The sequence below is a fragment of the Thunnus albacares genome, chromosome 17 (assembly GCF_914725855.1).
Source record: "Thunnus albacares chromosome 17, fThuAlb1.1, whole genome shotgun sequence".
In the NCBI taxonomy this organism is placed as follows: domain Eukaryota; kingdom Metazoa; phylum Chordata; class Actinopteri; order Scombriformes; family Scombridae; genus Thunnus; species Thunnus albacares.
Genome location: NC_058122.1, coordinates 13,131,164 through 13,275,342, shown reverse-complemented (window position 1 = coordinate 13,275,342; position 144,179 = coordinate 13,131,164). Strand labels below are relative to the sequence as shown.

Here is a 144,179-nt window from a genome sequence, read left to right as displayed (position 1 = left end):
AAAGAAAAACAGATGGGGTAAGTGTATGCTGTTGCTGACACTGTGACCTTTTTCTGTTATAGGTAATGGATGGGTTTGTCAGTCATCTGTCAGCATCTTACTCCTACATACACACACATACCCACACACATCGTAAGGCTTATTTCAAGCACCAACTAGGTATTTAGCTCAGCCGCCCCTGTGTTTTTATTGAGGAAGACAGTGGATGTCATCAGGGGAGAAACCCAGGGGTGGGGGGTGGGGGGAATAGAGTGGGCTGTCCAAGTTTAGCCTTTGTCACAGCTGTCACAGCTTCACCTAACTGGCTTCATGAGTCAACAAACATAGACACACACCACGTCCAAGAAAATATCATGCATAAGTGATTTCTGCAAATTGGTTATTTCCACGTAGGCAGGTTGTTATTTGTAGAGCCGCTCCAGGTTTTTTCGGGCACAACAAATCATAGTCATAGCTCTGCAGAGTCTGCTCCATTTAGCTGTTCCTCAATACAAACTATAATTGGAGTTTTATTCATTCACCTTAAAAAATTTGTATTATAAAACTGACTAAGCCTCAGAGATTTGCAGTTCTGTGTTCACCCATCAATCCCTGACACGTGTAGAGGATACGATCATTCTGTGTGCCGCAGCATGACGGCTCTCACACCATTGACACGTGTAGATTGAACAATGTTAGCTGTTTTTTTTTTTTCTAGTTGTTGGAGCTGTATCAAAGTCAAAAAAAGGTTCTACGCATTTGAACTGGATCCATCTGTTTTCTGCATGATAGATAGGTAGATGAGAGAGAGAAATATATATCAAGAGAAAATCATTTGCTAAAAGTATGGAAAAAGCACAAACAGGCTCTCTGCCACACACTTTTAACCTGGTTTAATTGCTACTGACACACTGATGCACTCCCTACTGTGCCTCTCCTCCCGCTTCAGTGTATTCAGTTTTACAGAGAGTCACCAAAATATCAAATGGGCGTAGGTGAGAAAAAAAAATCTGTGTAAGGAAAATGCCACTTTGTCTGTGCAAGGCTCCAGTGTGCGTCATGCTACGATGTGGACTGATGCTACAGAATGTGAACAATTATAGAGTATGACAGTTTATAGTCCTAAAACTGTCATCATCACCATCATCACTCTCGCAGTCCAAAGTCTCTGGATCACTATATCTCTATTTTTATATCAAGCTTGACTCATTCCAACTTCTGTCTAATTCTTTCAAAAAGAGAAATGGAAACTGGAAGAGCAGTGCAGTGATAAAGATGGCATGGGCAGAGAGACAGAAAATGAGCATACTTGTCTTCTGGATTGCATATTCTAGTTTGTTGTGACTGAGTGGCAGCATGCATATACTTTAGCTTGGTTTATTTCCTAAGGGTTATTGAAATGGAAAGAGGCATTCTGCGTCTTCCCCTGGCAGGGGGAGAAGAAGACACCGTGGGCTGGAGAAGGGCACAGCTCTCAGCTTTAATTAGCCACACAGGGCAACCCACTCCTGCTTCTCTTCCTTCTGATCGCCTCCGTGCTCCCATCTCTTCTGCATGCAGACAGTTGCAGCTACAGCAAACACACTGCAAACTGATGCATATAGTTTACATACATCCATCTTGACATTTATTGGAATGCCAAAAGCTATTCATAGTTTTGTTTCAGGTTGGTCTGTGACTGGAGTTAGGAATGCGTTTCAGCCCTAAATGTCTGCACATAATGATTAGTCTTTATACTGGTGTAACAAATTCTAAAATATAACATTTCTGTGTATTCCACTATATTTTACTATCTTGTTTACTTTTTCAGTAATCACCTTGTTAAAATGAGTCTTAGTAAATTTGTTGGAATGCACTTGAGGATTTAAAGGCAGAAGTGTGATTTGTTGCAACAAACTTGCATCTTGTGTCTGTTTTTTCATCAAATGTTCCCATTTTTAGCACATTGTTTTCTAAAAAGAAGTAGTTTTAATTAATAGAAATGATGTTGTAACTTATGCCTCAGTACTAAATGTGTATAATTGGCACTAATAACGATGATTTACTGTAGTATGCACACACAAACAAACATTATTTTCCCTTGATCAGTTAATGAAAAATAGATTCCTGGAAGCTTTACAGCCATGTCTCACAGCCATTAAGAATGTTTAAGAGCTCCACAATATTTAGTCTTGCTTTAGCTTTTGTTAACTTATTATCCACATTTCTCCGAGTGTAAAAGTGTGTGAGGATTACGTAGTAGTATGCAGATGCTCATAGTGACTCACAATGATGCTATGAGGTTGCTGTTTCAGGTTCCCAGATGGCATTCTGTTATGCATTTTTCTGTTCTCTCTTGTTCCTACATCTGATGCACTTATAAAACATCTGATGTACAATTTTATGTATTGCTTGGATGAGTCAGAGAACAGCAGTATTTTAACTTTAACCAGCCCTAGGAAGAACTGCTCTCGGAAATAACATTAACTGTTTATCACAAAAATTAGCAATTTTTTACTAAACTTTGGTAAATGTTTCTTGAAAGTTATTGTTGCACCTTCATTGACATATATGATTAGGAGATGCAAGAGAATATAAATAGCTTTTTAGTATATATTTCATAGATAGTTAAGACTAAATGAATAGAACCTAGTTTAGACTTTCTTGAAAATTAAGATATCACGTATTAATAATAAAAGTTTTGTGATGGTTTGTTTATTTTTGTGAGCACCTGAAGGTTTTATATATGCTATGCATCTTCACCTCAGTTTCCACTAAGCAGATGTTGAATTCAGATCAAGTTTAATGTTTGTAAAGGACTTTAATAACACAACAAGATGAGCTTTTGCATCACTGTAAACTTAAGATCAAAACATCTGACAATCACAAGACTCACTGTATTTGGTACTGGATTTGAGAAGAAAAAGTTAAACATTAACTGCAGGAGCTTTGTGTGGATTTAGCCTGTTTATAAGACTTTTTGTAAAAAAGCATGAGTCTGCAAGACTGTTCCCACTACTCACTTTCTGGTTCCGGCTGACCTGATCAACCGTCGTCCTCTGTGCCAGCCCTGCCTCGCCACAGCTGTTATGACATCATGTCGTACTTCCCCAAGGATGCATATTTTGCTAATGTGCTGTGAAAAATGTGAACATCTGTAAAACGAGCTCATTATCTTCCTTTATAAAGGAAAATAATAATTCTAAAATGTGCCTCAAATATTTAACAATTATGTCCTTTTGAATATTGAGATACAATTTTTACTTCAGTTTTTTTAGTGCTTCTCAGATGTCAATGACATATAGCGTCTCTCTTACTCTGCCAAAGTAGATACTACATAGACTGAATATTGTTTATTTAGTGAGGGAAAATGCTCACTCTCTTCCTCTCAGTGACCTCACAGTGTCAACAAACACAACTTGTGTGTCCCTAAAACCAGTTGTGGTTAGATTCCTGGTATCTGATTTATGCCTTTGCAGAGAGCACTAGAATACTGATGATAAGATAGGATGTGTCCCACACTCAATATTATCTTCCACTTAAAAATAATCAGTTCTATTTCCTTGAAGTAATACTGAGCCTAGAGCACGAACATCGCATTGCATAAACATGAACACCTGATGAAAGCTGCCCAAATAATAAAATCAGTATTCATGAATGTCTCATAATGTGATATTTCTAAATTGATGCAACCTCATAAGGTACCGAAAATATTTTTCAAACTTTCAAACTTCTCACATTGTCTCTTTTTATGAGAATGAACCTCATTAGCACTGCATCATAAATCATTTATATATCACTCATGAAGCGATTTTCATTGTACAATGTTGAATGATTGTTGCAACAGGAGATGATACAGTATGTGTCATACTTTCAATAGGTCAACCGACAAGGCAAAACTGCTGATAGGAAAGAATATAATTGGAAATGTTTGTGCCATAATTAAGTCACAAGACTAATTATGCTTGGATATAACTTGTTGGGTGTCATAACATTAGTATTGATACATTATGGATTAAAATAAACTGTATCACGAAAAATAGAAAGTGAATTGTGGGTGGGAATAAGTTTTAGGAAGCTTGGAAGATTACAGTATTTATTCATCCTCAATCACAACCTGAGAAGTCACAGATCTGCAGTACACGTTCTTTGTTGCTAAAAGACAGGAAATAAATCCAACCATCATCTGTAATTCACAGACTTCAAGCTATTGTTTGGCCTTGAGCAGACTGTTTGCCTGCAATAATTATTCTCCATGATGTTAAAAATCACCTCTGAGTTTAACTTTAAACGCTGTTGTCTTGTCCTCCATTTGTCCTGTGAGTCCTCATATGGATTAATATTCCATTCAGAGTCTGTGTACACTGCTGATTAAATAAGTCAGGGGTTGTTGAAGGACACTGGGGATGAACTCTTGCCTAAAGCACCAAATGTGCCAGGATCCTCAACCAATGAGAACCAATCTGGTCCATCTGCCATGAGTTGTGGTTGGACCACTAATGAGGATGTTAGGCTTATGTTTGCTTTGTTTGTTATATTTAGAGTAGAGAAGGATGTTGTTGTGTCCGATGGTTTTAAAATAATTGCTTCCCAGGAATAAATAACTTGTTTACCCAGGATTTCTCACCATAACTGAAGTTTGGTATTAAAACACATAACTGTGGATGATTAAACAAAAAATGGTGCATCTCGGTGCATGGGTGGTGCAGGAGCAAATTACTGGTATGCTAACATGCTAACATGCATGCTATGTTATTAATCTAAGAGAGGCTGATGATCATCAATTGTAACTGAACTGAGTTCTGGATAAGTTTTGATGTATTTATGATTTACTAGGTTTTATCCTCAGGGGACCATGGATGCTTGTACCAAATTTTAAACCAAACCATCCGTTATTGTATTCCCAGCTTTTAACCAACTGACTGACACTGCCGTCCCCAGAGCCGTGCTGCTACTTATGTGTCCATAAATTAATGGAGTGACTCACTCTCTTGGGATCATGTGAGGTGAAATGTGCTCAATGTGTTGTCTAGACTGCAGAGCTTAAGACCTTCTAAAAACAGCATGAAGCATTAGCTGGAATGTGCAGTACATGGGACTTAGTTTATTCTTTTAGTATTATTAGCAAATGAGAGAGACAAATCAGTGCCATTCCTGTCCAGATATAAAAGCACCTCTGAGGTTTGTTGTTTAAGACCAGTTTCTTACTAAGTGACAATAGGAGCAATGAGGGAAATGTAGAACCTGTGTTTGTATGTGCGCTTATGTGTGTGTGTGTGTGTGTGTGTGTGTGTGTGTGTGTGTGCTACATTCATTATTTTATTCAGTAGCACAACATTAATATACTATGCAGGATTTGTCGGTTGGTGTTAGTAAACACACAGCATTCAAAGTTGGTCCCTCTTCCCAAGGAGACAGCAATGTAACTTGGTCACTATGCTATGAGTCCCAACCTCACACCTGCACACTGTTATTGGCTGGTGGCTACACACCCACTGCCCAAAGGTTGACACCCAGAGACGTCCCGAACACAGCAAAATAATAAGAAAACAAGAAAATACAGGCAGAGGGCAGAGTCTCTGTAGATAAATACACCACACACACTTCAAGTGGGTTATAAGTGATGATTGAGAGGGATTATTTTTGTATGAGTCTATACATTATTTTTTAGGAAAATTCTGAATAGTATACCTTTAATGTGTATTTCCCTTCGATCGAATACTTAGAAAATATTGTCATTTCATGGCTGATTTTTCTCAGAACCACTGGAGAGACAAATGTAATTCTAATGTAATGTGCTCCTTTCTCTGTTTGATAATAATACTGATTCTTCCACTTGACATTGAGGTAGATAGAACAAAAGAAACATGACCATAAACACCAAGGTAACCAAAAAAAACATAAGGCTCAGAGTGTTTTCCTACCCCCATAACCAGCCACAAAAACAGGTTGTCAGTAAACAGACTTTGAATAAGGGCTTAGAAGGAAAGTACGGTATATGGTGCAGGAGCATAGTATAGAGAAATGAAGGAAGGAGAGAGTGAGGAGCAGCACAGAGGGAGAAAATGGCAGCAGAAGAGGAAAACCCTCTGGGGAGAAGATGGATGATGGATGTTACTAAAGACATACAATACAGAGGTGATAATTAATTTTAACTCTGTTTATTAAACTCCAGTGTGTTGCACTGAATTAACACTGATCAGTGATTTACAAGTGGCAGATGGAGTTAATACATGTCTGTGACGATGCATAGCTGCCCAAAGGCAGCAGTACTGTACTGCAGCTGCTTAGGGCCCCTCGAAATATGAAGCCCCTGCTCAGTTTTTATCATGTGAACCTGCATGAATCCATTTATTTTAGTATCACCAATAACTCAAAATAACTGTGTGATGTGAAGGGATCATTTGTAGTAACAAACCTACTGAGTGTCATCACCTAACTTTGCAGCTCTCAAGAGCATTTTAGTTTTTTATTGTGGCTTTAGCGCATTTAATGCTCGCTTTCATCAAACACAACTCAGTGCAGCTTTAAAAGGTTTTTAAGGATTTTATGAATTCTAGTGGGGCTGTGGTGCAATGTTTGGATGAGTGAGTTTTGTCTTACTTGTGGCCAGGGGAGAGCAATTACACATTTCCGCATGTTATATCGTTCTAGTGAGGCTTGTTATTGGCAGGTGAGAAGAAGCTGTTGGTGACTCCATGTTTGACAGAGGTTGTGTGTATTGTAGTCAATTAAACTGCATAGGCAATTAGGCTTTCCACATGTATCCAATTCTGTGGGGTTTTATGCTCTAATGATTAGTTTCATAGGACTATTGAATATATGAATATATTTTGAAATGGAAGTAAATGGTAATGAGAACACTACTAGTGATGAAGTTTGCAGGTGCCAAGTGATGAAAGATTTACAGCATACACTCTAAATTATTAGAGCAGATATTCCAAGATGGAATAGCACACTTTTTGGTCATGGCCTTTTTTTTGGTATTATCACCTGTCCACTGAGTATCCAAAGCCGTCTTATTATGAGAAAAGCTTAAATGATGCAGAAATTGTACACACACTCATCCAGCACCATTAAATTCTATAGTAAAATGAAAATATTTAATATCAGATAATCTGTCTTCAGCTACAACTGCTGGCACACTACAACATTTGTCCATAATGTAACTATTTGTATAGGTAAAATGTGATTGTACTTATTTTATATTTGCACTTTCCACAAAAAGGAAACTGCGCTTGGGATGTTAACAGGTTAATGTATTTTTTTTGTTGAATTTGAACTGCAGCTATTTGTTGTTCTGCATATTTGCACATTTAAAATTTACTGTATAAAGTGCTATTTTTTTAGGCCCCCAAACAGGCTTTAGGCACTGCTGCACAAATGTGTTGCCTTATTCCTCACAGTTTTTAGCTGGATATTTTTCACACGTACACTTAGTATACTGTGTGTCTTTTCAACATGAATGCAGCAACTTTAAATCTTGGCACTTTCTTAAAACAGGGTATGCATGTTGTATGTAAAAAAAAGCTAATGTATGTTATATGTATGTATTCAAAGCAATGATTGACAGAGTAAAGGATAGGTAGTAGTATTTTTTCTCATATTCTATATGTGCAGTGAAATAGTTATTGGTGACTGTAATCATTCCTCCTCTCCTTATCTTTTGTGAGTTAACCCCTTTCTAGTCTGACTCCAATGCAAATGGACACAAAACCTCCAAATTTGGATCCTTGTTCAGTACAAGAATACTATAGCTTTAGCTAAAATTTAGATGTCAGTGAAAGATGTTTCACATCTTTTCCAGTGTAGATGCATTACAAAAGAGTCACTTCACAACCAGTATGGAGAGGGGAAGAGATTACAGTGATCAATCAATGTGAATATAGCATTGTATTAACATAGATTTAAAAAAATCCTATCCATTATCTTAAACAATTTGCACTCCACACCGTGTTTTGATATGGTTGCATTTATTAAAGTAACAGTGAAATGGTTTCTTGATCATTAATCCGGGGAACAAACAAACAAACAAACAAACACAACGCCGCCACCACCAACAAATAAAAAGTCAGCTCACTGGAAAACGTTGAACTGCCTCCCTTAATGTTGCTGACATCAGGTTTTCAGATATTTATGTGAATTTTCTATGTCTGTGGCAAGTCTTTGTTCTGGAGCCATATAACATTATACATCCAAATCCCTGGGAAAAAAAGTGTTTCTCCGTCTTGTTCCTGTTGCTTTTGCAATAAAACTACTAAAACTTCATAAAAAAAACAAAACAAAAAAACAAAAAAAAAACCCAACAAAATTTGTTTATGTTGTGAGACATTAACATTCAAGCATAAAGCTGCCTCTGTTCTCTTTAGACTAGATATAATGATAAAGTGCTTAAGTCTGCAACATAAACCTGCCATAATAAAGATGAATCTTAGTGACAATAAACATCAACTGTCCATTTTTATGGGATAGATGTACACATAAAAAGAGCTTTGTTATATGCAGGCACATTTCAGCCACCCTCCATTGTACTGTGTTGGATTAATGCAGGGTGAACATGCGTAACAGACTTGATCATTTATTAATATTCATGATGGCTTCTTTAACAGAATGACTAACATGCTTATTATATTTGTAAGCATGTCAGGGAACTCAAAGCTCCAGAATGACCTATTATTTTCAAATTCACAGTGATTCAAACACAAATAATTTCCATGTCTCCTGCTACAGTGTTGTCCAGCACCTTCCGCTGTTGGTAATACATGTCAAAGGTCATAGTCCAGCAGCTAAACGGTGAGTCAGGATAACAAACAAACATACAAAGGTATGTTTCTGAGGTCTGAGAATGACATGCTCCTTTACTTCACTGTGGCATCCACTTCAACAGATTGTTTCAGAAATGTGAGAGGAAATCGATAAATCCACTAAAGGACAATACTGGGCTGTGCTTTCACAGCATTTTTCACAGCCTTGTAACATTGACGTCAAAATGTCACAAAAAGCCTTTCAAAACTAATAAGCCAAAATAAATCTAATTGTTATAACCATCAAAAACATGCTCACTATAGTAGTAGCAGAAACTAAATACTGTAGATCCTCAAATTAAAGAAAGAACAGTGCTGAGTTTCAAATAACAGCTGGTCATAGAAATTACCTGCACTATAATGGCTCACATGGTAAATTCAGCATAATGTTCACTTCCATAGAACTAATTCCATCACTTTATTTGTCTGAGTTGAGTATCATGTCTGTCAGTTATAAGTAAGGCTGGCCAGCAGCCAGTTAGCTTAGCTTAGCTTAACATTAAGACTAGAAACAGAGGGAAAAAAGTATGCCGGCTCTGTGCATTGGTAACAAAATCCTCTTACCAGCAACTCGACAGCCTGCTAATGAACATGTTATATTTCTTTAGTTAATTCATACAAAAACCAAAGAATAAAAACATCAATTTGCTGTTGTATGGCTGGACTATTTCTTGGCTACCAGGCAACCAGTACAGACTCCAGGAAGTTAGTGGTCCCAGCCAAGAAATAGTCTGGCACATAACCATTGGATTGTTGCTTTTACACCTCTGTTTTGTTTTTGTATGGACAAAAAAGATATATAACATATTAATCTGAGAGTTATAGAGGTGGGCTCATTTTGTTACCTTTGGATAGAGCCAGGCTAGCTGTGTCCACAGGTTTCCTGTCTTTATGCTAAGCTAAGCAGCTACTGGCTGTAGCTTTAAATTTACCGTAAAGATGTGAGAGTGGAATCAGTTTTACTCATCTAATTCTCTACCTAAAAGTGAATAATCATGTTTCCCAAAATGTCAAACTATTGCTTTAACAGATATACTGTCAGTCATTTATTCTAGTCATTTTGACACTGCTGTTCTTTCATTTGGTGTTAAGCTAGTGTACATTTTAAGTTCTGTTCATCCATAGATGCACAGATGTCTCTTGGTACTGTGAAGTGTACATTACACTGAATTTATCAAGACAACAGGTAAACATAGAGGAAGGGTTGAATTTGCATTAATAAGCAAATTAAGCAACATAAGCAGCAAATTAAACCAGATCAGAAATTGTTACTAAAATATGATCAAATATAAAACAAAAATTAGAAAAAAAACTGTCTCCAGTAAAAGCCCATTTGAAGATTACAGCCTGGTTCTCTCTGCATTTGAGGTAAAAAAAAAAAGAGAAGCTATTTGAGAATTTACCACATTTTAAAATAAATCTCATGACTCTATTTATATTGTACAGAGATCTTACATAATTACATAAATCAATGTTTTGTACAATGTCTATGAAGATTCTCAGTCATCCAGGTTATGGTTATACAAGGAGGGTTGAATCAAGGGCAACTGGACTTGGTTGTAGGTACTTGAAGATGTTTCACTTCTCATCCAAGGTGCCTCTTCAGTTCTAACTGACTGGTGGAGAGTCCCAGGTATTTAACCACTGTGGGATTGTTATCAAGGTCATTGATACCACTTGGTTCGATAGCGCTCCTGGCTCTTGTAACAACTGTCAGAGTCATTGGAGTCATCTGAGGCCAAGTGTAAACGTTGGAGTTATCACACAAGGCCAATTTTGAATGGTTATTGAGTCTCTTGGGAAAGGATAATAGGACAGCATTTTAGGTGGGGGATAAGTGGTGTCATAGACTACTCCTCTGTTGCGGGATGGTTTCTCTACTTTGATGCAGATGCTTTGTACAACGCAGCCAATCTGGTAACAGCACAAATACATAAAGAGCCAAAAAAAATGCTGAAATCTGTGATGAATGTCCTTCTTTGCTCCTTTTCAGAAATGTCCCAGTCTGGGTGAGAGGATTGGCAATAAAGACAAGAAATACAAGTCAATATAAACTCCAGGAGTAAATCGTACCAGTTCCATGTGGTAGCGGACTAGTCATATATGGGCCAATATGAAAACTCATAGCATTGAGTGGCCATTCACCACTGTTTTTGAAGTTAAAGGCTCATTCCCAATGTTCCCAATAACTTCCATCTGGACACACTGTTGAAACAATACCACAGACACAGAGATTAGGAATACAATAGAGACAAACAGAATGACAAACAGTATAACTTCCTGAAATTCCTGAAAATGTCATTGTTGATGGTTATAACCTGAACGAGGCTCTAGAGGTCTGCAACTCAGCAACTCATTAATATATATATATATATATATATATATATATATATATATATATATATATATATATATATATATATATATATATATATATATATATATATATATATATATATATATACACACACATATATACATATATATATATGTATGTATATATATATATATATATATATATATATATATATATATATATATATATATATATATATATATATATATATATATATATATATTATATTTTATATTTTATATTTTGGTTGTTTTGGGTTTCTTTTTGCATGTGAACTGCAAGTTTGGTTTGATTATGGTCAGCTTTAAGTGGATTGACTCAAGTCAGGCCTAGTCCACACATACATTGGTATTTTTGAAAATGTAGCTTTTTGGCCTTTCATCCACACTCAAACTGCATTTTAGGTCACTGAAAATGGACCTTTTGGAAAACTCCCTCCAGGGTGAAGATATTCAGAAACTCAATTTTCAGTGTTGATGTGTAGATAGGGAAAACAGAGTTTTTGGCCTGTGACATCAGAGTGTGCACTGTTAGATCCTTTGTTTACATGAGACAACATTTCATGCAATGGCGGACGTGGCCAAAATAGTGCTGGTTCTAACCTTGTTAACAGGACTTTTTATATGTTTACACATAAATGTACAGTTACTCTTCCACTGTATTGAGGAAGAGAAGCGTCAGAATGCACCATTGCAGATAGCCTACCAGAAATAACTATTTTTCAGGCTTCTGATTGGCCAACATGGCTTTAGGGTTAGGGTTATATTGCTGCCTGTTGGTTTGGCATGCTCTTGACAGTGTTTTTGCGTTTTCATTTGGACAGAGATCTTTTTAAAACAGTGCTTGTGTGGACAGGATTTTTTGAGAACAAAGGAGGGAAAAACTCTGTTTTCTAAAATACTCATGTACATGTGGACTAGAACTCCAGCTCAAGTCAAAAGTTCAGGCCTGTTCAGTACATAATGCCAGATATATTAACTATTCAATGCATCAGAGGCTGAAAGCTTAAGATGTAAGAGTGTCCCTGCTGTAAAATGTGGTAAATGTGGTCAGAAATTACATGGATCACATGGATCCTTTTTGCACAATACCTGCATGCTCTGCATCTTTTCATTCTGTTTGTGATTTCTGACCGACAAAATAGGATCATGCTTTTCGTTTGGTCTGTCCTGGGGTGCAACCTGTCCACCTCCCCTCTGGTATGCGGTGCCAACACCATTTGGTTTGTGGAAACAGAGCACCTTCTGGAAGCTCTGCTTGAATTTGTCAGAGAGGAAGCCATAGAGGATTGGGTTGGCGCAGGAGTTGACGTAGGTGAGGATGACCAAGAAGAAGTAGATTGCAGCGGTGGCATTGTTCTCGGGGATGATATAAACCAGGTTAACGATGTTGGTTGTGAAGAATGGCAGCCAACAAAGCACAAACACTAACACGATGATCACCACCATGCGTGTCACTTTACGCTCCGACTTACGCCGCTTAGTCAGGCCTGCCCGCACGCCCGCTGACCTCACCTGAAATTGAGATGGTTGATTTAAAATGTTTTATGAGATTATGAGAGTTAAACATCACAGGAAAATTTTAAAAATTGAGTTAGACACCAATGAAAGCCAGAGGCCAATTTTCTCTGTCACATTACCTTGATGACAATGACCAGGTAGCAGAGGCTGATGACAACCAGAGGACCAAAGAAACCCAGGATAGATGTGTAAAGGATGAAGACAATGGACCACAAATTCTGCGGATCAGGCCAGGTTATGTTGCAGGTGTTGAATCCCTCTTGTACATGTGAATAGATGGTGACTGGCAGCACAATGAGAAAGGACACAACCCACACCATGCCATTGAAAACCTTGGCCACCTGTGGCTTCCGCCATTTGGCACTGCGAATAGGATGAACTACAGCCAGGTAGCGATCGATGCTCATCACCGTCAGGCAGAAGGTGGAGGTGAACTGGCTCATGGCATCAGCAGTCATGCACACTTTGCAGAAGAAATCACCATATGGCCAGTAGGAAAGCAAACTATTAGTACCAAGGAAGGGAATTCCCAGGATGTAGAGTTCATCCGCCAAGGCTAAGTTGAGGATGTACATGTTAGTTACCGTCTTCATCTTGGCATAGCGAACCACCACATAGATAGCCAGTGTGTTACCCAGAAGACCTACGATGAAGACGATGGTGTAGACAACTGCGGTGACCACATTAAAGGGCATTGGTGCGGTCACGCTAGAGGTATTCTTTTGATAGTCTATAGTGAAAGGCTGGGAGGAAGATATGCCGACATCCTCAGGAATCGACGTCCAATTGTAATGATCCATCTTGAAGGAGGGAGTGCTGGCATCCATTTGGATTACAGTAACAAACAGCTTGTGAGAGAAAAGAAAGACAAATGTACAATTTTTTAAATTAATAATAATCCATGATATGAAAAAAACTAGAGTTCAGCATTGTGGGTGGTTAAGGTTCTGTGAATTTCTGCTTCAGAGAATTTATATTTTGTCCATCTTTTGTACCCTACACACTCACAGCAACACATGCGCGCTGGGCAAGATGCCCATATTTACCAGGACAGTAGAGAAACTCTCCACTGAATTGTTTGGGCAAGAGGCCAACATGCCATTTCTCTTGATGGGAAGTTGCACTTCAGAAGAAGGCAGCAGTTGAGCAGGTTACAGGTATTCTCACTGCCACTGAATTAAAGTCTGTAATAGATAGAAACAAAAAAACTGCAGCCAAGTGGCAAGCAGCCTATACCACTGAAGAGTGATAAAATGACAAACATAAATGATCATAATATTAACTGTGTTGAAATGGGATTTTGGGCCAAACATATTTGGCATACATAATTGATTAGAAAATTGAAAATTGAGTCACAGCAGGAAGTAATTCTTTTCACTTTGTCTCCCAAATTGGTTATATGGCTGGTGCAGAGTGACAGCAGAATGCTACGGAGCAGCCTCATACCACTCTGCATCAGGATCCAATAGGAGGTGAAGTACACAAAGTACGGACATTTGCTGTGTCTTTGCTCTTGTGCATTCATTCAATCATACATTTTGGGGTATCAGCAATTTTAAAGCTCAAGCTTAAGAGCGGACATGTCTTATGCATACAGATCTGCATCCATTCGCTGCCATTCACATATTTCCAGTGTTTTGTTGCATTAATGCCACTGCTAATTGTTAGTGAGTTGCACTGTAATGCAACTGAACAGGTAGCATTCACCACATTTGCTTTGGGTTTGATGAACAGCTAAAGTGTTTGGAGAATGTTATTAAAATTTAAGACATTTGCTCTTAATCTTAATGAGGTCACTGTCATTGTTACTTAAATACTACTTAAATCAAGTAGAAAAACTAAAAGCAAAAGTTAAAAAAAGAAGAAATAAGAAGAAATAAATAAGGAATAAATAAGGAATCCTCTCTCATCATGTCTCTTAAGTCAAACTGCATCAAACTGTGAAACCTGTGTAATGTTTTTTATTGAATCTCAAGTTGGCTTTGAGGGTATCCCTAACAGACATACATGTACAGTGTATTAATGTATAGCCTAAAATGAGTGCAATGTCCAAGTGGCACCTTGTAATCTAACAATTAATTCATGCTGCCATTGTGAGAGCAGCTTTAAGTGTTGATATCTTTAACCTTAAACCTACTTCTTTAGCCTGGCTTTTTTATTAAAATGCCACTATCTATCTTACTTGATAATTGTATTAATATTTAAAACCGTTTACTCCCTCATATGTTTTTTTTTTATTTGTTATTGTATTTTATCTATTTTGGTGTTTATGTTTTTGTTGTATTTTTTATTATATTTTCTGTTCTATTCTATTCTATTCTATTCTATTCTATTCTATTCTGATCTAATTTTTATTAGAAAAGTAAAAAAAATTGTCTTATTATCAGCTTGTCAGTCATCTGTAAAGCACTTTAACTTGCATTAACCTATAGCCTATAAAATGTCCGATTGATTGATCATGAGAGTAGCCTGAGATAGCTATTATGTATACTCACCTGGTGCCTTGTGGGTGACCTAAAATAATAATAATCTCATAACTTGTCAGACGTTGCAACCTCAGGCTGTGAAAATGTGTTGCACAAATAAATGGTTTGACGTGAAGATTCACTGAACCGCTCTCCAAAACACGGGAGTGACGCGCAGCCCGCAGCTTGTTGTTGAGAAAACAAACACTTGAAGCCTCTGTCCCCTTCAGGCTGCATGGGGCTTGACATTTTTGTCCACCAAACTATAACAGTCATAGCCCACAGTCACGTCAACCATTTGAAGCCTGACTGATTAGATGTGAATTAAATTAAACTCTAAAGCTCACAGCATTTTCCCAAACATATAAGGTTATTTCTTAAAAATGCAGCAGTTCAAATATCATTTTATTCCCTTAAGACAATATTTCTTGTAAAGGCCAAGTGAACATTCATATATGGGATTCAACCTACCTGTGCGCTCCTGTGCGCCTCATCCTCTCCATGCCACTATCCGGTGGAGTGATGCGCGTATCTCGCTGTATTCATGCAGTTTTGGAAACGTGCGCCTCCTCTGATGTCGAAATCAACTTTCTCGCTTTCTCGTCGCTTAAAGGAAACCCGCCTCACACTTGCCTTGTCATCCCGAGGCATCCTCTTGATGTCAGCACGCTTAAATTTCCATAGTCACAGGCACCAAACCCGACATTTACCTTTGATTTCCCAGGGTTTTTTTTCTCACAGGTTAAATCTGAAGGAAGTGCACGGTGGAAAAGCGCTCATGAGAAGTTACACTCAGGGTCATGTAGTGTCGGCGCACTGTCAGTATTTATGTGTGGAAAATGTCACCCCGCCTTTGGATGTGAAAAGTCCCACCCATGGGTGGGTATAATCTCCTCACAGCCAAAACCAGTTTTTGGTGTAAAATAAAACATTGCAGCCCTCTCTATTATTTTCTTAAGCAGCAGAAGCTTTTATGGCTTGCCTTCCAGTGATAGGCTACAAACATTTTTCCTACTGTGTTTGTGTGTGTGCGTGTGTGTACGTGTGTGTGTGTGTGTGTGTGTGTGTGTGTGTGTGCGTGTGCGTATGCGCGCGCGCGCGCGCGCGTGTGTGTGTGTGTGTGTGAGAGAGAGAGAGAGAGAGAGAGAGAGAGGGAGGAAATGATGGCCAGATACTGCCTGGGGAATAAATCACCTTGATAGTGGCCAGGGGCACCTGAGATGGAGGGAGAGAAATTACTGTGAAATGGAAAAACTGTGGAGGGAGGATGAGATTGCGCGTTGAGGGAGAGATTTGACGGTAATTGTCTGGGAAAGCTGCCTACTTTTAAGCCATTAGCTTCATGCTGTTGTCATCCAGGTCAGTGCAGCGTTAAGAACAGGCTGCCACACACACACACACACACACACACACACACACACACACACACACACACACTCACACATTAAGAAGAAACGCCCCACACTCATGTCCAGGCCCAGCAACCTTTACACCAACCAGTGGCAGTTTTTGGCCAACTGGGAACAGGTGCAGGAGTGCAGATGTATGCATGTTTAGTACAGGTAGTCCTTTCCTGCATTTTCCGCCAGTATAAAGAATCAGAGGGGGTTAGTAAGGGTCACTGATGACGTCTTGTAGCTACTTTATAGGACCTGTTTGACCAGTGTTAACCAGATCAAATGGGCAGATTTATGAGACTTGTGAGTATAAAAGTAAACACTGCCACACAGCTGTGTATAGAGGCTTGCCCTGTAGGGACAGTGGTGTGTAGTGGCACTCAGGATGCCAGGATAATGATACGACTCATTTACACTGTTTTCTCCAGTGCGGGCAAACCTTTTTTCAAGGTTATTGTACCAGGACAAATCCCTTAAACACACCAGATTTTCAGTTTTCTGACAGATTAACCCATTTGTAAGAATTGAGAAAAACACACAATTTATTTTTGTAATTAAACAGGCTAACAAAAGCTTTTGGCATTACAGAAAATGTGCCGAACATAATGGTGTTAAACTGGTAACTATGTATATATATGTATACCCAGATAGCGGAAGTGGGCCACTTCAGGCAATGATGTGGCACTGCTGGCCTTCATCTGGCCCAGACAAAATGAATGTGAGCCTGAAATGGCCCGCATTTAAAAAAGCAAAAATGGCCCAAATATCCCAAATCAAATGTGGGCCTTTTTTGGTAAAGATGCGGTGCTCTCAGGTATGTGTATTCTGGATGTGGGCTAGTTCTGATTTATCTGGTTTGTTCTTGGTTGATATATGGCATGCTTGTGGCCCAGATCTGGGAAACAGGAGTGGACTGCGCAAGTGCTATCATTCCATGCGGTATTTGGACCGGATGAAAGTGCCAAAGGTGTCGGGTGTGGGCCGGATCTGAGCCACAGCAATTTTGCTATCTGGGTATGAACTAAACATTATTGAACTATTGAATTACTCTTAGCAGCCAGTTTATTAGCTACACTTCCTGTAGTTAAAAGTAGTCTGAAGCCTCAGTATAAACAGGTCGGAAACAAATTACCAATAATTTCAGTATTATATTACTCATTATCTCTCAGTATTAAACTCTATTACATATACCGAAATAACTGCAGAGTAAATTGATATAGTCTATCCCCATTTTGGATTTTATCTTTATTTTGTCTTTTGATTTAATTTGAACATACATGAACCTGCCACACAGTACAGTCAAGATGGTTAGATTTTCCTCAAGTGGGTCTTCACAAAGCCAGATACATATACGTGCTATTCCTCCTGTGTTGTGGTCCCAGGTTGTCCTTAAGTGCCCTTTGTCTTGTGTTTACAATCTTATTACGTATGCTACAGTGTGATCTAATTTTGTCACATAGATTAGTGTAATCTAAACTAAAAAAAAAAGAATACATTACATTACAAGAATTACATTATCCCACCATGTTCACCACATGCTGGGCATGCAAGTCATCAATGATGTGAAACAGCAGATACTGGTATGGATGGGACTTTGAAATACTCCATCAGCTGATTGCACATATACTGCAGAAGAACACGCACTACTTTTACAATGTGGGACCAAAGGTGTTGCTGGAGATTTGTGCTTGTTTTACAGGATCCTCAGTTTTAGGTGTAAGTGGAAAAAGTCTGTGCACACCTGTCATCAGTGAGCCGCTCATCCTGATCAAAGTTATGGTAGAAAATCTATCTGTTTTGCTGTGTGGACCTCTATTTTACAGTTAAATCTGGACGGCATTCTGGTACACTGAGCAGCAAATTGCTTCCTCATAAACTACTGTGTAGTGTTGTGTACTCCTTGCTTAGCTGTGAGACTTGAATTTCTTACAGAAAAGTGATCAGCAATAAACATGCTCTAGCTGTACGGGGGGAATATGCAGTATCTTTTAAAAGAAATCTTTAATCTTTTACACGATTATATTAAAAATAAGACACAGCCACATTCTTTCTCTTGCTCAGATGAGTCACTCTGGCTTCAAACAGTTTGCATGCACCGCCAGTCTTTCTATATCAAGCTTCCTTTCTGCAGGCATGTGGACTGAGACCGTATCAGAGTGGTGTCAGTCACTGACTTCGTCTAGCTGACGACAAAAAGCTGGCAGAGATCGATTGGAGAACTCTCTCAAGGTAATAGGAGTGTGTCTTATGTGTGTGGTGTTTGTGGGTTAGAGGAGCTCTCAACCAAGGCTATTCAATACTCCATCTCAGATCATCAAGAGAAAACAGTGAGGGCTTTGTGTGTGTTTGTGTGTAGAAGGAGAGGGTTGATTGGAGGAGAAAAGAAAGAAATTAATGAGATGATGTCCAAAGTGCCGTCTCCGTGGCTGGTTCTTTGTGTTGAGGTCATTATATCCTGTCAGGGACTGAATACACTAACAATCAGTGTGGTGGTGGTGGTGGTGGTGGTGGGGGGGTGCTTGAAGGCTGACTGTGACTCTTGTTGCAGAGAAACATTCATAGCTGCAAGTATGTACACATACAGCACATCTAATATATAATAATCAGTTAATGAACACATCAAACCTCCACATGAGTATCAAAGCCAAACATCACAGTATGATACAACACGACCAACTAAAGCAGGGCACAGTATACTCTGCAGAGTGATGAATTATATTCTATAGTTTATTGGCACAAATAAGACACGGTAGGTCTAATAGCAAAACAGCCTATAAACTCACAAATGTCTGAACATTAAATCAAAGACAGAGCACGCCAGGTTGCCTATAAGGGATCGAATCGCACCAACAATGGTTAAAGTTACCCATCACATACAGAAGAGCACATCTCTCTGTACAATTACGACGTCAAATGCAAGGGTCATGTATCAACAAACCAGCAGACATGCATGAGTATTGTAAATACCAACAAAAACAGGCCAAACTGCCTACAAGGGATCCAGTCCTCATCAACACCCATCACATGCAGAAGCCACCACAGAGGCCTGACTTAAGAGTTGATTTGCTTAGATTTTTTGATAATCCAAAATTTGCGAGTAAGCTTCCTTGTTTTCTTTTTGACATATCTGTATGCTGATTACAAAATAGAGAATTATTATTTGGTGATTCGGCGCTCAGACTGAGTGGGACCAAGAAAGTTTGTTTTTTCCTGATCTTTGAGTTACAGTAAGTGAGTGAAGTTTATGCTACCACACTTTGATGGTGATGGCAAGAATAGCATGCATGCCGGTATATTTATTGCAGTAAATTAGTGGTGAATCACCCTCATGCATGAACCATACATCAAAAATAGCCTAATTTTACACATTATCCATGATGATGAAGATATGGAAAAATAGAAATACATGGCAAAGATAGTATATTGTCAATATTTTAGAGACCCCCCAAAATTTCACAAATCATGTTTTCAGAGAGCTCATATCTTATTACAGTTTTTCTCAATTGCTTACACACTATAACTGTGCCTATTAACTAAAACCCCCAAACTATAATGCCATCTACCAAAAGACAGACCCATTTCCCAAAACTATAAACACTATTCCCCTGTTTTCACTCATGTGCTCATTTAGAAAGCACTGGCATTCAATATCATTAACTCAAGTCATCACAGCTGGAACCCAATTAACACACAGTTCCCCAGGTAGAAACACTAAGAGTCAAAATTATTCACACAACAATCAGAACATCAGGATAAAAAAAAAGGGCCATGGGTCAATTCACTTGCCTTGGAACAATGGATCCAGAAAGACCTGAGGCAGAATAAATGTAATTTCTTTCTTTATGTACAAACTGTTTTTATTCATTGTTTTATATTGGTAAATACATGGAAATTATTGTAGTGTATTCTACATTCTTCATCAGTTGCATATTTTTACAGTACATTCACTTTTTCACTCAGTTTCACTTTATGTTACTACAGTACATTGAGGAATTAAAAATTTTGAAAATTTATACATGTGTTGCGTCTTTATATTATGTTCATTATGTGAAGAGGTTGTCTTGGGGGTAAGTAACAGGTACAGGTTTTCACAGTACTGTTTTGAATTGATCTCACCGGTAAGTAATGGCTATTTTATGTGTATTTGATGACTTTTGTGTTGTGTCTGCAGGCAAAGTTTGGTTTAGATGTAGAATTAAGTGGTTTGTGTTAGAGGAGAGTCTGGTTTTGACATGGAAGTTTGAAGTCTGTGAAGATGAGTAGTTATGCATTTCTGTTTAGAGTTTTAGGAATTTGAGCACAATTTCAAGAAATATTTCTTAGCAATTAAGAAAACTGTAAGAGGAGCCAAGCTCCCCCTAGCTCCCCTGTGGTTCACACCCTGCTAACAATCAAAATCAGTCTCTCTGTCTGTATGTTCATACAGCCATTGCTTCTGTCTGACCTAAAGTTGTTTCCAAAGATCCTTTAAATCTTTTTGTGGGAATGACTTCATTTGGGACATAAATCATGTACAATGAGATAAAGTGTGTGCAATAAATAATGTGGACACAGCACTTGAACTATTTACAAAAATGTTTTTTAGAGGTGGCTATTAAATATGCACCCCTTAGGAAATTCACAGTTAGATCAAGAAAAGCCGCTTGAATTGATGAGGAACTGAAAACCTTTATGGCTCAGGGGGATAAAATGAAAATGGTGTTAATTAAGTCTGACAATACAACTGACTGGAATTCATACTGATCACACAGAAAGCAAGTGACAAAAATTAATAGGAAAAAGGAAAGTAGGTATTATCTGAATAAGATAAATGAAATGAAACATTATGAAAAGAAACCATGGAAAACTCTAAATGATGTAATGGGTAGCTCTGGGGATAATACACTCTCCTTCATAGAGTCAGATGGCACCTTCATCACAAAACCTCATGATATTACTAACTATTTTAATTAATCTTTTGTGGGAAAGATAAAGACACTAAAAAACGAAATGTCAATTTCAGATAGCAAACTCTCAAAACAATTAATCAATGACTATCTTATGAAAAACAGAAAGAGTAAATTTGATTTTAAGCCAGTTCAAGTGAATACAGTAGAAAAATGTCTTATTAATGTGAATAGTAAAAATTCCTCAGGCTTAGGTAACCTTGATGGGAAACTCTTAGGAATGGTTTCTGACCCAGTTTCATTATATTATTATATATATATTATATATTATTATATTATTATATTACATTATTACATTATTACATTATTATACATTACATTATTACCTGTATGCCATATTTTTAATCTAAGTTTACAGGAGGGTGGTCTGCCCTGGCATGGAAAGCAAAAGTTATTCCTTTACCCAAAAACAAGACAGACATGTTTACAGGTGATAATATCTGCCCTATCTGCTTTCTTTCTGTGCTGTTCGATCAGATCTGACATTATTTTTCTGTCAATAAACTTAATTCTGAATCTCAGCATGCCTACAAAAAGGGTCAGTCCTTTAGCACAGTTATAATGCAGATGACTGATCAGTGGTTGATAGACAGGTGCTGTTTGATTTTAGTGCTGCTTTTGATTTAATAGACCATGAGATGCTCTTAATGAAACTCGCTGCATATGGTTTTAATAACTCAGCCCTTAACTGGATGAGGAGCTATTTATCTAATAGAACACAAATGGTTTTCTTTAATGGTAGTAATGGTAGTGTGTAGTGTCCCCCAGGGAAGTTGCTTGGGCCCATTGCTCTTCTCTGTTTTTACCAGTGATATGTCACTTGTTTTGAGTAAAGTCAGTTTAGCTGTGTTTGCTGATGATTCCATATATATACCTATATATATATGCATCTCCATCAAGGGCAGCTGTATAGGGCAAGTTACTGAGGATAAACTTCTAGTGGTCACCCTTGATGGGCAACTATTGTGGCAGAATCACATAGACAAAATAATTGGAAAAATGGGGAGAGGGATATCTGTTATAAGAAAATGCTCCTCTTTCCTTACACCAAGTACCACCTTGCAGGTTATTCAAGCCTTGGTTTTGTCTCATCTTGACTACTGTCTAGCAATCTGGTCAAGTGCAACAAATAAAGTGCTGTACAAGCTTCAATTGGTGCAGAATAGAGCAGCAGTATGTCTTGCACTCAGGTATTCAATAAGAAGAAAGATATACCAAATACACACTGATCTTGCCTGGCTGAAAGTGGAGGACAGACTAATACGCAGTCTTCTGATTTTATTCAGGAATATGTGTGTTTTAAAAAAACCCTACTGCCTGTACTCAAGAATAACATTTTCTCAGAACAGACATAACCATGAAACAAGACAGGTTAGGAGGGTTCATGTTACAATTCCTCAACCCAGAACCGATGCAATGAAAAAAAAACTGTTATGTATAGAGTAATTTCTCAGTGGAATAGTTTGCCATACTTTATTAACTTTTTCTCTCTTTGGTTCTGTGAAATTTGTAGCTCAAAGCATTTGGTAAGTGTGGTCGTAGATACTGCTTGTTAGTATGTACAGTGTATGTGCAAATAAGTGTGTGTGTATATGCATATATATTGTATATGTATACATATATAGAGAGATGTATAGAGAGAGGGTTTCACATGGTTTTGTTGAATTTGTATTTGTTTTTTTTAATGTTTGTACTGGTGTAATTGTAATTATGTATGCATGTATGTGAAATCATGTGTATACATTTATGTTCTTAACGACCCCAGGAAGAGTAGTTGTTGCCTTGGTAACAACTGATGAGGATCCAAGTAAACAATAAACAATATCTGACTCTTTTCCCCTTCTCAGCCAGCATCTACAGTATTGGTGATGAGCTGGCTGTTGGGAAGCAGCCCATGAGTGAGTCCGCTTTTAAAGCCTTTATGAGTTTTTAGTCTCCCCTTGTCTGTTTGTATCATGGTACATCCATGTAATATCCTTTCATACAGTTTTAATTAAATGTTGTAATGTAAGCACTGGGCTGTTTGTTATGAAAGGGAATAGCTGTCTTAATGGAACTAATCAACACGGCTACTTATTTGCTTTGTGTTGTTTACTTTCAGTTTAAATTGGCAATGTAAAATGTGATAAGAAAGGATTACGTGTGAACATCAGAAAACCCATTTAGTTTCACTTTTGTTATGCCAGAGACAGTTAATGTAGTTGTTTAACTCCACACAGACTCCAGATGGAGCTATTGACTGGGGTGAACTTTACATGGAGGGAGGCAGCATCTTTGTGCTGTAGGGCTCAGCAAGCGCTGGGGTACCAAAAAAGCATGCTACAAGCTAACAGAGGTGACAGAATTTCAGATTTTTTGTCACAAAGCACACGTGTGTGTGTGTGTACCCTTTTGTGTAAGACAATGTCTTCTCAACCAGTTCTGCTACTGCGAAAAAAACAGACCATATACAGCAGGGCTGCAAATGCAACAAAGACTAGCATTGGGCGAAATCAATAGCTTTGCCATTTTTGCATGTCTTAAAGGGGAGTGAAGGAGATAAAACTAATTTGTACTGCTGTAGAACCACCAGCTGTCGCTAGATACCTAAAACTGCCAACAGGTAAAATTTACCTGTGCGCCTGGCTAATGCATTTCTAATACTAAAAAATATACTCCGTCATTATATTAAGGTTGTCTTCTTTGTCATTGTGTTCACAAAGGAATGTCTAAAGTCACAAAATTGTTTAATCATCACCTGTGTTTTGGACCTGTTGTTTTATAATCAAAGTTTCTTTAAGAGCACTAATTGATTTGCATGGCCGTCAGTATAAACCAGTCTAAAATGACACTGAAAATGGGTATTAGATGGTAATATCTACATATTTGGGTGGTGTGATATTATTATAAAACAACATTCATCACATAATGAGATAACCCATGTTATGTAAATTACCAAAGTAGCCTAAATACATAAATAAAATAAATACATAAATAAAATGGACAATAATGAGCCATAATAAAGACAATAAACAACCACCGCACTTATGGGTGATTTAATGTCGCAGCAAAGTCGACATGACAAAGTCCAGTGGACAGTTTCACCTAATTGATTATTCATTAGAGCATTTCAGCAATGTAAGAATAAGAAAACATCACCAAGAAACTTGAAGTGAACATTAAAGCTTTTTTTGGATTTATAACATCATAACGCACATATATATTTCTCTTTTGATGTTTCATTCAATAAAACAGAGTAAGTTAATGGACCAAAAACAAAGCTAAAAGAGAGTGAATATTAGACTTACATTCATCAAGTGGACAGAAACACGACCTCAAATGAATGATAATGTTGCTCTGTAACTGCTGGATGTGTTAATAAGCAAGTGTTTGTTAACAATTGCCATATCAACTTAAAAGGTTATTATATTTTACTGTTGTTTCCATAACTTGTTTCTGCCGCCCCCTAGTGGCTCAAAACCAGTCAATGCAGGTGTAAACAGTAAAAAGGATGCTGCAGATTTTAGCCAGTTTAATGGAAGTTGTAAGACTGCTATCACTGTTGGCCGGTTGCTTTTGAAATTAGTAACTAAGTGGTGGAAAATAAAGGGTTAATACCTTGGGGTAGCAATTTAGTTCTTAAACTCAGTATGTTTTAATAACATTCTTTACACACTCAGGGTGTTTTGATTTCAGTGTGGTATATTTTCCTTAAGTGTGATTTCACTGTTATTCCCATATCCCTGCAGACTGTTGCCATGGGTTTCCACTTACTATTTGTGGTCATTGGTAACAGGTGAGGTGGTGATTAAGTGGTAGCTCAATCACAGATACTCATTTTGTGGCTACCCTGTGGATATGTGGTGTCAGGTTAGCCAACATGAGGCATGATTGAGCTCCTGTTAAAACTGGGTTACTGTGGTTTGATTTGATTGTTGATTATTTGACATCAACCTGGATTTTTCAGCTCCTTAAAGCTAGTTCAAAATAAGTCTTATCCTTAGTAAAAGAGAACAATAGACCAATGATTATTAGGTCTTTTACTGTTCATTACAATGACATTTTTGCAAAATTTTGTTGCATACATATACATGCTTTAAATAGTACAATAAAAATGAGCTTACCCAAATTTAGTCCCGGCTACTATAGGTTTGAGCAAAATAGATAAGTTCAGGTAAAGTAAAGTAACGTTATTGGAGCCATTGAACTGATCATTTCATTTAGACAAAGTATGCAACTCACTTCACTCAATATTAGTATTTCACAATCACATCTGGAATTCATTAGAAGCTTTGAGAGGGTTTCATTTCATGATTAGGAAGCTTGAGAGATAATAAATTCCCTCACCTTCATATGAATTGTTAATGCAAAGCTGCAGAGAAAAGGACTTGTGTCTGTAACCCTATGACTTTGATATATTGCCTTTTGTTATGTTTTGTTTCGTGCACTGACTGCAGACTGAATGAAAATGCTTTATTATTGTAGATACAAATATTTGACCAAACATTGACCTGTATTTTGTTCCAGCTAATGGTAGTTTATTGTACTGACCCTAATGTCCTGGTCAATACCTAGCCATTGACTATGAAAGCAAAGCAATGCTGCCGTGTTTTTCTATCGATTTCACAAAATTAAATCCAACAAGAAAGACTGAATGGATAGAGCAGTTTAAATGACAAGACAATATCAAATATTCTCCGCCATCCCGAAACATCATTTGGAGATTTTTGATTAAAAATCTCCAAATGATGTTTGCCGAATTCCACAGTTTGAAGTCACATTTATATTCCTTTTTCCATTATGTGGATAAATTGTAGCACTTAATATTCACTCTAACAAAGCCCCTTTGTATTTTTCCCTTGAGGGGCAAACCGGAGGAGTTAATTAGGGACAATCATAATGACAACTTGTCAGGACACTATCTTTTTAAGTAGATACTGGCAAGGATTTTCCAAGCCAGCCTGTATTTAACCCGCTGCCTGCTTAGAGGGAGAATCTGCCCAAAATGGAAGGAGCTCAGGATCACCATGCCAGCAGACAGGTGTGTGTGAATGTGAGAGAATTTTAAACCTTAAAAATGTTAAGAAATCAGTGGTGTAGCCAGCAAATTGAGTATTTTAGCACTTTGATATCAGTACACATAAATCCTTGTCCCAAAAATGAGTATACATCTTTTACAGTCTTCTAGATCTACAGTCAGAAGAGGTCATGTCCTTTTTCACTTTTTAAAAACATTTTTTATGGTCACATCTGGTATTTTATTGTTGCCTTTGTTATATTGTCTGTCTAGCACTGTGAAGCACTTTATGATTTTGTTTCAAAAAGAGCTGTAGAAATAAAATGATCACCATGCAAGAAAGTTTGAATTTCTTTCCTTGAAGTGTTTCCCTGGTTACATACACTGTAAAATCTGTGGGGAAACACAAACATAAAAAGTTAACTGCTTCATAGTCTGGCTTCATAAAATGTCCTCTTTGCATGACCAAGAAAATAAAACAGCTGAGTTGAAGTGACAGTGAATAACTGAGGTTGTGACACTGTTCAGATTGCAATAAAATACAGTGTGAATACCATACATACATATATGATCAATCCTTAATTGGTTAAATTTTGTAGAGTTACATGAAAATTGTTTCTGACTGACTCATTATCAGTAAGTAAAGTTATTACAGTCTCATTCCAGCTAAACAGTGTCATTGTAAATGTTTCTGACATTTTAATAGCATGTTTGTGTTGATGAAAGGAAAAGTTGTCCACTAATATTAATACCTAATAAATCATAGTTAAGAGTGAGATATGAGATGCTTTATTTGAAATGGTATATTTTTAAACAAGTTGACTACCATTTGGTCCACTCTGTTATGTAACATCTAACTGATGACAAGATTTTTCATCATGAAAAATCACTGAAGCTGTCAGCTAATTAAAGATATTATGAAAGAGAAAACATTTCATATTGGAAACACAGCTAACCAGGTGATAGATGTTTCTTAAATACAGCAACATATTCCTTGAAACTAATTCTTGTGCTTGTGTCTGTGCAGAAATACAGCAGGACAGAGAACAAAGCCATGTAGCAGTAATAGAGGTGAACATGGCACAATGACAATGTGATAGGGAATATGTCATACAGGGGCTCATATGCATAACACACATGCTTCCCTCACACACACATTATTGGAGCCTGTCCTTGCAAGGAAAATGACACTTTAAGTCGTAATGTCAGTTGCCAAAAACAACATATAGTTATGCTTCAGTGAAAGGCGCCATCTAGCGACTGTAGTACTTATGATGTGAAGAAGTGATGCAGTACAGATGACATTTATATAAGGTGACAAATTTCCATATTCAGAAGTGGCAGGTTGGGTAGCTGATTAAATCCTAACTTGCAAAAAGTGGACTTAGTGGCCCTTGCTTTGTTTCAAGTCAGGACAGTTTTTTACAAACTGTAACTACAATTGTCGTGGCATTTACTGTTGCCATAATGACTAAGGTTGTCAAACTCACGTTTCAAGTGAACATTTGAACCCAAACCATGATCTTTCCCTACACCTAACCAAGCAGTTTTTGTCACTAAACCTAACTACACCTTAACCACAGTGTCGTCACATCATAAAACATCATAATTTTTGACAGTGATTTGTAACAGTTTTGGAAAGCACAGACAAATGTTGTCCTGCCAATTACTGCCAATAGAGGTGCCTGATTAGAAAATGCTCCGATGGGTTGTTATGTACAAACAAAACAAAAAGTAAAAACGTATTCACACTAAGCAGGAGCATGAACTTGACAACCTGACATCCTTTCAAGGTTAAATCCACCCATGGACTATAGAATTATGACTGTGTTTCTCTGAAAGAGTTGTTATAATTAAAAGAGAACTTGTGGGATATTAAGAAATCAATGTTTCTTGAATAATAATGGCAACCATGGCCACCTCCACTGTATATAATTTAATTATTTATTGCACATCAAATTTTTTCCCTTGTCACTTTCATATATTTCATGGTCCATATGTCTTTTGCCCAGTCAGTATTTCATTTCAAGTTTTATATCCCATTTCATAACTATTAGGCTATAATTCTATTCATATGTTATGTTTTGTGTCTTTCTCTTTAGCACAGTCAATACTTCATTTGCAAAGTCATTTTAAATAGAGTTTAAATGTATTTTTAATATAATTTTTGTTTTATTTCATTATTTTATTATTACCTTACTTTTGCTCTATTTTCATTCTTTATTCTTCTATGCTGCGTTTGTGGGAGCAAACGCCAAGACACATTCTTTGTATATAGATTCTGATTCTGAAATCAATTTTCACTATAAAGAGTAAAATACCAATACATAATAAAATGAAAATAAAATAAAATTCTGTTTGGATTGTACACAATAAATCCACTTAAATCAAACAATGTATGCAGCTCACTATCTGGACACTAAACTTTATATTATAATTAGACTTAGTGTTCTTCTGTACAGTGCCAACATGCAGTGATATTTACATACGCTTGTTTTTCAAATAAAAAACTTCATTAATTTTTCCCCCTTGCACTCTTGAAGCAGTGCCAACTCATTTGTGGTGATTCATTTCACTACGTCTTCCTCCAACCCCAGAAGGGATTGAGACTGATTGCAGCAGAGCTGAATCAAAGGCCACTAATTAGAGGAGAAGTTTAATAGAAGATAATGACCACAGAAAAGGGAACAGAGTACAGTAGATGTAAGTCCGTGTGACTCATACGTTGTTACAACCGTGCTTATCAGTTGTGCTCACCTCAGTCGATCATAGCATGCAGCAAGACAAGGATGTTGAAAGATCTCTCAGGTTTCAGGGCCATGTATGTCATTAAATGGTGTTTATTCTGTGTAAGTGTCTGATATTATGCATACTTATTTCCACATACACATACTGTATATATGTGATTGTAGCATAATTAAAAATATGCTAATTAATTTGGAAAACTGCAACTTTGGACTGAAATCTTGCAGAAAAGGATCAATCCAGGATGACTAAAGGTGAAAAAAGCCCTTACTGCACTTTCTGCACCCAATCACGGCCACTTTTTTTATTTATTTATTTATTTTTATCTCTGGCTAAACCAACTTTGACAAAAATTGGACTGGATTTGCATTTATGATACACTTTGGCATTGTGCTCATGGTGCTGTGTTTAAAAGCTTTCACTGATAAGCCTGATGGGGTGCTATAATTTAAGGTCAAATATTGTAACTTTAAGAGACTGTAATTTCCACACCACAAGCCCAATTTTGATGGAACCTGCGGGTGATGCAGCTTGTCACTGATTGTCCCAAAGGGCATCAACATTATTGGTGGAGGATGAAATATTCACTTTTTTTGTGGCAACAGGAGCCTGAGGTGACTTTTAAAATGAGTCAGAGGCTATTTCATAAAGGAGCATTATGTTGAAAATCTATCTGATGTAATGATTGTTGCTGATAACTTAAGTAATTTATTCAGGTTTCTTATCAGCATTATTGCATAAAATCACTGTCTCCTAGAAATGACATTCATATACAGCTTGATTTAAGTTCAGTGCTTTATTAGGGCAAAGATGCTGAAATTCGGGAGTAACATGTAAAAAATGTAAATTTCTACAATCAAGAACAAGTCAGAGGTAAAACATATATTTAGAGAAGTAAATGAATAACTTTTGCTAGTGCAAATATTTAGATACATTAAACTTGATTTGACTATAAATTTGACTAAAATATATAAAAAACAAAAAAGTTCTGGTACCACTGCTTTACATTAACGACCATAATAATTCAGTTCAGTAAACATTACAAACCACACTAGGACCAAAAGTTGTATCTTTCTACTAATATTAATGATTGTCTGCCATTTTCAACCAGCCCTCCCACTGGGTTTTTATTAGCCACTGATCAACAGAGTGAGAGAGAGAGGAATGTCACTGATTTGATTAACATAGCAGAACATGCAGACCTTTTTCTTATTTATAGTTTTACATGGCACTTTGTCCATGGACTATCCAGTTTAGTTTTATGTAGACCTTTTCATACAGTAACCTTGAGCAAGATAATGTGAAGAACATACCGTTCAATGCATTTGTGTCCCTTGTGTAATCCAAGTCAAAGCAGAACTTGCCATCTGCAATTTGCTGCCGTGTCTGGCATATATAAGCTATTGACTTAAACATGCTCTGCCTTTCTGACAGACTGACATGAGAAGAAAAGCAAAAATTCCACGCTTCAGTTGCTCTATTTGACCTGAGTTCACTTAAATGCCACTCACACAGATTGCTGTACCAGGTAGCACAATAGCTGTAGGATTACACGTGAGATTTGGGTGACATCTTTTTAAGTTCCCAATTGGTTAAAAAAAGAAAAGAATCAACTGACGTCATACTTTCTGGCTTTCCACCACATAGCTGAAGAAGAAAAGAAGCTAAATAAGAAAAAAGAAAGATAAAACCTTGCAACAAATCCAACTGTATATGCTGCAGCTGTCTGTTGATTAAAGGATTTTCTTTTTCACTTTTCCCACACTTCCTTCCAAAGTCTGGAAATCTCTTGCTCCTGCTGTCTGCTCTCTGCCTTTCTGCCTCTGTCTCATCAATCTCTCTTTCTTTGTTTTTTCTCTCTTTCACCGGTGTTTCTCTCTTGTTCCTTCCCACCTCATCCCATCTGTCCTGCATTCACTATACATCTGTTGTCGATTCTCTACCATAGAAAATGAATGTATCACAAAACAGCATTAGAAAACCCCAACTCTAACCCTATTCCTAACCAACTATAATTATAGTGAGAGTTTGACATTTTGGGACACGCTTATTTACTTTCTTGATGTTTAATCCATTAAAAAAAAGAGAGATGAGAGATGTTGGTAGGAGTATTTTGTCACCTTTGAACAGAGCTAGTCAAGCTGTTTCTGGTCTTCATGCTAAGCTAAGCTATATTACTGGCGGTCACCTTATATTTGATGGACAGATATGAGAGTTCTATTGATTGTCTCATCAAACTCTCTGCAAGAAAGTGAATAAGTGGATCTCCCCAAATATGAAACTATTCACTTAATCAGCAAGTTGCAGCACTCACAAGTAAAAAGATGAACATCATGAATGTAAAACCCCTCATGGATTCACTTGCGCCATAATTTCACTACAGTGTGATAAAATGAAGTATGCGCTCGGTATTATTACCTTCACCCCGTTTGATAACACTTGGTGTATCAGGATCCAAAGTTCTACCAGGCTATTTTTTTATTTTTACGACAGTGATAAAACAGTTTTAATCATTAACTAACTTTACTGTCTTTTGTAGACTATCATGGGCACCCAACATTTAATTATCACAATCACTTGATGAACATCATAAGCAGAATATATGTTATTTTGGAGTCAGCATTTCCATTGTGTCAAAATACAACAACTGAATGAATCTCTTTAAAGAAAAGGCTCAAAGTTTACAGAACACAATGATTCAAACCCAGGATACATTTTGTTGTCAGCTTCACTGGTTATCAACACAGAACACAAGGCGTATAGAGTAGGCAGTGTCCAGGGTGTAAGCAATAAAATTGAAAATTGTCATAAAGGTGACCACCACCAGTTTATCCCAGTGACATAGGTGGCCACAGTTACTGGGTCTCTTATTATTTTGGAAACTATACAGTGGCCAGATCACCATAGCTGACATATACATCATTGCTGCCAAAATGTTATAGATGATTACTAGCTTGTCAAAACAGAAGGGGAAAATTGAGGTCAGATTTCCCATGGTGATCAGGATTATGAAGAGAGCAAAGATGAAGCACAAGGAGTACACAGCCACACACCACTTCAGTCCAGGGGAGATGAATTGCCTGTTTTCCAGAGATGTGAAGATGAGACAGGCAAGAAAGGTCTCCAGCATCTTCATTATGCCGGGCAACGTGGAGAGGAACCCGCTGTTCTGTCCACTTGGACGAAGGAAGTTTAGGGCCACTTCACCTGCATACACCCCAAAACAGACCCAGGACACCACAGAGGCAGCGATCTCGCGGTGGCAGGCCTTGCAAGTGAAAAAGGTGGGGTACATGATGGAGGTGGTCAGGCACATGAGGCTTGCCAGCATAGCAAAGGCAGTGGTGAAGTCATCCCAGGCGAATGGTAATTTTATGTTGAGAGTGGTGAACTCCAGGATGAGAATTAGAAGGGTGAAGAAGCAGCAGAAGCACCAAGTGAACATGCACCACGCCCAGTAGGGAGACAAGACATATCCAACAGTTGCCACCAGGCTAAAACACATACAAGTGAGGATGGCTGCCATTATTCGCATGATGCCCACAGGCTGAGTGAGCGACCGGAACTCCACATTGACCATGGCTGGACAGGATGAGTCTCTTTGACATCAAAAAATTGCCAACAAACTCGATTTATTCTAAGTGCATCCCTCAGCACAACAAGGCCTTCTGAGATACCAAAACTGCTCCTGTTGTTTCTAAACCAGATCCATGCTGAAGAAATCCATGTAGGAAAAAAACCGGGCAGGTCTGTTCTTTCAAATCGAAACTGTGGTGGAGTATATTCAAACAGAGCATCCTGGGCTTATCAGTACGGTTTATGGTCCCTGTTTCATGCCACTGATTGGATACTGGTTGGGCGTTATCATGTTTACCACACGAAACACACATTGGACTCTAATCTCCAACATACTGATGAGATAATTGAGAATTGCTTGATTTCTCAATAAACACACAAAGAGAACATTGTCAGGTTTTGAAACAATGTAATCAAACAATACTATCAGAAGCACAATGCATCATATTTCTGAAAGAGAGAGCACACACAATCTAGGATTACCTTTTCTCTCTCTGGTGAGTTGGCACCCAGTCAGTTCTTAAGTACCCTTTTAAAACTCAGCAATACCCATAGCTAACCCTAAAGGTCAATGATCAACCCTCAGATAGAAACAAGGGTCAAGAGTTCAACTAGTCTATAAATAATATTTCTTCTCAACCAGATATGGCAGAATAACAGCACACAGGTGTGGACCAAAGCAGCATCGGATAACAGAGTGACATTGTTATCACATTGAATTGAAGAACAAACAAGACTATCCTCTAAAGCAGCCATTCTCAACAGTGGGCCACGGCCCACAGGTGAGCCTCAGAGCGCCATCTAGTGGGCTGTGGAGGCAGTGGTACTGCCAAATGGTTAAAATTATTTTTTCTGGTAATTTACAAGTTTACATAGCTAAATATTTTTATAACTAAATGTACTCAAGAATCCAAATAAATAAAAAATTAAAATGCATAATTTCAATGACCAGTCACATTTTAATATCACTGTGCCAATCACTACACATCATTAGGTAGAGACAAACATGTTTTGCCACTGTTAGCTAGCTAGCTTTCTCTGTGCATCCTGCTTCAGAATACATGTCTCTATCCACTGTGTTTGAAAATGAACTGATTGAACGATCAGCAGACAGCAGCCTGAAGCTTCAGCTCACACAATTTGACCTTGCTTCATTCTGGATACTGGCTGCCCTCTCTGTCACTATTTATGTGAGCCAGGAGTTTCCATTTTGACTGTCACAAAATCAAAGGCAGGGAAAAAAGAGAAAGCAACTTGGAATCCTACTCTGTGTGTCAGCCTCTCACCCAACACGACTTGATCTCATTATTTCTCAGAAGCAGGCCTGAGTGTCTCACTGAGGGTAAACAGAATATTTATTTTGGTCATTACAGCTGACAGTGGCATAACACAAATGTACCCCACTTTTTTTGTCATGTTTTTTTTTCATTTATTTGAGAAGGTGGTCCTATTTGGGAAATCAGAAGAAAAAAAATCAGAAGTGGGCCTTAAGTCACAAAAAGTTGAGAACCCCTGCTCTAAAGGCTTGTCAAATCAACACATTAAAGAGACAGAAATCTACATAACTATAATTTGTCCTACCACTGGCTCCAACAAAAGTACAACATAAACTAACTGGTAAACAAAGCTAAATAACTTACATACAGTCAACTATCTCATTACACTACTCATTTACACAGCAAGGAGCTTAAAATAGACACAGCATTAAACTATTTGGAACAGGTGTGGAATGACAGACTAAACTGAACACTAAGTTTAAGAACATCATTTGTACAGAATGAAAATAAATCTATTTCAAGTGCTAAGCAAAAATGAATGTCGAGCGTTTATGTCTTTAAAAGAGTCACTTTTTAAACCTGACCACACACAAAGCATGCAAGAAGCTTCAGAATTTCAGATTATATTTTATTACATCAGTGTTTACATTGCACAAAAACAAAATTCATGTATTATGAAAACACCCTTTTGTACATTTTGTAAAAAAGCAACAAGTTTAAAAAACCTCTAAAATGGATACAATGTTTATTCTTCATTCTATAGCCTCTTCTTCTACATCCTTCTTTATCTTTTCTTATCTTTCTTTTCTCTTTTACTTTCTTTCTTTACTTTCATTATGATTTCCACTCCTTTGTCCTTTGTTCTTGTGGAGAACAGTAATACCTGCACTGCTCATAAATTCTATCATTAAGATAAGCAAACCAGGCAAACCAATTCATGTATTATTACCTTTTTTGTATATTTCATAATAAAGCAACAATGAATTAAAAAAAAAATCTAATCATTAACTAACTCTATTGCTTTTTGCATACTATCATGGACACCCAACATTTAATTATTGTAATTTCTCATCTTTGACGGCATTTGATGAACATCATTGGCAGAATACACAATATTTTGGAGTCAGCATTTCCATTGTGTCAAAAACAACAACTGAATTATCCTCTTTAGACACATTTTGTCATCATCTTCACTGGTTAACCACAGGCCCACTGTATATAGTAAAGAGTGTCCATGGTGTAAACAATAAAATTGAGAACTGTCACAACGGTGGGACACACGAAACTGCAGTTACTGGGCCTCTTATTATTGTGTAAAGTATACAGTGGCCAGATCACCATAGCTGACATATACATCATTGCTGCCAAAATGTTATAGATCATTACTAGCTTGCAAAACCAGCATGGGATATCTGAGGTCGAAAATGTCATGGTGATCAGGATTATAAGGGTGGTTAAGATGAAGCACAAACAGTACACGGCCATGCACCACTTCAGTCCTGGGGAGGTGAAGTATTGGCTGTCCAGAGATGTGAAGATGAGACAGGCGAAAAAAGTCTCCAGCATCTTCATTTCCACTTCCTTCATCACCTTTGCTGTTTTTGATCACTTCGCCTGCATGCATTCCGAAACAGACCCAGGACACCACAGAGGCGGCGATCTCCAAACGGCAGGCCTCGCAGGTGAAAAAGGTGGGGTATATGACAGAGGTGGTCAGGCACATGAGGCTCTCCAGGATAGCAAAGCCAGCAATGAACTTCTCCCAGCCTTCAATGAGAGTGGTGAACTCCAGGACGATAATTAGAGAGGTGAAGACGAAGCAGAAGCACCAGGTGAACATGCACCACACCCAGTAGGGAGATAAGACATGCCCAGTAGTTGCCACCAGGCTAATGCATATACAATGGAGGATGACTGCCATTATTCGCATGATGCCCACAGGCGGAGTGAGTGCCTTCACATTGACCATGGCTGGACAAGATGAGTCTCTCTGACAACAAGAAATTTCCTACTCAATAAAAAACTCAATATATTCTATTAAGTGCGTCCCTCAACACAACAAGACCTTCTGAGATACTGGAACTGCTCCTGTTGTTTCTAAACCAGATCGATGCTGAAGAAATCCACAAAGGCAGGAAAGCAGACAGGTCTGTTCTTTAAAACCAAAACTGTGATGGTTATTCAAACAGAACATCCTGGGCCATGCCCCTGATTGGGTAATGGTTAGCCACAAAAAACATGCAACCATTTAGAGGCTGATCTCCAACATACTGATTACGTAGTGGAAATTTAGTGGATTACTCATCAAACACATTAAGAAAACATTGTCAAGTTTTGAAACAATGTAACCAAATAATACTATCAGAAGTACATATTTCTGAGAGAGAGAGCACACACCACCTGGGATTACCTTTTCTCTCTCTGGTGAGTTGGCACTCAGCCAGTTCTTCCCCTCCCTTGTAAAGACTCAGAAATATCCATGAAGCCTTGAACTCAGTTGATTTAATGTTTCTGGGATGTATGGATAGCTGTCAGGGATTTTACAGAATGAAGATAAATCTATTTCAGGTGCTAAGCAAAAATGAATGTAGAGCATTTATGTCTTTGAAAGAGTCACTTTTTAAATTTGACCACACACAAAGCATGCAAGAAGCTTCAGAATTTCAGATTATATTTTATCACATCATTTTTTACATTGCACAAAAACAAAATTAACGTATTATGAAAACACCTTTTTTGTACATTTTGTAAAAAAGCAACAATGAGTTGAAAAACCTCTAAAATGGATACAGTGTTTGTTCTTCATTGTACTTTCATTATGATTTCCACTCCTTTGTCCTTTGTGCATGTCTTTTGCCCCCTCTCATTCCCTCTTATAGGGAAACACACCTTTCAGAGCCACAGGGTGCGTCCAACCATCCCTGTTTAACCATTAAACATATTATTCATTTATTACTGTTATTCATTACCAAAATGCTGAAACAACCAACTAATCTTGATGCCCATGGCGGTAAAAGTATGCACAAAGACCTCACACTTTTGTTACATTAGATGCATATTACACATGCTGAAATTATGCACATATGCACTGAATGAGTATGAGTACTGTATTAATGCTGCATCAAAGAATCTTTGAAGATCAGGTGAGAGTCATAAAGGAAGAAAGAGACAAAGAGAGGAGATTGGGATTACAACATCTCCCAGGGGTACAGATCAAAAATTAAAAATTAGACACAGCCACTGTTTTTTTATGTTGTCTGAAAATGCATCATCATCACATATAGATCATTAAAATCAAATCCAAAACAAACCAGAGTGTTGGGATAATCATAAAATTAACACTGAAATAAAAGGTTTCACATGTTACATAATATTCACCTTGAACTGAAATATGAGGCATATTTCTGACCTACTGTCAAGTAGTGAAGAAGACCAGCCTAAAAGAGTAAAAAGTATCAACCATGTAAGCGATAAGGTTGAAACTGGTCATGAAACTTATGACCACTAAATTATCCCACCATCGACATGCAGCAGGTACATTGCAGGTTGGCCTGGGTTTGTTCTCAAAGCTATACAGAGGCCAGATGACTACAGCTGTAATGTACATCATTACGGCCAACACATTGCAGCATATCAGAACTTTGTTAAATGGTCCGGGAAATAGGGACAGAAGGCGACCGATGGTAAAAATGATGACAAGGAGGGCAAAAATGAGGCAAGTGGAATAAACAGCAACACACCACTGGAGCCCTGGATACTTAGAGTACCTGTCGTGGTCCAAGCAGATGAAGATGATGCACGCCACAAAGGCCTCCAGAACCTTGAGGAGGCCTGGGATTGTGGACAGAAATCCACTAATTTCATCAGATTTGGCGCGGGTCATCCCAACCTCAACGGCGTACAGGATGAAGGCCAGAAAGGAAGTAACAGTGGCACCAATCTGTTTGCCACAGCTGGGACAAGTGAACTGGATAGGATAGATGATGGATGCTGCCAGCACCTGTATAAAGAGAAACAACAAAAATAGGTGTAAAGTGATTATTTAGTAAGTATTTTTTTAAGATACTCTCTGGCAGTAAATTTGACTTGAACCATATTGTATTCATCTTTAGCACCAGTAAATAGTGAACCTGCATATTTACAATTACTAAAAGTCAGTCAAACATGTAATTATCATTATCTGTTTTGGGAAGTTGTGGCTATAACAGCTGTGGCTATAACAAAAAAGCAGAAGTCCCACATGGCTGATTGAAACTCCAATATGACTCTGTTTAAGCTGATTAATTTAAGATGCTGCTGTAACATCAAAGACCGATAACAACAGAGTAAAAAAATGACACACACCATTAGGGTAGCCAACATGGCAAAAGCTGTAGTGAAGTCATTCCAGGAGATAGGCAACTTTTCGCTGAGACTGGTGAATTCCAGGAAGAGTATGAGGACGGAGACGCTGAAGCAGAAGCACCAGGAGAACATGCACCACGTCCAGAAGGAGTGAGTATTGTGGCCCACCGATGCAACCAGGCTGAAGGAGATACAGGTGAAAATCACCTCCAGTATCCGCACAATGCACAAAGGCACTGTCATCGTCCTGAAGTCCATGGCAGTTGTGATTCTGTTCTCACGATGATGTTTAGTTAGTCTCTCACCTCTTCAGCAGCTTGCCTCTTCTGTCCTTGCTGTCTGAACGTTTATGATGGACACAGAAAGTAAGGTGAAGGTGGAACCTCAGACCTCTTTCTTTTTGTCGTCCTATCAAAGCTTCCTCCTCAAACGGCCACTAATAAAACCGTCATTGTGAAAGTGTTTCACAGAAGGGTAGCTGTCTGTTGGTTCACTTCCATTTACTTATCATTTGTGTACATAAGGCTGGGGCAATAAAGCAATTATGACTTCTCCCTATTGCTCATCCATTATGTGTGCTAACTTAATGGCTTGTCCACCCATTAATAGGTCAAATCTGTAAATATGTTACAAGAGGCATAAGAAGAATTGAGCCACAGTGTACAGTAGAAAGATTATATTTGTCTTTCACTGGATAAAAAAATGCTGATGTGAGGTAAAGGAAGAGAAACGAAATCCAAGATTTAGGATATGAGCTTTGGTTAAAAGACACAGACTAATCTACTATGGGCCATAAATTACTGTTCCAATTTGAAACCAGTCTACTGCCAACTGTGAGCACACACACAAGCACCTTTAACAACTTGAACTGCTAATTATACATGTATAGCACACAATTTCTTCTTGTCTAACTTTAAATGAACATTTTAACCATTCAGTATCAAATAAATCTGATAAGGGAGTTGTGCCTCAGGCTCTTTTCTCAGACAGAATAATTGGATGGGTCAAAGTATACAGTGCAGACATCTAGATTAAATAAGTCCCACTGGACCGATTTAATTGAAAAAATACTGAAAGACTTAAGTGTTCAACAAATCCTGGAGGAAACAGAGCATGACTTAACTTTTAAACAGATTATCATTTTGAACATTCTCCTATCAGCTCCCAGTCATGAAATATTGAATATGTTCATGCAGATATAATTCTGCCTGATTTTGAGTGCTTGCATGCATGTGTGCATTTGTCTGTGGTGAGTATGTGGTTTCTGTACTGTAGTATGTATCTGCTTTTATTGTGCTTGACATTGTATCTTCAAGGTTTGACCCAACACTGTTATGAAATTTTGCCACATGAAATTCACCTGGAAAAACTCAGAAAATATAAACAAAATTTGTTCTGAAAAACATCTAAAAAATAATGTCTTGTGTGTTAAGATGACTCACAATGTGCTTAACTTCCACGCCAGCATGGATACAATGCTTTTATATAATGATAATCTCACTTTGGACTGAACCTCTTTAGATCAGGGCCAGATGCAATGATTAACCAAAGGTATAGCCACACCCTAACTGAGGACCCATCCAAAAGCAAAACTACCTTCAAAACGACTTCTCCATTGCCACGATCATAACCGCCACTTTCTTTTTATGTTCCTCCTGTGTCACTACTGTTTCTAGATGTCATCTTGTATAAAACAGGTGGCTTTTCAAATGGCTGTAAATACAGTTTATACAACTAGCCTACACATGTAGTTTGTCTATTAAAATAACTACAATAGCGAACACTATATTTAAGCCAATTTCTTATCATACTGATAGTGAAGCCTGTCCAGGTATATAACTGCAACCACAAAGTGAAAGGTAAATGGCTTCCCTTGTGATTATAAAGAGACTGCTGCATTCCCTGAATGTTGCACAGTTTTACAGTAGCACAAATAAGCATGCATGCAAACCCATTGTTTTAGTTGATCCTACTTAAAAGAGAAAGAGATCTGCTTGCTTTGGATACATAAAAGTTTTTCATAAACTTTCATAAAAGTCTACAGTCATGCTAGTGGCTCTGTGAGGCTGCACATAGGCACAGCAGTGATGCGAGCTACATGCTAACATGTTTGCATTGGCAATGCTGACATTCTGATGTTTACCATTCATCTTCGTTTAGTGTGTTAGTATGCAAATATTTGCTAATTAGCACTAAACACAAAGTACAGCTGAGGCTGATGGCTACATGGGCTGAAGTATTTCATCATAAAGCAAAGTATTGAACAAATTGAACATTTAGCCTGATGATACACTAAATGAAAAGTCAGGGGATGACAGAAGTGATTATAATTCATCCCAAGGGCTACATGAAAGTGTGGACCAAAGTGCATGGCAATCCCTCCAATAGTTTGGACATTTCACTCACAAATGTGAAATTCTTCAGAACCGTGGTGGGCAACAGGAAAGGTCAGGGGATCACCAAAGTCATTATAGGACTCATCATCTGGGAATAATGAATGTCTGTAAAAAATTTCCCATGGTTGTTGAGATATTTTAGTTTGGGCCAAAGTGTTGGAAGGACCAAAAGACTGACACAGTGGTGAGACAGACAGAGTGATATCGATGTGATGCCTCTCAGACATAGCAAATTTGCTGTGGCCAAGATCCAGACCTCACCCAACACTTTTGGCACTTTCATCTGGCCCACATACCACGTGGAATGATGGCACTTGGGTGGTCTGCCCCTGTTTCCCAGATCTGGGCCACAAGCAAGCTGTATGTCAACCAAGAACAAACCAGATAAATCAGAACTAGCCCACATCCAGAATACACGTACATGAGAGCACCGCATCTTTACCAAAAAAGGCCCACATTTGATTTGGGATATTTGGGCCATTTTTGCTATTTTACATGCGGGCCATTTCAGGCTCACATCCATTTTGTCCAGGCCAGAAGAAGGCCAGCAGTGCTGCATCATTGCCTGAAGTGGCCCACTTCAGTATGCTATCTGGGCTAGCATGGCTAAAATAACTGGGAACTGTGAGAATATACATTCAACCTAATAAGGCATGACATTGCCAGTCTGATGCATTGCGTATTTTCAACCCAAAACTCAATGCTTTTCCATTGCGTTTGATTCAGGGAGCATAACTGTACAGTGTACATTGACATGTAGGGCTGCAACTACTGATTTTTTTTTTAATCTATCAATGATTTTCTCAAATAATCATTTGGTACATAAAATGTCAGAAAATAGTGAAAAATATATATCACAGTTTCCCAGAATCCAAGATTTCTTTAAGGTCCACTTTTGTCAGACTGAGTACAAACCCCAAAGCTGTTCAGTTTAATATCATAGAGGACTTAGAAAACCAGCAAATATTAACACTGGAGAAGCTGGAATCAGATGTTGTTTTTTAAAAAATTTTGTTTAAACAATGACTTAGATGATAAATTGATTATCAAAATACTTGCTGATAATTCTTTTGTCAATTAATTGACTAATTGATTAATTGTTGCAGCTCAACCCACTCAGTCACCATAGGGTAGCAGAGCAGTAATAGTCCATTCTTAAAATTCAACTTTATGTGTGTGTGTATGAGTGTGTGTGTGTGTGTGTGTGTGTGTGTGTGTGTTTCTTGTGATACCTTCAAAACCTTGATCTAAGAAGAGTTATTTCTACAATGCTTTCATTCACCTGGAAACAGAACCAAGAGATGACATCTCAGTTGCCATTGATACCACCAGTTCACATGACCTTAAAACAGTAATGTAACTCCATACTTGCATATTGAGTGATCTATTGTTTTTGAGGTCACAAACGTGAATGACAATCTAAGCAGCGAAACAATGGTCAACATGTCTTACTTAAGTTCTTTAATTACATGTGATGCTAAACTTGAATTATGTTATAGACTTTATATGACACATTTAACATTGCTGTTGTTCTGTTACGATGTAGAATAAGGTGAAGGTGGAATGCTTGAAATCTCTGGCCCTATTACTACGTCATAGTCTGCTGTTGCTGCTGTTTAAAAAATCAAATGGGAAAATATTTTGTAACTATTAACCTTGATAGATTTTAGAGGTTCAGTAATAAAATGCTGACATTGTGGGTGACATTATTGAAAATTAACAGAGAACACCATACAGTTCTTTTGCAGAACTGAGGCTAACATAAATTGGTTTGTATATTAAAATAAAGACTTTAATACTGGTAACACTGGTGTTTTTTGTCATTTTCATAATTTTATTTGAACTTCAGTCTGTATTTTGATTGATGGTTCCACTTTCAGCACTCCTGCCTCCCTGCTTTTGTACCTCTGACCCTCATTCATAATCACTCACATTCAACACTCATATTGAGACTACACTGTGAAAAGAAACTAGAATAAAAGACTGAAGACACAAAGAAACAGATAAGGTGGAAAAAAGCAGAGGAGGCATCAGGGTGTGTTCTTACGGGAAGGGGTTTGTGAAGGGTGGAGGACGGGGGCGGTGATGCAGTAAAAAACAAAGAGAAAGCTAGGAAAAATATGTTTGCGAGTGTGAGCATGTCATTGTAGTGTGTCCATAAAAACTAACAGTTACAGGTAGTTATGACTTGAATGAGTCAAGTCTTAACACGGTATAATAAAAGTGTGTCAGTAATCATAAAATATTGTCGAGGGTGAGAATAGCAGGTGTGACTGCCACGTTTGAAAGTAGCGGCAGGCCTTGTCACACTCTCACTTGTTCTGGCTGTCTGTCCAAGTGAGAAGGACAAAGAGTTGCAGTCAGTGGGCCTTTTCCAAAGTAGGACCTACACCCTCTCCCTACCCACTTCCACTCCATTTGTGTGTTCACGTGGAGGGTCCGCCATCCCAAACCAATTTGGGGGGGAGTGGAAGTGGGTTATAAAACCCTCCAAAAGCGAGCCTACATCGATGCTGACTTACTGAGCACGTGCAACACTTATTGTGTTCACCATGGAAGACGCTCCGTAGTGTAAAAAGTAGTGTCATTTTTATATATATATATATACATGACTGGTTTGGACAGGAACTTCTGTAAGTTGTTTAACTTATTTCTAATGGAAAATTAATACATTAAAAAAGAGTTTGACAGTCCCTTTGTGTATCCTTCGTATCTCCAGAGACAAGGATGTTCACAACCTCTGGTTGTTATATCCCAATCAGTAGCATGAGCTAACTATACTTCTGACTACAAACTTATAAAATAAAAGGTAAAAACATTTATTGTTTCGTGGGGAAAACATTCATTAATGTCTGTACACAAATGTAATTACCACAGATAAAGTCTATTAATGCACAACAGGCTTACAGTAATACTTAATACTTGTATTGCCATTTACATGTGAAATTTATGACAATATAACCCAGGATATTTGATATGAATAGCTAGGTAAAACTTTTTTGAACTGAAGCATAACAAGTCAGGTCTTTAAAAATTATTTTTTTCAATGGCTGAAAAATGGCTCATGTCCACATGTACAAAAGGATCACTAAGAAATGTGTTTTTGTATTTTGGATAATAAAAAGTTTGAAAAAACAAATGTCTACGCCTTATCTCATCTTGTAACAGCTGGTGGATGATGGCAACTGTTGCCACTCCTGACCATTGACTGTATATAAAGATTTATTATACGTACATAAATATTTATATACAGTCAGTGATCTCAACTGATGCTGATTGGAAACCAGTTCCTGTTTCCACCGGAGAGAGTGAAGTTCGTCCCTAAGCCTACGGCTGTATTTATACTTCAGTGTGACTACAAACAGAGTGCACTCCATGATGAAGTGGGAGTGGGGAGGTTCTGCTTTGGAAAAGGCCCAGTGTAATGTTGCATCAAGAAAAGTGCCAGGCTGGAGGATGATATTCCACAACGTGGCAACCCAAAAGCTATCTTTGCAGGAAGTGGAACCCAAACGGATGTTTCTGTTTTCTCAGGTTCTTTAATTGTGTATCTCTAAAGTATCTTACAGTACAGTTTTTAAAATTAAGGTTGTTAAGTGTTTTCTATTGTGTTGATTTAATTGTGAAATCACACTGTGTATTCATTCAGGTTCTGTAAAGGATCTTTTATCTAAACTGAGATAAATCTAAAAGTACAAAGAGACTTTAGAGGTGGAGGTAGTTAAATTAAATTAAATTTAATTTCAATTTATTTTATCTGAAAAGGGACAGTGTAAATTAATTAACATTCAAACAAATGTAAATGTACCAAAGTTAGCCAAAAGATTAATTTTCATCAGCAGCCCCTTTTTGTTAGGTGTCCTAGAATAATAAAAATAATACAATATGTACAATAGTTAAAAACAATTTCACAGGGAATTAACTGGGAAAGCAAAACATGGTGTTGCAACAAGGATACAGCACTGGTGTTGACTCACTGATGTTATCAAAATGTAATACTTATTATGTGTTTTTTCATAAAATTCAGCTTTTTGTCCTTTACCTGAGATGGTATAGTAATCATGCAGCACAGTCAAATCTTCTCTCTGCCATAAAGGAACAGAAAACAACGACAAGATCGCGGTATTGATAAGATGCAGTCAGGCAGATGCACATACAACATCAGGGAAACTCACCATATCATAACTCACCAGAAATGTCATCATACTTTAGCCCATCTGCAACATTTCATACAATGAATCAATTAGACCAACATGATCCAGATACAAACAGGATCAAGCTCTCATATCACCACAATAATACATCCTGTATATGCCACCCTTACTCTGATAAAGTAAATTTGCTTATCATGTGGAAAATCCAGGCTTAAAACACAAATAAACACACAACATTCACTATATTTACATTCCTTGCATATGTTCTGTATGGTGTTTAACAGTTTAACATATACTACTTGCTGCATCAGTAGTAACAACCAGGATTATTGCTAGACTTGAAGGTCTGCTTGGGCACTGGACACTAGCACATACATCATAGATAATTAAATCAAATCAAATTAGTTCAAAATCAATTTTATTTGTTTTTGTTGTATTGTATGTTGTTGTATACATATATACACATGTATATATGTGTTATCAACATTGTAAGTAAGCTTAACAAGGAAGGAGTGCAATATCCAAATATTGCATAAAATATTATGTAAAGAAGTTCAGTTCACTCATCATGGTTAGTATTCAGCCTTTAATAATATTGATGACTGCATGACTACAGCATACTGCACAGCTGACAGGTTTCTTTAACACCTTGATCTTAATGTGCAGATTTAAGCTGGGATCCAAGACCCACTAAGATTATGAGACAATGGGCCGCTGAACACAGACAAGTACTGTAAAAGGCCCCCCACTCTTCCTACATAGGAGCAAGATGTGTGTAGTTCACACATTAGATGAAGAGAAGCTGTCTGGGGCGTGCCTATAATCAAAAGCATTTCAAAGGCTTGCTTGCTTTTTAATATGTCTACTCATTTCCACACTAATATGTACACATTTCAAAAACATGATGCTTTAGAAAGCAATCTGAAACACCGGTAAAATGTGAAAACTGATGAACCTTATCATCTTCTAAGGTGTTCATACACCCTTTTGAAAGACACATCCCTGCAGAGAGCTGACTACTGATGGGTTTAGATAAGAATGATGACTGTTTTTAATTATTCATTTTTTCTTTCCATCATCTGGAATGAAGTAAATTGTATTAAAGTGAATTGACCTGGAGCACAGTGTACTGAACTGATGATGCTCTGTGCTTTGTCTCCAGGGAAAGTCTCTGCTCTGTCTCTTCTAAATCCTTGCAATAACTTATTCATGTTTCATTGCAGCCAATCACGAAACCCGTGTCTTGTCGGTGACATAGCTTTCTGTTTCTGGAAGACTGCATGAGTATAAAACAGTGATGCAATCAAGGCAAACAGTGATTCCTGGGCTGTTGTATGAAGATCATTAATCAAATCACTATATTATACTCAAACAATATGCAACAAAAGCAGAAACACATTAAGCAGTCACCAATTGTGGAAAGAAAATAGAAAAACATATGCTTCAGTAACAGTGGAAATACTTTATAGGCATTCACAAAAATGTCCCAGTAGATGATCCAGAACAAAGTATATTTATGAAAAACCTGCAAGTCTACATTATTGGACACAGGTGGAATGGTGAGACACCCTCTGTGTGTGTCCTTAAACTGACCCCTCATTCTGATTTAGTGGGAAAGAAAACAAGCGTTGAACATTAAATGTTGACACTATGCTGACCTCTAGTGGCCATATAGCAAAAATACATATTTATATTCTCTGGATTTTAAGTCAGAATAGCATCTTCCTGTGTCCGCCTGTAATTATCAGTGTGGTTGCAGTGCAGCACATTCCAGATGTGATGGGTAATGCTCTTGTGATAGTCCTGTGACCTCTCAGTATCCTAAGCCCCAACCTGACTGTCATCAGGCCTTCATGTGTTAAAGTCATGTGTTTAGGAGTGGATCATTCACACTCACTTAGTGTGTGGGAGAGACTGCCTGACTAAGCATGACTGAACAGGCACAGACAAATATTTAGTGTTGTGCAAGAGTGTGATATGTTTCTTTAAAAAACACCAGAGAGCCATGAGAGACAGGATCTTATCCAAGAACTCATCACTGGGAAATAATGACCTCCAGATAAATGCTGCATGGGTAGAACAGAACATCAAGCACATCGTTCCCCTCTGTATTAATTAATTATCTAAATGTGAAATTTACCTTTTTATGTTTAAATACTATAAAGTTCTTTTATTTCACAACTTCTGCTTAAAGCCATTTTTCTTCATGTGACTGTTTTGCAAGACTGTGAATTTGCTGATGGAAGTGATTCTAATGAAAAAAAGGAAGATTGGAATGAATAATGAAGAAAGGAAGAAAAGGAAGAAGGAACATTTTCTGGAATGTGAAATTAAGATTGAATACTTTTACATAATTTGTATAACAAGCAATGCAGTTTGTGTAGTGAAACAAAAAGTCACTACCTTTAAAGGCCCTGCACATCTATGGTACTACTATGTCAAATGTTTGATTGACATCCTGCTGACTCTCTTGTCTGCTTTGTTCCACCTATTAGGGTGGGACAAATTACACCTTTATCATCATCTTCGATTGATTGATTTGGTTAACTTCATGTACGCCCCCAGCATACTGTGGCTCTGCCCACATTAAATCATCCAAGCCAACTGAAAACACATGTGTAGGTGTGCATGGCCTTAAAAAAACTCTGACTCAAAGCACAGGTCACTGTATAAAACAGGCCACACATTTGTCATGATGGTTCAGTATTGTTTTTTATATTAAAAGTGGCTTGAATTACTACTTGTAATGTAAAAAGGCTTATTAACCTCATCTGAATATCTGAGAATGAATATTTGACATTTGTCAGGTGGCCAGAAACACATTTAGCTCCCTAACTTCTAGATAGTACAGTAGGCAATTTTATGCTAAAACTTCAGCCATAACAACTTGTTGTGGTGTTCTTCTGCCACACTAGAGGCAAAAACAATTAATACAGCTTTAACACATCATGGGTGAATGTGCATTAAAGGTGCCCTGTGGATTTTTCATGTAAACAAACAAAACTTATGTTTACATCGAGTGTTATGCACCCAAATGCACTGCATGTATCTTCGAGGTGTAACCAAAGTGTTGAATGCATTTCCTTCCTCATAAAACAAGGCAATTAAGCCCAATTTAAAGTATTTTAAATCCTGCATTGTTTACATTTATGTTTACTAGCTTTCTGTGTTCTTCTTCCCTGCCTTTTCTGGTGCATTGCTGCATTACAATCATTCAGTCATTAAGTGGAATAGTTTGAAACCATTGGCAGGACTATTTATCACTTCCCCTGTGTGCATGTACACAAGGCAAACAAACAGGGACCCACTCAAAAAAAAAACCAAAAACTGCTCCATAGTGCTACTAGAGGTTAGAAACACCACAGAGTGCCTTTAATAAGTTGTAACTATGTGAGTTGTGACACAAACAGGTTAATTAAATGTTTGATTACACCTACTGTAGGTTCTCTGATAAGTTAAAATCATATGTGCAATGAATGTCAAAATATCATAAATCCTTCAATATAATGAATTCTTCACTAGAAAGTTTCAATGCTGAAGTGCAAAAACAGTGACCTCTCTATTAAGAAGGTAATTTAAAATGCATCATTCAAGAAACAATTATTGAATGAATTATGAAGTGGTGTCACCCTGCAGGAGAAGGACTACCCCAGGCAGACAGAGACATAGACAATCTGTTTATCAGATGTAACGGTTCTAGTCTATCTCATATGCTGCCTGAAAGAAGCTGTGTTGGTGTTATGCTAACTAAAGGAAATGGGACAAAATGTGACAGTCTGAGTGCTCTATCTAGGCTGCTGCTAATGAAGCAAAGCACTTGTTTGGTTTTGCTGTCAACTTTTCCACTGCCATCGTTGTTACCTGTCAGAGGTGTTGCTGCATTACAATATAGCTCAATAAACAAATGTAATAAACCTCTTACACCATCTTAAAAAAACACGACAGCTTTAATGTCTTACAGGAGTGTAACAGTTAAAAAAAACAATGCTGTGCAAGGCTGTCAGTGGAAAGAACGGGGGCTGGGTTGGTATTTGGTATTTCCTACCACATGTTTCCTATTAAGAGAGCATACACACCATGGTCAGACCGCTGAAAACAGAGAGAAACTGGTTAGTATTCTGTGTCAAAACACACTGATCATCACGTTTTCTTGGTTCCCAGAAGCTTAGGTCGTCTGAGTCACAGAGTTGAGTAATTACAAGATACTTTTTGTGTGCATTGCGTTGTGATATTTCCAGAATTGCTGGCTTAAACTATTACTGATGAGTAATGTAAGGCATTATACGTTAAGTCAACAAAGGACACTTTGTTCTTAGCAAACACAGTTCTCCCTCTCCCCCAGTCGCTCCCTTTCTTTTTGTTGAGTTCTGTATTCATAGCTCTTATTACTATACTGGTCATTATTTGAACAGCATTTGAACAAACACTGTAATACGGAACAGCCAATTCAGACATTCAATTTCTTCTGGAACCACCCAGTCACATGGGATGATGGGAGGAGGAAGAGGGAGGGGGCATTAAGAAGTTTCATGGCAGTCGTCATTCTAGTTGTACTGGAGGCACTAAAAACAGCTTTTTCCTCCATTAGACTTACAACATACAATAGCAACTGTATTGAAATTGTTCCTTCCTATTTTGGTTTTACTACCCTTTTTTGTGCGTCACACAGGACCAAGCAGCTCGAGCTCTACGTTGATGGAAAGTCACAGGTAGGCCTCTTTACAAATTGGCACTTATATAATGATCAGCAGCTGTTGCCATTGTGTTAAACGAATGGTATCTGTGTAAAATCTAAATGCTGATACACCTGATTTAGCCTCTATGGATTTAGCTGACATTACATTATTATTCCACCACTAGAGTATGAACATAGTATATATTTTTTTGCTGTCAAACATGTTTTTATTAAAATATTTCTTGATGTTGTAAGCTTTATCCAGCGACACTGTCAAACAAAAGAGGGTGAGGCACAAAAGCAAAACAATTATTGAATGAAAGTGCTTCAGTGTCCAATGTTGCTCTAATTGATTTAAAATGGATTTACGAGGCACGGGATGTCTGGCAGGAAATGACCAGGCCTCTTCACTATAAACAACAGACTGACTGCATTCTTCTCATAACAAAATACAGTACAAGGAAGCAAGAATCTACTAATGGTGATTTAGTGTATGATTAACCTAAGTATAACACAGTCACACTAATTTATGTTGGTTGCATCACTGAGAGGGGCTTTTAAGGATGGGCAGCATTATCAGAGAGAAGAGCTTTTACTGTAAACAGTATGCCTCTCCCCCTAAGCAAATGATAACGTAAATTGCTGCTGTTCACCGCTTCTATCTGGTTTCCTTGAACTGAGAGCTGCTGTAGTATTCATGTAGTTTGACATTTCTTTCAGTCACACACACTGCACTGTGTCTATAAGAAAATTCTGACCGAGCAAGCAAAGCATTTTAATTTATCTTAGTTTCACTCAGAAATCCTGCTGTTACACATATGATTCCTGGTAAAAGGTTGCTGTTAAACTTGAGCATTGTATTTATGTCACATTAACAGGCTATAGCTGACAAATGCTCACTGTTGTGTCCACGGCAAAGAGGATGTCCAATGTGTGATTTCAGAATGTTGATCCACTGGAAAGGTCGCATTGCTTCCACCACAGTGGTCAAGCAGTGCATTTCTTTACTTCCTCCTGCCCTTGTTTATGAGTTTATTCAAATCCACCCTAGTTCAATAAGCCAGTGTCATATGATGTGCGTCATTTGTTGTAGATACCAATCAACATCGGAAATGTTTATGAGATTTTACTGTAAGACTCTAAACCCTCTTTTCCCAACATTTACGTCAGATAAAATTCCTTTTTTTCCCTGACAGCATTTCTAAGATAACCAAACAGATTACATAATACTTCAACGTGGTTGTGCTAGTGCAATGCTGTGTTTGGCTCCAGTTTGTGTTTAATAAAGTATACACTTCCACTAGCTTTCATACATTGCTTTTATTATGTAATCACACAAGTGTTAAACCAGTGTTTGTCACCTCTATCACTTATCATTTATTATATACAGATGGGTGACAAATTAAAGTAAAAACCACATAAAGTGTCTTAGTAAGGTGTTGGACAACCATGTGCTACCAGTACAGCTTCAATGTACCTTGGCATTGATTAAACAAGTCTCTGAACTCTACTGGAGGGATGAACACCATTCTTCCAAAAGATATTCCCTCATTTGATTTTTTGATGATGGTAGTGGAGAGCGCTGTCTAACACATCGGTCCAAAATGTCCCATAGGTGTTCAATTGGATTAAGATCTGGTGACTGTGAAGGCCATAGCATATGATTCACATCATTTTCATACTCTTCAAACCATTCAGTGACCCCTTGTGCCCTGTGAATGGGGGCATTGTCATTGAAATGGAAACATATACACTTATGTTATTGTCTTAAGATTATGTTACACTGCCTTATAGTCAAAAGCTCATTGTAAGACTTTATGACTCTGCTTCCCGTGTGAAAATGTTCCTAAGAGGTACTATCAAAGGTGAAGTGTGGGACTCGGTCACTGTAACTTTAGAGGGAAAGTCCAGGGAGGAAAGGCAGATAAGGATTTGGCCTTCAACTCTTAACTCTCAGCAGAGACCAAAAGAAACTCCCTAGAGAGCCGGTGAATTAATTAAAAATAACTGTTAGGGTGATGAATATGGGATGATTGTGATGCATGTGGTTGTATATACAAATACCAACACTGAACTTCATTCAGTATCTCTTCTCTCTAGTTTGCCTAGCAAACTGGGAGATCCAGACTTGCAAATAAGTATTCTGGATATTGCAATAAAACTCTGAAAGACAACTTGCTCTCTGTGAAATCATCATACATAACAGAGCCACAGGATCCCCTCACTGTAGGGGTCAAGCATTCAGACCTGTACCAGTTTTTCCTTTAATTTGTCACCCATCTGTACATTTGGTAGACCTTTCTTATTAAATTCTTCACTAAAAGTTAATATATTTACTTTTTTACTTGAAAGCCAATAGTTCCACTTAAAGAATGAGTCATACATGTTTCTCATATCCAGTAAAGATATCTGAAGATGGAAAAAGGATACCCTCCACAAGAATCAGCTCCACCCTACCCTGGCCCACCTCTGGACTATGGGGGTGCAGTGCCTCAGCCAGGGATGTACCCTCAGCCAGGGATGTACCCTCAGCCAGGGATGTACCCTCAGCCTCAGCCCGGTTTCGCTCCTCCCCCTGTAGGCCCTCCACATGTTGGATACCAGGGAGGTATGTGTCTGCGGTCACTGCTTGGGTTCTTTCAGTTTTGAAACGTCACAGTAACCTTGACTGTGGTTATCTTTTCCCTTCTGAAACCTAAAAAAAAAAGTGCATTTGTCTTACAGTCAGTCATGCTTTGTATAACATGCAAGCAACTTATATTCACAAAACCACCCATTATAAAAAAGGATGTTAAAATACAATACCCTATAAAAATCCACAGATAAAAAAGATTGCCTCCCTGTATGTATTATTTAGAATGGTAGTCAAGTTTTGGTGGGTGATTTATGGAAATATCTGTTCCTTCCCTGCTCTGGTAAACTGTGTGTTTCATCTGCTAGGTGTTCCTTTAAATGCAGGCCCAGCTGCACCTACCACAACAGGTGAGGTGATGCATCTGATGTGAGACATGACACACATGCAATCTTTTACCATTTCTCAGAATATGTGCATAGAAAACACACATGCACATGTTAAAGGTTCATATACACACAGCACATACAATTACACTATTTTGTGAACACACATATGTGAACAGATATTTGATATATTTCAATTCTGGTTTGTGAAAAGAGGACAACTGCCTCTGCACAGCAAGACAGAGTCAGTGGGTGAAGTCCTTCCTTACTGATCTAAAGAATAGCCCATTTGTAGCCTGTGTGCATAACAAAAAGCTATTGTTCACTGTTCATTCTTGTGGTGTTCAGTCACATTTTTGAGTGTTTCTTTTTGTAACATGAAGAAGAATTCCCATTACAGGTATATTACCTCTTCACATAAACATACCAATATAAACCACACAGCTCATATGAACTCTGGGCTTCTCATGTATTGTAATTGTCACATTTACATTGTTAATGAGTCATTGACAATTTCACACTACACAAAAGAAAAACAATCTGAATTACCCTTAAATTTAAATAAATTTAAACTTACAATAAAAAACTTATATTACAATATAGTGAAACAACAAAACTGTGAACTGCCTTAAGTTACAGTTATTGTAGAGCTGTCAGCCTCTGCTGGTCTTTCTAAGTCAGTGCAGTCAGTACATTTGGCCCCTGATCCTCTAGTAATGCTCAGCTCCACAAGTGCACAGTCTGCAGAAACAGCAGGAATGTCCTACTGGCTGACAGGCTGGCCGTTACACTGCAGTGACACATATTGTTAAATTTTGTGTTAATGTGAATGGTATGCGCTAAATAGCTGAACACTGAATGTTTTGATCTGCATATTTGTGTCTGAGTGTGTCTGCATATATCCACAAGAGGTCAGCATTTATCTTTTTTGTGCAATCAAATGGTTCAAAAATTACTGTACATTCAATAGTTTTACATCATTTGTTAACTGTCTGGATTTCAAATATAGGAGATGCCAATCTGATGTCATGGTGTACAATCATGTGAACACCACTGCCAGCTTGATTGGCTAGTATTATCTTCTAAAATGTGTTTAGTGTGGTAGAAGATAAAATACTGCAGTGAGAAATGGGTGCAGAAAGATGGCACTATATACACTCATTTTAGGCTGATAATCCATATGAAGTATTAATGTTATGTATTGTGCATTTCTCATTTTCAGTGACTCACGTGGTTGTAAGGCCTGCACTGCATGACGTCCCAGGACAAACGGTGTGTCCCCACTGCCAGCATACAGTGGTCACCCAGACAGAGCACACAGCAGGCCTGATGACCTGGGCTATCTGCGGCGGCCTCGCCCTCTTTGGGTAAAAGAGGAACTTAGTGCACTCTGTTGATTTTTGAGGAACAGAAAATATAAAGAGAGATATTTTGAACTGTAAAGGTGAAACTATAGAAGAAAAAGTTCCTGTTTTACAAACTGAGATGTAATTCACTTTGTTTCCTTTCACAGGTGTTTTATCTGCTGCTGTATCCCGTTCTGCATCGATTCCTGTAAAGATGTGGAACATCGTTGTCCATCCTGCCACAGAATCATCTACATATACAAGCGAATATGAAACTATCCTGATTGTGGATTGGGAAGAGGAAGTCACCTTATTTCTAGAGCATTTCATATTCATCAAAGTATATTGAACACCAAAGGTTTTTTTATTCATTTGTAACTTTGTATACTTAGTAGTTATTTGGTGGCTCTTTTCCTTTGTTGAATTTGTTTCGTTATACTAAGATATACATGCTAATGTGTGAGGAAAAATGTGGCATGGGAGGAGAGGATATAGTAATGTAATGTAATTTTAGCCGATGAACATACAGTACCAAATATTGAATGTTAAATGGAAAATATTGAATTTTATTGTTTTATTGACCCTCAGGACAATAATTTTGACAATGTTTCCCTCTGAAGTAGAAGTGACTGAGTCCCTCCATGTAAAGGTGTAAAAGAATTATACAGTTACATAAAATGGAAATATTACTCTGCTTTCCTGACATGAAACTCTCACTGGAGCAGAAAAGTAACTAAATTCATTTACTTAAGTGAGGTTATTGTATTTTACTGTATTTTCTTCTCTACTACCTTTGCAGATTGAGATTTTAAAAGGACATATATCAAGTGATAAAATACATCATTATAGATGAAACTACCCGGCATTATATAAGGTATGTTAATATAATGTAAATATAACATGAAAATGCTGATTACATGTTAATGTGTGTGTCTGTGTATATATATATATATGTATATAGCTTGATAGCTAGCTAGCTAGATAGATAGATATGAAAAGGTATAGTTCCTAAAGGTAAAGTCCACCCCTAAGAGATGAACCAATATGTCACCACTTAGTGTAAACCTGAGCCTACCAGCAAGTGATGCACTGACGGCATGTTTCCCAGGTAATGGAGAAAATAAAGAACATGGCCTGTAGGGTTCTGACATCTTTGTGCAGCACCAGGCACTGTGACAGCTGTGACTTTGCCCATTAAGTAAACCAAAGAGACCAGCACACAGTTGCCTCAGCATTACAATGTAGCGGACCCATGGTGGCCAAAATGTGTATTGAGTTGTTGGGATAGTAGAATATACTGTAGGCTCTGAACCAATAAAGCATGTTTACAGACACAGTTATCATTTAATTTTGTGATCATGCAGCCCCTACCTACAGGGCAGGAAACAGGTATGTTATAGCTCAACAGTTTGGTACAGGCTTTGTTAAATTTATTCACATTTAGTAACAAAGTCACAACAATTACAACGTGAATACATTTTTTGCATTCATTCCTTTATATTAAAAAAACAATAGATGCATAATGGAACAGCATTAGATGTGTGGTGTGTGATCCTGACTGCACCTTTAGCTCTAATGTTCCTCTACTACAGCATTCAGCACCAAAAACAGCCCTGCTTTAAAGCAATTCAGCAAGCTGTGTTGGTGGGGCAAATACGATCCAGGGAGTTCAGTTGGAGTTACAGATCTATGCATCAGACTGCTATCAGAGAAGATAATTCTTTAAAAGAAACCACATGACACAAGGGAAACTGAAGGGATGTAAATAAATGAAAGACCTGCAGCCTCACACAACAGACATCGACTTTGACAACACCAAATAGTCATCAACAGCTATTACTGGACACTGTTAGATAAACTAACAGTGCCTTTGCAATCAACAATTTTAGCAACAAAAGAAACCTGTGATGACTGTAACTGGATTAACTTGTCCACAAGAAACTATGCTTAATTTCTTAAATGATATTATTTGAAAAAGCAATTCCTCCAGCAGGAATTGGAGGATACAAAATAGATAACTTAATTTTGTTTCAGAATCATTGATTTAAGAGAGCCATCACCTCTTTGTTCTAAGGGTACAACGGTAGAGGTAAGGATTTTTTATGATATCTATCCTCAAATGTGGTTATACAATGTGCTAGTGAGAAGTGGAATGCTATGTTTGGCTGGTTAATGTGGGGCACTGGGGTGCTGCCATATTTCCAGTCATCCAGAAAATAAAGTGAAAATAGAATACAGAAAGTATTTCGCTCTATCAGCTTACCCCAGAATGTCAGATAAAACCCACAGTGATGTTCATTGTCACTGAGGGCTGGACACAACCGAAACTGCCCCGAAAAAAAACCACCCTTAGTGGCCCTGTGGGAGTTAAAAAATACACATCAAAGTCTTTTTTTCTCAAATTAAAAAAGAATACATTATAATAATAATAATAATAATAATAATAATAGTAATAATAATAACAAACTTAAAACATAGAATGCACAGAATGTATAAAATCAAGTACAATACAACATTTTCAAAAGAGGCGCAGCAGTGCATAAGTGCAAAGCAGACTGAGAGAAAAGCTAGTAAAAGGCTAAAATGAAGAGATAAGTTTTTAGCTTTCTTTTAAAAATATTTAGCAAGCTGGCTTCCCTGATATCTATTGGTAGTGTGTTCTATATTTTTGGGCCGTAATTGAAAAAGGCTGCATGCCCGATTTTCTTTTGGCTGTTGCCGGGAATCTCCAATAAATCAGCAGCAGATGATCACAGTGTTCTTGAAGGCAAATAGTTAAGGGAGTTAGCAATGTAGCTTGGTCCTAGCCCATTAAGGGTTTTGTATATAAGGAGAAGGAGCTTAAAGTAATTTCTAAATGTTACAGGAAACCAGTGTAGAGCAGTTTAAACTGGACTAATGTGTTCTGTCCTCTTGGTTCTGGTTAATAGCCGAGCTGCAGAGTTTTGAATGAGCTGAAGTCTCTCAGTGTTTTTTTTTCTTCAGGAGGCCAGTAAAAAGTGCATTACAGTAATCAAACCGGCTTGAAATGAAGGCATCAGTCAGTTTTTCTGCATCTTTTTGATTTATGCGACTATGTGTATGCTGTGTCTGTTGCCCTGTCCTTTGCGCTTATCCACACATTCTTGTTTGGGTTTAAGGGCATGATGTAGATTGGCACTGATGAGTCTGGATCCAATGATGTTTGGATGAATGCCATCAGGTTTAAAGTGTTCTTCACAGTTCCAAAAGATACTGAAATTGTCAAAATGTATTCCATGGGTGAGGCATGCCAGTGTCAGTCATGTATTCAGGCCAAGGAATCTGCTAAATGATTCAATTCCTTTCCAAAAAGTTGGTAATTTGTCCAGAAATGTGTACATGTTGCAGTTGACAGTCACTCAGTTTTTCCAGTAGCAGGAAAAAGCCTTTTTTGCAGGATCTTAGAGCCAGTTTTCCTTTGCAGAATGTCGAAGGATCCAGTGTGGATAATAATGGTCATGGTAGTGTAGAGAGGCTAGTTGGCAACATCTCTGTTAGCTCCCTGACAGATGTGTTATCCACAGTTAGATTTTCAGTCTTTGCCCAATCAGAATAGTGTCTGGCTCAGGTACGAAGTTAGCAGCGTTTCTTCTGGCCCTCAGCCTAGCAGTAGTTTCTGGACTATTTCTTAACCTGTTTCTCAAATCACATACTTCTGTTAGTACACTTTCATGTAGTACACTGTGTACACTATGTACTTACTGGCGTAGTGCACAAATTTCGACAGGGTAGTGTTGTCTAAAATCAAACATGGCTGTTGTGCACTTACTGGAAATGACGATCGCAAATTAGCATTAGCTAGCATTAGCATTTGCGTTATCATTCGCGCTACCAAATCATTACAGACTGTAAATTAATCCAATAAACATACTGATGGCTTATATCCGACAACAGCATAGTAGTGCTTAGTGCTAAAAACACATGTATAACTTAGATTTGTATAATGCGACAATGTTCACCATAGTTACAACATCCTTTGCTACCATTTCTAGTTTGAAAAGCGGTCCCTCCCTGTCCGCTACGTAGCCAAGATGGTGACCATTGAGGGCAAGAGGTGTCCATAGTTCCACACTCAACTTTTTGACTTTTTGACTGAGTGCACCATCCAGTTACTCACAGTGCACTGCATTTTTCCATACTTCTCAGTGTGAATGCACTTATGCACTCAAAATGTTAAGTGTAAGTACAGAAGTATGTGATTTCAGACACAGCATTAGGTTTTGGTTAGCCTTAATGCTAGTGTTGTGATTAGCTTCCCTGTGTTCTATGTAGTTATCCATGTTTCTCCTGGTTCTCAGCCTAGCATTGGTTTTGGGGCTATTTCTTGGGTTAGCTTAGCTTTAATGCTAGTGGTGTGATAAGCTTCCCTGGGTTTAACATAGTTAGTATTAGTCAGAGGATCATACCTGTTATGCAATGAAAGTTCAGGTGGTGGAGTGAACCTTGGTGCTCTCCTATTTAATGTCTTGATTTGCCTCTGCAGCAGCCGACATCAGACCAATTCCTGGCTGGAGTTGATGCTTCCGGTCTAGCGCCGTGCTGTGTCAGTGAGAAGCATCAGGGAAGGTTGGTTTGGGAGCCTCTGCAACTAATTCAAGGCAGCAGACAAAGTTAGACCAAATCCTGGCTGGAGCTGATGCTTTTGGTCTAGCACTGGTGCTGTGCCAGTAAGAAGCATCAGGGAAGGCTGGTTTGGAAGCCTCTGCAGGTAATCAAGGGGTGTTAGGACATATCCAGGGGAGCATATCAGCCAAGTCTGTGGCGGGATTCTCCACATCTGATGCAATCCTGTGCATGATAGTCTGCATCTGTCTGTTAGCATTTGGTAGCTCTGTACCTTATACAGTAGCTGCTACAGAGTCAATGAATTGCTTGCCCTCACATCAATCAGTCGCTCACACTCCATACAGCTTACTGATTTAAATATGTTATTTTTATGTATAAAACTTTATTCAATTTAAAGCATAACTGATTTGAGAAAAGGCACGAGAACAAATCTGTGTGTAAACGGTTGGTAAGCGCTGCGTTCTTGAGTTGGCAGTTACACTTAGTAAAGAGTGAAGCTACTGAAGACCAGCAAAGTCACTGTTTGTTTTCATTCATTCTTTCAGAATAAGACCATCCGTCTTTTTTTTTTAAAACAAATATGTTCATCCTGAGTCCAGTGTGATTCGTGGGTGCAACATATGCTGCAAATGAGTGCAAGTATATTCAATACATAATATATACGGTGTTAAGTGTTGAGAGAGAGATAAAGGAGGGTACACCAAACAATTTTTGAAAAGTACCATATATTTGCGAGGCAGAAAATGTCAATCATGGTGATAAAAACATTCCTGACTTTGTTCTGGGGAATAATGATATAATCATACCAGGCCCGGACTGGCAATCAGGAACACCAGGACTTTTCCTGGTGGCCTGGCCTGCCAGATGGTATGATAGGCCCGCCGCAGGCCCTGCTTTTTTTGGTCCTGAACACAACACTGCTGTTAAATCAGACAGGTTATGTGCATTGGACTCCCACTAACTAGTTGATTGGTCAATTAGTGTGATCACCGTGGGGCATCAGTAAAAATGCTCCTGTCTTCAGTGAACTTTATTATAAACTTCATGCACTGTGCACCTTTAATACTTTCAGACAGGAAGTATGGATTTCTGTTTGTGTGGCTCTGTAACCATAGAAAATAAAGGATACAAATTAATATTGATCATATGTCAAATATGACATACAACACTGTCGCCTTACTGCCCAGAACATAATAGCATTATGTACATAATTTCCCATATAACTAATATTACTAATATATACAGGATATACTGTATTCCTTACTATTCTTACACTTTACACAGTGCTGGCAAATAACATGATAAACAATATTAGAACTAATAACATTCAACCTCCTTTAGATATTTATATGAATGTACAGAAAACATGGCTCTACTGGACAGCGCCATCTTGGGTCATACTACACCTGCCTATTGGCTACGTATGCAATGAACGACACACTCAACAGTGCTTTGTTACGAGCACCCCCTAAACTTCAAGAAACAATCACCAGTTAACTCCATGCTACTAAGAATTGATACACATTGCATGAAAATAATTATTGCCTCTCGCTTATCCTTGCCATATACCTAGCAAATTCAGAGCTAACCCGGCTAACTATGGTCATGCATTATGGATGCTAAATGTAGCAACTTAGACTCATATCTCTGAACAGAAAAGGAAACTTATTTCTCGATGGATGCACACAGACTCTCACGGTCCAAACTGTGCCGCATTAACTCTGATTTAACTAAGATAACAGCTTGTTATCCAGCAGTGGATTTCCCTAGTGACGCACTCTCAGACTTGTCATCAGGAAACTCTCCGGAGCAACTGAAACGGGATACAACTTACGTCTGCTATGAAGGTTTAAGAGACAGACTATTTAACCAATCAAAATATACCATAAGCGGGACTTAGCAAATGATAGGCAAAGACATGAAACTAAGGAACAGACACTTGTGCAATATAAAAACTGAGGTGGATATATGTGGCCGGGGAGGGGGTTTTGTTAAACTGGTGAGTGCCAATGCCACCTAGGAGAGAGCCTAGGACTCTAAATGTTTGTGTTAACAGGGGTGAGTAGTAGGAATTACCCAAGAGACAGTCAGACTCAATTTGAAAAATTTATTCATAAATTACTCAATTAAAAAAAAAAGGCACAATGCAAAATATGCTAATTAAAACTAATACTCTAAAACCAAGGCCTTATATAAAATGATAAAAAAATAAAAAGATAAAAGTCCAATAAAATAATCCTTTTCCAGTCCGTCACTGCGTCCGACCGTCCAGTCGCTCCGCCGACCAGCCGCCCTCACCAGTCCCCTCTCAGCTCTGTAGCCAGCTCGTCTCTTCCGCTGTTGATGCCCTGGAAGTAAATAGAAGAAATCTGCCAGAGGGGAGCCAACGTCTGTACTTTCTCCGGTCCTTGCCCACCCCTGTTTCACTATACTTACACTTTGTCTGGACAGCTCGCCCAGCTGTCCAGACTATGTGTAGTTCGCCTGGGTGGGTATGACTCGTTTTCTCGGCTCCTGGGACTGCCCGTCGACTCTGTGGCTCTGCGTTCCACTCCGTCTTCCTCTCTTGCTTTGGCAGTAATAATGACCATTTTCTGTGCTCTCACCTGCTGATTACCTCCGCACAGGTGTGTTCAATTTTACTAATGGCTGTGGCCAAGTAGAAATCAAAACTACACACACAAACTAAAATTCAAAACAATACATGCAAAAAAATTTAGAAAACCATAATAAATGTATATTATATAAATAATCATAACTAAACCCAAGACAACATAAGCAAACATAGATTATAATACATGCAACTCAAAACACAGCAACCCAAAAAATAACTGAAATAATAACAAATAAAGTCAATAACAGGCCACAACCTCACAAATACATAAAGGATATGAAATCTTATTTACAACTACCCTGCATGCTGTGAGCCAGGCATGGTAGAAGTAGAGAGCGAGTCGAGAGAGAGATAGAGAGAGAGAAAAAGAGAGTAGTTGGTAGTTACATGTTTCGTTTAGCAGCAGGTGCATTTAGTGCAGCTAAATGACTTGGCAGCAAGATGGATGGTGGAAAAAAGAGGAAGGGTTGAGCAGCGAGAGAGAGAGAGAAAAAAAGAAAGGTAAATAGATGTGCCAGCTAGCTAACATTTGCTACCTAGCTAACGTAGCTAATGTTAATGTTAAAGCAGCCGAGAAACTGGACAATCAATAATAAAAGTGGCAATTCCCTTTCAAATTTCTTAAAAAAATTATATAATATAATTGACATATCTAGCCTAGTTGATGTGGTCAATATTATTTGAAAATTCATTCGTTTTGGTGAAAATTTCAGTTAATGAATTCATACTTTGAGTTCATAATTTAAAATTATTGAGACAACACAATGGGCCCTATCTTACGCCCAGCGCAGAGCGGCGCTAAGTGCAGTGCAAGTCTCTTTGCCGACGCAGTTGTCATTTTCCCGTCCAGTGCTCATGTTGTTAAAATAGCAATGGCACTTGCGCCCATCAGTGTGCCAATGGGCGTAAGGTGTGGTCAGGTGCATTGTTGGCGCATTGCTATCTTGAGGAAGCAGAGAGTGATTGCACTATTGACCAACAAAAACCTGGTCTAAAGTCAATGCCGAAATGTTTCACTGTTCTTTTAAGGGTGCATTATCAGGACAGTAATATGCACCTACAGAGGCGGGTGCACAACATGCACTCTGCTTGTTACACACACAGGACGCACAGCAGCGCACAAACATGCAAAAGGTAACAAAAGGATTACAATGTGAAAGATTATTATTGTGTATATTAATATATTTTGAAAAATACATGTCATAATGCTTAGCCATAATATTTATCAGAATTAACTAATCGCAGTAATGACGGATTAAATTGTTTAATTATTTGACCAAATTGTGGCAATACATGGAGGTATTTTAACACGGAAACAACGGATCTGACGCAGATCAACTTTCCTGCAGCGTCAATACATGATGACATGAGGAACACAGGAGGAAATAAATGAGGTGAAAACAATTATTAAACTAAAGAAGGAAATAAATCTCCACAGCTTCTAGCTGCTGCCAGCAGCAGGATCAGAACCTTGGAGAGCTGATCAAGTCCTGATAACTGTGTTGATGATTCTTTACATGATTAAAATTAATGATTTAATATTTGAACAATATTTAACAAATATTCTTTAACATTTTTGAGATTACAGGCATCAGGTTTCCATACTTTCAGCAATTAAAACCCTGCTGATTTGACCTGTTACTCCATGACTGAACAAAATTATTTTAAAGAAACCAAATCAAATTAAAAAAATAAATCTTTTTAAAAACCAAACAAAGATAAATTTGCAACAAATTAACAGGATCTTAAACTGGTGGTCTGTGGCTGACCACAGGAGGGTCCAGGAGCAGCAGAGGCCAGTGTGCTTGTTATGGATCGTGCGTTTTCTCTTTGCACACGAACAGATCCGTTGCCTCTGCAGAGAAGTGCTCCTTCTTACTACTTGGCAAATGCGACGTCATAATAGCAATCCGCCAAGGTGCAAGCGCACCTGGCTCTTAAAGGGAATGGGAGATGACACTGTGATTGGTTTATTGCATGTTACGCCGAAAACACACCCATGATTAATTAGGAGAATATGGACAACCACTTTGAACCATGCGCCTGGTGCATCGACCATTTTTCCGCCATTAAATTAGCAAAAGTGGATTTGGACACACCCTAAGTGCACTTGCGCCATGCACTTCAGACCATGCACTTTAGATTGTTAAAACAGGGCCCAAAGTCTTCTGTGACACTATTCAGGCTACTGTAATTTGCTGAAACTTAAACATCTATGTTATTTAATGTTTATGTTGGTTAAAGGGCTATTTTAACCTTAAATGGGTAACTGTTAGGGTATATCAGTAAACTGAGAAGGGTATTGTGCTCTTGCTCTGTTCTTTGAATAGGTGGAGAGAGTGGTTAACTGTATTATATTGGTACAATAAAAATATGGCATGCTCTTGCTTTTTTTTCTTTTTGAAGGTGGAGAGAGTAGCATCGGTGCAACAGTAGTAGCAGTATTAGTGTGGTCTCCCACCTTAATGATATGTTCCTTTGGTTTTATTTGAGGTTCATAACAGCACATTGTACTAAGGTTGGCTCATTCGTTTGTTATTCATATGCACTAAAATTCACCAGAATGCAGGAAATCATGTCTTTGTAACTAAAATTTTCCTAGTGGGGGACTCCCAGACCCCCCGCTTAAAAAGTGGCCTGACTGGGACTATATTTCCTGGCCTGAATGATTGATGACAACAGACAACAGATAGCAGCAAAGAATATTGCACTAGCAACAACAATGCATTGAATGTCTTCAGCCTCCTCAGAAAGTTACTGAATGTCTGCTCTGTCATTTCCTGTAGAAAGCCACTTTCTTTTCCAGTCTAGTATGTTGTTGGGATGGGCTCCAAAATATTTCTATTTTAAACAACCACAATCTCTTCTCCCTTAATAGAGATGAAGTTTGTTGCATTAAATGTGTTTGCATATCTGAAGCATGACCTACGCCCATGCACATATTATTGCAAATACAGGCTCCTCCAAAACTGAAAGTGAAAGCCTGAGAAGTGCATGTCATCTTTTAAATCACATGGTTTGCTGCTAAATTTAGGGGGTATATAAAAGAACATTTCCAGTTTCGATTAGCACTTGAAGAGTCTCTTTGTTCCAGAGAAACATCTGTAGAGGTAAGGTTTTCCTATTATGTCTGTTTTCAGCTTTCTTAGTAACATGAACTAGTTTGATTGTGAAACAAAGAAGACATTTGTTAGTTTTCATGTTTAATTAGAAGATCAAATAGCTTTTATGTTGTTATAGTCTTCCTTAAGCATTTCAGTACAGTTTAGTTACAACTATGGTGATACCATTATGCATGGAGTCATAGGAATGCCATAAAAAAGAATAAATCTGTAATAATGTAATGTATAATAAAATAAATGTGGAAATATCAAGACGTATAAATAAGTACATTTTAAAAAGTAGAAATATAAAGACAAATAAAATAAAAGAATAAATAAATGTAGGACTATAAAGACAAATAATAAAACATAAAAGAATAATTATAAGCATTTTCATAGATTTTCATATTTCTTTGTTCATATATTTCTACTTTTTTAAATTTACTTATTTCTTTTATTTATTCCTCTTTATATTTCCACATTTATTTTCTTATTCTCTTACAGATTTATTCTTTTTTATGGCACTCCTTTATTCTTTTATATTTTGTTATTTGTCTTTATATTTCCACATTTATTTATTCTTTTATTTATTTGTCTTTATATTTACACATTTTTTTATTTACTTATTTATTATTTTATTTATTCCTCTTTATATTTCCACATTTATTTTTTTATTCTTTTACAGATTTATTCTTTTTATGGCACTCCTATGACTCCATAATTATCCTCCTCTTAACAATTTAAATATATTGCAGAACTAGTGATAAACTATTGTCTATTTTGCTGACATTTGACTTTAAAGGGGACATATTGTGCTTTTTGTCTGTCATTTATATTTTTTATATACTGATGTTGGATGTCTGTGTTAAACACAGTCAGCGTTCCAAAACTTGATGTGAATGTTTGCTCCCTGTAAGAAAAAATCCCAGGTTTCAGCCTGCCCTAAATGCTGCGTTTGCAAATGTTTTTTAACTTTCCCAATAACATGACATCAGCTTGTCAGGTGCGCCCATAAACACCATCTGTTCCCTTGGGGCAGCTTCCAGAAGCTGATCAATCAGAACAGAGTGGGCTAATCGGGAGGAGGACCTTGAAGAGACAAGAGCTTTTAGATGGAACTGAATTGATTGGCTGCAAAAAACAGCCATAAAGTTAAATAAGTTTTTTTGTAATTGTAATTTGTGCAAAGATATTTCAGTAGAGCTCCAAAATAAAAATACAGATGTGGAAATGTGTATAATATGTTCCCTTTAACTCAACTTAATTTATTTTGTAATTTAGTGAAATAAATACCCATATACTACTGAAAGTAAGACTAAAAAATAATCTTAGTTTTGAAGAAAGTCATTAATACTGAACAAATGACTATTTTCATTATACTGTATTGAGTCAATTTACCACTGATACAGAAAGATTAAAAAAGTCACTTTCATTGTGAACCTTAAATTTGATATGCTTTGAAAATATTTATGATCTTTTCTACCAAGTAGTAGTCTCTATGTTATTTGGTTTTAGGCAATGACTTAACTGTTGTCTCAGATATTAGGGTAAAGTTCAACATTTACATGTTAATGTCTTACTTTACAGCTATGGGAAGAGGTAAGTTTTGACCTGCTAACACCTCCGCCTTCTCATGGTAACATATTCAAAACATTGCATAACATTGTTAAAAACTTAATTATGGTAACATTCACAGAAAACATTGTTGATGAAGTGGTTTAAAATATGGCTTATGTCTTATGTAAACTATATATCTGCAGGTTCAAGTAAGCCATGGAGGGAGATGCCAAAGTGAGTACCATTGTGTTCTTTACACAATGCTGAAACCTTACATATCTTTTGCTTTTCAGCAGACATTTTGACTTGTCCAGGGCTCTATTGTGCATGCTCACTCACTGGCATGGCTTCCTGGGACAAGTAATGGAATAGAACCATCATTAATGTTATTGATTAAGCCTGCACTTTCGACTTTTCCTGCTTTGACAAGTCAGAATGTCTGCCGTGAAAATAGTCTATTGACTTGTCCTAATGAAGTTACTCAGCATTTACAGAAGCAAACTTTGACAGGAGCAGCCAAAACACACTTAACCTAACACATTTAAACATTTTAGATAGTTTATTGGCTGACACAATTAGTACTTTTTGATGTTATCTTAAATGTTGTAGAACATTTAGTGAGCCTGTAGGGGAAAGTGTTATCCTTAAACTTATCTGATGGTACCAAAGAAAATTCCCCAAATGTGAGATCTCTGATTGTCACTATTTGTATAATTTTCATTTATTATCTCCAATATCCTTACTTAAGCAACAATAACATAATGCCCTGACAGGGACCGGTGAGTGTTACTGCAATCATGGTTTACTTTTCCTTAAAAGACCAGTGTGTAATAATTAGTGGCATCTAGTGGTGAGGTTGCAACCAACTGAATGCGCCCCCCCCCCCCCCCCCCCCCCCCTTCCAAGTGAGTAGGAGAGCCTATGCTAAACGTGAAAGGCCCTCTCTAGAGCCAGTGTTTGGTTTGTCCATTCTGGGCTACTGTAGAAACATGATGCTGCAACATGGCAGGCTCTGTAGAAGAGGACCCGCTCCCTATGTAGATATGAAGGGCTCATCCCAAGGTAACGAAAACACAACAATTCTTATTTCCAGGTGACTATACACTAAAACATACTTATACCCATACCATATAACCATAATATTATATTCCATTTATAAGGTATTAGGTATTATAAGGTATTAGTAAAGGATTTTGATACTTATTCTCTCACATAATGGTGGATAAATGGTGGTGACAACAGTTATAATAACTATTCGAACCCATGTGTTATGATGTTATTTCTAAAATAAACATAAAGCCCAAGAGCTCCAGCACTCAGAAAGTGAATGAAAAAACAAATAAGACACCAAACACCACTAAGAATAATCACACACAATAATTTGTTGTGAGAGTAAAATACTGTATAATGATACTTTAGTTTAGCAAGAGAGTTAGTAAACATGTATGTATTTAATATTTTAATCTAGTCTAATCTGATATTTTTCTCTATTAAAAAGGAACAAAACTGATGATCTCAGCTTTGTGGAAAATTATCAGCCAAAAAAGAAAAAGGTCAAACATCTCAGAATTCTGCTTCATGGACCAGTTGGTGTTGGCAAGTCCAGTTTCATCAACTCTGTCACCAGCTGTTTACAAGGCAGAATTACCTGTAGCAACGCTTTCACAGATGCAACCTCTGGGGGCAGCTTCACCACTCAAGTATGTCTTTTGATTGTGTTACTTATAAGCAAAGTTATCAGTCTTTATGTATTTCGTACAACATAAAACATCAAGTGGCTGATCTGTAGATTACAACAGTACACTGATCAATCCACCAGATGTTATTACTGCCATTACGTGAATTACAAGTTGTGTAAGGCAATATAATCTTAAATGATTGTAGTTCCCTTTTCACAATTTTTTAAACTTTTTTTCAGACTTCTTTGTCTACGAAGAACAAATATTAACATTATAGATATGCAAAACTGGAGGTAAAGAGTGATATTCCGCGTCAGCTAAAAAAATAAGATTTGAGTCAACAGATTACGAGAGACAGACAGGGGAGAAAGACAAAAAAAAGAATGAAGTGCAGTAATAATTGTAATAATCGACTGTAACAACAATATGAGAACTCAATATGAGAGCTTGAAAATGACTGTACCTTCATTTTTTACAGTACAAAACTCACAAAATCAAGACTGAAAACTCAGCCAGATCTTGTCCCTTTGTTTTCAATGACACCATGGGCCTTGAGGAAGGAAATAACCATGGAGTCCATGTGGAAGACATCAAACTGGCCATGAAAGGACATGTGAGAGAAAACTACATGGTACAATTTTTTAATCTTTAACAATGTTCAAATAATTTATTTTAACTGTTCTGTTTTTTTCACAGAAAAGAAAACATATTTTAATTGCACATTTAATGGATTAATTTTAAATTGATTTCCAGTTTGATCCTAAATCTCCATTGTCTGAGGGTGATGAAGGTTACAACCCATGCCCCACACTAGATGACAAAGTTCACATTCTGGTTTTTGTTGTTGATGCTGGTAAAGTATCTTTAATGGATGACAAAGTTGTGAAGAAAATGAGGGATGTACGACGGGCAGCCTGTGACTTGGGTAGGACCAGGCATCAAGATGCTTATCACTTTGTTTGCAGTCATGGTGCCCCAGTTCATATAAAACTAAATAACATGCAAAAAATACTGACACATTTTCTGTCTCAATAGGGATTCCCCAATTGGCAATTCTAACAAAACTTGATGAAGCCTGTCCTATGGCTAAAACAAATGTAGAAAATGTCTATAAAAACGATTATCTGAAGCAACAGGTAACTTTCTTTTTTAATTTCTTGTTTGTAAGTGTTTGGGAATATATTATAAATTTACATTTCATTATGTTTTTATCAGCACAGTTTAATTAATTGTGAACTGAAATACTGTTTCTTTAAAACTTAGGTTGACATGTTCAGCCAGTCGGTGGGCCTTCCACTGAGCTGCATCTTTCTTGTGAAGAACTACAGTTCAGAAATCGTCACAAATGATGACATTGACACAATGATACTGAACACACTGAGACAGATAATAAACTATGGAGAGGACTTCCTGGACAACCTGGAGCAAAACTGAACAAAACCTGTTTGATTGCAGCATCAAAAAAATGGCACAACTTCATCTAGAAATATACCTTTCGCATTGTAGATCATCTTTTGAGCAAGTATTTTACACACCTTGTGGCAATTTTCATCTAGAATGGATATAGTGTATATGGCATCTATTATGATAGTTTTACATTACATGATTCTTAAGGGAGTTTGGAAATTTGTCATTTAGCCTGTTCTATTTTACCTTGTTGAATATGAACAAGCCACAAATCATTCTGTTGTAACTAAAACCTGGATGACTGTTTTTTTTCTTGCTGTGAAATTGAGATTTTTGTTTTCATTTTGTTGTATTATTAGTTTTAAAAGACAAAGATCAGACTCAGAGATCAGAGAGGATTTTAAAGGGTGGAACAGTAACGCTGTAATGAAGTGTTATTATTTGAATTCAAAAGTGTCATCGGTTAAGTTTGTAGAATGCAAATATAATCTAAATATAATAATTTCCGTGTAGATATTTGCTGGGGTTTTACATATAAGAACAAAATAAACTTTTGTTTTCTTAAATAAATATTATAGCTGTAATGGAAAAAAAAAGTTTAACCAGTATAAACTGTTTTTGTGCTTGACTAATAACCTTTGTAGCAATGATATGCTGTTATCATGTTTTGCTTTTTGTTCAAGGGCGCAGTGTAAGCTACTCACTTTATGGACGTGATTGTTGCTTGTTAGACACAGATAAGGGAATGTACTAGCACTAAGGTACTAGCAGATGTCTGAAATTTGTCAGTATCATTTACAAGGCTGAGAGACGTTATAAATGTATCATGTATCCTTAGTATGAGGTTTTCACTCCTTCAGAGTGAACCCACATGCAAGTGTGCTGTGTGATCACAATAAAACGCTCAACTCTGAATTTGTCTGTAAAATCTGTTTATTGAAAGGTGAATTTCCACCACAATTACCCTTAAATAAATTCATGAACACTTAATGAGTAGTCAATTTTTTTTATCAAAATACATTTCCATTTTCCATGTATCATAGCAAAATAAATAAACAGCATAGATGGCAACAAATGAGTGGAATCAAAATTAAAATTGTAAGTAAAAACATAAAATAGCTCCTTTTGCTATCTTGTTTTTTTAAGAAAAATGTGATATTTCAATGCAAATTTAATTAAATATTACTGATTTGTTTGGAAAACTATCTCAGTATTTCCTCAAATTCATCAATTATGTTAATGAATGAAAAAGAGAGTTAAAATCTTCAGACTTCTGAGAATTGAACTTATCTGGGTATCAAAATTGCTCCTCAGTTAGATGAAATGACAGCATTGAACTCTGAAATTGAATCAGTGCTGAAATCTAAGGATGTCTTTACCCATCTCTCTAATTGGCAGCTTAAATAGATTAAAAATGAATATAATTTTTTATATTTATTTCAAAGTATTCCCTTTAGTCCCCAAACAGAATATTTAAGCATTTTTTATGGAATAAAAGGCATCACAGACGTCATCTCACTATATTACGAATCTCCAGCTGGACTATTGGTTAGCATAGTTGAGAACTATAATGTTATATTGATTTTTCATGGAGGAATCTTTAATCACATTGTGCTCAGTTACTATTGCACTTACAGTATATCTGTACTTGGCTGTGCCTAAATATACCTTACCAGAGCCAAAACACAGCCAACCCAATGTGATTAACATAATAAATAAATGGTATGAACATGAATATACAGTAAGTAATGTGCTATCTTGTTTTAGATCAATTTGAGGCAATATTTCATTCAAAGTGGGAACATTAGATGTAACCTTAATGGTAAAAAAAACCAAGAAGAGATCTATACAGAGACTATGCATTTATGAGCTTTGAGTAAATCACAGCAAATTAGGCTATACCATTCCAAAACACTTCTTTAAATATTTGCAAATAATGAGCTTTATTTATTCTGCACAAAATAAATCATTGGAAAGGCCCTCTCTTTCATATTTGAAAAAAACAAAACAAAAACAACAACAAGAACAAAAACCGCAAAGATAGAGGTTTAACATCTGGTTCTGCCAAAATCTCAGCTTGGAAGTTGGATTCATAAGGATATTTCCACTGAAGACTAGACAACATCATGTCTTAAGGTTTTGACACAAGATACAACTAGGTGATGCAGCCTTACACCAGAACTGCAATAATACAACAAAATACAACATGATTAAATGTGGACTCTTAAACATTAGATCTCTGTCTGTAAAGCCATATTAAAAAATAATTTTATATCAGATTATCATATTGATTTATTTTGTCTTACTGAAACCTGGCTGATTATAGTGTACCGTCCTCTTGGCCCGTTCTCCTAAGTAATTATATTAGGTGACTTTAATATTCATGTGGATGTCGAAAATGATAGTCTTACCCCTGCGTTTATCTCATTATCAGACTCAATGGCTTCTCTCAGAGTGTAAATAAACCTACTCAGTGTCTTAACCACACCCTTGTTGACCTTGTTCTGAAATATAGCATCGAAATTGAACATTTAATAGTTTTTCCACAAAATCCTATTTTATCAGACCATTACTTAATAACTTTTGAATTCCTATTACTGGACTATACGCCATAAAACACAAAAATGTCTTCTCTAGATGTATATCTGATAGTGCTGTAGTTAAATTTAAGGAAGTGCAATCAACTCCTGGACTGCGGACAATATATAATATAGAATATATATGGTGCTAAGTGTTCAGGGAGTGATAAATGAGGGTATGCCAAACAATTATTGAAAAGCACCATATTATTGTGAGGCAGAAAATGTCAATCGTGGTAAGTAACTGGTCATGTTCACGTTCATATTTTGATTGATTAAGATAAGGCCGCAACAGGAATGAACTAGACAGTAGATGGACGATTTTTGCATAGAACCCTTTGCCCCTAGCTTTTGGTGTAAGTTTCAGTTGTGTGGCACTGTACTGTTGAATAATCTGTTAGTTCATTAATACTCCATTTGCCTTTGGTTTGATGCAGCACTGATCTGTGGGACTAAGAACATGTTTCTGAGTACTGTTTGATGTAAAACCTGGTTTGATGATTGATTGATTAATAGAGAGTATGGAAGTTTTTATTGGACTCTAATAGTTGTCACTCACAGAGGAGAATCCACAAATGTGTACCATGATCCACAAATATTTCACTATCCACAAACATGTACTTTTTTATTTGTGTTGTGTAAAGTCATATCCACAAAAATACAGAGTGATTTGGAAATATGCATATTCTGTAAACATGTATTTTAATTTCACAAAAAAACATGATATAGGTTTTACAAATGTAAATGGTTTCACCACAAAAATACATGTAAAGTCATATTTACACATTTGTGGGTCCATTTGTACATGTGAAATGGGTTTTGCATATTTGTGGAATGCTTCCTGTCAGTTTATGGGCCACATGACATTTTTTACTTCCCTCCTGTTGATCTGTAGAAAAAATCCACAAATGTGATGTGTGGTTACTAGCTACACCAGCAGGTGGTGATATTCCCTGCCAGGGGCTGACGGAAGTACAGTTTGTACTGGAGGAAGGCTAAAACAAGAGTCTACCTAGCATCTGCATCCGTACAACAAGCAGAAGGACAATGGTCTGGCTTCAACAATAAAAAAACAATAAAACAAGAAAAAAGTTGTGTTTGTGCTCATATCAGGCACACACCCACAGGCCTTCCATTGTGACCAGAGTTGACTTGTCCTCAACTTTTCCCTAGTAAAAATAAAAATTACACTTAAGTATACTTTAAATAAGTGCATTTAAAGCACATTATTGCTTTTTTGTATTAAATTTAAATTTAAAATTAAAAGTGTATTTACTTTATGTTTTCATGCAATGTCTTAAAGTGTACTTTAATCTAGCTGTATTTAAATACTCTTATATGTACATTCATATGCAGTACCTTTATACTGTAAAAACTGTAAAACAAGTAAAGTTCTTTTAAGCACACTTAAATCATTTTACATAAAAGTATGCTTTAAATACAGTGGGATGCAGTATTCTGAAGTGGGCTTTATAGAATACATGTGAAAATGTATTTAATACAATTTTACATAGCTTTCTTTAAATACTCTTGAGAGACAATACCAGTGTGTGTAATACAAATATCTGTTTTACTAAGTATGACGTAAATAAATACAATAGTAGTGTACTTTGAATTCATTGTGGTACTACACAATTTGAATGAACTTAAAGTGAATTTTAATCAAGTTGTATTTAATTGCACTTATAAAAAGTAATTCAACATACAGTAGGTTGGTATTTGAGTTGCAATTTAATGTAGTCATTACAAGTGTATTATATATTAATTACAAAGAGTGAACAAAAGGTGCATTAGTTTTAAGGTAAAGCTGCAATAAAAAACAAAAATGATGAACTTTGTCAGTAGTTTTCTTTTATGCAATCCCTTCTAGTTCATACAATAGACCATCTTGTAAAACAATCCATTGTATTCAGGAAGGGCTTGTCACATCCTGCCTGGACTTTCTGTTTGTTCTTTGGACTCTGTGTTTTTGTGTTCCTTGGGGTTTCCTGTGTTACACTTCTGTTGTCAAGTCCTTCTAGTCATATGGTTTTGCTTGTTAAGATTTTGGTGGAGGGTTTAGAGGACTGCATTATTAGTTAGCTTGTAGTGTTGTGTACTTAAGTTTATGTAATTCTGGGATGGTTTGATTTATGCTGGGTTGTGATTTAGATTATTGTGTTTTCTGGGTTTTGGTTTTCTGTTACTCTGTGTTTCCCTTGTGTGTTCCTTCACTCCTCCTGTGTTCATGTACTCCTCCTTACACCTGCCGTGCATTTGTCCTTATTAGCCCTGCCCTGCTCTCAGTGTCTTCTCAGCCTATCAGCTCCCAGTCTGCCCCTGTGTCTTGTCACCTGTTCCTCGTTGTCTGATTAGTTTAGTTTGTATTTAAGGTCTGGTTTTCAGCTGGGCCTTGTTGGATCATTTGTTCTGTTTGGTTCTGTTTTGCCCTGTTCTGTCCTGACCATTGCAAGAATAAAGAAGGTTTTCGTCAACTCTGCATGTCGGTCTCTGCATTTGGGTCCATTCCTGCTACTCCACATGACAGAGCTTCTTCTGCTCTTTGCTATATTTTTGAAACAGTCTTGTGGTTTTTACAAATATTTTGCGATGCAGTTGTAACGCAATTACACTTTCAAGAAAATCCCAAAACTAAACTAAATTTGTACGAATGATTTTATTTCTGTCCGTCAGAGAATGTAGCAGAGTGTAATTAGAGATGTTTGTCAATGAATATTAAATGTATGAAACTAAATTTAAGCCTCAGAGTAAAGTTGCCTCATATGAGTCAAGAACAGCTATCAACTGTCTTGGCATAATTCTGCATAATACCTTTCAGAAATGAAGTTATGATTAAGTTTTTAGCTTTTTCTGTCATCAGGCTTGAAAATAATTCCGTAAGTCTTTGTGTACAATCGGAACTACCCTTAAAACCCTCAATAAACCTAAACTTACTATAAACATATACTACAATACAGTGAAACAGCAAAATCCAGGACTGCTCCTAAATTACTGTTGTACAAATGTCAGCCTCTGCTGGTCTTTCTAAGTCAGTGCAGTCAGTACATTTAGCCCTTGATCCTCTGGTAATGACAGCTCACAAACGCACAGTCTGCAGTAACAGAAGGAATGTCCTACTGGCTGACAGGCTGGCCACTACAGTTACACATACACATAAATTTTGTGTAAATGTGAATCGGATGTAACTGCACACCAAAATTCTTTTTCCTACAATGCACTGTTAGAGATGGGAATGATTTAATATTGTCCAAATTATGCATACTCTAAATAGCTGAGTAGTTTTGGTCTGCATATTTGTGTCTGAGCATGTCTGTACATATCCACAAGAGGTCAGCATTTATCTTTCAACAATTACTGTACATTCAGTTGTTTTACATCATTTAATAATCCTCCACATTTCAAATATAGAAGATGCCAATCTGATGTTACGGTGCACAATCTTGTGAACATCACTGCCAGCCTGTCTGGCCAATGTTATGTTCTAAAATGTGTTTTTAATCTAATAGATGATCAAATACTGCAGTGAGAAATTGATGCAGGAAGGGGGCACTATATACACTCATTTCCAGCTGATAAATTAATATGAAGAATTTACATGTTGTGCATTTCTCATTTTCAGTGACTCACGTAGTTGTAACAACTTCATTGTACAACATCCCAGGACAAACTGTGTGTCCCCACTGCCAGTAGACAGTGGTCACCCAAATAGAGCCCCTGTATGTCATAATATATATATAAACCATAGAGCTGAAACTATAAAGGAAACATTAAAACCCATTTAAAAAGTAGAAAGTAATCATTCACTGTGTTTCCTCTTACAACCTGCCCAGGGCTGTAGTGGTAAATGAAAGCTTGGGTAAACCTTACTACAGACAGTCTATTGTGGCTGTGAGGCCTCATGGATGGATAGATGGACAAATCAGTCTCTATCTTAAAAACAAATCTCGATTCTCACACTGTTTATATGCTTCTTAATATAGATTAATGTTTGTACAATAACAAAATAACAAAACTGACTCATGGGGAATTAATTTGCTCAAACTTAAAGCCAAATTAAGACAACAGTTTGACTTATAGATGAATCATTCAGATGTATGATGAATCAGCATTTTATGTTTCATAATAACATAAACTTTCTGTCAATTGTAGTGCTGAGTCTACTGACAGTTATTGAGGTCAACAACCTTTAAACAGCTTAAGAAAACATCATGTCAATTGAATTATTGTGTAGTGTTAGTACTGTATTCAAATTCAATCTCATGCTTTGACTTTTGTTTGTTGGGATGTTATTTAGTTTATATTTGGATAACAGACTGTGCCTTTTTACCCAGACAGTAATTCATCTAGACACAGTTGTAAGTTAGACTTTAAGAGTTTTCTCTGCCTCCTGTTGAATTTGTTCATGTCTCTCCTCACCTGACACCTAGACTGCTTCTATGTGTTTCGCTTTCCTCCTTAAACTTTTTCATTAAATCTTGAATCAGTTGCACCTTCTTCCTTCTTGAATCAGTTCTTTACTTTCTCCTTGTTTTTCTTTCAACACCATTTCTCCCTGCAATTCATCCTCTCTCTGACAGAGCATGAAGCAGAACTTTAACCTGTATGGTGTTAATTACAGTAATTGTGGACAAATGATACACAGTGGGAATGCATCAGCAGTCAAGCTATCCAAACTATCAAGCTACATTAACATAAAAGTAATGTAAATTAATAACTCTAGATAAACTGGGCGGTTAAACATCACTAATGTCAATTTAAAAAACTTACTTTGCTGTATTTTGTCTGACTGATTATTATTTGATGCCGCACATGTCAGTTAATATCATATATCAATGACATATGAAATTCTGTGGCAGGATCAGGACACAAAGTCATTTACATATACAAGCCAATTACACTATCCTGATCATGAATTGGGAAGGGTAACTCACCTTATCTGTAGCCCATAAAAGCATTTCATGCTCTACAACATTATTTTGATTTTCTTTACTACTAAATACTATACTAGTATTTTGAGTACTGAAGGCATTTCATCACTTATTCAATTGTAACTTTGTTAAGGACTAGTTATTTGGTGGCTGTTTCCCTCTGTCAGGAAAAAATCAGAGATAAGATATGAATACTGATATGTAATGACAAATGATAAGGCATGGGATATTATATATATCACACACTGGGAAACTTAATTATTAACACAATAATAACATAATTATTAACTGATGAACATACAGTACCAATAAAATGTAAACTAATTTTGAGGTGTCTGCTATGGTATTGAGTTGCCTTGTGTGTCGAGAGCTGGAAGGATGCTGGTGAGTGTGAGTGCTTAATATTTGTCTTGACTTTTATTATTGTGATTTAGTGCTTTTTGTTATTTTTAGATATTTCTTTTATACTGTTCTGTCCATTTTGTCTGCTTTGAATGGGTGTTTTTTGAATTTTATATTCAGTGCAATATACTGTACAATACACTGTTTTCCACTGAATTTTGGGCCATATTAACAGTGATGGATTCAATTATTGTACTTTTGTATGAACTGATGTACATTTGAATGGTGATGCATAGTTTAGGAAAAACATACAACAAACTCCATAGTCAGTAACAACAAATCTTGGAACTAAACTGAACGAAGTGATTTGAATCAACCAAGTGATTCAGGATTTCCACCTCTAATGTGTGGGCATACTGAAGGCCTAATAATATTCAAATTGAATCCAGCCAGGCATCAGTTTCATGGTTTCTGTTGATTATTGTTGTCCCTAAAACAAGCTCACAGGTGTGTTACCATCAACAAGTGGACTGCTGTGGTACAATGGACCATGATGAATTGTGGAATTCACTTGCTCTGAATATTGCTTTGAAGTGGTATTGGGATGTTTACATCACATTCACCTATCACCTCAATTCTATTCCTTAAATGCAATCCACTGCTGGACCATGGACATTAGAAAGCCAACTGCTTTGTCTTCCCCATTATATTGAGTGTGAGGTCAGGCCCCATGATACTTTGCAGAGCAGTTCATTTGGTGCATTTTAAGTTCAATTCCCTACGACACCTCCCCTCGGGAGAATCCCTTTCACCATGTTTGCGTTTCAATACTGTGAAAACTCAAGATGTCTTTGATGAGATCGACCCTTTGAAGGCCGAGGGAGCAATTAAACAATGATGTAGATGCTTCACATTCACCGCACAATGCATGTTTGAGAGAACCAGCAACAAATTTTACATACCACCTTCGTTTAGAAAAACTGGACATAAATACAATATATTTTTGACAATGTTGAAATCACCTGATGATTACATATTGCAATAATTTGCTGAAAACACCATTTCTTATTTGACATTAATTGGTATGAGTTAAAGGCAGTGCACAGACACTTACTGTAAACAGCTGTTTCACGATTCATTATAAATAGTATTTGTGTAGTCTGCTGGACGTCTCCAGAGACATCTCTTCATGAACATGGCAACTAATGCAGTCTCCTTAAAGCTGTCTGAGTTCTGGGAATTGTCTGCCTTGGCCTGGTTTGCCCAGACGGAAGCGCAGTTTGCGCTTTGGGAGATCACTGCAGATGCCACACAATATTATTATGTGGTGTCAGCCCTCAGGAGTTCAACAACAACCAGAGTGGTGAGCTTCCTCAAAAACCCTCCGGTGGAGGATAAATTTGAAATGCTAAAGGCTCAGTTCAAATCCTTTGAACTTTCTGATGCTGAGTGGGCTGGCCAGCTCTTTTCTCTTCAATGACTCGGTGACAGCAAGTTGTCTGAACTTATGGGAGCTTATAAACCGGACTTCCTCTTCCTCCAACTGTTTCTCTGACAGCTACCCTCTACAGGCTGCTCTGGCCACCACCGCCATCACTGACTGCCGGGCTCTTCCTAGTGGGACAACACACAGCATGGCCGTGCTGTTTCCAGCCTAGGCTTTTTCATCATTGACTGGAGATGTCACAGTCGCCACCTCAGCAGCAGCTCCCCCATGGCAATGAACCACCGGCCTGTGTTTTTACCACAAAGTTTGGTCCCAAAGCCAAGCGGTGCCGATCTCCTTTCAGTTTCATCACAATGGGAAACGTTGAGGCCAGCTCTCATTAGTGGCCATGCGCGTTGGCCGAGCAGCCTGTCCCTCCCAAGCCTGGAGAATTTGGCCTAACATGGGCAGCGCGCCTATCGAGGCCGCCTCCTGGGACAGAGCCCCCCACAGTTGGGGAATGGACCAGGGCTGGGCCGCCAACATCTAGGTCATCTCTGTGTACCACAGCGCTGAATGGCAGTCTAGGGCTATCAGGATGACCAACATCTGCTCTTGTCTCACTCTCTCCAGCAGTGGGGGAATGAGATAAAGAGTGGGAAAGGTCTAAATCAGCCTCCTTGGCTATGGCGCATGTTCAAACATGTCCACCCCCAAGGGTGGATTGTCTTGTGGCGTCAGGGAGAACCAGAGTGAGCAGCGAGTGTTGTTTCAACTGACGAACTGGTCCACTTCCACTCTCCTGAACTGGTTCCAAATCTGCCTCTCGACATGAGGTCAGCGCCCCTTTTTTCCACACCAGGAATATGGAGGGCTCTCAGAGACATGAGGTGTTCTGAGGCCCACACCAACAGGGCCATTATCAACAGGGCTGCAGATTGGACTGATGTAGGCAACCGTGGCGTGGTTGTCTGTTCTCACCAACACGTGTCTCCCCTTGACCAGAGTCAAGAAGTGTTGGAGAACCAGGAGCATTACCTGAAGTTCAAGGAGGTTGATGTGTCATTTTTCCCCTGAAGGCCACATCACCTATCGCTCTCCCCAGACTGGTGCATCCCCACCCCTTCAGGGACACATCTGTGAACACTGCAATGTAGGAGGTCACTTGACCCAGCGGTGTTCCTGCCAAGAGATGCTATGGAGACCCCTAATAATGCAGGTCCTCCAGCACTGATGGGGGAACATTCACCAAGGGGTGCTTGTGCCTCTTGAGATCTAAGCGCAGGCTGGCGATCCACTGTTTGCAGATGGCGCATGTGCAGGAGCCCCAGTGGAACAACTGGATGGCCCGCTGCCATAAGCCCCAATGCCTGCATGACAGTCAAAGCTGTCACTGCCACTCCCTGCTGCAGTCTGAGGACTGCCTGCTGCAGGGCTGTCCGTCTGGTTTCCAACAGAACAACTCGCACCCTGAACAAGTCGAGCATGACTCCCAAATACTCAGCCTGCTGGTGTGACTGGGGGGTGCTCTTCTTCCAGTTGATGGCAACACAAACCTGGCTGCTTGGAAAATGGTCCATTCTCACTGGCCATGACAATGAGGTCATTTAAGTAGAAGAAGACTTTCATGCCTCAATCACACAGAGGTTGTAGCACCACGCTCAGTGTTTTTATTAAAACATTTTCAACATGTGAACACACACACAAATCTATCTCCTCTTGGGAGGATAGATTTATCTCCTTGATGCCAGAGAACGGAGGAGGAACACAGCAGAACTGAAGAGAATAACCCAGAAAAAGCTGAATATTCAACAGGCTGCTTCTCTCTCTTGATAGCTCCAGATAAGATTAGATAAGATAATAAGAACAAATCTTTACTTATCAGGTAAAGCTGACTAAGCATGCATGCTCATCTCTGCATTGCAATTCTTCATATTTAGTTCAACACATTCAATGTTGGGAGCTGCTCAGTGAAGAAGAAAATACACATTTGGGTAGAGACTTGATAATCAAGTGATGTCTGGGAACAACTCCTTGATCAACAAGATGCCAACTGTGTGTCTTTCCTGCCTTTGACCCCTGCTGATTTTACCTTTTTGATCCTGCAGCAACCCCACCTGTTTTTGCCCCCTTGATTTCACCTACTTGAGAGTTCCCCCCCCTTACTACGCTGCCTTGATCCTGTATGCAAATGCCCTACCTCCCTACCTTTTGTTTGATCTTATGGTATAAAGTGTTTCCATCCCCTCTGCTCTGAGTCAGTCTACTGTATCAGACCAGCTCTGTGTCGGTAAGCTGACCGCATTTCCGGAATGCTATTAAACCACTTCCACCACAGCAAACTTTGAACAAGGACTTGAGTGACTTTCTTCAACATCAGTAAAACCACAGCCTTCTACTGTAGCCACTGGGCAGTTTGTGGCTCAGTGGTGCCTTAATAGTAGTTGTAGAGAGAAAGTAGTTCTCCTGTATTTGTGGCTGTTTAGTCATTACTTGTCCCTGGTTTATATGGACACACCGATGGGGTCAAGCAAGGACCTAGTGGGAGGGGGGCTTGGCATAAAAGGATGGGAGGGTATAGGGGTGTTAGACAGGGAGACACTCTCAGGCAGCATGCTGGGCATAGTGCCCTGCTTCCCTATTGCTGGCCCCTTGGCACTTAGACTGGCAACAGCATGCTGTGACTTCATCCTAGCAAAAGCATCTAAGATTTTGGCTGTCTGCCGTGGTGTCCCCAGCCAATCGGGGCACACACAGTGCCAGGTCACTCCAGAGGTAGCCAATAGTAAGTCTGGATGTGCTTAGTGTCATCCCTCTCAGATATGAATTCCTTTAAACCCACAAGGTACACAAATGCAGACACAAACACGAAGCTCTAATTCAGAGTGTGCACACATTTACAGAGTCTCTGTGTATGGATGGAAAGGAGAAGAGATACAAAAACAGTCTCTGTTTGTGTTTTCAAGTGAATGTACCTCTGTATACTCTTCAGTAAGTCCAGTTCAGACCTGTCAGCATCTTCAAATTACCACACATCTAGTGTTTCACATAAAGGTGGCAAGTCACCACTGCTGCATTTAGATATTTGTCTCCCTCTTGTGGACAATCTGAATAATGCAGGGGGTGTTGGTATTGTGAAAGGGTATACTGTAGTACCAAGTATATCACTGAGGAATAAATACAGTTTTATAGCAGTATATATAATTTTAATCCATGAGGAAAATTATGACAAACATTGTTGTTCATATTTGAATCTTTATTTTCTAAATACAAGAACAAATCCAGTGATAGAATATTTGTTTGTGACATTGATATTTCAAAGTCAGAATTTACAGCTTCATTTATTTATTTTTTTCCTTTCTTACACATATACATGCCACACCAACTATAAAGCTGAAACATAAAAAGAAATCAATATAGTATCAACAAATTCTATATACTAAAATGAGAGAAAAAAACAATAAAATGAAAATGAGTTCACCAGACTTTAAAGCTATTCCGGCCATGTGCTGTCAAAAGTCCACATTAAGATCATGAAATTGGAGTTGTCCTGTGGTCATCATCACTTAGTCTAAAAGGGAAAAAAACCCCACAGGGAATGTGTCAGGATCTGGTGAAAGTTTTGTCTTGCATAAAAGTATATTAAAAAAAAGTTTAATTTAAACTACAGAAAAATATCAATATTGATAAAGTTTAGAATAATGACAATAGTAAAAACTGCAGAGATAACAAAACCATACAAGTGAGATTACATACTGTACAGTGAGATTACCTTAAAATACCAAAAGTACCTCAGCTCCTGTATCTCACCTTGATCATTGTAGCCAAGACACCATAGACCATGGAGATGAGGAAAAACAGGAGGAACATGAAAGCCATATACCAGCTTTCCACTCCTAAGTCCTGGTTAACATTGGCATGCATGATGTCATCTAAGAAACCGCAGTTCTCCAAGATTTCTGTGACAGAATTAAAATGAGATCTGTCAGTGTTGTTACTGACTCACAAATGTGTGAAATAGGTGGTTAGGTATATGAAAAATGAATGTGCAAGAAAGATGTGGATCAGTGGACTAACTGGCACCTGGTTTAGATATATTCAGGGCTAGAATGATGGTTGTATGTGTCACCCTGCAGGTGTGGACCGCCCCGGATAACCAGTTGGATTGGGACAGACGAAGGCGACTTCGGATGCTGAACTTTCTGTCTTGGCCTCTGTGGGGTTGGCTGGTGCTGTAGTCCAACAGCTCCCAGGTGTCATCAAGGAACCAAGTGATGTTAATGGAAGCAGGACTGAAGCCGAACACCAGGCATCTAAGTTCACCAGAGCCCTCAAGCAAGGTGGCTGAGGGTTGGGTGGGTGTCACAGTGGCTGGAGAATAAAGTCATACATGGTCATGGAGGAAGAAAAATCATGGAATACTTATAAAGTAGGAGAGTAAGAAATAAATATTCTTGGAATTTGAAAAAAACAACTGCTTTTTAGTAACACTAAACCGGGAAGAATTACAGACTCTTAAGATGTTTTTAACAACACTAGTGGACTGAAATTTTGCTGAATGTTAAGTCTCTGCTCACCAAACCCATCCGTTATAGTGCTTTTAAAGGCATTACAGATGACTCATGTCTGACAACACAAGAATAGGTCGATTCCTGGTCCTTGGTTTTAGATGTGTTTAATCTGCTGCTCATTGAAAAACTGCTCCCTGTATTTAATTTCCATACAGGGCTGTTAGTGTACTGAGTTGATGGAGGTCTATGGCCATCCTTCTCCCAGTTCACTATGAATTTAGATGGGAAAAATCCAGAAACTAGGCAAACCAGTGTGAGGATGTCTGACGTAGACAGCTCAGAGACTGTAGGTTGTATTATTTTCACTGTTGGTGGATGTAGCTCTTAAGAAACACAAAGAGAAGACAACAATAAATATTTCTATTTTGGCTCTTTCAATCTCATCATTTAGTCACATTCAGCATCATAGAGAATATAATTTTTAGCTGTTGAGTTTCTCATGCAATCTTGTCTTCTTAAAATATGCTGAACTCTAGAAATTCAGAAACAGCACTAATGAATTGTAAAGATTCAACTTCATGCATTTTACATATAACAATACCTCTGTTTTTGCTGATATGGTCCTCGTAGCCCTGGTTGGAACATTTGTGCTTTTCCTCACAAGACACTTGTTTATATGTGTGCCAATCCTCTACTGACACATTGAGGAAGCTCTGCAAAGTTTCTGTCCCATTCCTGTGACTCACTGGTGGCTCCATATACACATTCGAAGAATATTTGTTCCCACCTACTTTCCTACTTTGGAATATCATTAAGACGAGGGCCAACCAGAAGACAGGTGATAGTCACCTTTCCCTTGTTCTGAAGCTGCTGGACTGGTGGTCCCCAAATATACACACCAACTATTTGGTATGATGGTGGAGTTACTGAAAAAAGACATTAAAGGGGGAGAAATGCAATCATCAAGTAATGAGTAAAGAGAAACATATGTCTCAGATTCTTTAAAGGATGATTCAGAAATAGTGTGAATGTATTCATTTGACAATTAATGCATCTATATGATTATGGAATATGTTTTAATTTTACCTGAGCAGAGGCTGATGGTCTTTTTGACATTTTTATTCAGAGACAGAGAAATCTCCTGATCTCCACTGATGGACATGTAACTGGAGGCCCCGGAGGATAATAACAAGAAACAAAGCAAATGTTCTCTTTTAGATCCTTCACTCTCAAAACACACCTGATTTATATTTTGTCTAGTCCTCTTACCTGGAACATTTATGGTCTTCTCAGCGGATAAGAAGCATGCATGTTCAGCTTTACATTTTAGAGGCTTCATTGTTTTCCACTGACTTATGGAAACTGTCAGACTGCTGATTATATGAGTTGAGTTTGTGGTCTGGATCACTTGGTTATTGGGCAGAGGTTTGTTATTCATAAGCCAGGTCACGTTGGCATCAAAGGCAGTGTGGACCTTATATTTTGCTTTCACTTTAGACGTTGCCATCTCTACTGACTTGAAGCTCCACATGAATGGAAGGAGGAGCTCTTCCGTATACTGCCAGAAAAAAAATGTGTTTGGCCAAAATGTTAATCTCATTGAATTTAGTTTATTACATTTTTGAAATTAAAACTATATGTCAGCAATTTTCATAGTGTGCTGTGACAATAGCTGTACATACTTACTTTCACAAATACTTATGGATTTTGTAAAGTCTTTGTCGTTGTGCGTAGAATTGCATGAAAAATTTGAGCCTTTTTCCCACTCTGATTTATTCGGTCTTCTCCACTCCCTCCACACTCTGCAGCTTCCTTTGGGTTGGCCCAGTGTTTGAGGGTCGGTTGTCCTGTTGCCACGTCACACTCAGTGCGTCTGGAAAGAACTCACTTATGGTGCAAACAAGTTTGACTGCTGAGGTCCTGAATTTGCCTTCCCAAACAGGGTATAATGTGATGTTTAGAGAGACAATTTGTCCTGAAATAGAAAAGAGATTATTATTTATTTTCATGTATTATTCCACATTGTTGGACATTTTTAAAATTTTTAGCTGATTTGATCTCTTTAATTATACATACCTTCAGATTGTAGTCACAATTCTGAGTGTAATATCTTTGTATTTAGGCTAGATGGCAGAGTTGTACGTTTACAGTGTTTGGTATCTTAAAGTCAGGTGGAGATAAGGCTGGAAGTCTGTTGTGCGTATGTTGCAGCATGACAGGGCAGAGTGATTAGGGTTAGCAACAGGCGGAAGCATTGAGTAACACCCAGGTCCCAAAAAAGTACCAAATACAGAAGTGAAACGTGGCACAGAGCAACGATGCATCACACACACCAGGTGTGAGGTGTGGTTATGCCAGTAAGGGAAACACATTGCACATTTAAATGTCTCATATCAGTTTACATATCTTCACATCACATAGCTTTTACATGGCTCCTTATGACATTGCTTAAGGTTTTAGTTCTCGAATCTATTAATAATAGACTATTAATAATAGACTCGAGAACTAAATCCCAATTTGCACATTGGGTTGAACATGGTCTGTTGATTCCAGGTGCTGGGGAGGTGACAAGCATAACTGATAAATAACACACAGTAAAAATAGTAAAAAAAACAAACAGAAGAAATAATACTGTAATGAGTATTATTTAATGAATGTTTAAAAGTAAAACTAGAGATAATAAGAACATTTTCTTAAGAGAGACAAAAGTTGGAGGAACAACATCAATGGTTATCTTCACTTAAACATTTATTTTCAAAAAGACAGAAGATTTTGTGATTAAATTGGAAAAAAGGACAATTGAGATTACTTACATAATACTTTAAGATTGTAAGAAACAATGCAAGAAAAATTGTTTTTTTTGTTGGTTTTTTTTTTTTTTTTACAGAAAGTTCACCTCATTTCATTTGACCTGAAAAGAAAAGAAAGAAATATGTATCAGTAACACTGCATCAAAACGATCACATACTTACTACTTGTCACCATTTAAATGTGTAGTTATTACAAATGTATTATATGACTAATGTATGTATACTCTAGTTAAAATAAAGCTGCATCATTAAATATCATAAACATGAATCCTCAATCTGGCCTGAGTGATGTTCTTCACATTTTATGGAGGACATTTACAGCTGGAATCTAAATATTTATTTTGGATTTCATATGCATCATTGGGTCTACTTTTTTAGAAAATTATTGTTAAATGAGGCATTGCACCATTTCTTTCCCTGACGATTTGAAAAATAAATGCATCGAAGCATGGCACAAACAAAATGTTACAACTGGCTTCTGTTGTAGTTTGCTGCACTTATTTTTTTAGTTTAATTAACTAATGAGAAAACAACTATTTGGGGATAGAATTTAACACACAAGAAAAAGACAAAAAAGAAAAATAAAACCTGCAAGACATAGTGCAATTTAGTATAAAAGCCCCCAAATCTGAAATAAACATTGTCACTGAGGGGCTCGCGATGTTAAATCGTTGAAGTATGACTCAAAATACCACTAGTTACTACACAGTTGATTCAGTCTATATATAGTCTGTAAACTCTTAATGCTTTACAAATGTGATTTTTATTTTAAGTTTGTAATGCTTGAATGCATGAAAGTGTTCAGGCGTTGCTGTTATTGTATCCGACCCCTGTAAATTAATACATAACCGATAGTTGAGATTTTGCTTTTTAGAATTTTTCCAAGAATCTAAAATGTAATGTAATAAAAGAGTGATGTAGTGGGTAAAGAGTGACAATTAAAATATTTATTACATCAACAAGATGTTGTCAAACATTCATAATGATTTATGACATTTAGGTGTAGTTGGTAGTTGTGATGTGATAACATTACAATGACTATTACATTTTTAAAATGACAACAATTCTATCAATCCATCTGAGTTATTTCCATAAAATTATTTACTCAGTTGTCTTTCTCTTGTTGAGTTAAATCTGTGCACAACTCTAACATATAAACTCATAATTACCTTGAAAGCAGTGGTTACAATGCTGAACAGCAGACTGATGAGGAAGAGAAGAATGAAAGTGATGGCTGTACTCCCCATGTCATCTTGTTCTTGATCTGTTCCTGGATCCGTGGCACAGCTGCCATTGTTGTTCACCTCATCTGGACACACTGCAATATGTCAATTAATACTTGAGATAATCCACACCCAGCTTTCAACAATAGCTCATGAGACAATGACCATTTCATTCCTCATTATCTCAATTCTACTTCTCTTAGTAGGATGATATATTCTATAAGCTCACAGGTTAGAGTGGATTCAATCATTGAATCAATCAGTCAGTCACGCAATCAATTATAAAGTATAAAAAAGTATCAAGTATAAAAAAGACAACCACAATTTAAAAAAACCAGCTCTGGCATATATCTTATTACTTATTACATTATTATGAGTGTACCATAAGGCCTAATCGTCAAATGTGTCCCTCTAAAATGTTGATTATGTTAATTACAGTGGCCCTAAAAAGATCCTGAATTGCTTTTGAAAGACCCCATTATTGGTGTGGCATGCATTACTTGGCTTGAGAATCAGTATCGTTATAATATGACTGAGAGACCACAGCGACTGAGTCAGACCTTGACAACCATCTCTCTTGTGTTGAGGGTGCAAGACCCAGTAGAGGAAACACATGTACACAAAGACAAGTCACAGAGACAATATTAATAAACTAGCTACAAATAAACATGAATATATAACACATGTTTTTAAAAATATGTAATTATTACCTAAATGTGGTAGGGTGTATGTGGTGTTATTCTAGTAAATACAATATCAGAGGGTGTAATAACTGATGAACTGATATACTGTCATGTCACTATGCTTTAAAACTCAAATATGCTGATATTTTCACCTAATCTATGATGCATTACACTATGACAGCACACATTCAATAAACATGTAGTTCCAAATAAAGACATGAAATGCATGTGACATACAACAACAGTTGCAAAGTGTTTTTTTTTTTATTTTGATTTTAAATCTGCATTAACAAGACAAACACAATGTCATATCACAAGCAACAAACATTAAACAACAAACAGCAGAAGACACAGCAACACAAAATAACATCTAATGGACCTCCATGTTGAGGTTGACCAGATTGGTTTGCGCAGATGATCTTTGCGCCATGGACCTGACGATGGCTTTAGTTGTGTTTTTCAGAGATTCATGGTAAACTACACAGCTATACACCTTGTCACTGTCCTTCCAATCGTCAAGGCTGAGTGTTAACTGGCCATAGACAGAATAGGATCCATTGCTCTCTACAGGGTTTGTGGTACTGATATCGTAATTTGAGTCTGCTGGCACATCATCAACAAGCCAAGACACCAACACCTCCTTGGGGTAGAAGCCTTTCACAAAGCAAGTCAGGGTCACCGTTTCTTTATTAGCCTGTTCTACTGGAACCAGCATGAACACCGAAGGATGCTGTTCAAGTCCTACTGCAAGCATGAGAAAACAATTAGGCCTCTCGCCACAGATAAAAGTACCTACTGTATGACATCATATACACAAATATACAAAATGACAATGAGAGTCAAACATAGGATTTTAGTATAAAATTGTGGTTTTCCTACCAGTCCTCCTTTCATACGCTGTCTTTATCTGTAAATCTGTATGTTGAACAACGCAGACACGTTTTATCCCAGCAGTCCATTCGTCATATGTGATGTCAAGTGGAACGTCAATCAGGCCTTGAAATCCATCAGCGGGGACTGATTTTTCAATCATTCTCTTTCCGTCCTCATCCTCCCAAAAAACCTTCGTGACCTGTGGCTTGTTTATCTTGACTTGACATACTAAAGTTCCTTTACTCTCTACAAACATGTCCGTCATTGTGGGGCCTTTGATCTCTACTTCCACATCTAGTACTTCACATCCAGCTGGTTATGTAGAGTGAAGAATTATTTAACAATTATTGAATGAACATGGCTGCAAAAGCATTAGAATTGAAATTGAATTTACATCATTTAAAAAAAAAAAAAGAAATATACTCACTTGGCTCAGGACATGACCCTCCGTAGGTCACAGTTGAATTCACAAATGCGTTTTCATTTTTCAACTTAAACTCACATGTAAACTTAGTGGAATTAGGTCTCAAGTCACTGGTGGGTACCATGAGAAAACTTGCTACACTGTACAGTGTCTTTCCATCGGTGGTCTGGCTTTCCTTAATGGGTGTTTTGATCTCATATACTTTGTCGAAGACATCCCCGTCATCTTTCAGCCATTTGATCTCATATTCTTCTGGTGAGAAATATTTGGCATAGCAGGAGAAGGAAGCCTCGCTTCCATCATCAGTGGAGGCCAGCACTTTAAGAGTTGGCAACTCAAAAACTGCTGAAAAACACACATATACACAAATATATGTATGTGGAAGCCAGGAATAATATATTCATATATGCAGAAGCAGAGGTGAACAGTTTGCTACAATGTCCATTTAATCTATAGACTTTTCTGTACTAGTGTATGTTATGCAACTTTCATGTACACGTGAACATACTGATTACTCTCCTCAAATTAACATTTAACTTGTTACTCAAGTGTGCAGAAAGAGTCAAAAGGAAATTTCCATGGAAAAAAAACAAACAATTATAACATACTTTTGACAGTATACGCTCGCTTCTGCATATACATTGACTGTTCAGGCAAGCAAACACAGATTAAACATTTTTTATGAACAGTGAATGTTAATTAACAACATACAGTGAACGTGAAAGCAGACAGAGATCAAGAAGAACAAGAACTATTATGCAGATAGATGGACAGAAGCAGAACACTTTGCAATAATCTGCTCTTGGACAGGTGAGAGAAAGTCAGCAGCTGAATATACATGAGCAAGCTTCAGCCTTTTTATTCCACCTCACTGTTTGTTTTGCCTGCTAGGCCTACTGATTCTGCAATTAAAAATATCTGAGATTATGTCACACTATTTAATATTTTGACAGTTCTCCAATAATGTTTCTCAGAAAAACCAATAAAGCAAAGTAATAGAAATGAACTGCCTATAGACAAACTACAACAATAACACTGACTTATAACTTTATTATAGTTTCCTTCTCATCTTTTAGTCTTTCATTTTATCTGGTAAAGCACTCGGATCTGCATTTATTGCATGAATTGTGATATATAAATACATTTATTATAAAATTATTATAACAGCAAGAGTTTTGTAACTTGAATAGTTATTCACTAGTTATTTGACATAAGGTCACCAAATGATTTTGTAAAAAAGCAAAATTAAATGAAATCCAGTATGACATAATCAATCAGTTATTATTCCCAAACTGCATGTACATTTTTTTGCACAGTTATAAAATATGTTAACAACACTGTCATGCTAAAAACTCTAGTTCAACTATTCTATATCTATATCAACTATTTAAAGTAATTTGTAATAATATATGACATGGGATAAGTCTTACGTGGTTCAGTCTGAGGTATTTGGACGTCAACAGTTCCCTCTGGATGTGTCACAACACAATGAAAAGATTGCTTTGCCTCCCAGTCCTGTCTGCTCACTTGGGCTTCACTGACTCCCATATAAAGTCCGTCTTTCTGTACTGGAGGATACTGGATGAAGTCAGTCAGGGCAGTCCCACTTTTGGTCCATGAGAAGGTCACTGAGCTGGGTGTGAACTCGGTGGCGAGGCAGCCAAGAGTGACCATGTCTCCAGTCCCAGAGCCACATGGTGCCAGGGGAAACAGAGTCGGTGCACGTGGTGTGGCTAAAGAGGGGAAAAGCAGACATGTAATTAACATATCAAAATTAAATTTAATTTTAACATAATAGTTATTTTTCACCAAGAACCGGTTACAACAAAGAGATGTACAATTGAGTTGATACAGTCGTATAACAAAGCACAGCATGAAAACCATTACCTTTTTAAATGGTGAAATTGGAAATATAAAGTTCCCTCCATACGCGGACCTTTGTCACCCGATCCCATTTATTTAGACATTTTATGTTGCACTAAGATTAACACACCTAAATAACATTATTTGTGTGATTTTGTTATTCCATATAGAATAGGTAAATCTCTTTCAATGCATAACTTTAACAACATCTAAAACAATAATTATTTGTAATTTTGAAATTGCAGCACGGATCGGATAAACGGATAAACGACCGATCAACTGACCGTGTTGATTGCAGTCACATTATAAGTGCCAGTAGGAACAATTTGTCACAAAAACATATTTCTTTTGTTTCGATTTAGCGATTATTTATGAGATCAAAGAGTATTCTTACCTGATGAAACAGTTACTGTTGTACCCTTTCCCCAGTAGTCAAAAGCACCGTAGTAGCACAGTGCTGAATCTACTTAACTGTTAGTATAAAAACGCTACATCTACTAATGGCCTGCGTAAAAAGTTAACCTTTACATTTAATTAACCCTGTTTTGTTATAAAATTCACTTTAACGACCAAAATATAAATTTGCCAAAAATATCCTTCATCGTATCCTACTGAGAATATCGCTGTTTTGACTTTTCTCATGTTAAAAACACTTTGCTTTACAATACAGAGAAGTTACAGTATAACTTAAACATGACTTTTCACAGTTTGAAACACATCCTGCTGTAGATTTTAAATGGTACATATTTTACCTGATGTTACTGTTACCATAGTGCCTTTTCCCCAGTAGTCAAAAGCCCAGTTGTCACAGTAAAGTAAGTCAATTCACACTTCTCACAAAAACCCATTACTATCCCATTACTTCATGTCATACAATGTGATTCAGGAAACAATTCAAATCACACTAAAATATACAGCAGTTGATAGACTTATGTTAACTGTCTTATGTTAACAGTCAGGAGTTTTAAACTTTTGATCAGTTCTTTGTCAGGCTACAAAATGCTGTTGGCTGTCTTATCACTGGCCAACAGTTGTGACCACCTGAAAATGATTATATATATTTTAATGATGTGATTAGGAATTTCTTTCTTCAATCGGAAATAATAAAAGAACATACCTGAGGTGACGGTGACCATCGTGCCTTTTCCCCAGTAGTCAAAAGCATTGTCACAGTCTAACAAATTGTTAACCACTGCATACAAAAACCTGTTCCCAGCTAACTACACTTTCCATGGAAGCTTATTTCATGACAATCTACCCTCTGACATATTTTCCCCGGCTTTTGCAAATTTGGATTCAGAAGATGAAACAAAAGATGATTTTCACCACCAAAGTTTCAACTGAGTCTACTGTTTATGACGCATTTAACATATTCTAGAAATGAATTAAGTGTGTAGGATCACAACTGGACTTCTTAAAAAAATAAACAGTTTTTAAATCAAAATCTACACATTTAAGAAGAAAACAGGATTGACTTACCTGATGTAATTGTAACCATCGTGCCTTTTCCCCAGTAATCAAAACGACTGTCACAGTGTAATATGCCAACACATCCAACATACAAAAACAAGCACCTTAAAGATGCCAGTGATGGCACCAAAGACTAAATATGCTATATTAAACAATGCAATTATTACATTTTCATTCTGTAAACAAAAACTTCTTATTTTACCTGCTGTGACCGTCACTGTTGTTCCTTTTCCCCAGTAGTCAAAGTAGTAGTCACAGTGACAGGTTTCAATAGCACTTTAGTACAAAAAATACTTTACAGCTTGTATCATCTAAAAGATTATTGTAATTATTCAGTAAACTTTACCCTGATCTTCCTTTGCTTTCACTTCAGAATACACACCAGTTTAAGTACAAAATATATCACCATAAAGTTAATGATAAACCAGACAGATATTGAGTCGTCTTTACTCTAAATAATTAGATTATTACTTACCAGAAGTGACTGTGACTTGAGTCCCTTTTCCCCAGTAGTCAAAGTAGTCATCACAGTGGTGTACTATGATCTGCTTCTAATACAAATACCAGTAATAACAGTTTAAACCAATTTATTAACCATTTCCCCTTGAGATTGTCATTTCCTGTGGTCTGAGTTATGTAAAATTATGTACATGTGTTTGCCAACGGTTAGTGAAACTTCCTCTTTATCAAGCCTCCTGACAGCTCCAATTCCTGCCACATGGAGTTTACACAAGCAGATGAATTTGATTCAACCAAATTATTATAAAGCTTGATATAATAATAATTGTTATTTAATTTCAAGTCTGCACATTTATTTCTTACTGGCATTAACTGAGGCCTGGCTGTGAAATTTATCCAACAAAATTAAGGTTTATAAATGTAAAGAATACACACCTATACATTAATTAGATATAGCTGCTGTTATAAACTGATTATAATGTGATTGCAACGATTGCACCTGGAAAGCCATGGTAACACCATAAAAATCTGGTATGGTAATTTGGTCACTACCATGATGGTACTATTCTGTATTTCTATGGGACAACAATATCATGTTATTGTGCCATACTATTATAAAATGAAATGCCATGTGTAAGCATGATCAGTCATCATCAAGAAACATGATCAGAAATCATGAATTTAAATTAGTGTTCATGACTGAACATTCTGTGATCTCTGTATACACATGAAAAGTTTGTATAATAAATTATAAATAATTTTCAACATTAGGACTGAACAATAATTTGCTATATTTTATTAGTGGAAATGTATAGTATTGATATCATATCATGTTTCAACAAAATCAACAATAAAAAACTAATAAAAAACTACAGAATAATCAAGGTTTGTTCATCACTTTGGTCTAATAACAGTGAAGCACAGCTGAGTGCATTTATACATAAATTTGAATACATGTGCCATATTGTGATATTGGAAAAAATATTTTTTTTGATGTTGTGATTGTGTTACATTATAGCTGCTAGCTGGTGATCAGGGAACATCTGAAAGATTGCTGGTAAATTTTCTTGCTGTTTGTGCTTCCTTTTTGGATCTGGCATCTGAAATGAATGTTTTTTGCTGGTGTGGAGGAGAGAGGGGGAGAGAACTTTGATAGGTGAATGAGACAGAAGGCCAACTATGCCATCTGGGGAATTTCACCCCAGGAAATATGTATGACTGGGAAATGGGTATTACCAAATATCAATAACCTCGAGTTCATAATTAATCAAGGCACATAGACTCGTTCACTGAGGGGACAGAGACATGGTTCAAACATATTTTTTTATTCAATCAAATGAGGAAACTGGAAAATGTTGCTGGACAGACAAAGGAGTTAGTGGTAAAACACAAGATAGAGTTAAGAAGTGGTAAAAGTATTCTTTTATTACAAAACTATTTTAAAATAAAATAAAAATCTTTTACCATTATAAGTCTAAGTGTACTACTGGTATTTTAAAGAAATAAGACAAGCAAAACTAGAATGGGCTGAGACTGCTAAATGGGGTGGCAGGCTGTGTTGAGGGGTGCTACCACATACTCACCACAAGTGCAGTTACAGCAACCTAAACACACGCACACAGCAAACATGTGAACCATTTGTGTGTCCCAGTGTCTTTAACCACAGCAAACAGTGAAGGGACCTCACCCAGGGTGACTATCCTCCCCAGTAGACTGGCACTCAGCTCCACTGAATTAAGGACATAAAAGGAACTACAAACAAGGTTAAACAAAATTAGCAGGTCCAGCTCTAGACAACAGGGGGGCCCTAGACAAGATTTTCTTTGGGGGCCCTCTTTACTTTGCCTGTAGCCGACTATGACTTATTTTATGACTTATTTCATCTATGAAATAAAACTATTAACTATATACAGTGTATAGTTTGCAGGTTTATAGCTAGGAAATCTAAATTATAAAATAAGGGCTGCATTTAAAAATAAAATACATAACAGATCTTTTGAAAAATGTACATCTTAAAATAAAGTGGATTGATCATTTTAGGCTCTTAGATTGTTTTCTGTGCCTTCAGTTCGGATTTGAGTGGGTATGTTTGCTCAAAAGATTTGTGCTTTGTCTTGTAGCGGCGTGTCATATCTCTGCTTTTAATAATCACTATGTTTAGAATATATGAGACATACTGGTTATGAACTGCCTGTGGGAAGAATGTATGTGCAAGAGTCTGTCCATTCTTGATTAAAAGCTTTGTTATCACTGTCTTCTTTTTTCTTTTTAAATCACGCCATGTGAATTTACTTTTCTGTGACTCGCTTATTTCTCCGACTGTTGTCTCTTGTCTTGTCTGTCCCCCGTGTGTGTATCTCACTGGACCTTTCTCAAAACCAAGTGCACCAAGTTCGGACTTGTGTATTTGCTAGTTTGGACTTCGCAAGTTCGACTTGGGATTACAAACTTCTCAGGACGAGAGGATACCCAGTTATATTTATCAATGAAGCCTGATGAAACCAATCAGTTAAACAAACTCCAAGCATGCCTTAAGGACATAAAGACCTGGATGAGCTGCAATTTTCTACTACTAAACTCAGATAAAACTAACAAAAGTTATTGTGCTTGGCCCTAAACACCTTAGAAACACATTATCTAATGATATAGTTGCTCTGGATGGCATTACCCTGGCCTCCAGCACCACTGTAAGGAATCTGGGAGTTATCTTTGATTAGGATATGTCCTTTAACTCCCACATAAATCAAATCTCAAGGACTGTCTTTTTTCACTTACGTAATATCGCAAAAATCAGGCACATCCTGTCCCAAAAAGATGCAGAAAAACTAGTCTACGCATTTGTTACTTCTAGGCTGGATTATTGCAATTCCTTATTATCAGGCTGCCCTAACAAGTCTCTAAAGACTCTCCAGCTGGTCCAGAATGCAGCTGCACATATACTGACTAAAACTAGAAAAAGAGACCACATTTCTCCCATTTTAGCTTAGCTACATTGGCTTCCTGTAAAATCTAGAATAGAATTTAAAATCCTTCTCCTAACTTACAAAGCCCTTAATGGTCAGGCACCATCATATCTTGAAGAGCTCATAGTACCGTATTATCCCACTAGAACACTGCGCTCCCAGTATGCAGGCTTACTGGTGGTCCCTACAGTCTTTAAAAGTAGAATTGGAGGCAGAGCCTTCAGCTATCAGGCTCCTCTCCTGTGGAACCATCTTCCAGATTTGGTCCAGGGTGCAGACACCCTCTCTATGTTTAAGAGTAGGCTTAAAACTTTCCTTTTTGATAAAGCTTATAGTTTGGGCCGACCAGGCTCACCTTGGATCAGCCCTTAGTTATGCTGCTATAGGCCTAGACTGCTGGGGGACTTCCCATGATGCACTGAGCTCCTGTCTCCTCCTCCTCCTCTCCATCTGTATGCATTCATGTAACATCAATGCATGTCACTAACTTTACTTCTTCCCCGGAGTTTCCCCCCCCTTCCCTCTTTCTTTCTCTCTCTCAACCCAACCGGTCAAAGCAGATGGCCGCCCACCAAGAGCCAGGTTCTGCTTGAGGTTTCTACCCGTTAAAGGGGAGTTTTTCCTTACCGCTGTCGCCAAGTGCTTGCTCATGGGGGAATTATTGGGTCTCTGTAAATTAAAGAGTACAGTCTTGACCTGCTCTGTGTGAAAAGTGCCCTGAGATGACTTTTGTTGTGATTTCGCGCTATATAAACAAAAATTGATTGATTGATTGAATGGGATGTAACTGCACACCTAAAACATCACGAAAACATCATGTTAATTGAGTTGTTATGTAGTGTTAGTACTGCATTCAAAGATCTGTAAATCATGCTTTGACTTTTGTTTTTTGGGATGTCCTTTAGTTGATATTTGGATAACAGGCTGTGCCTTTATAAATATTTACCAGAACAGTAATTCATCTAGATACAGGTGTTTCTCTTTCCACCTTAAACTTTTTCTATAAATCTTGAATCAGTTGCACCTTCTTCCTTCTTGAATCAGTTCTTAACTTTCTCTTTCTTCTGTCTCATCTCTCCTAATTCCTTCACTCACTCTGAAAATGTAAAAAGCCTTCCTTTTAAAGTCATGAAGCAGAACTTTCACTTGTATGGTGTTAATTACAGTACTTGTGGACAAATGACACACAATGGGAATATATCAGCAGTCAAGCTATCCAAACTATCAAGCTACATTAACATTAAAGTAATGTAAATTAGCAACTGCAGATAAACTGGACGGTTAAACATCACTAATGTCAATTAAAAAAATTTTAACTCCACTGAAGGGTTTTTCCAGCTACTTTGTTTTATTTTGTCTGACAGATTATTATTTGATGCTGCACATGTCAGTTAATGTCATATATCAATGATATTTGACATTTTGTGGCAGTACAATATATGGTGATGTGACTGCTTGGTTTAGGAAAAACATACAACAAATTCCACAGTGAGTGACAACAAATCTGGGAATGAAACTGGAGGAAGTGATTCAAATCAACCTAGTGATTCAGGATTTCCACCTCTAGTGTGTGGGCACACTGTAGGCCTAATAATATTCAAGTTGAATCCAGCATGGCATCAATGTCATCGTTTCTGTCGATTATTGCCGTTCCTAAAACAAGCTCACAGATGTGTTACCGTCAACAAGTGGACAGCTGTGGTAAAATGGACCATGATGAATTGTGGGATAGCTACACTTGCTCTGATGCTTGAATGCAATCCACTGCTGGACCATGGACATTAGACTGCTTTGTCTTCCCCATTATAGTGAGTGTGAGGTCAGGCCCCATTTTGACTTGTAGAGCAGCTCATATAGTGCGTTTTAAGTTCACGGCACCTACCCTCTGGAGAATCCCTTTCACCATGTCACCATTACAATACTCTGAAAACTCAAGTTGACTTCTATGTGATCGACCCTTCAAAGGTCGAGTGATTGAACAATGATGTAGATGCATCACATTAAACACACAATGCAGGTTTGAGAGAACCACCAACAAATTTTACACTCCAACTTCGTTCAGAAAACTGGACATAAATACAATATATTTTTTACAGTGATGAACTCACGTGATTATTATATATTGCAATAATTTGCTGAAAACATCATTTCTTATTTGACATTAATTAGTATGAGTTAAAAGCAGTGCACAGACACTTACTGTAAACAGCTGTTTAACGATTCACTATGAATAGTATTTGCGTAGTCTGCAAATTAGTTCAAGTATTTTCAACACATAATGTATATGGTGCTAAATGTTGAGGGAGAGATAAAGGAGGGTATGCAAAACAATTATTGAAAAGCACCATATAATCGTGAGGCAGGCTGATTTTTACATAGAACCCTTTCCCTTTTCGTTTGGTATAAGTTTCAGTTGTGTGGCACTGTACTATTGAATACTCTGTCAGTTCATCAATACTAATTTAAATACAATAATAATTTTCTCTGGTTTGACGCAGCTCTGATCTGTGGGAATAAGACCATGTTTCTCAGCACTGTTTGATGTAAAACCTGGTTTGATGACTGATCGATTGATAGCTACTGTAAATATGTCTGAGTTTAATAACTGAAAACTGTATAATGATACAATCATTTCAGACTTTGTTCTGGAAAATATAATGACACCTCTGATGCTGCCATCCGACAGATAGCAGCAAATATTGCACTCGCAACAGCAACACATTGAATGACTTCAGCCTCCTCAGAAATGTTACTGATGTCTGTGCCGTCATTTCCATACTTTTACAACCACAGTCTCTTCTCCCTGAATGGAGATGAAGTTTATTGCAGTTTTTCTGAAATCCAACACCATGTCAGTGGTATTGGCCACATTCAGAAGTACGTTTGTTCCTCCTGCACCACTCCACCAAGTTGGTCCAAAGGTCTCTGTACTCTGACGTCTGTCCACCTCTGATACACCCAAGAACTGCAGTCACCTGACACCTTCTGTAGATGACAGGACTTTGTACTGTGTTGTGGCAGACAGCAATAAGATTTGTGTGCCTGTGTTTCATTTTTTTCTGTTTACATTTCAGGCTCCTTAAAAAATTGTAATTGAAAGTCTGAGAAGTGCACCTTGTTGAAGATATTATCATGGTCTCGTTGCTTAGCTGAAAACTGAGAGAAAGGCTTTAGGGGGAGGATACGTAGAAGGACATTTTCAGTTTTGATCAGCACTTGAAGAGTCACTTTGTTCCAGAGACACATCTGTAGAGGTCAGGTTCTCCTATTATATCTGTCTTCAGCTTTCTTAGTAACATGAACTAGTTTGATTGTGAAACTAAGAAACCATTTGTTAATTTTCAAGTTTAATTAGAGGATCAAGTAGCTTTTATGCTGTTATAGTTTTTGTTAATCATCTCAGTACAGTTTAGTTACAATTACAGTGTTAGCATTATCCTCCTCTTAACGAGGTAAATGTATTGATGAACTACTGATTTTTAAATTTAAATTTTTAAAACGATGAACTATTGTCTATTTTGCTGATATATGACTTTAACTTTGAAGGGGACATATTATGCTTTTTGAGATTTTCTGTCATTTATATTCTTTTTATACTAATGTTGGATGTCTATGTTAACTTAACATGCCAAAACTCATTATACTGTATTGAGTCAATTTGCCACTGATACAGAAAGATTAAAAAAGTCACTTTCATTGTGAACTTTAAATGTGATATTCTTTGAATATATTTATTATCTTTACTACTAGTTATTAGTCTCCATGTTATTTGGTTTTAGGCAATGACTTGTCTCAGATATTAGGGTAAAGTTCTACATTCACATGTTAATGTCTTACTTTACAGCTATGGGAGGAGGTAAGTTTTGACCTGCTAACACCCTCACCTTCTCATGGTAACATTTTCAAAACATTGCATAACATTGTTAAAAACTTAATTATGGTAACATTCACAGAAAACATTGTTGATGAAGTGGTTTAAAATATGGCTTATGTCTTATGTAAACTATATATCTGCAGGTTCAAGTAAGCCATGGAGGGAGATTCCAGAGTGTGTTCTTTACACAATGCTGAAACCTTACATATCTTTTGCTTTTCAGCAGACATTTTGACTTGTCCAGGGCTCTATTGTGCATGCTCACTCACTGGCATGGCTTCCTGGGACAAGTAATGGAATAGAACCATCATTAATGTTATTGATTAAGCCTGCACTTTCGACTTTTCCTGCTTTGACAAGTCAGAATGTCTGCTGTGAAAATAGTCTATTGACTTGTCCTAATGAAGTTACTCAGCATTTACAGAAGCAAACTTTGAGAGGAGCAGCCAAAACACACTTAACCTAACACATTTAAACATTTTAGATAGTTTATTGGCTGACACAATTAGTACTTTTTGACGTTATCTTAAATGTTGTAGAACATTTAGTGTGCCTGTAGAGGAAAGTGTTATCCTTAAACTTATCTGATGGTACCAAAGAAAATTCCCCAAATGTGCGATCTCTGATTGTCACTATTTGTATAATTTTCATTTATTATCTCCAATATCCTTACTTAAGCAACAATAACATAATGCCCTGACAGGGACCGGTGAGTGTTACTGCAATCACGGTTTACTTTTCCTTAAAAGACCAGTGTGTAATAATTAGTGGCATCTAGTGGTGAGGTTGCAACCAACTGAATGCCCCCCCCCCCTCTTCCAAGTGAGTAGGAGAGCCTATGCTAAACATGAAAGGCCCTCTCTAGAGCCAGTGTTTGGTTTGTCCATTCTGGGCTACTGTAGAAACATGATGCTGCAACATGGCAGGCTCTGTAGAAGAGGATCCGCTCCCTATGTAGATATGAAGGGCTCATCCCAAGGTAACGAAAACACAACAATTCTTATTTCCAGGTGACTATACACTAAAACATACTTATACCCATACCATATAACCATAATATTATATTCCATTTATAAGGTATTAGGTATTATAAGGTATTAGTAAAGGATTTTGATACTTATTCTCTCACATAATGGTGGATAAATGGTGGTGACAACAGTTATAATAACTATTCGAACCCATGTGTTATGATGTTATTCTTCTTGTTCTAAAATAAACATAAAGCCCAAGAGCTCCAGCACTCAGAAAGTGAATGAAAAAACAAATAAGACACCAAACACCACTAAGAATAATCACACACAATAATTTGCTGTGAGAGTAAAATACTGTATAATGATACTTTAGTTTAGCAAGAGAGTTAGTAAACATGTATGTATTTAATATTTTAATCTAGTCTAATCTGATATTTTTCTCTATTAAAAAGGAACAAAACTGATGATCTGAGCTTTGTGGAAAATTATCAGCCAAAAAAGAAAAAGGTCAAACATCTCAGAATTCTGCTTCATGGACCAGTTGGTGCTGGCAAGTCCAGTTTCATCAACTCTGTCATTAGCTGTTTACAAGGCAGAATTAACTGTAACAGAGCTTTCACAGATGCAACCTCTGGGAGCAGCTTCACCACTGAAGTATGTCTTTTGATTGTGTTACTTATAAGCAAAGTTATCAGTCTTTATGTATTTCGTACAACATAAAACATCTAAGTGGCTGATCTGTAGATTACAACAGTACACTGATCAAACCACCAGATGTTATTACTGCCATTACGTGAATTACAAGTTGTGTAAGGCAATATAATCTTAAATGATTGTAGTTCCCTTTTCACAATTTTTAAAACTTTTTTTCAGACTTCTTTGTCTGTGAAGAACAAATATTAACATTATAGATATGCAAAACTGGAGGTAAAGAGTGATATTCAGCGTCAGCTAAAAAAATAAGATTTGAGTCAACAGATTATGAGAGACAGACAGGGGAGAAAGACAAAAAAAAGAAGACAAAAAGTGCAGTAATAATTGTAATAATCGACTGTAACAACTAAAACATTCAGTATGTGGAAAGTCACATCAAATATGCAAAATGGAGAACATTCACAAATAATACAGCAGAGCAGAAGAATACTTATGCTCCTAAGAAATCATTCCTTTTATGGTTGAAAGTATTTTGACCTTTTGATTGAAGGTCAACAGATGTAGATTGTGTGAGTAAATATCTAAATAACTGCTTTTTACTGTAGGAATTACAATATGAGAACTCATATGAGAGCTTGAAAATGACTGTACCTTCATTTTTTACAGTACAAAACTCACAAAATCAAGACTGAAAACTCAGCCAGTTCTTGTCCCTTTGTTTTCAATGACACCATGGGCCTTGAGGAAAGAAATAACCATGGAGTCCATGTGGAAGACATCAAACTGGCCATGAAAGGACATGTGAGAGAAAACTACATGGTACAATTTTTTAATCTTTGACAATGTTCAAGTAATTTATTTTAACTGTTCTGTTTTTTTCACAGAAAAGAAAACATATATTTTAATTGCACATTTAATGGATTAATTTTAAATTGATTTCCAGTTTGATTCTGCATCCCCATTGTCTGAGGGTGATAAAGGTTACAACCCATGCCCCACACTAGATGACAAAGTTCACATTCTGGTTTTTGTTGTTGATGCTGGTAAAGTATCTTTAATGGATGATAAGGTTGTGAAGAAAATGAGGGATGTACGACGGGCAGCCTCTGACTTGGGTAGGACCAGGCATCAAGATGCTTATCACTTTGTTTGCAGTCATGGTGCCCCAGTTCATATAAAACTAAATAACATGCAAAAAATAGAGTTTAAAATACTGACACATTTTCTGTCTCAACAGGGATTCCCCAATTGGCAATTCTACCAAAAATTGATGAAGCCTGTCCTATGGCTAAAACAAATGTACAAAATGTCTATAAAAACAAGTATCTGAAGGAACAGGTAACTTTCTTTTTTTAATTTCTTGGTTGTAAGTGTTTGGAAATATATTATAAATTTATATTTCATTATGTTTTTATCAGCACAGTTTAATTAATTGTGAACTGAAATACTATTTCTTTAAAACTTAGGTTGACATGTTCAGCCAGTTGGTGGGCCTTCCACTGAGCTGCATCTTTCTTGTGAAGAACTACAGTTCAGAAATCTTCACAAATGATGACATTGACACAATGATACTGAACACACTGAGACAGATAATAAACTATGGAGAGGACTTCCTGGACAACCTGGAGAAAAACTGAACAAAACCTGTTTGATTGCAGCATCAAAAAAATGGCACAACTTCATCTAGAAATATACCTTTCGCATTGTAGATCATCTTTTGAGCAAGTATTTTACACACCTTGTGGCAATTTTCATCTAGAATGGATATAGTGTATATGGCATCTATTATGATAGTTTTACATTACATGATTCTTAAGGGAGTTTGGAAATTTGTCATTTAGCCTGTTCTATTTTACCTTGTTGAATATGAACAAGCCACAAATCATTCTGTTGTAACTGAAACCTGGATGACTGTTTTTTTTCTTGCTGTTTTCATTTTGTTGTATTATTAGTTTTAAAAGACAAAGATCAGACTCAGAGATCAGAGAGGATTTTAAAGGGTGAAACAGTAACGCTGTAATGAAGTGTTATTATTTGAATTCAAAAGTGTCATCGGTTTCTACATATATCTTGTGTGAAAGCTCGGTAAGTTTGTAGAATGCAAATATAATCTAAATATAATAATTTCCATGTAGATATTTGCTGGGGTTTTACATATAAGAACAAAATAAACTTTTGTTTTCTTAAATAAATATTATAGCTGTAATGGAAAAAAATGTTTAACTAGTATAAACTGTTTTTGTGCTTGACTAATAACCTTTGTAGCAATGATATGCTGTTATTATGTTTTGCTTTTTGTTCAAGGGCGCAGTGTAAGCTACTCACTTTATGGACGTGATTGTTGCTTGTTAGACACAGATAAGGGAATGTTTTGTTCTATCTGAAGGTACTAGCAGATGTCTGAAATTTGTCAGTATCATATCATATATCATATAGTATCATATCATATATATCAATATCATTTACAAGGCTGAGAGACGTTATAAATGTATCATGTATCCTTAGTATGAGGTTTTCACTCCTTCAGAGTGAACCCACATGCAAGTGTGCTGTGTGATCACAATAAAACACTCAACTCTGAATTTGTCTGTAAAATCTGTTTATTGAAAGGTGAATTTCCACCACAATTACCCTTAAATAAATTCATGAACACTTAATGAGTAGTCAAACTTTTTTGATCAAAATACATTTCCATTTTCCATGTATCATAGCAAAATAAATAAACAGCATAGATGGCAACAAATGAGTGGAATCAAAATTAAAATTGTAAGTAAAAACATAAAATAGCTCCTTTTGCTATCTTGTTTTTTTAAGAAAAATGTGATATTTCAATGCAAATTTAATTAAATATTACTGATTTGTTTGGAAAACTATCTCAGTATTTCCTCAAATTCATCAATTATGTTAATGAATGAAAAAGAGAGTTAAAATCTTCAGACTTCTGAGAATTGAACTTATCTGGGTATCAAAATTGCTCCTCAGTTAGATGAAATGACAGCATTGAACTCTGAAATTGAATCAGTGCTGAAATCTAAGGATGTCTTTACCCATCTCTCTAATTGGCAGCTTAAATAGATTAAAAATGAATATAATTTTTTATATTTATTTCAAAGTATTCCCTTTAGTCCCCAAACAGAATATTTAAGCATTTTTTATGGAATAAAAGGCATCACAGACGTCATCTCACTATATTACGAATCTCCAGCTGGACTATTGGTTAGCATAGTTGAGAACTATAATGTTATATTGATTTTTCATGGAGGAATCCTTAATCACATTGTGCTCAGTTACTATTGCACTTACAGTATATCTGTTCTTGGCTGTGCCTAAATATACCTTAACAGAGCCAAAACACAGCCAACCCAATGTGATTAACATAATAAATAAATGGTATGAACATGAATATACAGTAAGTAATGTGCTATCTTGTTTTAGATCAATTTGAGGCAATATTTCATTCAAAGTGGGAACATTAGATGTAACCTTCATGGTAAAAAAAAAACAAGAAGAGATCTATACAGAGACTATGCATTTATGAGCTTTGAGTAAATCACAGCAAATTAGGCTATACCATTCCAAAACACTTCTTTAAATATTTGCAAATAATGAGCTTTATTTATTCTGCACAAAATAAATCATTGGAAAGGCCCTCTCTTTCATATTTGAAAAAAACAAAACAAAAACAACAACAAGAACAAAAACCGCAAAGACAGAGGTTTAACATCTGGTTCTGCCAAAATCTCAGCTTGGAAGTTGGATTCATAAGGATATTTCCACTGAAGAGTAGACAACATCATGTCTTAAGGTTTTGACACAAGATACAACTAGGTGATGCAGCCTTACACCAGAACTGCAATAATACAACAAAATACAACATGATTAAATGTGGACTCTTAAACATTAGATCTCTGTCTGTAAAGCCATATTAAAAAATAATTTTATATCAGATTATCATATTGATTTATTTTGTCTTACTGAAACCTGGCTGATTATAGTGTACCGTCCTCTTGGCCCGTTCTCCTAAGTAATTATATTAGGTGACTTTAATATTCATGTGGATGTTGATCAATGAGTCTTAGCACTGCGTTTATCTCATTATCAGACTCAATTGCTTCTCTCAGAGTGTAAATAAACCTACTCACTGTCTTAACCACACCCTTGACCTTGTTCTGAAATATAGCATCGAAATTGAACATTTAATAGTTTTTCCACAAAATCCTATTTTATCAGACCATTACTTAATAACTTTTGAATTCCTATTACTGGACTATACGCCATAAAACACAAAAATGTCTTCTCTAGATGTATATCTGATAGTGCTGTAGTTAAATTTAAGGAAGTGCAATCAACTCCTGGACTGCGGACAATATATAATATAGAATATATATGGTGCTAAGTGTTCAGGGAGTGATAAATGAGGGTATGCCAAACAATTATTGAAAAGCACCATATTATTGTGAGGCAGAAAATGTCAATCGTGGTAAGTAACTGGTCATGTTCACGTTCATATTTTGATTGATTAAGATAAGGCCGCAACAGGAATGAACTAGACAGTAGATGGACGATTTTTGCATAGAACCCTTTGCCCCTAGCTTTTGGTGTAAGTTTCAGTTGTGTGGCACTGTACTGTTGAATAATCTGTTAGTTCATTAATACTCCATTTGCCTTTGGTTTGATGCAGCACTGATCTGTGGGACTAAGAACATGTTTCTGAGCACTGTTTGATGTAAAACCTGGTTTGATGATTGATTGATTAATAGAGAGTATGGAAGTTTTTATTGGACTCTAATAGTTGTCACTCACAGAGGAGAATCCACAAATGTGTACCATGATCCACAAATATTTCACTATCCACAAACATGTACTTTTTTATTTGTGTTGTGTAAAGTCATATCCACAAAAATACAGAGTGATTTGGAAATATGCATATTCTGTAAACATGTATTTTAATTTCACAAAAAAACATGATATAGGTTTTACAAATGTAAATGGTTTCACCACAAAAATACATGTAAAGTCATATTTACACATTTGTGGGTCCATTTGTACATGTGAAATGGGTTTTGCATATTTGTGGAATGCTTCCTGTCAGTTTATGGGCCACATGACATTTTTTACTTCCCTCCTGTTGATCTGTAGAAAAAATCCACAAATGTGATGTGTGGTTACTAGCTACACCAGCAGGTGGTGATATTCCCTGCCAGGGGCTGACGGAAGTACAGTTTGTACTGGAGGAAGGCTAAAACAAGGACAATGGTCTGGCTTCAACAATAAAAAAACAATAAAACAAGAAAAAAGTTGTGTTTGTGCTCATATCAGGCACACACCCACAGGCCTTCCATTGTGACCAGAGTTGACTTGTCCTCAACTTTTCCCTAGTAAAAATAAAAATTACACTTAAGTATACTTTAAATAAGTGCATTTAAAGCACATTATTGCTTTTTTGTATTAAATTTAAATTTAAAATTAAAAGTGTATTTACTTTATGTTTTCATGCAATGTCTTAAAGTGTACTTTAATCTAGCTGTATTTAAATACTCTTATATGTACATTCATATGCAGTACCTTTATACTGTAAAAACTGTAAAACAAGTAAAGTTCTTTTAAGCACACTTAAATCATTTTACATAAAAGTATGCTTTAAATACAGTGGGATGCAGTATTCTGAAGTGGGCTTTATAGAATACATGTGAAAATGTATTTAATACAATTTTACATAGCTTTCTTTAAATACTCTTGAGAGACAATACCAGTGTGTGTAATACAAATATCTGTTTTACTAAGTATGATGTAAATAAATACAATAGTAGTGTACTTTGAATTCATTGTGGTACTACACAATTTGAATGAACTTAAAGTGAATTTTAATCAAGTTGTATTTAATTGCACTTATAAAAAGTAATTCAACATACAGTAAGTTGGTATTTGCGTTGCAATTTAATGTAGTCATTACAAGTGTATTATATATTAATTACAAAGAGTGAACAAAAGGTGCATTAGTTTTAAGGTAAAGCTGCAATAAAAAACAAAAATGATGAACTTTGTCAGTAGTTTTCTTTTATGCAATCCCTTCTAGTTCATACAATAGACCATCTTGTAAAACAATCCATTGTATTCAGGAAGGGCTTGTCACATCCTGCCTGGACTTTCTGTTTGTTCTTTGGACTCTGTGTTTTTGTGTTCCTTGGGGTTTCCTGTGTTACACTTCTGTTGTCAAGTCCTTCTAGTCATATGGTTTTGCTTGTTAAGATTTTGGTGGAGGGTTTAGAGGACTGCATTATTAGTTAGCTTGTAGTGTTGTGTACTTAAGTTTATGTAATTCTGGGATGGTTTGATTTATGCTGGGTTGTGATTTAGATTATTGTGTTTTCTGGGTTTTGGTTTTCTGTTACTCTGTGTTTCCCTTGTGTGTTCCTTCACTCCTCCTGTGTTCATGTACTCCTCCTTACACCTGCCGTGCATTTGTCCTTATTAGCCCTGCCCTGCTCTCAGTGTCTTCTCAGCCTATCAGCTCCCAGTCTGCCCCTGTGTCTTGTCACCTGTTCCTAGTTGTCTGATTAGTTTAGTTTGTATTTAAGGTCTGGTTTTCAGCTGGGCCTTGTTGGATCATTTGTTCTGTTTGGTTCTGTTTTGCCCTGTTCTGTCCTGACCATTGCAAGAATAAAGAAGGTTTTCGTCAACTCTGCATGTCGGTCTCTGCATTTGGGTCCATTCCTGCTACTCCACATGACAGAGCTTCTTCTGCTCTTTGCTATATTTTTGAAACAGTCTTGTGGTTTTTACAAATATTTTGCGATGCAGTTGTAACGCAATTACACTTTCAAGAAAATCCCAAAACTAAATTTGTACGAATGATTTTATTTCTGTCCGTCAGAGAATGTAGCAGAGTGTAATTGGAGATGTTTGTCAATGAATATTAAATGTATGAAACTAAATTTAAGCCTCAGAGTAAAGTTGCCTCATATGAGTCAAGAACAGCTATCAACTGTCTTGGCATAATTCTGCATAATACCTTTCAGAAATGAAGTTATGATTAAGTTTTTAGCTTTTTCTGTCATCAGGCTTGAAAATAATTCCGTAAGTCTTTGTGTACAATGCTCCTAAATTACTGTTGTACAAATGTCAGCCTCTGCTGGTCTTTCTAAGTCAGTGCAGTCAGTACATTTAGCCCTTGATCCTCTGGTAATGACAGCTCACAAACGCACAGTCTGCAGTAACAGAAGGAATGTCCTACTGGCTGACAGGCTGGCCACTACAGTTACACATACACATAAATTTTGTGTAAATGTGAATCGGATGTAACTGCACACCAAAATTCTTTTTCCTACAATGCACTGTTAGAGATGGGAATGATTTAATATTGTCCAAATTATGCATACTCTAAATAGCTGAGTAGTTTTGGTCTGCATATTTGTGTCTGAGCATGTCTGTACATATCCACAAGAGGTCAGCATTTATCTTTCAACAATTACTGTACATTCAGTTGTTTTACATCATTTAATAATCCTCCACATTTCAAATATAGAAGATGTCAATCTGATGTTACGGTGCACAATCTTGTGAACATCACTGCCAGCCTGTCTGGCCAATGTTATGTTCTAAAATGTGTTTTTAATCTAATAGATGATCAAATACTGCAGTGAGAAATTGATGCAGGAAGGGGGCACTATATACACTCATTTCCAGCTGATAAATTAATATGAAGAATTTACATGTTGTGCATTTCTCATTTTCAGTGACTCACGTGGTTGTAACAACTTCATTGTACAACATCCCAGGACAAACTGTGTGTCCCCACTGCCAGTAGACAGTGGTCACCCAAATAGAGCCCCTGTATGTCATAATATATATATAAACCATAGAGCTGAAACTATAAAGGAAACATTAAAACCCATTTAAAAAGAAAGAAAGTAATCATTCACTGTGTTTCCTCTTACAACCTGCCCAGGGCTGTAGTGGTAAATGAAAGCTTGGGTAAACCTTACTACAGACAGTCTATTGTGGCTGTGAGGCCTCATGGATGGATAGATGGACAAATCAGTCTCTATCTTAAAAACAAATCTTGATTTTCACACTGTTTATATGCTTCTTAATATAGATTAATGTTTGTACAATAACAAAATAACAAAACTGACTCATGGGGAATTAATTTGCTCAAACTTAAAGCCAAATCAAGACAACAGTTTGACTTATAGATGAATCATTCAGATGAATGATGAATCAGCATTTTATGTTTCATAATAACATAAACTTTCTGTCAATTGTAGTGCTGAGTCTACTGACAGTTATTGAGGTCAACAACCTTTAAACAGCTTAAGAAAACATCATGTTAATTGAATTATTGTGTAGTGTTAGTACTGTATTCAAATTCAATCTCATGCTTTGACTTTTGTTTGTTGGGATGTTATTTAGTTTATATTTGGATAACAGACTGTGCCTTTTTACCCAGACAGTAATTCATCTAGACACAGTTGTAAGTTAGACTTTAAGAGTTTTCTCTGCCTCCTGTTGAATTTGTTCATGTCTCTCCTCACCTGACACCTAGACTGCTTCTATGTGTTTCGCTTTCCTCCTTAAACTTTTTCATTAAATCTTGAATCAGTTGCACCTTCTTCCTTCTTGAATCAGTTCTTTACTTTCTCCTTGTTTTTCTTTCAACACCATTTCTCCCTGCAATTCATCCTCTCTCTGACAGAGCATGAAGCAGAACTTTAACCTGTATGGTGTTAATTACAGTAATTGTGGACAAATGATACACAGTGGGAATGCATCAGCAGTCAAGCTATCCAAACTATCAAGCTACATTAACATAAAAGTAATGTAAATTAATAACTCTAGATAAACTGGGCGGTTAAACATCACTAATGTCAATTTAAAAAACTTACTTTGCTGTATTTTGTCTGACTGATTATTATTTGATGCCGCACATGTCAGTTAATATCATATATCAATGACATATGAAATTCTGTGGCAGGATCAGGACACAAAGTCATTTACATATACAAGCCAATTACACTATCCTGATCATGAATTGGGAAGGGTAACTCACCTTATCTGTAGCCCATAAAAGCATTTCATGCTCTACAACATTATTTTGATTTTCTTTACTACTAAATACTATACTAGTATTTTGAGTACTGAAGGCATTTCATCACTTATTCAATTGTAACTTTGTTAAGGACTAGTTATTTGGTGGCTGTTTCCCTCTATCAGGAAAAAATCAGAGATAAGATATGAATACTGATATGTAATGACAAATGATAAGGCATGGGAGATTATATATATCACACACTGGGAAACTTAATTATTAACACAATAATAACATAATTATTAACTGATGAACATACAGTACCAATAAAATGTAAACTAATTTTGAGGTGTCTGCTATGGTATTGAGTTGCCTTGTTTGTCGAGAGCTGGAAGGATGCTGGTGAGTGTTGGCAGCCAACTTTGTTCTCTGGTGTGCTTAATATTTGTCTTGACTTTTATTATTGTGATTTAGTGCTTTTTGTTATTTTTAGATATTTCTTTTATACTGTTCTGTCCATTTTGTCTGCTTTGAATGGGTGTTTTTTGAATTTTATATTCAGTGCAATATACTGTACAATACACTGTTTTCCACTGAATTTTGGGCCATATTAACAGTGATGGATTCAATTATTGTACTTTTGTATGAACTGATGTACATTTGAATGGTGATGCATAGTTTAGGAAAAACATACAACAAACTCCATAGTCAGTAACAACAAATCTTGGAACTAAACTGAACGAAGTGATTCGAATCAACCAAGTGATTCAGGATTTCCACCTCTAATGTGTGGGCATACTGAAGGCCTAATAATATTCAAATTGAATCCAGCCAGGCATCAGTTTCATGGTTTCTGTTGATTATTGTTGTCCCTAAAACAAGCTCACAGGTGTGTTACCATCAACAAGTGGACTGCTGTGGTACAATGGACCATGATGAATTGTGGAATTCACTTGCTCTGAATATTGCTTTGAAGTGGTACTGGGATGTTTACATCACATTCACCTATCACCTCAATTCTATTCCTTAAATGCAATCCACTGCTGGACCATGGACATTAGAAAGCCAACTGCTTTGTCTTCCCCATTATATTGAGTGTGAGGTCAGGCCCCATGATACTTTGCAGAGCAGTTCATTTGGTGCATTTTAAGTTCAATTCCCTACGGCACCTCCCTTTCACCATGTTTGCGTTTCAATACTCTGAAAACTCAAGATGACTTTGATGAAATCGACCCTTTGAAGGCCGAGGGAGCAATTAAACAATGATGTAGATGCTTCACATTCACCGCACAATGCATTTTTGAGACGAACCAGCAACAAATTTTACATACCACCTTCGTTTAGAAAAACTGGACATAAATACAATATATTTTTGACAATGATGAAATCACCTGATGATTACATATTGCAATAATTTGCTGAAAACACCATTTCTTATTTGAGATTAATTGGTATGAGTTAAAGGCAGTGCACAGACACTTACTGTAAACAGCTGTTTCACGATTCATTATAAATAGTATTTGTGTAGTCTGCTGGACATCTCCAGAGACATCTCTTCATGAACATGGCAACTAATGCAGTCTCCTTAAGGCTGTCTGAGTTCTGGGAATTGTCTGCCTTGGCCTGGTTTGCCCAGACGGAAGCGCAGTTTGCGCTTTGGGAGATCACCGCAGATGCCACACAATATTATAATGTGGTGTCAGCCCTCAGGAGTTCAACAACAACCAGAGTGGTGAGCTTCCTCAAAAACCCTCCGGTGGAGGATAAATTTGAAATGCTAAAGGCTCAGTTCAAATCCTTTGAACTTTCTGATGCTGAGTGGGCTGGCCAGCTCTTTTCTCTTCAATGACTCGGTGACAGCAAGTTGTCTGAACTTATGGGAGAGCATAAACCGGACTTCCTCTTCCTCCAACTGTTTCTCTGACAGCTACCCTCTACAGGCTGCTCTTGCCACCACCGCCATCACTGACTACCGGGCTCTTCCTAGTGGGACAACAACACAGCATGGCCGTGCTGTTTCCAGCCTAGGCTTTTTCATCATTGACTGGAGTGTCACAGTCGCCACCTCAGCAGCAGCTCCCCCATGGCAATGAACCACCGGCCTGTGTTTTTACCACAAAGTTTGTGAGGCCAGCTCTCATTAGTGGCCATGCGCGTTGGCCGAGCAGCCTGTCCCTCCCAAGCCTGGAGAATTTGGCCTAACATGGGCAGCGCGCCTATCGAGGCCACCTCCTGGGACAGAGCCCCCCACAATTGGGGAATGGACCAGGGCTGGGCCGCCAACATCTAGGTCATCTCTGTGTACCACAGCGCTGAATGGCAGTCTAGGGCTATCAGGATGACCAACATCTGCTCTTGTCTCACTCTCTCCAGCAGTGGGGGAATGAGATAAAGAGTGGGAAAGGTCTAAATCAGCCTCCTTGGCTATGGCGCATGTTCAAACATGTCCACCCCCAAGGGTGGATTGTCTTGTGGCGTCAGGGAGAACCAGAGTGAGCAGCGAGTGTTGTTTCAACTGACGAACTGGTCCACTTCCACTCTCCTGAACTGGTTCCAAATCTGCCTCTCGACATGAGGTCAGCGCCCCTTTTTTCCACACCAGGAATATGGAGGGCTCTCAGAGACATGAGGTGTTCTGAGGCCCACACCAACAGGGCCATTATCAACAGGGCTGCAGATTGGACTGATGTAGGCAACCGTGGTGTGGTTGTCTGTTCTCACCAACACGTGTCTCCCCTTGACCAGAGTCAAGAAGTGTTGGAGAACCAGGAGCATTACCTGAAGTTCAAGGAGGTTGATGTGTCATTTTTCCCCTGAAGGCCACATCACCTATCGCTCTCCCCAGACTGGTGCATCCCCACCCCTTCAGGGACACATCTGTGAACACTGCAATGTAAGAGGTCACTTGACCCAGCGGTGTTCCTGCCAAGAGATGCTATGGAGACCCCTATTAATGCAGGTCCTCCAGCACTGATGGGGGAACATTCACCAAGGGGTGCTTGTGCCTCTTGAGATCTAAGCGCAGGCTGGCGATCCACTGTTTGCAGATGGCGCATGTGCAGGAGCCCCAGTGGAACAACTGGATGGCCCGCTGCCATAAGCCCCAATGCCTGCATGACAGTCAAAGCTGTCACTGCCACTCCCCGCTGCAGTCTGAGGACTGCCTGCTGCAGGGCTGTCCATCTGGTTTCCAACAGAACAACTCGCACCCTGAACAAGTCGAGCATGACTCCCAAATACTCAGCCTGCTGGTGTGACTGGGGGGTGCTCTTCTTCCAGTTGATGGCAACACAAACCTGGCTGCTTGGAAAATGGTCCATTCTCACTGGCCATGACAATGAGGTCATTTAAGTAGAAGAAGACTTTCATGCCTCAATCACACAGAGGTTGTAGCACCACGTTCAGTGTTTTTATTAAAACATTTTCAACATGTGAACACACACACAAATCTATCTCCTCTTGGGAGGATAGATTTATCTCCTTGATGCCAGAGAACGGAGGAGGAACACAGCAGAACTGAAGAGAATAACCCAGAAAAAGCTGAATATTCAACAGGCTGCTTCTCTCTCTTGATAGCTCCAGATAAGATTAGATAAGATAATAAGAACAAATCTTTACTTATCAGGTAAAGCTGACTAAGCATGCATGCTCATCTCTGCATTGCAATTCTTCATATTTAGTTCAACACATTCAATGTTGGGAGCTGTTCAGTGAAGAAGAAAATACACATTTGGGTAGAGACTTGATAATCAAGTGATGTCTGGGAACAACTCCTTGATCAACAAGATGCCAACTGTGTGTCTTTCCTGCCTTTGACCCCTGCTGATTTTACCTTTTTGATCCTGCAGCAACCCCACCTGTTTTTGCCCCCTTGATTTCACCTACTTGAGAGTTCCCCCCCCTTACCACGCTGCCTTGATCCTGTATGCAAATGCCCTACCTCCCTACCTTTTGTTTGATCTTATGGTATAAAGTGTTTCCATCCCCTCTGCTCTGAGTCAGTCTACTGTATCAGACCAGCTCTGTGTCGGTAAGCTGACCGCATTTCCGGAATGCTATTAAACCACTTCCACCACAGCAAACTTTGAACAAGGACTTGAGTGACTTTCTTCAACATCAGTAAAACCACAGCCTTCTACTGTAGCCACTGGGCAGTTTGTGGCTCAGTGGTGCCTTAATAGTAGTTGTAGAGAGAAAGTAGTTCTCCTGTATTTGTGGCTGTTTAGTCATTACTTGTCCCTGGTTTATATGGACACACCGATGGGGTCAAGCAAGGACCTAGTGGGAGGGGGGCTTGGCATAAAAGGATGGGAGGGTATAGGGGTGTTAGACAGGGAGACACTCTCAGGCAGCATGCTGGGCATGGTGCCCTGCTTCCCTATTGCTGGCCCCTTGGCACTTAGACTGGCAACAGCATGCTGTGACTTCATCCTAGCAAAAGCATCTAAGATTTTGGCTGTCTGCCGTGGTGTCCCCAGCCAATCGGGGCACACACAGTGCCAGATCACTCCAGAGGTAGCCAATAGTAAGTCTGGATGTGCTTAGTGTCATCCCTCTCAGATATGAATTCCTTTAAACCCACAAGGTACACAAATGCAGACACAAACACGAAGCTCTAATTCAGAGTGTGCACACATTTACAGAGTCTCTGTGTATGGATGGAAAGGAGAAGAGATACAAAAACAGTCTCTGTTTGTGTTTTCAAGTGAATGTACCTCTGTATACTCTTCAGTAAGTCCAGTTCAGACCTGTCAGCATCTTCAAATCACCACACATCTAGTGTTTCACATAAAGGTGGCAAGTCACCACTGCTGCATTTAGATATTTGTCTCCCTCTTGTGGACAATCTGAATAATGCAGGGGGTGTTGGTATTGTGAAAGGGTATACTGTAGTACCAAGTATATCACTGAGGAATAAATACAGTTTTATAGCAGTATATATAATTTTAATCCATGAGGAAAATTATGACAAACATTGTTGTTCATATTTGAATCTTTATTTTCTAAATGCAAGAACAAATCCAGTGATAGAATATTTGTTTGTGACATTGATATTTCAAAGTCAGAATTTACAGCTTCATTTATTTATTTTTTTCCTTTCTTACACATATACATGCCACACCAACTATAAAGCTGAAACATAAAAAGAAATCAATATAGTATCAACAAATTCTATATACTAAAATGAGAGAAAAAAACAATAAAATGAAAATGAGTTCACCAGACTTTAAAGCTATTCCGGCCATGTGCTGTCAAAAGTCCACATTAAGATCATGAAATTGGAGTTGTCCTGTGGTCATCATCACTTAGTCTAAAAGGGAAAAAAAACCCCACAGGGAATGTGTCAGGATCTGGTGAAAGTTTTATCTTGCATAAAAGTATATTAAAAAAAAGTTTAATTTAAACTACAGAAAAATATCAATATTGATAAAGTTTAGAATGATGACAATAGTAAAAATTGCAGAGATAACAAAACCATACAAGTGAGATTACATACTGTACAGTGAGATTACCTTAAAATACCAAAAGTACTTCAGCTCCTGTATCTCACCTTGATCATTGTAGCCAAGACACCATAGACCATGGAGATGAGGAAAAACAGGAGGAACATGAAAGCCATATACCAGCTTTCCACTCCTAAGTCCTGGTTAACATTGGCATGCATGATGTCATCTAAGAAACCGCAGTTCTCCAAGATTTCTGTGACAGAATTAAAATGAGATCTGTCAGTGTTGTTACTGACTCACAAATGTGTGAAATAGGTGGTTAGGTATGTGAAAAATGAATGTGCAAGAAAGATGTGGATCAGTGGACTAACTGGCACCTGGTTTAGATATATTCAGGGCTAGAATGATGGTTGTATGTGTCACCCTGCAGGTGTGGACCGCCCCGGATAACCAGTTGGATTGGGACAGACGAAGGCGACTTCGGATGCTGAACTTTCTGTCTTGGCCTCTGTGGGGTTGGCTGGTGCTGTAGTCCAACAGCTCCCAGGTGTCATCAAGGAACCAAGTGATGTTAATGGAAGCAGGACTGAAGCCGAACACCAGGCATCTAAGTTCACCAGAGCCCTCAAGCAAGGTGGCTGAGGGTTGGGTGGGTGTCACAGTGGCTGGAGAATAAAGTCATACATGGTCATGGAGGAAGAAAAATCATGGAATACTTATAAAGTAGGAGAGTAAGAAAAAAATCTTCTTGGAATTTGAAAAAAACAACTGCTTTTTAGTAACACTAAACCGGGAAGAATTACAGACTCTTAAGATATTTTTAACAACACTAGTGGACTGAAATTTTGCTGAATGTTAAGTCTCTGTTCACCAAACCCATCCGTTATAGTGCTTTTAAAGGCATTACAGATGACTCATGTCTGACAACACAAGAATAGGTCAATTCCTGGTCCTTGGTTTTAGATGTGTTTAATCTGCTGCTCATCGAAAAACTGCTCCCTGTATTTAATTTCCATACAGGGCTGTTAGTGTACTGAGTTGATGGAGGTCTATGGCCATCCTTCTCCCAGTTCACTATGAATTTAGATGGGAAAAATCCAGAAACTAGGCAAACCAGTGTGAGGATGTCTGACGTAGACAGCTCAGAGACAGTAGGTTGTATTATTTTCACTGTTGGTGGATGTAGCTCTTAAGAAACACAAAGAGAAGACAACAATAAATATTTCTATTTTGGCTCTTTCAATCTCATCATTTAGTCACATTCAGCATCATAGAGAATATAATTTTTAGCTGTTGAGTTTCTCATGCAATCTTGTCTTCTTAAAATATGCTGAACTCTAGAAATTCAGAAAACTCTGATTTATTCGGTCTTCTCCACTCCCTCCACACTCTGCAGCTTCCTTTGGGTTGGCCCAGTGTTTAAGGGTCGGTTGTCCTGTTGCCACGTCACACTCAGTGCGTCTGGAAAGAACTCACTTATGGTGCAAACAAGTTTGACTGCTGAGGTCCTGAATTCGCCTTCCCAAACAGGGTATAATGTGATGTTTAGAGAGACAATTTGTCCTGAAATAGAAAAGAGATTATTATTTATTTTCATGTATTATTCCACATTGTTGGACATTTTTAAAATTTTTAGCTGATTTGATCTCTTTAATTATACATACCTTCAGATTGTAGTCACAATTCTGAGTGTAATATCTTTGTATTTAGGCTAGATGGCAGAGTTGTACGTTTACAGTGTTTGGTATCTTAAAGTCAGGTGGAGATAAGGCTGGAAGTCTGTTGTGCGTATGTTGCAGCATGACAGGGCAGAGTGATTAGGGTTAGCAACAGGCGGAAGCATTGAGTAACACCCAGGTCCCAAAAAAGTACCAAATACAGAAGTGAAACGTGGCACAGAGCAACGATGCATCCCACACACCAGGTGTGAGGTGTGATTATGCCAGTAAGGGAAACACATTGCACATTTAAATGTCTCATATCAGTTTACATATCTTCACATCACATAGCTTTTACATGGCTCCTTGTGACATTGCTTAAGGTTTTAGTTCTCGAATCTATTAATAATAGACTATTAATAATAGACTCGAGAACTAAATCCCAATTTGCACATTGGATTGAACATGGTCTGTTGATTCCAGGTGCTGGGGAGGTGACAAGCATAACTGATAAATGTACACAATAAAAAATAGTAAAAAAACAAACAGAAGAAATAATACTGTAATGAGTATTATGTAATGAATGTTTAAAAGTAAAACTAGAGATAATAAGAACATTTTCTTAAGAGAGACAAAAGTTGGAGGAACAACATCAATGGTTATCTTCACTTAAACATTTATTTTCAAAAAGACAGAAGATTTTGTGATTAAATTGGAAAAAAGGACAACTGAGATTACTTACATAATACCTTAAGATTGTAAGAAACAATGCAAGAAAAATTGTTTTTTTTGTTGTTTTTTTTTTTTTTTTTTTACAGAAAGTTCACCTCATTTCATTTGACCTGAAAAGAAAAGAAAGAAATATGTATCAGTAACACTGCATCAAAACGATCACATACTTACTACTTGTCACCATTTAAATGTGTAGTTATTACAAATGTATTATATGACTAATGTATGTATACTCTAGTTAAAATAAAGCTGCATCATTAAATATCATAAACATGAATCCTCAATCTGGCCTGAGCTCTTTATAGGGATGTTCTTCACATTTTATGGAAGACATTTACAGCTGGAATCTAAATATTTATTTTGGATTTCATATGCATCATTGGGTCTACTTTTTTAGAAAATTATTGTTAAATGAGGCATTGCACCATTTCTTTCCCTGACGATTTGAAAAATAAATGCATCGAAGCATGGCACAAACAAAATGTTACAACTGGCTTCTGTTGTAGTTTGCTGCACTTATTTTTTTAGTTTAATTAACTAATGAGAATACAACTATTTGGGGATATAATTTAACACACAAGAAAAAGACAAAAAAGAAAAAGAAAACCTGCAAGACATAGTGCAATTTAGTATAAAAGCCCCCAAATCTGAAATAAACATTGTCACTGAGGGGCTCGCGATGTTAAATCTTCGTTGAAGTATGACTCAAAATACCACTAGTTACTACACAGTTGATTCAGTCTATATATAGTCTGTAAACTCTTAATGCTTTACAAATGTGATTTTTATTTTAAGTTTGTAATGCTTGAATGCATGAAAGTGTTCAGGCGTTGCTGTTATTGTATCCGACCCCTGTAAATTAATACATAACCGATAGTTGAGATTTTGCTTTTTAGAATTTTTCCAAGAATCTAAAATGTAATGTAATAAAAGAGTGATGTAGTAGGTAAAGAGTGACAATTAAAATATTTATTACATCAACAAGATGTTGTCAAACATTCATAATGATTTATGACATTTAGGTGTAGTTGGTAGTTGTGATGTGATAACATTACAATGACTATTACATTTTTAAAATGACAACAAAAGGTGGCTTCTATCAACCCATCTGAGTTATTTCCATAAAATTATTTACCCAGTTGTCTTTCTCTTGTTGAGTTAAATCTGTGCACATATAAACTCATAATTACCTTGGAAGCAGTGGTTACAATGCTGAACAGCAGACTGATGAGGAAGAGAAGAATGAAAGTGATGGCTGTACTCCCCATGTCATCTTGTTCTTGATCTGTTCCTGGCTCCGTGGCATAGCTGCCATTGTTGTTCACCTCATCTGGATGCACTGCAATATGTCAATTAATACTTGAGATAATCCACACCCAGCTTTCAACAATAGCTCATGAGACAATGACCATTTCATTCCTCATTATCTCAAATCTATTTCTCTTAGTAGGATGATATATTCTATAAGCTCACAGGTTAGAGTGGATTCAATCATTGAATCAATCAGTCAGTCACGCAATCAATTATAAAGTATAAAAAAGTATCAAGTATAAAAAAGACAACCACAATTTAAAAAAACCAGCTCTGGCATATATCTTATTACTTATTACATTATTATGAGTGTACCATAAGGCCTAATCGTCAAATGTGTCCCTCTAAAATGTTGATTATGTTAATTACAGTGGCCCTAAAAAGATCCTGAATTGCTTTTGAAAGACCCCATTATTGGTGTGGCATGCATTACTTGGCTTGAGAATCAGTATCGTTATAATATGACTGAGAGACCACAGCGACTGAGTCAGACCTTGACAACCATCTCTCTTGTGTTGAGGGTGCAAGACCCAGTAGAGGAAACACACGTACACAAAGACAAGTCACAGAGACAATATTAATAAACTAGCTACAAATAAACATGAATATATATAACACATGTTTTTAAAAATATGTAATTATTACCTAAATGTGGTAGGGTGTATGTGGTGTTATTCTAGTAAATACAATATCAGAGGGTGTAATAACTGATGAACTGATATACTGTCATGTCACTATGCTTTAAAACTCAAATATGCTGATATTTTCACCTAATCTATGATGCATTACACTATGACAGCACACATTCAATAAACATGTAGTTCCAAATAAAGACATGAAATGCATGTGACATACAACAACAGTTGCAAAGTGTTTTTTTTTTTATTTTGATTTTAAATCTGCATTAACAAGACAAACACAATGTCATATCACAAGCAACAAACATTAAACAACAAACAGCAGAAGACACAGCAACACAAAATAACATCTAATGGGCCTTGCACGTGTCAGGGATGTTGAGGTTGACCAGATTGGTTTGCGCAGATGATCCGTGCGCAAAGGACCTGACGATGGCTTTAGTTGTGTTTTTCAGAGATTCATGGTAAACTACACAGCTATACACCGTGTCACTGTCCTTCCATTTGCCAAGGCTGAGTGTTAACTGGCCATAGACAGAATAGAATCCATTGCTCTCTACAGGGTTTGTGGTACTGATATCGTAATTTGAATCTGCTGGCACATCATCAACAAGCCAAGACACCAAAACCTCCTTGGGGTAGAAGCCTTTCACAAAGCAAGTCAGGGTCACCGTTTCTTTATTAGCCTGTTCTACTGGAAGCAGCATGAACACCGAAGGACGCTGTTTAGGTCCTACTGCAAGCATGAGAAAACAATTAGGCCTCTCGCCACAGATAAAAGTACCTACTGTATGACATCATATACACAAATATACAAAATGACAATGGGAGTCAAACATAGGATTTTAGTATAAAATTGTGGTTTTCCTACCAGTCTTCCTTTCATACACTCTCTTTATTGGTTCCAGAAAATCTGTATGTTGAACAACGCAGACACGTTTTATCCCAGCAGTCCATTCGTCATACGTGATGTCAAGTGAAACGTCAATCAGGCCTTTAAATCCATCAGCGGGGACTGATTCTTCAATCATGCTCTTTCCATCCTCATCCTCCCAAAAAATCTTCGTGACCTGTGGCTTTTTTATCTTGACTTGACATACTAAAGTTCCTTTACTCTCTACAAACATGTCCGTCATTGTGGGGCCTTTGATCTCTACTTCCACATCTAGTACTTCACATTCAGCTGGTTATGTAGAGTGAAGAATTATTTAACAATTATTGAATGAACATGGCTGCAAAAGCATTAGAATTGAAATTGAATTTACATCATTTAAAAAAAAAAAAGAAATATACTCACTTGGCTCAGGACATGACCCTCCGTAGGTCACAGTTGAATTCACAAATGCGTTTTCATTTTTCCCCTTAAACTCACATGTAAACTTAGTGGAATAAGGAATCAAGTCCCCGGTGGGTACCATGAGAAAACTTGCTACACTGTACAGTGTCTTTCCATCGTTGGTCTGGTTTTCCATAATGGGTGTATTGATCTCATATAGTTTGTCGAAGATTTCCCCGTCATCTTTCAGCCATTTGATCTCATATTCTTTTGGTGAGAAATCTTTGGCATAGCAGGAGAAGGAAGCCTCACTTCCATCATCAGTGGAGGCCAGCACTTTAAGAGTTGGCAACTCAAAAACTGCTGAAAAACACACATATACACAAATATATGTATGTGGAAGCCAGGAATAATATATTCATATATGCAGAAGCAGAGGTGAACAGTTTGCTACAATGTCCATTTAATCTATAGACTGTACTAGTGTATGTTATGCAACTTGCATGTATACGTGAACATACTCTCCTCAAATTAACATTTAACTTGTTACTCAAGTGTGCAGAAAGAGTCAAAAGGAAATTTCCATAGAAAAAAACAAACAATTATAACATACTTTTGACAGTATATGTTCGCTTCTGCATATACATTGACTGTTCAGGCAAGCAAACACAGATTAAACATTTGTTATGAACAGTGAATGTTAATTAACAACATACAGTGAACGTGAAAGCAGACAGAGATCAAGAAGAACAAGAACTATTATGCAGATAGATGGACAGAAGCAGAACACTTTGCAATAATCTGCTCTTGGACAGGTGAGAGAAAGTCAGCAGCTGAATATACATGAGCAAGCCTCAGCCTTTTTATTCCACCTCACTGTTTGTTTTGCCTGCTAGGCCTAAAAATATCTGAGATTATGTCACACTATTTAATATTTTGACAGTTCTCCAATAATGTTTCTCAGAAAAACCAACAAAGCAAAGTAATAGAAATTAACTTTCTATAGACAAACTACAACAATAACACTGACTTATAACTTTATTATAGTTTCCTTCTCATCTTTTAGTCTTTCATTTTATCTGGTAAAGCACTCGGATCTGCATTTATTGCATGAATTGTGATATATAAATACATTTATTATAAAATTATTATAACAGCAAGAGTTTTGTAACTTGAATAGTTATTTACTAGTTATTTGACATAAGGTCACCAAATGACTTTGTAAAAAAGCTAAATTAAATTAAATCCAGTATGACATAATCAATCAGTTATTATTCCCAAACTGCATGTACATTTTTTTTTTGCACAGTTATAAAATATGTCAACAACACTGTCATGCTAAAAACCGTAGTTCAACTATTCTATATCTATATCAACTATTTAAAGTAATTTGTAATAATATATGACATGGGATAAGTCTTACGTGGTTGAGGTGGATAGGGAGGTACATAAGAAGTTCCCTCTGGATGTGTCACAATACACTGAAAATGTTGCTTTGCCTCCCAGTCCTGTCTCCTCACTTGGACTTCACTGACTCCCATATAAAATTCGCCTTTCTGTACTGGAGGATACTGGATGAAGTCAGTCAGGGCAGCTCCATTTTTGGTCCATGAGAAGGTCACTGAACTGGGTGTGAACTCGGTGGCGAGGCAGCCAAGAGTGACCATGTCTCCAGTCCCAGAGCCACATGGTGCCAGGGGAAACACAGTCGGTGCACGTGGTGTGGCTAAAGAGGGGAAAAGCAGACATGTAATTAACATATCAAAATAAAATTTAATGTCAACATAACAGTTATTTTTCACCAAGAACCGGTTACAACAAAGAGATGTACAATTGAGTTGATACAGTTGTATAACAAAGCACAGCATGAAAACCATTACCTTTTTAAATGGTGAAATTGGAAATATAAAGTTCCCTCCATACGCGGACCTTTGTCACCCGATCCCATTTATTTAGACATTTTATGTTGCACTAAGATTAACACACCTAAATAACATTATTTGTGTGATTTTGTTATTCCATATAGAATAGGTAAATCTCTTTCAATGCATAACTTTAACAACATCTAAAACAATAATTATTTGTAATTTTGAAATTGCAGCACGGATCGGATAAACGGATAAACGACCGATCAACTGACCGTGTTGATTGCAGTCACATTATAAGTGCCAGTAGGAACAATTTGTCACAAAAACGTATTTCTTCTGTTTCAATTTAGCGATTATTTATGAGATCAAAGAGTATTCTTACCTGATGAAACAGTTACTGTTGTACCCTTTCCCCAATAGTCAAAAGCACCGTAGTAGCACAGTGCTGAATCTACTTAACTGTTAGTATAAAAACGCTACATCTACTAATGGCCTGCGTAAAAAGTTAACCTTTACATTTAATTAACCCTGTTTTGTTATAAAATTCACTTTAACGACCAAAATATAAATTTGCCAAAAATATCCTTCATCGTATCCTACTGAGAATATCGCTGTTTTGACTTTTCTCATGTTAAAAACACTTTGCTTTACAATACAGAGAAGTTACAGTATAACTTAAACATGACTTTTCACAGTTTGAAACACATCCTGCTGTAGATTTTAAATGGTACATATTTTACCTGATGTTACTGTTACCATAGTGCCTTTTCCCCAGTAGTCAAAAGCCCAGTTGTCACAGTAAAGTAAGTCAATTCACACTTCTCACAAAAACCCATTACTATCCCATTACTTCATGTCATACAATGTGATTCAGGAAACAATTCAAATCACACTAAAATATACAGCAGTTGATAGACTTATGTTAACTGTCTTATGTTAACAGTCAGGAGTTTTAAACTTTTGATCAGTTCTTTGTCAGGCTACAAAATGCTGTTGGCTGTCTTATCACTGGCCAACAGTTGTGACCACCTGAAAATGATTATATATATTTTAATGATGTGATTAGGAATTTCTTTCTTCAATCGGAAATAATAAAAGAACATACCTGAGGTGACGGTGACCATCGTGCCTTTTCCCCAGTAGTCAAAAGCATTGTCACAGTCTAACAAATTGTTAACCACTGCATACAAAAACCTGTTCCCAGCTAACTACACTTTCCATGGAAGCTTATTTCATGACAATCTACCCTCTGACATATTTTCCCCGGCTTTTGCAAATTTGGATTCAGAAGATGAAACAAAAGATGATTTTCACCACCAAAGTTTCAACTGAGTCTACTGTTTATGACACATTTAACATATTCTAGAAATGAATTAAGTGTGTAGGATCACAACTGGACTTCTTAAAAAAATAAACAGTTTTTAAATCAAAATCTACACATTTAAGAAGAAAACAGGATTGACTTACCTGATGTAATTGTAACCATCGTGCCTTTTCCCCAGTAATCAAAACGACTGTCACAGTGTAATATGCCAACACATCCAACATACAAAAACAAGCACCTTAAAGATGCCAGTGATGGCACCAAAGACTAAATATGCTATATTAAACAATGCAATTATTACATTTTCATTCTGTAAACAAAAACTTCTTATTTTACCTGCTGTGACCGTCACTGTTGTTCCTTTTCCCCAGTAGTCAAAGTAGTAGTCACAGTGACAGGTTTCAATAGCACTTTAGTACAAAAAATACTTTACAGCTTGTATCATCTAAAAGATTATTGTAATTATTCAGTAAACTTTACCCTGATCTTCCTTTGCTTTCACTTCAGAATACACACCAGTTTAAGTACAAAATATATCACCATAAAGTTAATGATAAACCAGACAGATATTGAGTCGTCTTTACTCTAAATAATTAGATTATTACTTACCAGAAGTGACTGTGACTTGAGTCCCTTTTCCCCAGTAGTCAAAGTAGTCATCACAGTGGTGTACTATGATCTGCTTCTAATACAAATACCAGTAACAGTTTAAACCAATTTATTAACCATTTCCCCTTGAGATTGTCATTTCCTGTGGTCTGAGTTATGTAAAATTATGTACATGTGTTTGCCAACGGTTAGTGAAACTTCCTCTTTATCAAGCCTCCTGACAGCTCCAATTCCTGCCACATGGAGTTTACACAAGCAGATGAATTTGATTCAACCAAATTATTATAAAGCTTGATATAATAATAATTGTTATTTAATTTCAAGTCTGCACATTTATTTCTTACTGGCATTAACTGAGGCCTGGCTGTGAAATTTATCCAACAAAATTAAGGTTTATAAATGTAAAGAATACACACCTATACATTAATTAGATATAACTGCTGTTATAAACTGATTATAATGTGATTGCAACGATTGCACCTGGAAAGCCATGGTAACACCATAAAAATCTGGTATGGTAATTTGGTCACTACCATGATGGTACTATTCTGTATTTCTATGGGACAACAATATCATGTTATTGTGCCATACTATTATAAAATGAAATGCCATGTGTAAGCATGATCAGTCATCATCAAGAAACATGATCAGAAATCATGAATTTAAATTAGTGTTCATGACTGAACATTCTGTGATCTCTGTATACACATGAAAAGTTTGTATAATAAATTATAAATAATTTTCAACATTAGGACTGAACAATAATTTGCTATATTTTATTAGTGGAAATGTATAGTATTGATATCATGTCATGTTTCAACAAAATCAACAATAAAAAACTAATAAAAAACTACAGAATAATCAAGGTTTGTTCATCACTTTGGTCTAATAACAGTGAAGCACAGCTGAGTGCATTTATACATAAATTTGAATACATGTGCCATATTGTGATATTGGAAAAAATATTTTTTTTGATGTTGTGATTGTGTTACATTATAGCTGCTAGCTGGTGATCAGGGAACATCTGAAAGATTGCTGGTAAATTTTCTTGCTGTTTGTGCTTCCTTTTTGGATCTGGCATCTGAAATGAATGTTTTTTGCTGGTGTGGAGGAGAGAGGGGGAGAGAACTTTGATAGGTGAATGAGACAGAAGGCCAACTATGCCATCTGGGGAATTTCACCCCAGGAAATATGTATGACTGGGAAATGGGTATTACCAAATATCAATAACCTCGAGTTCATAATTAATCAAGGCACATAGACTCGTTCACTGAGGGGACAGAGACATGGTTCAAACATATTTTTTTATTCAATCAAATGAGGAAACTGGAAAATGTTGCTGGAAAGACAAAGGAGTTAGTGGTAAAACACAATATAGAGTTAAGAAGTGGTAAAAGTATTCTTTTATTACAAAACTATTTTAAAATAAAATAAAAATCTTTTACCATTATAAGTCTAAGTGTACTACTGGTATTTTAAAGAAATAAGACAAGCAAAACTAGAATGGGCTGAGACTGCTAAATGGGGTGGCAGGCTGTGTTGAGGGGTGCTACCACATACTCACCACAAGTGCAGTTACAGCAACCTAAACACACGCACACAGCAAACATGTGAACCATTTGTGTGTCCCAGTGTCTTTAACCACAGCAAACAGTGAAGGGACCTCACCCAGGGTGACTATCCTCCCCAGTAGACTGGCACTCAGCTCCACTGAATTAAGGACATAAAAGGAACTACAAACAAGGTTAAACAAAATTAGCAGGTCCAGCTCTAGACAACAGGGGGCCCTAGACAAGATTTTCTTTGGGGGCCCTCTTTACTTTGCCTGTAGCCGACTATGACTTATTTTATGACTTATTTCATCTATGAAATAAAACTATTAACTATATACAGTGTATAGTTTGCAGGTTTATAGCTAGGAAATCTAAATTATAAAATAAGGGCTGCATTTAAAAATAAAATACATAACAGATCTTTTGAAAAATGTACATCTTAAAATAAAGTGGATTGATCATTTTAGGCTCTTAGATTGTTTTCTGTGCCTTCAGTTCGGATTTGAGTGGGTATGTTTGCTCAAAAGATTTGTGCTTTGTCTTGTAGCGGCGTGTCATATCTCTGCTTTTAATAATCACTATGTTTAGAATATATGAGACATACTGGTTATGAACTGCCTGTGGGAAGAATGTATGTGCAAGAGTCTGTCCATTCTTGATTAAAAGCTTTGTTATCACTGTCTTCTTTTTTCTTTTTAAATCACGCCATGTGAATTTACTTTTCTGTGACTCGCTTATTTCTCCGACTGTTGTCTCTTGTCTTGTCTGTCCCCCGTGTGTGTATCTCACTGGACCTTTCTCAAAACCAAGTGCACCAAGTTCGGACTTGTGTATTTGCTAGTTTGGACTTCGCAAGTTCGACTTGGGATTACAAACTTCTCAGGACGAGAGGATACCCAGTTATATTTATCAATGAAGCCTGATGAAACCAATCAGTTAAACAAACTCCAAGCATGCCTTAAGGACATAAAGACCTGGATGAGCTGCAATTTTCTACTACTAAACTCAGATAAAACTAACAAAAGTTATTGTGCTTGGCCCTAAACACCTTAGAAACACATTATCTAATGATATAGTTGCTCTGGATGGCATTACCCTGGCCTCCAGCACCACTGTAAGGAATCTGGGAGTTATCTTTGATTAGGATATGTCCTTTAACTCCCACATAAATCAAATCTCAAGGACTGTCTTTTTTCACTTACGTAATATCGCAAAAATCAGGCACATCCTGTCCCAAAAAGATGCAGAAAAACTAGTCTACGCATTTGTTACTTCTAGGCTGGATTATATCAGGCTGCCCTAACAAGTCTCTAAAGACTCTCCAGCTGGTCCAGAATGCAGTTGCATGTGTACTGACTAAAACTAGACAAAGAGATCACATTTCTCCCATTTTAGCTTCTCCTAATCCTTCTCCTAACTTACAAAGCCCTTAATGGTCAGGCACCATCATGTCTTGAAGAGCTCATAGTACCGTATTATCCCACTAAAACACTGTGCTCCCAGAATGCAGGCTTACTGGTGGTTCCTATAGTCTTTAAAAGTAGAATGGGAGGCAGAGCCTTCAGCTATCAGGCTCCTCTCCTGTGGAACCATCTTCCAGATTTGGTCCAGGGTGCAGACACCCTCTCTATGTTTAAGAGTAGGCTTAAAACTTTCCTTTTTGATAAAGCTTATCAAAAAGGGCCGACCAGGCTCACCTTGGATCAGCCCCTAGTTATGCTGCTATAGGCCTAGACTGCTGGGGGATTTCCCATAATGCACTGAGCTCCTCTCTCTTCCTCCTCCTCTCCATCTGTATGCATTCATGTAACATCAATGCATGTCACTAACTTTGCATCTTCCCCGGAGTTTTCCCCCCCTCCCCTCTTTCTTTCTCTCTCTCAACCCAACCGGTCAAAGCAGATGGCCGCCCACCAAGAGCCAGGTTCTGCTTGAGGTTTCTACCCGTTAAAGGGGAGTTTTTCCTTACCGCTGTCGCCAAGTGCTTGCTCATGGGGGAATTATTGGGTCTCTGTAAATTAAAGAGTACAGTCTTGACCAGCTCTGTGTGAAAAGTGCCCTGAGATGACTTTTGTTGTGGTTTGGCGCTATATAAACAAAAATTGATTGATTGATTGAATGGGATGTAACTGCACACCTAAAACATCATAAAAACATCATGTTAATTGAGTTGTTATGTAGTGTTAGTACTGCATTCAAAGATCTATAAATCATGCTTTGACTTTTGTTTTTTGGGATGTCCTTTAGTTGATATTTGGATAACAGGCTGTGCCTTTATAAATATTTACCAGAACAGTAATTCATCCAGATACAGGTGTTTCTCTTTCCACCTTAAACTTTTTCTATAACTCTTGAATCAGTTGCACCTTCTTCCTTCCTGAATCAGTTCTTAACTTTCTCTTTCTTCTGTCTCAACTCTCCTAATTCCTTCACTCACTCTGAAAATGTAAAAAGCCTTCCTTTTAAAGTCTGACAGAGCATGAAGCAGAACTTTCACTTGTATGGTGTTAATTACAGTACTTGTGGACAAATGACACACAGTGGGAATATATCAGCAGTCAAGCTATCCAAAATATAAAGCTACATTAACATTAAAGTAATGTAAATTAGCAACTCCACTACTTACTTTCTTATATTTTGTCTGACAGATTATTATTTGATGCTGCACATGTCAGTTAATGTCATATATCAATGATATTTGACATTTTGTGGCAGTACAATATATGGTGATGCGACTGCTTGGTTTAGGAAAAACATACAACAAATTCCACAGTGAGTGACAACAAATCTGGGAATGAAACTGGAGGAAGTGATTCAAATCAACCTAGTGATTCAGGATTTCCACCCCTAGTGTGTGGGCACACTGTAGGCCTAATAATATTCAAGTTGAATCCAGCATGGCATCAATGTCATTGTTTCTGTCGATTATTGCTCACAAGCTCACAGATGTGTTACCGTCAACAAGTGGACAGCTGTGGTAAAATGGACCATGATGAATTGTAGGATAGCTACACTTGCTCTGATGCTTGAATGCAATCCACTGCTGGACCATGGACATTAGACTGCTTTGTCTTCCCCATTATAGTGAATGTGAGGTCAGGCCCCATTTTGACTTGTAGAGCAGCTCATATAGTGCGTTTTAAGTTCACGGCACCTACCCTCTGGAGAATCCCTTTCACCATGTCACCATTACAATACTCTGAAAACTCAAGTTGACTTCTATGTGATCGACCCTTCAAAGGTTGAGTGATTGAACAATGATGTAGATGCATCACATTAAACACACAATGCAGGTTTGAGAGAACCACCAACAAATTCTACACTCCAACTTCGTTCAGAAAACTGGACATAAATACAATATATTTTTTACAGTGATGAACTCACGTGATTATTATATATTGCAATAATTTGCTGAAAACACCATTTCTTATTTGACATTAATTAGTATGAGTTAAAAGCAGTGCACAGACACTTACTGTAAACAGCTGTTTAACGATTCACTATGAATAGTATTTGCGTAGTCTGCAAATTAGTTCAAGTATTTTCAACACATAATGTATATGGTGCTAAATGTTGAGGGAGAGATAAAGGAGGGTATGCAAAACAATTATTGAAAAGCACCATATAATCGTGAGGCAGGCTGATTTTTACATAGAACCCTTTCCCTTTTCGTTTGGTATAAGTTTCAGTTGTGTGGCACTGTACTATTGAATACTCTGTCAGTTCATCAATACTAATTTAAATATAATAATAATTTTCTCTGGTTTGACGCAGCTCTGATCTGTGGGAATAAGACCATGTTTCTCAGCACTGTTTGATGTAAAACCTGGTTTGATGACTGATCGATTGATAGCTACTGTAAATATGTCTGAGTTTAATAACTGAAAACTGTATAATGATACAATCATTTCAGACTTTGTTCTGGAAAATATAATGATACCTCTGATGCTGCCATCCGACAGATAGCAGCAAATATTGCACTCGCAACAGCAACACATTGAATGACTTCAGCCTCCTCAGAAATGTTACTGATGTCTGTGCCGTCATTTCCATACTTTTACAACCACAGTCTCTTCTCCCTGAATGGAGATGAAGTTTATTGCAGTTTTTCTGAAATCCAACACCATGTCAGTGGTATTGGCCACATTCAGAAGTACGTTTGTTCCTCCTGCACCACTCCACCAAGTTGGTCCAAAGGTCTCTGTACTCTGACGTCTGTCCACCTCTGATACACCCAAGAACTGCAGTCACCTGACACCTTCTGTAGATGACAGGACTTTGTACTGTGTTGTGGCAGACAGCAATAAGATTTGTGTGCCTGTGTTTCATTTTTTTCTGTTTACATTTCAGGCTCCTCAAAAATTGTAATTGAAAGTCTGAGAAGTGCACCTTGTTGAAGATATTATCATGGTCTCGTTGCTTAGCTGAAAACCGAGAGAAAGGCTTTAGGGGGAGGATACGTAGAAGGACATTTTCAGTTTCGATCAGCACTTGAAGAGTCACTTTGTTCCAGAGACACATCTGTAGAGGTCAGGTTCTCCTATTATATCTGTCTTCAGCTTTCTTAGTAACATGAACTAGTTTGATTGTGAAACTAAGAAACCATTTGTTAATTTTCAAGTTTAATTAGAGGATCAAGTAGCTTTTATGCTGTTATAGTTTTTGTTAATCATCTCAGTACAGTTTAGTTACAATTACAGTGTTAGCATTATCCTCCTCTTAACGAGGTAAATGTATTGATGAACTACTGATTTTTAAATTTAAATTTTTAAAACGATGAACTATTGTCTATTTTGCTGATATATGACTTTAACTTTGAAGGGGACATATTATGCTTTTTGAGATTTTCTGTCATTTATATTCTTTTTATACTAATGTTGGATGTCTATGTTAAACACGGTCAACATGCCAAAACTCATTATACTGTATTGAGTCAATTTGCCACTGATACAGAAAGATTAAAAAAGTCACTTTCATTGTGAACTTTAAATGTGATATTCTTTGAATATATTTATTATCTTTACTACTAGTTATTAGTCTCCATGTTATTTGGTTTTAGGCAATGACTTGTCTCAGATATTAGGGTTAAGTTCTACATTCACATGTTAATGTCTTACTTTACAGCTATGGGAGGAGGTAAGTTTTGACCTGCTAACACCCCCACCTTCTCATGGTAACATATTCAAAATATTGCATAACATTGTTAAAAACTTAATTATGGTAACATTCACAGAAAACATTGTTGATGAAGTGGTTTAAAATATGGCTTATGTCTTATGTAAACTATATATCTGCAGGTTTAAGTAAGCCATGGAGGGAGATTCCAGAGTGAGTACCATTGTGTTCTTTACACAATGCTGAAACCTTACATATCTTTTGCTTTTCAGCAGACATTTTGACTTGTCCAGGGCTCTATTGTGCATGCTCACTCACTGGCATGGCTTCCTGGGAGAAGTAATGGAATAGAACCATCATTAATGTTATTGATTAAGCCTGCACTATTGATTAAGCCTGCTTTGACAAGTCAGAATGTCTGCCGTGAAAATAGTCTATTGACTTGTCCTAATGAAGTTACTCAGCATTTACAGAAGCAAACTTTGACAGGAGCAGCCAAAACACACTTAACCTAACACATTTAAACATTTTAGATAGTTTATTGGCTGACACAATTAGTACTTTTTGATGTTATCTTAAATGTTGTAGAACATTTAGTGAGCCTGTAGAGGAAAGTGTTATCCTTAAACTTATCTGATGGTACCAAAGAAAATTCCCCAAATGTGCGATCTCTGATTGTCACTATTTGTATAATTTTCATTTATTATCTCCAATATCCTTACTTAAGCAACAATAACATAATGCCCTGACAGGGACCGGTGAGTGTTACTGCAATCACGGTTTACTTTTCCTTAAAAGACCAGTGTGTAATAATTAGTGGCATCTAGTGGTGAGGTTGCAACCAACTGAATGCCCCCCCCCCCCCCCCCCTCTTCCAAGTGAGTAGGAGAGCCTATGCTAAACGTGAAAGGCCCTCTCTAGAGCCAGTGTTTGGTTTGTCCATTCTGGGCTACTGTAGAAACATGATGCTGCAACATGGCAGGCTCTGTAGAAGAGGACCCGCTCCCTATGTAGATATGAAGGGCTCATCCCAAGGTAACGAAAACACAACAATTCTTATTTCCAGGTGACTATACACTAAAACATACTTATACCCATACCATATAACCATAATATTATATTCCATTTATAAGGTATTAGGTATTATAAGGTATTAGTAAAGGATTTTGATACTTATTCTCTCACATAATGGTGGATAAATGGTGGTGACAACAGTTATAATAACTATTCGAACCCATGTGTTATGATGTTATTTCTAAAATAAACATAAAGCCCAAGAGCTCCAGCACTCAGAAAGTGAATGAAAAAACAAATAAGACACCAAACACCACTAAGAATAATCACACACAATAATTTGTTGTGAGAGTAAAATACTGTATAATGATACTTTAGTTTAGCAAGAGAGTTAGTAAACATGTATGTATTTAATATTTTAATCTAGTCTAATCTGATATTTTTCTCTATTAAAAAGGAACAAAACTGATGATCTCAGCTTTGTGGAAAATTATCAGCCAAAAAAGAAAATGGTCAAACATCTCAGAATTCTGCTTCATGGACCAAGTGGTGCTGGCAAGTCCAGTTTCATCAACTCTGTCATCAGCTGTTTACAAGGCAGAATTAACTGTAACAGAGCTTTCACAGATGCAACCTCTGGGAGCAGCTTCACCACTCAAGTATGTCTTTTGATTGTGTTACTTATAAGCAAAGTTATCAGTCTTTATGTATTTTGTACAACATAAAACATCCAAGTGGCTGATCTGTAGATTACAACAGTACACTGATCAAACCACCAGATGTTATTACTGCCATTACGTGAATTACAAGTTGTGTAAGGCAATATAATCTTAAATGATTGTAGTTCCCTTTTCACAATTTTTTAAACTTTTTTTCAGACTTCTTTGTCTATGAAGAACAAATATTAACATTATAGATATGCAAAACTGGAGGTAAAAAATGATATTCAGCGTCAGCCAAAAAAATAAGATTTGAGTCAACAGATTACGAGAGACAGACAGGGGAGAAAGAGAAAAAAAGAATGAAGTGCAGTAATAATTGTAATCGACTGTAACAACTAAAACATTCAGTATGTGGAAAGTCACATCAAATATGCAAATTGGAAAACATTCACAAATAATGCAGCAGAGCAAAAGAATACTTATGCTCCTAAGAAATCATTCCTTTTATGGTTGAAAGTATTTTGACCTTTTGATTGAAGGTCAACAGATGTAGATTGTGTGAGTAAATATCTAAATGACTGCTTTTTACTGTAGGAATTACAATATGAGAGCTCATATGAGAGCTTGAAAATGACTGTACCTTCATTTTTTACAGTACAAAACTCACAAAATCAAGACTGAAAACTCAGCCAGTTCTTGTCCCTTTGTTTTCAATGACACCATGGGCCTTGATGAAGGAAATAACCATGGAGTCCATGTGGAAGACATCAAACTGGCCATGAAAGGACATGTGAGAGAAAACTACATGGTACAATTTTTTAATCTTTAACAATGTTCAAGTAATTTATTTTAACTGTTCTGCTTTTTTCACAAAAAAAGGAAACATATATTTTAATTGCACATTTAATGGATTAATTTTAAATTAATTTCTAGTTTGATCCTGAATCCTCATTGTCTGAGGGTGATGAAGGTTACAACCCATGCCCCACACTAGATGACAAAGTTCACATTCTGGTTCTTGTTGTTGATGCTGGTAAAGTATCTTTAATGGATGACAAAGTTGTGGAGAAAATGAAGGATGTACGACAGGCAGCCTGTGACTTGGGTAGGACCAGGCATCAAGATGCTTATCAATTTGTTTGCAGTCATGGTGCCCCAGTTCATATAAATCTAAATGACATGCAAAAAATAGAGTTTAAAATACTGATACATTTTCTGTCTCAATAGGGATTCCCCAATTGGCAATTCTAACAAAAATTGATGAAGCCTGTCCCATGGCTAAAACAAATGTACAAAATGTCTATAGAAGCAAGTATCTTAAGCAACAGGTAACTTTCTTTTTTCAATTTGTTGTTTGTAAGTGTTTGGGAATATATTATAAATTTACATTTCAGTATGCTTTTATCAGCACAGTTTAATTAATTGTGAACTGAAATACTGTTTCTTTAAAACTTAGATTGACATGTTCAGCCAGTTGGTGGGCCTTCCACTGAGCTGCATCTTTCTTGTGAAGAACTACAGTTCAGAAATCTTCACAAATGATGACATTGACACAATGATTCTGAACACACTGAGACAGATAATAAACTATGGAGAAGACTTCCTGGACAACCTGGAGCAAAACTGAAGCAAAACTTGTTTCATTGCAGCATCAAAAAATATGACACCACTTTATGATTTAAAAATGTACCTTTGAGTTGTAACTAAATAAATAACATATTTTCTAATTTTGAAGTATTTTACACACTTTTTGGGGATTTTCATCTAGAATGGATATAGTACATATGGTATCTACTATGTTATATGATACTACAGTATATTGACCTTGTTGAATATAAATAAGCCACAAATCATTCTGTTGTAATGAAAGCCTGGATGACTGTTTTTTCTCTGGCTGTGAAATTGAGATGTTGAATTTGCAACTTCAATCACATGAAAACAACATCTTCACAAATATGATAACATACATACAGATTTGTATAATATTTGTATATTGTATATACTGTATATGTATCAATCACTGGAAAACTAATGTTTAACTGATTAACATACAGTATCAATAAAATGTCAACTATCGAATGATAAAAGTAAACTATTATTATTCTCTCTCAGGAGAACATGTTTCCCTCTGAAATAGAAGGGACTGAATCGGTAAAAGTGAAGTAGAAGTATGTGTTGCTTAACTACACTACTAATACTACTACATTTACAGATTAAGATTTTAATCTATCATATATCAACTGATAAAATACAATGCATCATTATAGATTAAACTACCCAGCAGTACATAAGGTAGACAACAAACATTAACATGCTGCTTACATGTCAATGTGTCTGTAAAAAAAAAAAAAAAGAGAATATAGTGATATAACACATAAATCACATAACACATAAATAAAAAGCAGGCCTTTGAAGCAGTATTTCTATATTACAATTTTACTACTTTAGGGATCTGAATACTTTTGGATCATTATCTTGATCTGTTTTCATGAGGGTTAGACAGTAAAGAAAAAAAAGAGATTACCTTTGTTAGTTTTACAATTATTCATCACTTTCTCTCTTGTTGTTTCTTAGGGATGCTGATGACTGATTAAACTATATGTTATAGGTACAACACACAATGATAAAATAGGAACCTCAACCCTTCCACTGGTCAGTTACACTTGATTCTTAACCAGAAAGAACCCAATATCCAGTGGACTGGTGATAGATGGACGCTACCTGTGTGTCCGTCAGATAACTGGCCACTAACCTCAGACAGGGCAGTGCATGCCTCAGTCAATCAGAACCTAGAACTCTTAATGAACCATCAACTAAGCCAGAAAAACTGTTCTCTAATATAAGAATGTAATACACATTGGGGGCCCTTTCTACAGGCATGTTTCCTAGTGGATGGAGAAAATATAGAACATGCACTGTAGAGCTCTGACATCTGGAAGGTATTATGTGCCACATCCGTACATCACCAGGCACTATGACAGTTATACTTTTGCCCTTGAAGCAAACTAAAGAGATCAGCACACAGTTGCGTCACGATCATTCTTTGATGGCAGAAATCACACGCACAAAGGAAACTGAAAGGATGTTAATAAATTTAAAGACCCGCAGCCTCATATGACAGACATTGACTTAGACAACACCAAATAGTCGTCAACTCAACATCAAATGTGATTTCTTGAGATGCTGTGTTTTTCAGAATTTAGTACCACTTATCATTTACAACCTTTATTCTTGTTTTAGATATCATTATTTTACTTCTGTCTTGAGTTGATATTCATTCTATAAATTTGAATTAAGTGTTCATGCACAACATAAAATTACATCACTCTCATAAAATCAAAAGGTGTCTTTAGCAACTTGGTGGATTAAGATGGAACAAATAAACACAAGTGATAAAATACTAGACAATTCGATTCAAAGACTGTGATGGGTGTTTACTATGGAAGTTTTTATTGGACTTTGATAGTTGTAACCCACAGAGGAGAATCCACAAATTTGTGCCATGATCCACATATATTTCACTATCCGCAAACATTTGTTTTCTTATTGGTATTGTGTAATGTTATGTCCACAAAAATACAGAGCAATTTGCAAATAAACATAACTTATTCTGTAAACATTTACGCATTTGTGGATCCATGTGTACATGTGAAACAGTTTTTGCACATTTGTGGATCACTTCCTGTCAGTTTGTAGGCCCTGTGACACTCGTGACTGCCCTCCTATTTATTTGTGGATTTTTGTCCCATTTGTAGCGCAGCTGTATGGAGGACCACAAGGGTCACGGAAATAGTAATAGATCATTTCTTTAATTAATAACTAATTGTACAACAGAAAACAGAAATTATTAAATTAGTTTACAAATCAATTAATTAATCCATAGGTAAAAAGACTAAATTACAAAGTAATTAATTATTTAATATTTTAATGAGCAATAAAAAGGGGAATTATAAAAAGAATTTACAAATTAAATAATTATATATCAATAAATTTTTCAAATTAAAAAGGGATTTACAAAAACAACATTAAAATAATCAATTTATCGACGGATAATTATTTCATTTCTTTCCTCCATACAGCTGATATGTAGAAAAAACCCACAGATATGAAGTGCAGTTACCAGCTACACAGTCTAACTGCACAAAATAATTTGGTGAGGCTGCTGTTGACCTCATTACCTGTTTTTGTGGATGTCTCCGCAACATTCTGGCTAGTGTCACTATTATCTGTGCAGCAATTACAAATTATCTGCACCGTTGACTACAAAAACTGATTTGGCTGTTACCCAATCTAAAATGTTCTTTTGTTAATAGTGGCCAAGATGATTATCTGCAGCATGTGGAGAACTATCAACTTCATAAAGATGAGGTTCAACATCCTCTGTTTCATGGACCCACTGGTGCTGGCAACTCCAGTTTCATCAACTCTGTAGACAGCGTTTTAAAAGGCAGAATGGCTGCTCAAGCTTTGACAGTTGCAATCTCTCAGGAGAGCTTCACCAAAAAGTTTTGTGTGGTTTCATCAAAGTTATGTATTTCATGCACTGTAGGATTTCATTCAGGAAAACTATGTGCACCTGCAATGATAATTTAGCCGGGTGGTAAATCAGTTCAGATGTGATTTCCCACTTAGGTGTGATATAGCTCTCAAAGTTGTTTGAATGTTAATACATGTGTTCTTTGTTGTTTTCTTTTGAGTGTAAAATTGTTTTCTAATTAAAATGTGAAGTAGACTCTAAGTGGGCTGTAACAGTCTCATTGGCTATTGCTGATTTTGGTCACAAGGTGGCAGCGTTGAGCGATATTATTGTGCATCTTTCTTCCTGTTTATGTGCGAACAACATGGATGTATAGAAAGAGCTGGATCAAGCCTCCAGGAACAGCGCCGGGCTGTGAGGCCAATTTGACATAGCGGCCAAACCATGTAATTACAACGTCACGTGATGCTATTGGGCCCAAAAACACTTTTCCATAGACTTACATTGTACCGTAAATCAGCAGATAAATTTTTTTGACCATCACAACCCCCGCAAAATGACTCATCTCGCTATCAAAGTTGATTCATTCGGTCTGATCACATTTCGGAAGCCTAAAAGAGCTGCACAATTGAATTATTTTATCCCCATTCAAGTTAGCTGGAGTTATGGCATTTATCTGGTTCTATTTTATGTTTTCTGTTGAAAGTCATAGCCCACTGCTGTATTTTGTTTTTGTTGTTTTTCTTTTAAATCACTTTTTGTATTAAATCTGTCACAAGCTGTGAAAGCACATGAGCTCTCTAAAAGGACTCAGTAGCTTACACACTCCGTTAAAATGACCTGTTGCAAATGTGGTCCTCAATAAAATTTTAGCTACAAGAACCCCTGAAGTAATTGTGTCCTGTGTGGCAACTAATTCCTCAGGCTACAATAATTACACAGATCAGTGGCAGTTTACAGTAACTAGTTGTGATGAAACTAGTGAGCAAGTGACATGCAGCCTTCCAGCAATTGTGGGTGTTATTATTGTTATAATAACTGAACTTTCCTTTTTTTTACAGCAAATAACTAAATTAAGTTATTATAACTAAGGTTAAGGAACAAGACTACGCCCCTCTCTCTCGCTAATTCAATCACCTATGCCTCGCTATTTCAATCACCTGTGCATACCTATATAGGTGTGTCCAACCCCTTTCTCTCCCGTTCATCTCAGTTCTCATGAATCTCCCCACCCCCCAACCTTGTTCTTCTCTCCTCTCCTCTCTCTCAAAGGGTGTCATGGTGGCTCAGTATTGTTCATCAAAAGTGACATTGGACAAGGGTACAAGAATTTCTCCATCAGATATTTTAAATTGTTAAGCTGAAACTATAGAGGAAAAAGCTCCTGTTTTACAAACTGAGACGTAATTCACTCTTACAGGTGTTTTCTCTGCTGCTGTATCTTGTTCTGCATTGGTTCCTGTAAAGATATGGAGCATTGCTGTCCATCTTGCTCTACAACATTCTTCTACTCATCAAAGTATTTTGAGCACTGAAGGCATTTATTCACTTCATTTAGTTGTAAATTTGTATACTAAGTAGTTATTTGGTGCCTCTTTCCCTTTGTCAAATTCATTTCAGCATGCTAAGATATAAATTCTAATGTGTGATGAAAAATGCTGCATGGGAGATGATATATATGTATGCTATCAGTCACTGGAAAATAAAATGGACTGAAACAGTAGAAGTAGAGTAGAAGTATACAGTTGCTTAAAACATGATATGAAACTCACTGTACTAGTCACTTAAAAGCAACATAATTCTCAAGTGAGGTAGTTGCATTTTGCTTGAATATTTTACTACCCAGTAGTAAAAAAGGAAGGAAGGAAAACTTGTAGCCCAGCCCCTTGGTTTCTAGGCAGGGTTAGCTCTGGTCATTTTGGTGCCCAAGGCAAAATTAGGATTTGTTCACATTATTTTTTTTATATCTATCCTCAAATGTGGTTTTGTTCTTGTTGACAATGTGTTAGTAAGAAGTGAAATGCTATGTTTTTCAGAATTAAGTACCACTTAACTTTTTTTTGGTACAGTAACTCCCTTTACGCTGTGTCATGTTTTAGAAAGCATTATTTGAATTCTTTCATAAGTTGGTATTTTTTCTATAAATTTGAGCATAAAATTATAGCAAAACTTTCTTTTGGGAACTCTTCTTTTGGTAGATCAAGAAAATACTTGACAGGGCAGTCTTGATATAGACAGTGTGATGGGTGTTTACCAGTGACAAAGTGAAAGTGAATAAAAAAGGTTTTTTTTTTGTGAGTGCACTTTTGTACTTGCTTTTCCCTCTTGAACATACTTAAAGTTGCAATAAACAATATTTACCCACATTAGTTGTCAACTATTTCCTATGTAGAGATAATGCGGAGTAATAGCGTCCTTACCAGTGAATGAAGTCACACCCCCTCTGTGTGTGTTGTTATCCGAGCTCGGTAGCCGCATCATATTAGTGCATCCCTGAGTCCCTCTGTGTCCTGCTTCATAAACTTTCTCAAATTACAGCTAAACAGTACACTAAAAATATGTTTCTGAAAGGATTTGAGGCAAGAAATGAGCAATGCACTAACAGAATCTTGATCCATATTTGATCAGCTCTGCCTAGTTTGACAGTTTGATCTGAATTTTGTTAGTTGTTGGCTTAATTTTTTTCTTTTTCCCAACCTTATTGAGTAAACCGCACACAGTTTTGTTTTGGTCTGAGATGTTGGTGCTGTAGTGTGACATCTAGTGGCTGAATGTCATATTGCAACTTTAATCCACTGTATATTTTTATAATTTATTTGAATTATGGATATTCATAAAGAATAATAAGTTTGCTGTTGGAGCACCCTTGGACCAGTTTTACCAGTGATTTGTTGCAACAAATTTTTAGAGATGGGCATTCTTAAATATTCTCAAATATTATGGTGACATTGAGGTTGTTTTTAGGCCATGGATAATACAGTTCATATTTGTAAAGTGTTATTTGTTGCTTGTTTACATGTTGCCTTAATATCTTATTGTAGCTATGGGAAGAGGACAATCCAAACCTAAAATCTGCCCACCCTCTCCTCATAAGATACTCAAAATATTACAGAACATTGTTTAAACTTATATCGATGAAAATAACAGATAATGACACATTCTTTGTTGGTGTTGAAGTTGGGACTTCATTCACTAAATCAACATGTGCACTTTACTTGTCAGCTCTTAGTGAACCATGGAGGAATATACCATGGGGGTGAGTGATGTGTTGATGAATTTTCTTCAACTAACTATTAAAACCAAAACTGCACAAAATTATTTAGTGAGACTGTCTTTTGTTATGTCTTGGTTTAATGTCAAGGGTGTTTGTGCACCATATGCACCATACATTTGTTTGATGTAAATACATTTCAATAACACACGATCTAACCTTTTTTATTGAACACTTAAAAGGAAAAAAAATCTCCAGTTTGTAAGGGATTTTAAACCTCATAAAGAAGGGGTCCAGCACCTCAGAATTCTGCTTCATGGACCAGTTAGTGCTGGCAAGTCCAGTTTCATCAACTCTGTCGACAGTGCTTTACAAGGCAGGATTGCAACTCGAGCTTCGGTAGAAACAAACTCTGAGGATAGCTTCACCAAAAAAGTATGAACAATTTTCGATGTATGGATGAACTAAGCAAGATGCATCCCTAATTTATTATATATCTCATGCACTGTTAAAGTTGAAATTACAAACCTTCATAATAACTGCACCTTTCTGGTGTACAGTACAAAATGTACAAAATAAGCTTCGAGAAGGGCATAAATAGAGGAGTTGGTGAAGAAGACATCAAACTGGCCGTGATGGGACACGTGAGAGAGGGTTACAAGGTAAAATAACTGCCTTCTGTTCTGCGATGAGTTTTGCATAAATATTTTTATTCACATAGAAAAACTTTTCACATTCAAGTCATCAGCAAGAGCAGATATAACTGTTTTGTGAGCTGGCTCAGTGGGTTTTATTAATCAAATCAGAGGTCTGAGGTCAAAACGGATATAAGGAATGTGTACAGGAGCAAAAGCCTGAAGAAACTGGTATGCTGATGTGTATGAATTTGTACAGAGATGTTAACTCAGTTCAAATATGTTAATGAAGTAATTTAGCTTTGTATTTTTTTGTATTAGCACAAAATAACCTTTGATCACTTTGCAGTCATTTCTTAAATACAATATTCTTCAAACATAGATGGAGGAATTGACTGAGAGGCTGGGTATTCCACTGAACTGCATCTTTCTGGTGAAAAACTACAACTCAGAAATCGACACAAATGATGACACTGATTCACTGATTCTGAGTGCATTGAGAAAGATAATTGACTATGGAGAAGACTACCTTAATGACATTTAACCTACAAACTACTGAGGCACATGGAAAATCTCGCTTGATTGTAGAAATATAAAAGATGATTTATGATGTATGATGTAAAATTAAATATTTGAGATCCAGTAATTCGTTCATCAGTAATTCAAGTGAGTAGCATTTTGGGGATTTGTTTTAATATTGTTTCTCCTTTGCCCAGACAAATTCTGAAATTAGTTTTATCTATAAAGACCTTTAACATATTTATGTGCATACTGTACATGTACCTCACCTTTATGAGTTTTATCTTAATTGAAAAATGCTGTATTTAACACATTTGTTGATCAAAATATGTATTCACATTTTTTAAAGTGCTTATGTTAACTTATGTTGATTGTCTCTGGGCCTACTTCCCAACTGTATTTTATACAATAACAATGGATTTATAACATACCTGGACAATAACAATACCTGGATAGTAGAGAAACGGGTCAAAAATCCTTTTTATCATGTGGCAGATGGAGTATTTGTGATCCAAAGCTCCTGTGCCACACTGCTGACAGAGGAGAATGCTGTTTGAAAGAGGAAAGAGATCACCCGACACACAAAAAAAGCATGTGAATAGTTTTTAACACAGCAATTAACAACTATTAACTACAAACAACTATTAGCAGACAATCTGAGGTACACCAACAGTGCCTTTGCACACAAGTTCAACATGTGTCCACATGAAACTGGTTGATTTCCTGCCATCACAAAAACCTTAGATAAGATAAAAACAATTAGAGAAAATATCTTAAAATGTAAGATCATTATTAGCAAAAATTTATACATTCTTAATTGATGTTGGTAAATTGTATTTGATGCTTAGTTTGCCTTAATTTATGGCAATGCGCCTTCAGCTTAGTGAACAATGGAGGCAAACATCACAGGTGTGAATGTGTGTTTTATTATTTATTTATGATAGTGGTGCAACATGGCGGGCTCTGTGGAAGAGGACCTGCTTCCTATATAGATATAAAGGGCTCATTTGAAGGTAACGAAAACACAATGATTCTTATTTTCAGGTGATTATACACTAATTAAAACATACTTATGAATGTTATATTCTATTTCTGCCAAGTTCGTATTATTGGCAAAGAGAACTATCTGCAGTATGTGAATGTTTCAACCTCATAAAGAAGGTTCAACACTTTAGAATTCATGGACTCACTGGTGCTGGCAAGTCCAGTTTCAGCAACCTAACAGTTTACAGTGTTATGAAAGAAAAAAGAAAAGCTGCTAAAGCTTTGGCAGATGTAAACACTTAGGACAGCTTGACCAGAAAAGTATGAATCACACTTTGAGTAGTGTTTGTCCAAGGTCATATTTCATGCACTGTAAATTTTTTGGTTTTCAGCTGTAAGAATCTAATACTGTATTACTGATACATATACTGCAAGTTATTGTACAACCTGTTCTACTATATTTTACTGAATAATGTATGGAAAGGCTGTGTATCAGCCCAATGCAATCAAAACCTGTATTGTATGAGATGTGCATTTTGGGTTTTTGCATTATTGTGCTGTTAGCTATGCTTTATTGATTGAGGTGGTAATTAACTGATTTTGTTGTGTCCCAGTAAACATGAAACTGGTGATTAGCAGGTCAAAAGACATCTAAATGTCAAGGTTTAAAACTGGAAAGTGTTATTCACCAGCATTTTAATTTTAATGGGTAGTTTGGACCTGTTCTACTGTTTAATGAAACATTAGGCTACAGTACTGCTGTTCAGGTAAAACCACAATTAGAAGCAAACATAATGAAATTTGCCAGTAGTTTCCTTTAATTTAATTTCTCCTAGTCCATACAATAGACTATCTTAATGTATGTAATCCCTTGGAAGTTAAAATTATATTGGCCTTGTGGTTTTTACAAATAGGCCTATTATGTGATACAGAGTGGTATGGCAATAACACCAAAACTAGCCTTATATTAACAGATATATTTTTAAGTAAAACTATTGTACAAATAATTGAATCACTGTCAAATTCAAATTCAAATTTTCTTTATTGGCATGAATGTCATAACAACAATATTGCCAAAACATCAAGAGTCAATGAAACAAAATAGCATTAACATAACAGTAAGATTGACATATATTAATTATATACAGTATATCTATAGTATATTTAGTATATCTATGTACATATATCCATCTATGTATGTGTGTAT

The 144,179-nt window shown here is 37.1% G+C and overlaps 6 protein-coding genes, 2 long non-coding RNA genes, 2 pseudogenes and 1 gene segment (V, D, J or C); 3 read left to right on the top strand and 8 right to left on the bottom strand.

The window, feature by feature from the left end:
* Positions 1–7,938: 7,938 nt before the first annotated feature.
* Positions 7,939–15,903, bottom strand: LOC122966481 (somatostatin receptor type 5-like). Its single transcript, XM_044330763.1, has 4 exons — positions 15,575–15,903; positions 12,758–13,486; positions 12,210–12,632; positions 7,939–10,967 (listed from the first exon to the last, which is right to left on the bottom strand). Exons 2-4 carry the CDS (start codon positions 13,463–13,465, stop codon positions 10,884–10,886), a joined length of 1,215 nt encoding a protein of 404 aa, XP_044186698.1. The 5' UTR covers positions 13,466–13,486; positions 15,575–15,903; the 3' UTR covers positions 7,939–10,883.
* A 14,158-nt stretch (positions 15,904–30,061) lies between these two features.
* Positions 30,062–32,939, bottom strand: LOC122966484 (myeloid-associated differentiation marker-like). Its single transcript, XM_044330767.1, has one exon. It carries the CDS (start codon positions 32,765–32,767, stop codon positions 31,916–31,918), a length of 852 nt encoding a protein of 283 aa, XP_044186702.1. The 5' UTR covers positions 32,768–32,939; the 3' UTR covers positions 30,062–31,915.
* A 1,797-nt stretch (positions 32,940–34,736) lies between these two features.
* Positions 34,737–36,167, bottom strand: LOC122966487 (annotated as a pseudogene).
* A 559-nt stretch (positions 36,168–36,726) lies between these two features.
* LOC122966485 (myeloid-associated differentiation marker homolog) lies at positions 36,727–39,101 on the bottom strand. The gene is made up of 2 exons (XM_044330769.1): positions 38,385–39,101; positions 36,727–38,040 (listed from the first exon to the last, which is right to left on the bottom strand). The coding sequence occupies exons 1-2, from the start codon at positions 38,640–38,642 to the stop codon at positions 37,456–37,458; spliced, it is 843 nt and encodes a 280-aa protein (XP_044186704.1). The 5' UTR covers positions 38,643–39,101; the 3' UTR covers positions 36,727–37,455.
* A 10,325-nt stretch (positions 39,102–49,426) lies between these two features.
* On the top strand, positions 49,427–55,247 carry LOC122966490 (cell death-inducing p53-target protein 1 homolog). Of its 2 annotated transcripts, XM_044330778.1 has the most exons (5): positions 49,427–49,643; positions 52,010–52,217; positions 52,550–52,591; positions 53,790–53,934; positions 54,081–55,247. In XM_044330778.1, the coding sequence occupies exons 2-5, from the start codon at positions 52,025–52,027 to the stop codon at positions 54,184–54,186; spliced, it is 486 nt and encodes a 161-aa protein (XP_044186713.1). In that variant the 5' UTR covers positions 49,427–49,643; positions 52,010–52,024; the 3' UTR covers positions 54,187–55,247. The 2 variants fall into 2 exon arrangements, with proteins under 2 accessions (XP_044186713.1, XP_044186714.1); XM_044330779.1 differs by lacking the exon at positions 52,550–52,591.
* Positions 55,248–65,438: 10,191 nt separating this feature from the next.
* LOC122966558 (interferon-induced protein 44-like) lies at positions 65,439–69,806 on the top strand. Its single transcript, XM_044330791.1, has 7 exons — positions 65,439–65,814; positions 65,976–66,006; positions 67,271–67,472; positions 67,930–68,082; positions 68,205–68,376; positions 68,487–68,587; positions 68,715–69,806. The coding sequence occupies exons 1-7, from the start codon at positions 65,781–65,783 to the stop codon at positions 68,883–68,885; spliced, it is 864 nt and encodes a 287-aa protein (XP_044186726.1). The 5' UTR covers positions 65,439–65,780; the 3' UTR covers positions 68,886–69,806.
* Positions 69,807–81,460: 11,654 nt separating this feature from the next.
* Positions 81,461–93,004, bottom strand: LOC122966948 (annotated as a pseudogene).
* On the bottom strand, positions 85,370–86,828 carry LOC122966569. The gene is made up of 2 exons (XR_006398411.1): positions 86,624–86,828; positions 85,370–85,555 (listed from the first exon to the last, which is right to left on the bottom strand). It is a non-coding gene; the product is annotated as an uncharacterized LOC122966569 (long non-coding RNA).
* A 5,641-nt stretch (positions 93,005–98,645) lies between the features above and the next one.
* Positions 98,646–134,797, top strand: LOC122966486 (interferon-induced protein 44-like). 5 transcript variants are annotated; one of them, XM_044330774.1, is made up of 8 exons: positions 98,646–98,666; positions 99,257–99,268; positions 99,430–99,460; positions 132,942–133,143; positions 133,802–133,954; positions 134,080–134,251; positions 134,374–134,474; positions 134,617–134,797. In XM_044330774.1, the coding sequence occupies exons 2-8, from the start codon at positions 99,259–99,261 to the stop codon at positions 134,686–134,688; spliced, it is 741 nt and encodes a 246-aa protein (XP_044186709.1). In that variant the 5' UTR covers positions 98,646–98,666; positions 99,257–99,258; the 3' UTR covers positions 134,689–134,797. The 5 variants fall into 5 exon arrangements, with proteins under 5 accessions (XP_044186709.1, XP_044186706.1, XP_044186708.1 ...); XM_044330773.1 differs by lacking the exons at positions 98,646–98,666; positions 99,257–99,268; positions 99,430–99,460 and adding exons at positions 130,660–130,884; positions 131,480–131,491; positions 131,653–131,683; XM_044330772.1 differs by lacking the exons at positions 98,646–98,666; positions 99,257–99,268; positions 99,430–99,460 and adding exons at positions 131,454–131,491; positions 131,653–131,683.
* LOC122966563 lies at positions 114,915–116,237 on the bottom strand. Its single transcript, XR_006398406.1, has 3 exons — positions 115,764–116,237; positions 115,491–115,639; positions 114,915–115,250 (listed from the first exon to the last, which is right to left on the bottom strand). It is a non-coding gene; the product is annotated as an uncharacterized LOC122966563 (long non-coding RNA).
* Positions 119,951–124,177, bottom strand: LOC122966479. The segment is given in 5 exon segments: positions 119,951–120,461; positions 120,597–120,908; positions 121,023–121,364; positions 122,425–122,727; positions 123,975–124,177. Coding segments are annotated over 5 exon segments (1,362 nt in total).
* Positions 134,798–144,179: the final 9,382 nt, after the last annotated feature.

Coding starts and splice junctions, on each gene's coding strand:
- LOC122966490 (XM_044330778.1), top strand. CDS start 52,025: ATGGAAAAAGGATACCCTCCACAAGAATCAGCTCCACCCTACCCTGGC. Junction 52,592..53,789: donor AGCTGCACCTACCACAACAG/GTGAGGTGATGC, acceptor TCTCATTTTCAG/TGACTCACGTGGTTGTAAGG. Junction 53,935..54,080: donor GGCGGCCTCGCCCTCTTTGG/GTAAAAGAGGAA, acceptor TTCCTTTCACAG/GTGTTTTATCTGCTGCTGTA.
- LOC122966481 (XM_044330763.1), bottom strand. CDS start 13,465: ATGGATGCCAGCACTCCCTCCTTCAAGATGGATCATTACAATTGGACG. Junction 12,633..12,757: donor ACCTGGTCATTGTCATCAAG/GTAATGTGACAG, acceptor TCTCAATTTCAG/GTGAGGTCAGCGGGCGTGCG. Junction 10,968..12,209: donor AAAAGATGCAGAGCATGCAG/GTATTGTGCAAA, acceptor TTGTTTCAACAG/TGTGTCCAGATGGAAGTTAT.
- LOC122966558 (XM_044330791.1), top strand. CDS start 65,781: ATGTTAATGTCTTACTTTACAGCTATGGGAAGAG. Junction 65,815..65,975: donor CTTTACAGCTATGGGAAGAG/GTAAGTTTTGAC, acceptor ATATATCTGCAG/GTTCAAGTAAGCCATGGAGG. Junction 68,588..68,714: donor ACGATTATCTGAAGCAACAG/GTAACTTTCTTT, acceptor TTTAAAACTTAG/GTTGACATGTTCAGCCAGTC.
- LOC122966484 (XM_044330767.1), bottom strand. CDS start 32,767: ATGGTCAATGTGGAGTTCCGGTCGCTCACTCAGCCTGTGGGCATCATG.
- LOC122966486 (XM_044330771.1), top strand. CDS start 99,378: ATGAAGTGGTTTAAAATATGGCTTATGTCTTATGTAAACTATATATCT. Junction 99,461..132,941: donor CCATGGAGGGAGATTCCAGA/GTGTGTTCTTTA, acceptor TCTATTAAAAAG/GAACAAAACTGATGATCTCA. Junction 134,252..134,373: donor ACAGGCAGCCTGTGACTTGG/GTAGGACCAGGC, acceptor CTGTCTCAATAG/GGATTCCCCAATTGGCAATT.
- LOC122966485 (XM_044330769.1), bottom strand. CDS start 38,642: ATGGACTTCAGGACGATGACAGTGCCTTTGTGCATTGTGCGGATACTG. Junction 38,041..38,384: donor CCATGTTGGCTACCCTAATG/GTGTGTGTCATT, acceptor CTCTTTATACAG/GTGCTGGCAGCATCCATCAT.